This window comes from Indicator indicator, chromosome 20, assembly GCF_027791375.1.
Source record: "Indicator indicator isolate 239-I01 chromosome 20, UM_Iind_1.1, whole genome shotgun sequence".
NCBI classification, from domain to species: Eukaryota; Metazoa; Chordata; class Aves; order Piciformes; family Indicatoridae; genus Indicator; species Indicator indicator.
In genome coordinates this window covers 1,573,848-1,716,002 of record NC_072029.1, presented here as the reverse complement: position 1 = coordinate 1,716,002, position 142,155 = coordinate 1,573,848, and the positions used below count along the sequence as shown (strand labels likewise).

Here is a 142,155-nt window from a genome sequence, read left to right as displayed (position 1 = left end):
TTTTTCCTTCCTCTTATCCAACTGAATAGGAAAATTCCTCAGCACAGGCAGAGCCTCTGGACCAGGAGCCCTGGAATGATCAAAGGACAAGCCCTTCCCTCCTCCCCACTTCAACCTGATCAGTTTCTCTTGCAATACACCAAGTTTTGATTGGTTGGGTTTGGGTTGGTGGTGGGTTTTTTTTTCCTCCCTCCAGATCAACTAAAGCTGAATTATCCTTTTTGTGTTCCACCAGGAATTTCTGGTCCCACAAGGAACCACAGAACCCAACGACAAAATTAGAAGTCACAGAAGGAAAAAAAACAACAGAGGAAAGCATCCTCCAGCCTTTGGCTGAGCTGGGAGAAATTAAACTGCTGAAATTCTGCTGTTTACTCAGAAAAGGAACACAAGAGTCTTTTTTTTTTTCCTTTTTTTTTCTTCTCTTTTTCTTTCCTTTACTCTGAGGAAACCAGAGAACAGCTTTAAAAACCCCAAACCTTCAACGTTTTCACTTAATTACAGAGTAGGAGTGGGTGAGGGCACAACGTGGCTTCTCCTTTGCGCTGCTGGCTGCATTTTTTTGGTGGCTGCTGTTTCATTTTCATGGTTTAGGCTCAGATTTGGTTTTGTTTTCTCTGGTTTGCCTTCTATTCTGGACATGTTCTGCAGCAACTTGATCCATCAGGTCGGGGAACAGTTGGGGCTTCCATCCAGCTCTGTTGGCTGAGTGTTGTAGAGACGCAAAAAATTCAACCCAGGCAGCAACTGGAGTGGGCACAGATACCAAGACCTTGAACCCCCCCAGAATGGTGAGAAGGATCAATACAAACATCTCTGAGGAGATGCTGCAATATCCTTTATTTACCATTCCTTTTTGCACTCCCAGCTCACCACTAACCCATGGCCCTTAGCACCACATCTCCACAGCTTTGAAACCCCTCCAGGTATGGAGACTCTACCACTGCCCTGGACAACCTTTCCAGTGGAGAAGTTTCTTCTAATATCCAACCTCCCATGGGGCAACTTGAGGCTGCTTCCTCTCATCCTGTCACTTGTTCCTTGAGAGAAGAGCCCAATCCCCACCTGGCTCCAGCCTCCTTTCAGGGAGTTGCAGAGAGCCAGAATGTGTCCCCTCATCCTCTTTTTCTCCAGGCTCAACAACCCCCAAGTCCCTCAGCTGCTCCTCACAAGACTTCTGCTCTGGAAGAACTCACCCAGGTTCCAGAGAACCAAGTGTCAGAAGAGAATCTGCAACATCTGCTCACCTTGGGTGCAGAGAGGAGGGGAAGAGCTTCGCACTCTTTGGTCTTGCTTTGGGGCAGGATCTAAAAGATTACAGCAGCTTGGGACATAATTTGGTACAAGGGGCTTGTAGGATTTGGACAATGACATTCTGGGGTCTTGAAGAACAGCTGGAAGTGGTAGCAATTGATCAGTGGTGTGGAAGACAGTGGCAGTGGTGGTGCAGCCACACAAACTATTATCAAGTTTCATGGGATGCTCAGCAGAGCTCTCCACTGGCCTGAGGCAGTGATTGGTCACTCAGCATGAACTGCATCCAGTGCTCTGAAAATACCTCCAAATCTCTCACTCTCCTGAAGTGCCCAACAACAAAAGAGGTTGCCCAGGGAGGTGGTGGAGTCACCTGGAGGTGTTTAGGAAACCTGTGGACAAGGCACTTGGGACAAGGTTTAATGGCCATGGGAGTGTTGTGTTGATAGTTGGACTCCATGATTTTGGAGGTCTTTCACATCAAAAGTTCTGTGAAAAGAACTGGGAGATCAACCAAAAGCACCTCAAAAAAATCCTAGCCTAGATACTTTCCACTAGTCCTGCATAGGTTTGTTTCACTGAGTGCAAGAATTCTGGCTTCCACTCAGCAGGATGAACCCCTGAAATCCAAAACTTATAATACTTATTACAATAAAATAAAATAAAGTAAAATAAAATTAAAATAAAATAATAAATAAAATAAAATAAAATAAAATAATAAATAAAATAAAATAAAATAAAATAATAAAAAAATAAAATAAAATAAAATAAAATAAAATAAAATAAAATAAAATAAAATAAAATAAAATAAAATAAAATAAAATAAAATAAAATAAAATAAAATAAAATATTTACAGGCTGCTCAGAAGTCCCTTAGAAGAAAATCTCTTCTGATGGACTTCACAGCTGTCCAAAGAGGTTTAGACTTTGATTTGGTTTTGCTCTTGAATAAGAAAGAAAGGGGAATTGTAAAAAAGAAAGAAAACAATAACAACAACAACAAAGTACAAACCAACAAAACCAAACCAAAGGCTTTCAGTTCCATCAGATGTTTTAGTTAACCATGGGGATGTTTTAAATGTCTTAATAACAAAGTCTGCCTCTTGAATTCTTGGAGTCCTGAGGAAACTACCCAGCTAAGTGGAAATGTAAATAAAAGGCCATTTGCAGCTAACAAAATGAAGAATGGCATTTTGCATTGCCCAGCAATCCCAGTGAGCCAGGCCTGGCTATTACCACTCTCTTTGATTGCTCAGCCAGACCACAGAGTCCTCTGCAAGCCAAGAGCCAGCCCCTCCACTGCAGCTAAAACCACCTCCTGAAGATGCTGAGGGAGAGGAGAGGAGGGGAGGGGAGGGGAGGGGGAGGGGAGGGGAGGGGAGGAGGGGGAGGGGAGGGGAGGGGGGGGAGGGGGGAGGGGAGGGGGGAGGGGAGGGGAGGGGAGGAGGGGAGGGGAGGGAGGGGAGGGGAGGGAGGGGAGGGGAGGGGGGAGGGGAGGGGAGGGGAGGGGAGGGGAGGGGAGGGGAGGGGGGGAGGGGAGGGGGAGGGGAGGGGAGGGGAGGGGAGGGAGGGGAGGGGGAGGGGAGGGGAGGGGGAGGGGAGGGGAGGGGGGAGGGGAGGGGAGGGGGGGAGGGGAGGGGAGGGGAGGGGGAGGGGAGGGGAGGGGAGGGGAGGGGAGGGGAGGGGAGGGGAGGGGGGAGGGGAGGGGAGGGGAGGGGAGGAAGAGGAAGAAACTTAAAACCAGCAGTACTACTTCACATCTGAGCTAGGGTTGCCTCTGAAAAGCAAGTCAGATTTCAATGCCATATCTCAGACACAAGCAAAGCCACAATTCCACAACAGAAGGAGTTGGATTTGTGTCATCACAGCAGCTGCAGGCACAGACAAGGCACTTCAAGTATAGGTGGCCTGACTTTTTTTTTTCTTCAGCATGGCAAACTGCTGTCCCTTCTAATTAAATGCAACAAAAGCAGTCATTTGTGTGAGAAGATTATTCAAAATCAAAGCCTTCAAATTCTCAGCTCCTAAGCCAGTATCACAAAGCCCCACAGAGATTCCTCATTCCTATAATTACTGAAATTATGGTCTACCTCGGACAGGACAAATGCAGTGGTAGGGGAAAAAGAAATGAGAGCAATTGCCCACCCTCAGAGATGAGCCAGATCCTGAGAAACTCTACCAGGAGCCAAGATGTCCTCTCCCTAAACACTTCTAGATGGGTGCCTCACAGCCCTGTCAAGAGGAAGATGATGCTAGGACACAGAAGGTAATGCACCTAATGCTACCTGTTCCTGTAGTGCTTATCAATAGCTAAAGGATAGGGAGAAAGAGGCTGGGACCAGACTCTTGTCAGTGGTACCCAGGGACAGGACAAGGGGCAACAGGCACAGTCTGGGATCTAAGAGGTTCCATTTGAACAGGAGAAAATTCTGTGGTGTGAGGTTGCTGGAGCCCTGGCTCAGGCTGCCTTCTCTGGAGACTTTCAAAACCCACCTGGACACAACCCTGGGCAATCTGCTCTAGGTGAGCCTGCTTCAGGAGAGGTCCAGAGGTCCCCTTCCAAGCCCTACCATTGGATTCTGTGATTCTGTGGTACAGCAATATTGATATACCAGCAATTCCATGAAGAGTAAAGGCCCATCTGGCAAGAGTAAGAGGAGCAGAAGTGAGCTCTTCACTGAGAATCCAACCCAGATTTGATGGCTGAGTCTAAAAATGTTGGGTAATAGCACTTGGAAGTCACTAAAGCAGTCAGAATTTAACTGTCTTGCAACTTACAGCAGAATCCTGATAATAAAGAGATGAAATCAGTAATTCCCACCCCCCAGCAGGAGGCTGTACCACCCTGCCCTTTGCTCCTGACAATAGCCACATGCCATAAAATCGTTTAACTGCTCCCTCTCAAACCAGGTCCTAGGCAATTGTTGCCTTTGAGCCTAGTGGAGCTGCCACTGGGATAATGCTTCTGCCACCATGGGACTGAGCCTGGGCTCTGGTTTCAGTGCTGCCTGCTTTATGAGGCTCTGCTGGGTGACTGCTCTCATTGTTCAGCCCCAGGGCTGCCACTCTGAGTCACTCCTTGTAGCAAATCTGTTTTCTATAAAGCACTGACAAGCCCATGAGTCATTTACCTTTGTTACCAGTTGGAACCAGTGGGGATGATGGAGGACAGGGTACTGGAAGCAGAAGCTGGCTTCCTCTGGGAAATAGGGAGTTTGATGTTCAGCACAATCCAAGACAAGAGAAGCTCCAGAAAGGACACACACGAGCCCTGTGCTACTGGACCAGCTTTGGGCTAGGAGTTTCTCCTGGCCCAGAAATAAAGAGGAGAGCTGTTATGAGCTGCCTGAAGAAAACATGCCTCAGAGACAGGCCAAAAACACTAAGCAGGCCATGGGTGTAACCCCATTTCCTGAGGGGATTAGCTTGGACCTCTCACCTTAAGTTACTCCATGGAAGGCAAACTCAGCCTGACAGACTCCTTAAAGGTCATGTGTCATGTCACACATCCCCTCTGAACTGGCTCCTGCCTCACTGTCTCCTCTAGCTGGTCTGGAATATCATGTATTTAGAAGGCACAGCCATAACTTCTCTTCTACTCCATGATCAGATGTGCCCTGTTCCATTTTTGATCTACTGGATCCAGAGCTTGCCATCCTAGAGTGAAGAAAGACCATGACACTGCACAGCTGGAGGAAGACCCTGACATCGGACAGCTGGTTCTGACCCTACAGCCTTCCTTCCACCTTCAGCCTGTCTTAGCAAAGACCCCAAATCCCCCTCTGATGTGGCCTAACATAGTGAAAGTGCCCCTAGCTCCCCAGACAGGTTCTATGATTCTATGGAGAAAGGCATATTTAGATTGGATATCAGGAAGAAGTTCTTCACTATGAGGGTGGTGGAACACTGGAACAGGTTGCCCAGGGAGGTGGTAGAGGCTCCTTCCCTGAAGATATTCAAGGTGAGGCTCTATGAGGCCCTGGGCACTTGGATCTAGTTGGAGATGTCCCTGCTGACTGTGGGGATGTTAGACTGGATGAGCTCTGGAGGTCCCTTCCAGCCTGGACTATTCTATGTTCTTACCATGGAGTGTCCTACAAAGCAACTTACCTCAAGAGATCTGCTCCTTGAAAACTGATGGATGCCACACCAGCAGTGAGTGGTTACAGCTCTTCCACATCTTGATCCAGCTGCTTTGGCCAAGATGTGGAGAGCTGGTAAGCAAAGACTGCCTGCTTTCCACTCTTCTCTGCTTAATTCTCATCCCTGAGACCTTTCAGTGGTAAAGAGGACCTACAAGAAAGATGGAAACAGACTTTAGCAGGATCTGTTGTGACAGGACAAGGGGTGATGGTCTGAACTGAAAGAGAGAGAGATAGACCAGAGACAAGGAAGGAATTTTTGCACAATGTGGGTGATGAGATGCTGGTCCAGGCTGGCCAGAGAGCTGGTTGATGCCCCATCCCTGAAATCATTCCAGGACAGGCTGTCCAGGGCTCTGAGCAACCTGATCTAGTGGAGGATGTCCCTGCTGACAGCAGAGGAGTTGGACTAGATGACCTTTAAAGGCCCTATCCAACCCAAACCAGTCTATGATTCTGTCTGGTTGGATGTGAGGAGATCCAGAGCCTGCACAGACCACTCTGGATTGTTTGGACACTATCCCTGCTTCTTCCTCCAAATCACAGCTATGCACTCCAGGATGAACTCTAACTCATTGCTGGCAACAGAAGAGGACTAAAAACACTCCTGCTGCAAACAGCCTCCTGATTTCTGAGCTCTGGGAGAAGTTCTGTTTGATTGCCTAGACATGGAAACTCCTGCCTCCACAGCCTGGGTCTGGATGGGATTCCCTTTGTGGCTTCAGAAAAGCCCTGCCTGAGCAAAGATAATAACTGGAGAAGAGCCCAAGCCACAGAACTGGGATCTGAACTCATCTGCTTAGATCTGCTCATCTGCTTAGATCTGCTCATCTGCTTCCTCCTGCAAGAGCAAAACTGCTGTGAGGCACCTGCTGGATGAAGCCAGTCTTTGGTGTTGTGATGGTTTGAAACTGTCTTTTTAATTTTTCCTTGCAAAGTTCAGAACAGAGAAAGTGAAAGAATGTAAATAAGTCACTATTGGGTGTAAGAAAGCAAAATAACGATTGTTCTAAACACTTCCATTGGATAGATAGAAATGTTTAAGAACTATTACCCAAAACAAAGTAGGCACTCTGCACATTCTGCGTTCGGCAGTGGGGGCAGTTGCTGGGCTGTCTGGCTGCTGTTTCTTCTTCTCTTCTGGCTGAAGATAACACACTGACCTTGGCAGCTAAGTTAACAACTTTCTGCTTAACTAACTCTGCTTCTCTGTCCAGGGGGGTCTGGGGGGAAGCTCCTGGGAGAGGGAGGCCCCTTTGGGAGGGACCCCTTGGGGGGAAGCAAAGGGAGATCGGTTGTGCTTTTTCTGTTGATTGTATATATTTGTGAATGTTGTGAATTTTGTATATTTGTACATATTCATTGCATTTCATTGTAGATTTTAGACTCTGCTTGTAAATACAGCTTTTCATTTGCTTCCAGACTGGGCTAGCCTGGTTATTGTCGGTGGGGGGGGAATTTCAGCTCACACCGACACAGGTGTGGAGAGGACCAGCCTTGAAGAGATTAAAGCCATTTGTGCTCAGCCACAGAGGAAATCAAACTGTGTCCATAGCCTTACAGGGGTTGATTTCACATGAGAAGAACTCTCAGCCTTGAGTTTGTTTTCCTGCATGTCTCCGAAGGACACAGGGATATGTGCTCTGACTCTGGCTTGACCTCTCTGTCTCCTTGCTGCCTCCCCTCACAGCTTCCATCCCATGTCCTAACAGCAGCTCTGCTTGAGAAAACCTCCCAGAAGGTTGCAGATGACACTGAAGTGGGCAAGAATGTTGATCTGCTCAGAGGTGGGAACCTCTGCAGAAGAATCCGCTGTGAAATAAAGGTCCTTGCTAGCCCAATGACCATGACTTGTCCAGTCATCACAAGTAGGACCTTCTGCTCTCCACAGTAAGTTTAGCAGGACCACTGTGGGGTATGTTTAAGAGTCTGTGAGATGATCAGCTTCAGCAGAAAACATTAAAGAGCCACCAAGGAGCAGGGGATCATAGAATCATAGAATTATAGCATCATAGCATCACAGAATCATAGAATAATAGAACCACAGAATCATAGAATCACAGAATCACAGAATCATAGAATCATAACATCACAGAATCATAGAATCATAGAATCACAGAATCATAGAATCACAGAATCACAGAATCATAGAATCATAGAATCACAGAATCATAGAATCATAGAATCATAGAATCACAGAATCATAGAATCATAACATCACAGAATCATAGAATCATAGAATCACAGAATCATAGAATCACAGAATCATAGAATCACAGAATCATAGAATCATAGAATCACAGAATCATAGAATCACAGAATCATAGAATCATAACATCACAGAATCATAGAATCATAGAATCACAGAATCATAGAATCATAGAATCACAGAATCATAGAATAATAGAATCATAGAATCACAGAATCATAGAATCATAGAATCATAGAATCATAGAATCACAGAATCATAGAATAATAGAATCACAGAATCATAGAATCATAGAATCACAGAATCATAGAATAATAGAATCATAGAATCACAGAATCATAGAATCATAGAATCATAGAATCATAGAATCACAGAATCATAGAATCACAGAATCACAGAATCATAGAATCATAGAATCATAGAATCACAGAATCATAGAATAATAGAATCACAGAATCATAGAATCATAGAATCACAGAATCACAGAATCATAGAATCACAGAATCACAGAATCACAGAATCACAGAATCATAGAATCACAGAATCACAGAATCATAGAATCACAGAATCACAGAATCACAGAATCATAGAATCATAGAATCATAGAATCACAGAATCATAGAATAATAGAATCACAGAATCATAGAATCATAGAATCACAGAATCACAGAATCATAGAATCACAGAATCACAGAATCATAGAATCACAGAATCACAGAATCACAGAATCATAGAATCACAGAATCATAGAATAATAGAATCACAGAATCACAGAATCATAGAATCATAGAATCACAGAATCATAGAATAATAGAATCACAGAATCACAGAATCATAGAATCACAGAATCATAGAATCATAGAATCATAGAATCACAGAATCATAGAATAATAGAATCACAGAATCATAGAATCATAGAATCACAGAATCACAGAATCATAGAATCACAGAATCACAGAATCATAGAATCACAGAATCACAGAATCATAGAATCATAGAATCACAGAATCATAGAATAATAGAATCACAGAATCACAGAATCATAGAATCATAGAATCACAGAATCATAGAATAATAGAATCACAGAATCACAGAATCATAGAATCACAGAATCACAGAATCATAACATCACAGAATCATAGAATCATAGAATCATAGAATCACAGAATCATAGAATCACAGAATCACAGAATCACAGAATCATAGAATCATAGAACCATAGAACCATAGAATCACAGAATCATAGAATCACAGCATCACAGAATCATAGAATCACAGAATCACAGAATTACAGAATCATAGCATCACAGAATCATAGCATCATAGAATCACAAAATCACAGAATCATAACTACATTTCCCAGGATCCATTTACATGGTTAAGCTGTAGGGAATTACTGGAATTGCTGCCTATCCCATGGGCCCAGCCCTCTGATCATCTTCATGGACCCATGCCTCCAGGGGAGACTGAGAGCATTAAGAGCATCAAGACAGTGAAGAAAACTGAAGAAACAAAATCCTACTTGAGCATGTCCCCAGTTTTAAAACTGGCCTCAAGTTCAGGAGTCATGAAACTGTACTAGTAATGTTCCCTGGCTGCACACAATGGACCACCAAGGTCCTCAAAGGCAGGACTGCCTGCCTTAAGGACTTGATGGGGGATTTGGAGCTTCTAGTCAAGCCTCTTGATGTAAATCAACCCCATGAACTGAAAAAAAGAATATCTGCTCTCTGGCAGTGGCCAGAAACAGATGTCTATAAGAAATTGAAGTCTACAGCTCAGGAGCTTCCTAAACTCAACCTGATGCCTTCCTATTTGACAGCCCTGCAGAATTTTTACCCTTCCTAGCTTTGTCTACTTGTTGAGAACTTTCAACATTGTCTTCAAAAGCCACTTTCAGAGCTTAGCTGTGCTTCATAAAATAAAAATAAAAATAACATTATCCCTTCTGGCTGGTCCAGAAGATGCTAGCCAGCACTTCTATTTGATTGCAGATGTCCTGGTAGGGCAGAAGACAATGCAGGATACTGCCCTGCTCACAGAATCACAGAATGATAGGGGTTGGAATGGACCTCTGGGAATCATTTACTCCAGCCCCCTGCCAGAGCACGTTCACCTTCCTCATGCCATTCAGATTGCTTTATTCTGCTAGAGAAGGTTTTAGCACAACACATTCCACATCTTGCACTGGAGAGTAGGAAGAAATTCTCTCCAGTGAGGGTGGAGAGACACTGGAACAGGTTCCCAGGGCACTTGTGGGATGTCCCCTCCCTGGAGGTGTTGAAGGCCAGGTTGGATGATCTAGTGGGAGCTGGGCTGGTGGGAGGTGTCCCTGCCTATGGCAGGAGGCTTGGAACTGGATGAACTTCAAGGTCCCTTCCAACCTAAACCAATCTACAAATCTATGCCCAACCTTCCATCATGCAGCTGGCTCACAGGTAGGTGTTGTGGGTTCATTTCAGGGCATCCCAATAAACTGGTGATACTCAGGTGGAGCTTTCAAGCTGAGACTGAGACTACGTTTGCAGAAATCCATAGAACCATTGAATTGTTTCATCTGGAAAAGACCTCTAAGCTCATCAAGTCCAACTGTCACCCTAATCACCCAATATGGAAAGCCAGGAGGTCAGGAGCTGAGAGGAGTGTTGCGTCTTGGCTGTAAGAGCAGAGCTAGCCACCAGTGGAAAAGCAGGACAGCTCTTTCATGTCTAGATCCTCATCTCTCTGAACTCACCATGAAAGTCCCACTCACTGACCTGAGTGCTGAACCAGTCTGAAGCTCCCAAAGTGTGCATGGAGTTGATTTAGAGCAGGAATTCCATCCTGTATTTAAAAGCCAGCCAATAAATAAAACAGATAAACAAATGTGGAAACCTCTCAGATTGTTGCCTCCCTTTTTCCCCTGTTATCCTCACCACATCAGTGGCTGGCCTGCAGGGTCCCATTCTAGTGGGTGGAGGTTATTGTTTCAGCTGTTAAGATACATGAACACTTCTCAGTCAGCTGTGTAATAAATTCATTTTGACTTTCTGTGGCTGGAGGGGGCTGGATGAAAGAAGCCAGGGGGGTTGGGTTGGGTTGGGTTGTGCTGTTTTGGTTTGTGGTCCTTGAGGTTTCTGTGCTTGTTTTGTGCAACTCTTCAAGACTGTGATGGAAAAGATTGAAATATGTAGATGGCTCATACAAAGCACATGTTTGGAGAAAAGAACAAATTGGGGTTTTTTTTCTTTCCTTATCCTTAAAGTCTGTTATCCTGCTATGGAAAAGAGACAACAAGAGCCTAAGGATATGAGTTAGCAGCACATCAACAACACATAAAGGCATGGTAAAATGTGCATCCTTTTCTGTTACCCCTTCCAGTGCCTGAAGGCCACATCCGAAATTTCCAATGGTGCAGAAATCTCACAGAATCAAAGAATGGCTTAGGTTGAGAAAAAACCTTTAAGATCATAAAGTCCTACTGGAGGCCCTTTGTTGTAGGAGAACAATTGGAGGAAGAACTTTGGCTTCAAACCTGAGTCCTGAAAGAGGAGCTGCCATTGCTTTTAGCACTTTCTAGCTGTGTTGAGAAGAGTTCTTGCCACCTAGGATAAAAATAACTTGGGTATCAGTTCTAGGATAGGATAAGTTCTAGGATAGGATCAGTTCTAGGATAGGACCAATTCTAGGATAGTATCAGTTGTAGGACAGTATCAGTTCTAGGATAATATCAGTTACAGAATAGTATAAGTTCCAGGATAGTATCAATTCTAGGACAGTATCAGTTCTAGGATAGGATCAGTTCTAGGACAGTATCAGTTCTAGGATAGTATCAGTTTTAGGATAGTATCTGTTTTAGGATAGTATCAGTTTTAGGACAGTATCAGTTCTAGGATAGAATCACTTTTAGGGCAGTATCAGTTCTAGGATAGTATCACTTCTAGAATAGTATCAGTTTTAGGCCAGTATCAGTTCTAGGATATTATCCTCTGTTTTGCTGCCTTCCAGGTCCCAAGGATTCAGCAGAAGTTCATCTGACTTGAGATGTTCAAAACAGACAATGCTGGACTCAGTGGATAAGTGAGTCCAGAGAAGGGCTCAAAGCTGCTGAGGGGCCTGGAGCAGCTCTGTGAGGTGAGAGGCTGAGAGCCTGCAGAAGAGCAGCCCCAGAGGGGAGCTGAGCAATGCTCAGCAAGAGCTAAAGGGTGTGAGGCTAGAGGATGGGTCCAGACTCTTGTCACTGGTGTCCAGTGACAGGACAAGGGACAACAGGCACAGGGTGGAACCCAGGCTGAACCTAAATGGGACCCAGGAGATTCCATCTGAACAGGAGGAGAAGCTTCTTTGATGTGAGGGTACTGGAGAGCTGGCCCAGGCTGCCCAGAGAGGTTGTGGAGTCGTCTCCTCTGGAAAGACTTTGTGACCCTGGGCAAGCTGCTGTGGGTGATCCTGCTTAAGCAGTGGGGTTGGACTAGATGGTCTCCAGAGGTTCCTTCTAACAGAAAGAATCCCATGCTGGGATTCTGTGTCCCAGTTGTAATGCAGCCAAGTAAATACTGTGCTTGGGAAGAAGCTTCTTCCTTATGGCTGCTCCAGATACAACTCCCTCTCCTTCTGTGACTGAAAAAAATAGTCACCCCAAAGGGGAACTGCATAATAGCTGTAGGTCTCCTGACCTGAGAACTGCCAAAGATATCCCTATCTGAAATCTTCAGGGCCTGACAATTGCCCACACTTGGCAGCCTAAGATGAGAGGATTTTTTTCTTCCAGACCTCCCACTAGAACTTGCAGCAACCCCACACGAGGCTGTGGTTTGCTTAATTGAGAGCTCTTTGAAGCCATTCATTGTGCTACAAATGAACTCTGGCATTGTTATTCCTTCTAAAGGGACAGGGCAAGCAAGGCAAATATCTTCTGACAGTGACAACACTTCTGTATAGTTTGGCCTCAGAAGCAACCTCAAGTACCACAAGAGTTCCAGTTAGCATCACAGTTCAGGTGTAATTGTTGTGGAAGGACCAATTTGATGTGATGGCTATTGAAAGGCACAGAATCCCAGCATCCCAACGTGCTAGGGGTTGGAAGGAACCTCTAGAGATCACCTAGTCCAACCCTCCTGCTGAAACAGGGTCACCTAGAGCAGGTTGTCCAAGATCACAATGTCCAGGGAGATGCCTGGAATTATTTCCTGTTCATTGCTTCGTGGAATTGTTCAGGTTGGAAGACACCTTTAAGACCCTCAAGTTCAACCATTAACCCAGCACTGCCAGGTCACCAGAGGGTTTAGATTTGAAAGCCACCACTGTCCAGATTAAAAAAAAAAAAAAAATACAAAAGGAAGAAGAGCAATCCTCAGGCACTCAGCTTGCCCTGAAAATCAAGATTCTGTGCTGAATGTCTTTGGGAACCCAGTCTGGATCCACTTCAGCACCTGGTCTGTCTTGCTTCAGCCCACACAGTTTCTCCCAGACCTCTCCATAGCCCTTCCAGCTGGTCAGAGCTAGAATGTGATCCTGGAAGGGAAGCTGAAGCACAGGTGGTGTTTTGGACACCAGACCTGGTGGGGAGTATCACCTGACTCCACTTGCACACTGGTCACCAATTCCCTACCTTGACAACTTTAATGAAGGTGCCAGAGAGCAAAAAGCTCTGAACTGGGCAAATGTGACATCTCTGTGTCCTCAACAGCACATCTAACCACACTGCAATGGGAAGGTGCTCACTGATGACCCCATGATCTTTACTTATCCTAGGAGGGATTACTCAACAAGTCCACAGCCTTTCTGTGTCCAAAAGCATCCACAAATGTCCATCTTACCCTTAGCTGAGTCACCCACCTCCAAGAAACTTTGTTTTGGAGGAAAGGAAGCCCAGATTCTTCCACTGACTCTTGTGATTATTTGGTGTTTTCACTGAACCTTTTTTCAGAGACATAAACCAGCATCCACTTGAAGAATAATGACTTCACTACTCTGTGTTTCCAGCCCCCAGCTGGGAACTGAGGGTGATCTACACTCTCTGGTCAGGAATTCATCAGAGTTTATGTTTCCAAGCCCATGTTTGTACAGCACCTGACTCAGCAAAGCCACCGGTTCCTAATGCAACGCAAACAAGCCACTCGCAATAAAGAGTGATAAATACTTTGCAGCCTTTATTTCCCTTCCAAGAGCTGTTGACTCCATCCTGAAGAGTTGAGGATACTGAAAAGAAGCAGCAGACATGCATCACAGCAGGATTCAACCAGCCATTTCAACCCAAAGGACCGATGCCAAAGCTGAGGCTGTCAGTCCGTCAATGTTTCCCACTTGATTTAGCCAAACCCCATCAAAGCTGGGTTCAAAGCCTCCCACTAGACTCTCGTGGGCTTTGGATCAGCTGGCTTGCAGTTTTCCCAAAGCAAACAAAAGCAGGCATGATGAAAGAAATGTGAAGAAACAGGGAAAAATACCAAGAGCAAAACTGAACACCGAGCATCTCCGAATCAGGAGGCAGCTTCATCCCATAGGATCACACACACACACAAAAAAAAAAAAAAACCAACAAAAAAAAAAAAAACCAAACCAAAACCAGCAAAACAAAAACATTTGGAGGTATGAATGAATTCTGGAGGACAGGTCAGAGCTTGCAGCCCACTGATTCTTCAGTGAGGAGGGCTCTGTGTGGTTTTCCCCCCACAATAAGGACAGGGGGAGCTTAGAATCATAGAATCATTTAGGTTGGAAAAGACTTCCAAGGCCATCAAGTCCAACCATTAACCCTGCTCCACCAAGTCCACCTCTAAGCCATATCCCCAAGCACCTACACAGCTCTGAAACACATCCAGGGATGGTGACTCCACCACGTCCCTGGGCAGCCTGTTCCAATGCCTGACAACTCTTTCAATATAGAAATTGTTCCTAATGTCCTATCAAGAAGAGAAAATATGGTCTGGAAAGCTCTTTCTGACCTCCTTCCCTCCAACCTAAACCTTTCCTGGTGCAACTTGAGGCCACTTCCTCTTGTCTTACTTGCCACTTGGGAGAAGTAACTTGCCCTAAATGAAACCCTCCTGCTTCTAGGCACTTACCAGGATCAGCTGAGGAGCTCTTGGCTCTCAACTTCATTTCTTCTCTGGTGACTTTGACAGAGATGTTCTGCAGGACCCTGCTCACATCTGTCAGACTTCTGTAGGCTTCTCATATACCTTGAGTCTGTCAACAGACTTTGGGCACAGGAACACAGAACACTCCTGGGTGTGCAGTCAAATCTCATGCCATATAGAGAAGCATAGAATGACAGAATAATGTGAGTTGGAAAGTATCTTCAAAGGTCATTTAGTCCAACCTGTAGCTAGCAGGGATACCTGCAAAAAGAGCAGGTTGCTCAAGGCTCCAGACAACCTGACTTAGAATGATTCCAGGGATGGAGAAACCTGGACAGGGTCTCACCATACTCATTGTAAAAATTGTTTTCCTTCTGACCAGCCTGAATCTCCTCTTTCACCTCAAACCATCAGCCCTTGTCCTGTCACAGCAGGCCCTGCTCAAAAGTCTGGCCCCAGCTTTCTGATCAGTCCCTTGAAGCTCTGAAGGCCACCAGAAGGTCCCCCTGGAGCCTTCTCTTCTCCAGGCTGACCAAGCCCAACTCTCAGCCTGACCTCCCAGCAGAGGGCTTCCAGCCCTGCCAGCATTGCTGTGGCCTCCTCTGGCCCTGCTCCAACAGGTCCCTGTCTGTGCTGAGGACTCCAGAGCTGGCTCCAGCACTGCAGCTGGGGTCTCAGTAGAGTGCAGCAGAGGGGCAGAATCCCCTTCCTCCACCTGCTATGACAGTGAGGCTTATGGTGGCTTCTTCTCTGTGTGTTTAAGAGAACAGGTCTGGGCTGTGATCCACGAGTTCAGGAATCACAGCCAAAAGCAGATGCAAGGAATGGAAGAGCATCTCAAGAGAGGAGATGTATCAGCTGCTCCACACAGTCCTCAGTGACAGATGGAAACTCAGCTAAAGCATGGTTGAAGATTCTTCTGGTCACTCTGAAGCATCAGAAGGTCACCCACAGAACCCAAGCTGCTTATTTTGAAACCCATTGCCTAATAAAGATGAATTACTCATGGGTCTGGAGTTTGGTTGTCTCTCAGGGATTAATGAAGATAGCCTGATGAAAGTCCTCCAGGAAGAGGGAAGTTTCATCTCATCATTTAAATCCCTGGTACTTGTGAAAGGTCTCTTGTCTCTGGTCTGGACAGATTAATGTGCAAAACCAATTCAGAGGAGGGAAAAGCAGATGAAAAATGTATGTGAACCCTGGGAGGTACAACTCTATGAGGTAAAGAGGTGTGATTGCACAAGGACAGATGGGGAAGGAAAACCAGGGAGAGTCAGAAAATCAATAGAAAATAAACAAGGAGCAGAGTGGAGTGGATGAATCAGGCCAGGGGTGGGTATCCTGGGGCTTGGGGGGTTGGATACCTGTGGTTTGAGGTGGGCACTGGGAGTCATAATTCAACAGGCTGGTCCTGGAAGAACCAAGCTGTGACCTTCCAGGAGAGATGGTGATGGGAAGGGAGAGGAGAGGAGAGGAGAGGAGAGGAGAGGAGAGGAGAGGAGAGGAGAGGAGAGGAGAGGAGAGGAGAGGAGAGGAGAGGAGAGGAGAGGAGAGGAGAGGAGAGGAGAGGAGAGGAGAGGAGAGGAGAGGAGAGGAGAGGAGAGGAGAGGAGAGGAGAGGAGAGGAGAGGAGAGGAGAGGAGAGGAGAGGAGAGGAGAGGAGAGGAGAGGAGAGGAGAGGAGAGGAGAGGAGAGGAGAGGAGAGGAGAGGAGAGGAGAGGGAGAGGAGAGGAGAGGAGAAGAGAGGAGAGGAGAGGGAGAGGAGAGGGAGAGGAGAAGGAGAGGAGAGGGAGAGGAGAAGGAGAGGAGAAGGAGAGGAGAAGGAGAGGAGAAGGAGAGGAGAAGGAGAGGAGAAGGAGAGGAGAAGGAGAGGAGAAGGAGAGGAGAAGAGAAGGAGAGGAGAAGGAGAGGAGAGGAGGAAAAGGAGAGAAGAGGAGGAGGAGGAGAGGAGAGATAAATGGGGAAGAAAGAGCTTTCCAGACCATATTTTCTCTTCTTGATGCTGATTAAAACATTTTTTATTCCTTTTTTTTTTTTTTGTAATCCCTCTTTGGGTGAGTACCAGAACTTAAGAATACTCACACAGAGCCCTTACTGCCAGCTGCTGTCCCAGCTGCTCTCCAAGCATGGTCCATACATATTTAACTCTCTGCCATAGACAGGACAGAGCGAGGACAGAGCTCTGCAGGGGTTGAGAAGCCACTTCTCCACCCAGAGGCTGTTCACTGGTGGTATCTGGGCTTCTGCTGTTCTTGGAAAATGCTTTTTTTTAATTAAAAGAAAAAGGGGGAGATTAGGCCACGTTCTTTTGTGCAAGGCAGTGCCTTCTGCTGATTCCTGCTGAGGTGCTCAGAAAGAAGTCATTGTCTAAAATCAGAATGAAAATGGTGGCAAGGTGTCCTGCCATACAAAGGCCCCCAAAACACAACTGTGGCTTCCCAGGAAATGCCATCCTGATTTCTGCAGGGACTGGCAGCTGAGAGAGGCATGGATCACCACTGGAAAAGGCTATCTGGGCCATAAAATCATGGACCAACCCCATTTTGTAGCTCTGAAGGGAAAATGAGCAGTGGCATCTCGATGGGTTATGGACTGGGGCTGCACATCCAACGATAGCTTCCCACAGGCAGTTTGGATCCAAAGCTCTTTTCCATCTGCTGGCTAAAAGTGGTTTGTTTGGAGAACATTGACCTTCAGGCTGCAAACAGCTGGTGCTTGTGAGGCTTCCAGGAGGGAAAGGCTTGGGATTCACAGAATCACAGAATGGTAGCAGTTGGAAGGGACCTCTGAAGATCATCCAGTCCAATCCCCCTGTCAGAGCAGGATCACCTCAAGCAGATCACACAACAACACTTCCAGGCAGGCTTCGACAGTCTCCAGAGGTGGAGAGGGGCCTGGAGCACAGCCCTGAGAGGAGAGGCTGAGGGAGCTGGGGGTGTTTAGCCTGGAGAAGAGGAGGCTCAGGGGTGACCTTATTGTTGTCTACAACTACCTGAAGGGAGGTTGTAGCCAGGTGGGGGTTGGGCTCTTCTCCCAGGCAGCCAGTGACAGAAGGAGGGGACACAGAGAGTGGTGGTGAACGGTGCCAGTTCTTACTGAGTCCCAGTCCAAGCCCAGTCCAGTCTCCATCCTGGTCCAGTCCCACCCTAGTCTCTATCCCAGTCCCAGTCCAAGCCCAGTCCAAGCCCAGTCCCAGTCCAGTCCCAGTTTACTCCCAGTCCCCTCCGGGCTCTGTCCCAGGTGCTGAAACTGGCGCCGGACCCGTGCCTGGCAGGACCTGCAGAGCCCGGCCCAGGGCAACCCCAGTTCAGTCCAGGTCATCCCAACCGAGCTCAGCCCAGCCTTGGCGAGCTGTGCCGAGCTGAGCTGAGCTGAGCAGTGCTCCCACTCTGTCCCCTGCCCACCCCTAGCCCAGCTTAGCGCTGTGGAGCCGAGGGGGAAGAAATGGATAGGGGGTGGGTCCCCGCTCACCCCCCTCACCCCCCCTCCGACCCCCCCACCTCACTGATCTCATCGACTCAATACCTTCAGTCCCAGCCCCACGGGGGTGCCACAGGGTCCCATTGTTGTGTGCCATGAAGGGCTGGGGACCCCCTCCCCCCAGAACCCATGCCCTGGTGGGGGCCAGGACCTTGCCCTGGGGGTGCAGGACTGAGTGGTACAGGACTGGGAGACACTGGACAGGAGTCACGGGACTGGGGGTGCAGGACTGGGATGCACAGGTATAAGGGGATAAGGGACTGAGTGACACAGGACTGGGGGGACAGAATTGGGGGTTGGGGGATATGGGACTGAGGAGCATGGGACTGAGAGACCTGGAACTGCATGGTACAGAAATGGGGGGTACAGGACTAGGGATGCTGGAGTGGGGGGCACAAAACTGGGGGTACAGGGTTGGGGGACAATGGACTATGGGTGCCTGCAGTGGGGGCTGACAGGTCCTGAAGGTGCCCATTTCTCTCTTTTCATCATGAAGGAAGCCAAGGTGATGGCCTTGGAATTAAATATCTAATGCCTGGCTATCTACTCTAGGTAGGTAGATCTCTCAGGCATGATAATTCCCAGCAGACTCCTGATTTCTCCTAGGGTTCTTACAATTTCCAGAAATCATTCCAAACAGCAGGAGCTCTGCATTTTGTAGTCCTTGGCTTGGAGGATTTGGCTGGCTTGGAGCCAATCATTCCCAAGGTTGGTGCAGCTGGGCAGTACAACCTCAACACAGTTGTGCTGGACAGTTGATACCAATGGGTGAGGCTGCTTGAACAATGAGTGAGGAAAGAAGTTCAAATGAAGGCAGAAGAGTAACCCAGGCCATAGACAGATTAAATTAAGATCTCACTCTGAGAAGGACAATGAGGTGATAGAGAAACTGTTGGGAGTGAGGATTGTTCATAGATTCATAGGAAGGTTTGAGCTGGAGGGATTTGAAAAGTCAGCTAGTTCCAAACCACCTGCCATGGGCAGGGACTCCTTCCACTAGCCCAGGCTGCTCAAGGCCTCATCCAGCCTGGCCTTGGACACCTCTTGGGAGGAGGCATCCAAAACCTCCCTAGGCAACCCCTTCCAGGGTCTCACCACCCTCACTATAAAGAATCCCTTCCTAATATCCAGTCTCAATCTGCCCTCCTCAAGCTTTTAAGAAGGTGTTTTATCTTTTTTTCTTATTTTCCATCATTTAAGAAGGTCTCTTTAGCCAGCTCTAGTTAAACAGCTACTGGGACATCTCTAGTTCTGAACCTGCTGCCCCATGTACTTGAAAAGCTATAAAAATAGCTCCATGAGAAAGCTCCTGGGATAACCATGGGCAAGGATGACCACAGGCAAGGGTGACCTTTTGTGTCAGGGGTGGTTGACTCCATGAATATATTATCTTGGAGTGCATTCTGATGTTTGCTCTCCTCTTTCCATACCAAGGGGCACGGGTTGGAATCTTAGGATCTAGTGTCCCAGTTAAAAAATAAAATGAAATCCAAAGTGGTTAGTCAGCCCAGAGCAAAAACAACACGTGGACTGTTTCCAAAGCCAGTAGGCAAGGACACCAGAACAAAACAAAGGGTGTGCCAACATGGCATGCTTAGTCCAGCAAAATGAAGGTTGAGTGGGAATGTAAATACATGAGAGGACTCCCACCAGGAAAGGAGTTACTCATTGATGCTGAAAGTCATTACTGGCACAGGAAGAGAGGTTAAAGATTGACCCAGCATTAACCTAGCCTGCAAATCAGAAGGTAGTTCTGAGAGACTGGAGCAGTTTGGTTCCAGTCTAGGTGATACCAACTCACAGTGTGTGACCAATGAGTAACTTTTCACATCTTCAGCAAGGTCTTGGCAGCATTTGGCTGACATGTGGGAGAGAGAAAGATGTTGCTGAGTTTGGGTAAGGCTTCTGGAGGTCTAGAAATCAAAAATAATATTGGAATTTGGTTAAAAACATCCTGTGTTTAGTCATCAGGAGAACTAGCTTTTGGTTAAATCTAGCTCTCCTGGTGTTCAGAGGATCAGTTCAGCTGCTTTGCCAACAGGACTGAAGAAAAAACCACATATTTCTGTGTCTTTAAGGACATTCATGCTCCCTGTAGAGGAAGGAAAGAAGAGCTCAGCCTCCAGTTCAGTTCATCTCTGTCCTGCCTCTGCATCCCTTTGTGTCCTTCACCAAGACCTTTTTGTCTTTGATCAGCCTCACCTACCTGTATGGACACAGCCAGAAGAAAGACACAGGTCAACGTTGTTTGAACTGTTTGAAGCTTTTAGACTGTCCTTGAAATAAGAAAGGCAACTCCCCAATTCCAAGAGACCTCGTATGCTGAGAACTTCAGAGCTGGACCTAGCACTGCAGGTGGGGTCTCAGCAGAGCTGAGCAGATGGAACAATCTGGTCTGAACCTTCTGGTCCCTTCATATCCTTACAGAGTAGAAAATGTAATGGCAAGATTAAAAGGGTTGTAGAGCAAGTGCACTAATTCATAGTAAGGGAACACATCTGTAATGATGCTCTCCAGATGTGGAAGATGCTGCTCTGGCTAAAATCATTGCCTCTTGTGCTGTCACAACAAGGGCCCTCCTTATTCTTCTCCATCTCTCCTTCTCCTCTCTCCCAGTCTTCTCCTCTGGGTAATCCATTCCTAATGAAACCACTTCACATCTGGTTGTGAATTAATTGTCATCCTTGCTTTCTAAAAACAAAGCAATTCCTTTAAGCTTCTCCAGCCAAAAAAGCTGTCTGTGATTTCCCCAGACTTCAATTCCACTTTAGCAGCATAGGAAAAAAAGAAAAACCAAAAGGGATGTGCACATCTGGTGGCAAGACGAAAGACAGAAGTTGTTGATGAAGCAAATCCTGGATTATCCTGGCAAAAGCCAAGGCATGGTGCTGAGACTGAAATAAACTGTGCTGAGAACATCCTGTCAGGAGGAGAAACAAAGAGCAGAATGGGTTGGATCTCGTTCTGCAGGGTCCTGAGTGTGCTTAGCACTCATTGGAGGTAATGAAAAAGGAATCATAGAATCACAGAATGGTTTGGGTTGGAAGGGACCTTAAAGATGCTCAGCAAGAGCTAAAGCGATCATAGAGAGCAAGAGGCTGGAGTCAGACTATTTTCAGTGGTGCCCAGGGACAACACAAGGGGCAAGGGGCACAAACTGGAACCCAGCAGGTTCCACCTGAACAGGAGGTGAAAATTCTTTGGTGTGAGGGTGCTGGAGGCCTGTCCCAGGCTGCCCAGAGAGGTTGTGGAGAGATTCCAACCCCACTCTGGGCATTGTGCTCCTGGGCAAGCTGCTGTGGGTGCCCTGCTTTAGCAGGGGTTGGACTGGATGATCTCCAGGAATTCCTTCCAACCCTCACCATGCTGGGATTTGGTGACAAGCAGCAAGCTCCAACAGAAGCAGAGTCATTGCTCCCACATGAGCTGTCTCCACGGTGTTCAGATGGAGTGGGAAACATTTCTAAAGTGGGCTTTGCTTCTTGCTCTGCTCCTACAGCTTATTTTTCAAGTCAGCTAATGTAAGAGAGAAGGAATTGTTCAGGAGATTTGAAATAGCAGAAGCCCTCCAGGTGGTCTCCAGTGGACATCAACTCCCTAGTCCATGAGTGGACCATGACAGGTGAAGTTTCTCTTCTGTGATTCTAAAGTGTTTGAGACAAACATTTTCTGTCTTTGACTCTCTGAGTTTTTGGCACAGATTTGGGGATAAATGTCTAAAAAGCAGGGTTATGCTAGAGCAGTTCCAGTGGTTTGGGGGTTGGTGGGAGGGGTGATGCTAATTAAAAGGATGAAGTAAGCCAGAGAAGGCTTCCCAAAGGTGGCAAGATAGCTTATTATCACAGTCGGGCAGAGTTCATCCTTTATGAGCCCACAATGTGCTTGTGCAAGGCAGGTCTGCCAGCAGAGCAACAGCTTATTGCAACCACCAGATCACAGATCAGCTCCAACAGTTGGCTTCTGTGTTTCAGATCAAAGCATTTGAGATCATTATCCATAACAGTCTGAATTTTATGGGAACGAAAAGCGACATCCAAAAGAGTGAGGGAGTTTGCCTTGATGTCTGTGGATGGCAAAGAGCACCCTGAGATATCCCTGAGAAAGGGGTTTGAAGCCAGGGTACATCATAAAATCAACGAATTCTTTGGGTTGGAAGAGACCTTCAAGTTCATTTAGTCCAACCCTTAACCCAGCACTGCCAGGGCACCACCAAACCATGGCCCTCAGCACCACAGCTCCACAGCTTTGAAATCCCTCCAGGGATGAAAACTCCACCACTGCCCTGGGCAGCCTGGGACAGACCTTGACAAATTTCAAGGGGTAGAAATTGTTCCTCATGTCCAACCTAAAACTCCTTTCATATAAATTAAAGTCCTTTCCTCTTGTCCTATCACTTGCTCCTTGGGAGAAAGGATCAACTCCACCTGCCTTCAACCAACTTTCAGGGAGCTGCAGAGAGCCAGAAGGTCTCCCCTCAGCTTCCTTTTCTCCAGGCTGAACAACCCCAGGTCCCCTCAACTGCTCCTCACCACACCTGCTCTCCAGACCCTTCACCAGCTTCATTGTACCACTTTTAAACCCCTCCAGAGATGGTGACTCCACCACTTCTCTGTCAACCAGAGCCTGGCAATCTGTGGAGACTTTGCTGAAGGCAGACCATGTTGTTCAGTAGCACAGAGCTCAGGGTTAGTGGAGAACATGGTCAAAAAGCTGCAAGCAAGGCTAAGCTGACCTTGTGTCAGCGACCCCAGCACCTCTACCCCACCTTCCAAGTGCTCCAGCAGGAAGATTCCTCCTCCTTGTGATCTGTAGCTATTGAATTCATTGGCTCACATCCAGAGCTGCTCACCTCAATATCAAAGGTAAAGGAAGGAGACAATTCTCCTTAGAACCATAGAATGTTCTGAGATGGAAGGGACCTTTCAAGCTCATCCAGCCCAACCCCCTTGCAGTGAGCAGCAACATCTGCAACTAGAGCAGATTGCTCTGAGTCCCAAACAACCTGACCTGATATAGTTCCAGGGATGGGGCAGCTCCCACCTCTCTGGGTGACCTGGGACAGGCTCTCACCACCCTCAGTGTCAAAAAAAAAAGATCTCTTTTCTCTGCAGTCTGAATCTCCCTCTTTAGTTCAGACCATCAGCCCTTGTCCTGTTACAGCAGGCCCTACTCAAAAGTCTGGCCCAAGCTTTGTGATCAGCCCTTGAAGCACTGCAAGGCCACCAGAAGGTCTCCCTGGAGCCTTCTCTTCTGCAGGCTGCCCAAGCCCAACTCTCAGCCTGACCTTAGAGCAGAGGGCTTCCAGCCCTGCCAGCACTGCTGTGACCTCTTCTGGACCCACTCCAACTACCTACCACAGTTGTTGCACCACAGGGCAGAGAGATTGATGTCTTTCCCTAAAAGATGAGTGGTTTAACTCCAACTTACATTTTGCTCTGTATTTTCAAATGCCCACAGCAGCCAAGTGAGGTTGAAATCCAGACCAAGACTTGCTTATCTAAGAACTCTCCTGCCTTTGAACTCAGCAACCCAAGTGGATGGAAAACCTGTTTGTTTTTATCAGCTCCCAGTGTTTGGTCTCCACAGGATTATCCTTAAACCTTCTTGTCACCCAGGATTTGCAGGTGATATGGGAGTGGGGTGAGGAGGGCCAAGGGTTGCTACACTGCAGTCACATGCTGCCTTCTCTGCTGCATTCTTCTCTACATCCCTGATTCTAAGCTCTGAACCAGACCTGTATTTTGATAGCTACCCTTTTCTAGTGGCTACTTCTGATCTCTGCTTCCATCTCTTTTCCACACTCATGGTTGAGTTTTCATCCACTTGACACTTTCTCAGAGTTTTTAGGGGACTTGCCCACATTGGGGAGACAGATTGGTGCAGTTTATTCAACACAGACCCCTGGAACACAGCTCTGGTGACTGAAATTTGGTTTCTGGTCCCACCTGAGATCCCCTTAAGACTCACCATGAGAAAATACTCCCAGGGCACGTCTGCCTCTGTTAAAATAAGTCAATAAAACACTTGTGGTTCCCACAGCTTTGGCCTCTCAGAACACAGAGAGCTGGAAGGTCTGTTTTTTTCTGGTGGCTTGGTGGTAACCATGAGGAGGTTAGATGTCCATGACACATAGAACCTCTGTTTTTCAGAGTGCACAGATTTCTTGTTTGCTCTTCAGTTAATCTTTTCCATCAAGCATTGTGCAAATATTTGCCCTTGGGGATCCAACAGAAGCACTAACCTCCTCTGTAGGTTGGACTCTCTCAACCCACACATGGGCATTCCTTCAGCCATTGTTTCCCATCCTCTTGAAGCTTACATTGCACCACTGCCAAAGAAGTCTCACCCTCTCTCTGCCCATCTTCCTGCTCATTCCTGGCATCCCATGCCATATTTTGGTCAGAAATGACAAAGGTATTGCCCTGACCACCATATAGGCTGCTCCCAGAAATCCCTTGGGTTAAAACTAACCTAAGATAAAATTGATTCAGAGAGTCACAGAATCATAAAATTGTTTTGGTTGGAAAAGATCTCCAAGACCCTTGAGTCCAGCCATCAACCCAATACCACCATGAACAGTACACCATGTCCCAAAGTGCCATGTCCCCATGGTTTTTTAACATCTCCAGGGATGGGGACTCCACCACCTCCCTGGGCAGCCTGTTCCACTCTTGCAGCAGAGAATTTTTTCCTAATATCCAATCCAAACCTCCATGGTGCAACTTGAATCCATTTCTTTTCTTTTGAGAGAACAGATCTTCACCTCACCCCAACCTCATTTCAGGTAGTTGTAAGGAGCAATTAGTTTTATTCTGGATCATTTTGATAGCCTGGTTCAAGACAGTCTGCATGGATCTGATGGCTTGGCTGAAATGTCCACAGGGGAAGGTTTGGAGGACATCAAATGTTCAGAATCAAATACTTCATGTTCAACATACAAGGACTTAATATCCACGGAGAGGAACCTCCTCCTGGGGTGTCTATTAAGACATTTTTAGCACCAGACTTGGTAGAGTTAGATGATGGTTGGGCTCAGTGTTCTTAGAGGTCTCTTCCAACCAAAACAATTTTGTGATTCTGTGATTAATCATTCAGCTGCAATAGGTTGTCGACACTATTTGAATGGATAATTTTATGGGCACCTGTCCAACAGTGCCTACATGGTGAGTGGCACATATAGAGAGCTTATAAGGTGACAAGAAGTCACTCTGAGGTAAATTTCCAAGTTCTTTTTTTTTGTGTGCACCATATTGTCCAAATCATTTAAGTGCTTATTTGTAGTCACTCAAGAAGCATTGTTCCAAGTTCCATAGTCCCATCTAGGTGGAACTAGGCTGAACTAGGTGAAACAAAGCATCTGGAGCTGCTAACTGCTCTTTGATGTGGGCAAAAGCAATCCAGAGCACTGACTTAAACTGGCCACTCTACTTGCACAGGGATAGAATTCACTGACAACCTGATTCTAAGTCATCAGGCAAGGATTCAGCTGGTTTGGGATGGATGAATTCCCAGCTCTCCGAGTCTGCATTTATAACCCCAATGAGTGGCTGAATTTCTCTACGATTCTGCTCACCATCTGGGAGCAAGACTCTTTTTCTTGCCTGACTCATTGGCTAAGAAGCTAAATTCTTGGAGTAGGAGCCATAAATCTTACCATGAGTGCAGTGTTGAGCAAAGCACATTGTTCTCGGTGAGGTGCTGGCGTAACACACTTCACAGCTTTGTTAGAGCTTTCTGGAGCCTTTGTGAAGTTACCAGCATGAGGGACAGAGTGTCAACAGCAAACCTGGTCCTACCATGCCTCCAGTGTTGTTATTGTCTATGCTGATTTCAAAACTGCAGTAAAAAAAAAAATATTCTGATCAGCATCAAGAAGACTGGATATGGTCTTGAAAGCTCTTTCTTCCACGCTTACCCTATTGCCTTCCCTTCCCTTCCCTCCCCTCCCCTCCCCTCCCTTTCCCCTCCCCTTCCTTTCCCTTCTCTCCCTTCTTCTCCTCTCCCCTCCCCTTACTGATAGGATTCTTTCAACAGTATATAAAGGTCCCCACCCTCCTTGGGTTTCACTCCTGGCACCTTGTGTTTCCTAGCAGCCTTGAGGCACATAAAGCCCACGACTGGAGCAGTAGAACTCCCAAGACTCAATGTTTTTCTGAGACAGTGAAGTGCAATACTGAGTGCTAGAGAGAAAATTGAGATGCCTTATTTAGCTCTCTAGAAAATGTGGATTTGCTCCCAAGCAGCCATCCAGGCTCCTTGTGGAGTTCTCAAAGAGATGGGCTTCTCTGCAGAGCAGCTCATCCTGAGCTTGGGTAGCTTTCTGAGGTGAATCTGGGGTATGACACCTACCTACCCAGTAGGTACATTGGATGCAAGTCTTCAAATGTGTAAATTTAAGTGAGTTGGATCCCACTTCCTACAAGAGAAGGCTGCAAAACCCTCTGATGAGATGTATCAGAGATATCCTGCAATCCAAGGTCAAAAAGTCAATGGCTTGACCAGCCCATTGCAATCCCAAGCCTGTTGGACCTGTGCCTTAGTGAGGCAAGAGGAGAGAAATGGTTGACACAACCACTTTTGGTACCCAAGCAAGCAGCTGAGCTGTGAGACTCAGTGATGAATCTGAAGTGGTTTCCGGATTCAGGCCAAAGCCTTGATCACAAAGTGCTCCATCCCTAGGAAATGGAAAGTCATGGAAGTCCTCTGAAGTCATCAAGTGGATGAGTTTATTTATTTAAGGAACAGGTTAAGAGTGACACCAGGACAGCACTCATGCCTTACTCAACCCCACCAGTGCATTTCCACTCTGAACAGTGAGTCATCTGGGGACAATAGGTGTTCCTCTCAGGAAGGCTTGTGGTAAATAAAAACTGGAATAAACCCAAAGAGGCTTCAGAGAAGCTGCCATGTGGGATTCAGTGAGCTGAACACTGGTTGTCTAAAATGTAAACTTCTCCAGTCTGCAAGCTGTGGCCACCTCATCCTCAAAGGTACCATCAGAGGATGGTGCCTCACCAGCTCACCTTCTGGGAATGCTTTCCTGTCTCCACTGACTCATAGAATCATAGACTTGTTTTGGTTGGAGAAGACCTTTAAGATCATCAAGCCCAGCCCAGTCACCTTGGCAGGACAAGTAACTTTTAGACATGTAAGCACAGGTGAGATAGCCTTTGTGTATTAGCCTCACATCAGTGAAGGAAGCCCAAAGAGATGAACAAAGCCCAAAGAGATGAAGGAAGCCCAAAGGGATGAACAAAGCCCAAAGAGATGAAGGAAGCCCAAAGTGATGAACAAAGCCCAAAGAGATGAACAAAGCCCAAAGAGATGAACAAAGCCCAAAGGGATGAATGAATCCCAAAGGGATTAATGAAGCCCAAGGGGATGAACGAAGCCTAAAGAGATAAATGAAGCCCAAAGAGACTCCTCACTTCATTGCTTTTAATGATGTGAGTGAGCATAATGTCTTCTTTCCCACCTTCAGGAATGCCATGGCTGTGGCAGGAAAATGAGTTGACCGAAGTCTTTCATCTGCAGTTGATTCTATGTGGAGAAATTAACCCTTAGAAGGACTATGATTCCACAATTCTTTGCTAATATGATTCCATGATTCTTTGATTCCATCATTCCATGATGATTCCATGCTTCTGTGACTGTGCCTGACAGGCTTAATCTGGGACCTGCTCCCCCTGCCTGGACAAAGCTCATCTTTTCATCACACCTAGAAGCCAACTTATACTCACCCAGAGTCAAAACTGTCCTTTGGCTTACTCAGAACCTTTCCCACCCATCCCTCATCCACTCCCAGTGTCTCATCCTAAACCCCCTAAGGCTTACAGTCTAGCCTGAGATGTTCTGCTTGATGGCCTCAGTTCCTGTGCTCACCAGCTCAGACGAGCCTCCTTGGCTGCCCCTGTGCATGCTGTTGGACTCTACCCTCAGAAAAGCAATGAAATGCAGATTTTTTAGCAGCCAGCACAGATTTGTAGCAACCAGCACTTGGGTAACTGGCTTAGTGAATTACTAGACACTGATTCACCTCTTCTGGAAATGGATTTGTTCCAAGCAGTTGAATATCTCCAGGCAAAGCACAGTTAAAAATTGCTGACATCTCACAGAAATGCTGGACTGACTTTCTATTTCAAGACTCCTCTCTCTATGCAACATGTCCCCCACTGCCTGCCTTCTGGGGCTTTTTTCCCAAGGATGTCTGCTAGGAGTGAGGATCTTGATGTTTATCATCTTCTGGAACTACAAATTCCTGTTTTATATTAGCTTACTATAAACCCTCTTGGAGTTAATGAGTATGCAGTTTCTTCAGCTGGAGCCTGAGTGGGGGATGGACAGTACATCACAGGATCACAGACTGGTAGGGCTTGGAAAGGATCTCTGGAGACCATCCAGTCCAACCCCCCTGCTAAAGCAGGGCACCCACAGCAGCTTGCCCAGGAGCACAGTGCCCAGGGGGGTTTGGAATCTCTCCGCACAGGGAGACTCCACAACCTCTCTGGGCAGCCTGGGACAGGCTTCCAGCACCCTCACACCAAAGAAGTTCACTTCATGCTGAGGTGGAACCCCCTGGATTCCAGAGTTCCAGGGTGTGCCCTTTGCCTTTTTTTCCTGTCCCTGGGCACCACTGACAAAAGTCTGGCCCCAGCCTTTTGCCCTCATCCTTTAGCTGTTGCTGAGCATTGCTCAGATCCCCTTTGGGGCTGCTCTTCTCCAGGCTCAACAGCTCCAGGGCTCTCAGCCTTTCAACCCATTTAAAAATGGGATTAGTTTTACCCACCTTCAGCCACTGAGTTCTCCAGCTGTAATTCATCCTCTGGACTCCCTCTAGAGTCACTGAAGAAAGAAGACCACCCTGGCTTTCATTCCCACCCAAAGCAAATCCTCTCACTTACCCTAGCAAAGCATCTTTAGAAGGCTGCAGTGAAGGAGATGAGGTCTCCTCTCATGTTGGACAATCAATTACATTACCTCTTAGTAAAAATTTGCTCCTCTTTGTAAGTTAGACATGGAGGAGTCAGCTCTCCCTTTTATCTTTGATGCACTTCCCATGGCTGGGATGGTGATTTCTGGGTTTTTTCCCTGCTCCCCACTGATCTTACTTGGCATAAAGGAGGTTCTGCTTGGTTCTGGTATCTTCTTGCCTCCACACATGCATGAGTCTACACAAACCTATCCTCATCTACCACTGAAGTCCAAACATGTGCACCTGGCACCTCAGCATGCTTCAGAAACTTGGCAAAGGAGGGAGGGAGGAGAAGAAATTCTAGAGAGAAGTATGTTCAGCCTTGTTCCCATCTTCCAAAACATCTCAATTTAAGACTTTCTACTGAAAAAAAAAATGAAAGGAAAGGAAAGGAAAGGAAAGGAAAGGAAAGGAAAGGAAAGGAAAGGAAAGGAAAGGAAAGGAAAGGAAAGGAAAGGAAAGGAAAGGAAAGGAAAGGAAAGGAAAGGAAAGGAAAGGAAAGGAAAGGAAAGGAAAGGAAAGGAAAGATGAAATAAAATAAAAATAAAAAAATAAAATAAATAAAATAAAATAAAATAAAATTGAATGGAATGAAATGAAATGAAATGAAATAAAATGAAATAAAATGAAAAATAAAATCTCAGATGCAATGAATAAACAAAGCAATAAATGGGACTGCACAGCACATGGGACAATGACATTGCTCTTGCACAAGGAGGCTCTGATATTTTGACATTTGTTTGCCTCTCTAACTGGAATGAACTCAAAATGTTTCAGCTTTCCTAGAGGGAAACATTTCAGTTTAAAAAGGTCAACTTTTCATGAGATTGACATCACCAGGAGACCAATGAAATGCTTCCCTTTCATTTCTGGGGTACCCACTGAGTCAAGCCAACCCCACACGGAAGATGTTGCTCTGGGTCTCTCTTTCTGCCATGACCCCTCTGGAACACGTTCCTTGGCAGGGTTCCTTCTCCAATAACTCCTAACATCTTTTTTTGCTTCCTTTCTTCCTTGCCCCATAGGCCCTGAGCTCAGACAATAGAACTTTGTTGACAGGACAATTAACATTTCTCTGTTATTTGGTGTCTGGAATAATGGGATACAGGAGTGGCTTCTTCTGCAGCTCTGGCCATCCAGGCTTGTCTGCTACAAAGAGCTGTCCTCTCTCTGAAGGACCAGTCTGGCAGTTCGAGTAAGATTCACAGAACGCCAGAATCCCTGTATGGTAAGGGTGGGAAGGGACCTCTGGAGCTCATCCAGTCCAACCCCTGCTAAAGCAGGGCACCCACAGCAGCTTGCCCAGAAGCACAATGCCCAGGTGGCTTCAGAGTCTCTCCAGCGAAGGAGACTCCACAACCTCTCTGGGGCAGCCTAGGTGGAACTTCCCAGGTTCCAGTTTGTGCCCACTGCCCCTTGTCCCATAGCTGTGCACCACTGACCAGAGTCTGGCCCCAGCCTCTTGCCCCCCTCACCACCACCACCCTTTAGCTCTTGCTGAGCAGTAAGTTCCCCTCTCAGTCTGCTCTTTTCCAGGCTCAACAGCTCCACATCTCTCAGCTTTTCCTGCTCACACAGATGCTCCAGTCATGAATTGCTCAGGTCCCAAGACAGATTGAAAAACCCCAAATCCAAGCCTACAAAAACACAAATATGAATGAAAACCAACAATCTCCCAAGTAAAAGCCCTGTGGAGATTTGGGGAGATTGTTATGGAAAGGGTCTCCTGCTGCAGTGGTTGAACAATACATTTTTCACCTAAATTCTACCATAAAATCCAGTCTGGTGCTCACAAGAACCACTAAATGTGCAAGCTGTAGGACTGCCCTCCTGTGAGCTCCTTGCCTGTCCTTCAGCAGCACTGAATCACTGCCAAAGGCATCTTGGTGAGAAGGGTTTTGATTCAAAGATCTCACATCTCATCTTTTCAAAGGATAGGACATTGTTGTTCCTGACAGGAATCAGGCATAGATGAGTTGGAAGTTTGACTGTTAGCCCAGAAGGACAATTGGATCATGGGCTGAGCCCCAGCAATGTGGGCAGCAGGTGGAAGGAGAGGATTTTGCCCCTCTGCTCCACTCTCCTGAGACCTCACCTGCAGGGCTGGGGCAGCTCTGGAGTCCTCAGCACAGACAGGGACCTGTTGGAGCAGGGCCAGAGGAGGCCACAGCAATGCTGGCAGGGCTGGAAGCCCTCTGCTGGGAGGCCAGGCTGAGAGTTGGGCTTGGGCAGCCTGGAGAGGAGAAGGCTCCAAGGAGACCTTCTGGTGGCCTTGCAGTGCTTCAAGGGGACCATCAGAAAGCTGGGGACAGACTTTTGATCAAGGCTTGTTGTGACAGGACAAGGGCTGATGGTTTGAACTGAGAGAGGGAGATTCAGACTGCAGAGACTGAAGAGATTTCTTGTGTTGAGGGTGGTGAGAGTCTGTCCCGAGCTGCCTCATCCCTTGCATCATTGCAGCTCAGGTTGTTTGGGGCTCTGAGCAACCTGCTTTGGTTGCAGATGTCCCTGCTGGCTGCAGGGGCTTGGGCTGGATGAGCTTGAAAGATGCCACCCAACCTAAACCATTCCATGGCTCTATGGTTAGCAAACACAATTTCCTTTGTCACTCTCTTCTCCTAAAGCACCACTATTTATAACTCAGACAAGGCTCTTAAGAGAGAAGCTGGAAAATGTTCCTAAAATTGCAAATACCCCAAATCCTGGCAGGAAAATAAAAACAAAAAAGAAAGAAAAAAGTGACTATCCCAAAGCCTGCTGCATTTCTTCTCTTTCCTTTCTTTCCATTCTGCTCCCTTATTCTTATGCTTGGCTGAGTAACGTTGCTGAAATGGGCAGGAGCCAACTTCTGCTGTTTCCTTATGCAGCAAAGAAAAAGAGAAAGGTTTATGGGGTGTAACCATACTGCCTGCTGGTGGAATTTATAGGTGACCTTTAGGTAGCCAGCTCATGAAAGTGTAGAATGAGCTACAGGAGCATGAGGATGCCTTGAAGTCCTGGCTGGAGAAAGTAGCTTCGAGGAAAACCCTGACTCAGAGCTGCCAGGTGGTGAAAAAAACTTCAGATCATTTCTGTGGGGAAATAGGAAAGAGATTTCTTTTTAAGAATCATTTAAAGATGATTTCTGTGGGAAGTGACTGAAGTACAGCAAATTGGTCTCATTTCACATGGCATCAAAGAAAATGGTTTCTCTTCCTCGTTAATTATTTTGTCAGGGTCCTGAAGAGAAAATTGAAGAACTCACAATTTCTGTACCAACAGTCTGGTGGCAGCCAGTTAAGATCTTCAGGAATTTTGCTGGGTTTGCTTTTTAAACCAGCTCAGTTTTAGTAGAAGTTGTTAAAACCAGTGGAAAACTTCAAACTGAGAACTCTCAGAACAATAAGGAATTCCAAATAACTTTCAGAGTTCCATTTCTGCCAGCAAAAAGAATTTGTTTGTAAAATATTCTCTCTCTTAACTGGTGACTACTTATGGCTGCTGAATTGGGTGGATCCTTGGATCTTGCTAAGGGTCAGAGATTATCACAGGTCCATGACTGAAGCCTTTTTTGGAGCATTCCTAAGTAAATGTTTGCAGTTTCTTCATTAAAAGAAAAAAAAAGAAGAAAATAAATAAAAATGGTCTCCTTTTGAAATGGTACAAAATTATCCATCTGGAGAAGGTGCTGCAGAGTGCTACTGGAATCACATAATCATGGAATGGCTTTGCTTGGAATCATGGAGTCCAGCCATGAACCCAGCACTGCCAGGGCACCACCAAACCATGGCCCTCAGCACCACATCTCCACAGCTTTGAAACCCCTCCAGGGATGGGGACTGGTAGAAATTGTTCCTCATGTCCAACCTAAACCTCCCCTGAGGCAGCTTGAGGCTGTTTCCTCTTGTCCTGTCACTTGTTCCTTGGGCAGTAAGACCAACCCCCACCTGGCTCCAGCCTCCTTTCAGGCAGTTGCAGAGAGCCAGAAGGTCTTCCCTCAGCCTCCTTTTCTCCAGGCTCATCCACCCCAGATCCCTTAGCTACTCCTCACCAGCCTTGTTCTCCAGACACTTCGGCAGCTTTGTTGCCCTTCTTGGGACCCACTCTAGCACCTCAATGTCCTTCTTGGAGTGAGGGGTCCAAAACTGACCCCAGGATTCGAGGTCTGATCTCAGCAGAGCCCATTCCAGGGGGAGAGTTGATGCTCTGGTGCTGCTACAAAACTCAGCTGTTACTCTCTGTGACTGAGGAGAGGACTGCTGCTGTCTCCCAGTCTTTTAAAAAAGAACCAAAGTTTTTTAAACAAACAAACAAACACTAATAAATCTTTCCCTTTGTCCTCCTAGATGATGTTTGAAATCTCTTATCCTTTCTGCTGGCTTCCCTCCAGTTTGCCTGGGTGTGATCCTGCAATCTTTCCCTACGAGCAGGCTCCCCACTCAGACTACCAGGCAATGGTCCTTGGGACCATTCTGAGTATCTCTCTCAGCTCGTGGTGGCTTGAGGGATGCTGCAGACAGTCACCCTGACTGCCCCATGGGTGGCTGACTGAAGTGAGACACTCAGGGGCAGCTCCTTCCAGTCCTAAGAGCTGGGCTCATATCCAGTAACAAAAAGGAACTGATGAAAACTCAACCCTCCAGAGCATCCCTTCTCCAACAGCACCCAAGGTGGGTAATAGCTGAAGAGGGTCTTGTGCTGGTAACTACTACAAATAACCTGCATTGAGAAGAGCGTGGCCAGCAGGTCAAGGGAGGGGCTCCTCAACCTGTACTCTGCCCTAGGGAGGCCACAGCTGGACTAGATCCAGTTCTGAGCTCCCCACTTCAAGAAACTCAAAGAACTACTGGAAAGGGTACAGTGAAGTGCCTTAAAGCTGCTGAGGGGCCTGGAGCAGCTCTGTGAGGAGCAAAGGCTGAGAGCCCTGGGGCTGAGAGCCTGGAGGAGAGCAGCCCAGAGGGGATCTGAGCAATGCTCAGCAAGAGATAAAGGGAGCATGGGGGGCAAGAGGCTGGGGCCAGACTCTGCTCAGTGGTACCCAGGGACAGCACAAGGGGCAGAGGGCACAAATTGGAACCCAGGAGGTTCCTTCTGAACAGGAGGAGAAAGTTCTTTGGTGTGAGGGTGCTGGAGGCCTGTCCCAGGCTGCCCAGAGAGGTTGTGGAGTCTCCTTGTGTGGAGAGATTCCAAACCCCCCTGAGCATTGTGCTCCTGGGCAAGCTGCTGTGGGTGCCCTGCTTTAGCAGAGGGTTGGACTGGGTGGTCTCCAGCCCCCACCATGCTGACATTCTCTGATTCTTAAGAACAGAATGAGCATGGACTTGTCATTTGCCCAGCCCTCAGTGACCCCTAGCCTAGAGACCTCCCAGGGCTCAGCTGTTCCATTCATGTTTAGAATTCTTTGAACCTTTTTCCTTTCTGTTAGCTTATCTAATCACTTTTTGAATCCATGCAAACTGGATCCTGCACACCACCACTTGTGAAGAGCCACCTCTTTTTGTTGGCTTTGCACCATTCCTTTAATTTTCAGTCTTATGGCTCAAACCTCTCTATTAGGAAAAATGCCAAAGCACCATTTTCCAGTGGCCTCCTTTGGGATTTTTCACTTTAACACCTGCCTATCCCCCTCCTTTTCTTTGGTAACCTCTTTTCCATGTTGAAAAGTCCAATTCTACAGCAAGGTTAAGCTGACAAACCAGGCTGCAACACAATAACCTACAAATTACCAGGGCTTGAAGTCAAGACATTTGTGGTCAATGTTCTCCCAGACAGGGCTGCAGTTTTGTTCAGGACCACGACTGAGGATCTTCCTGGCACTATTTGTACAAACTGGACAAAAGATTTCCTTCAGGGCACACCAAGCTCAGCTGTCAGGCATTGAAATTGGGAGGTGGTGGAGTCACCATCCCTAGAGGTGTTGAAAAAACCGTATGGGCATGGTCCTTTGGGACGTGGTTTAATGGCCATGGTGGTCTTAGGTTGATGGTTGGACTCAACAATCTTGGAGGTCTTTTTCAACCAAAACAATTCTATGATCCTATGACCCCAGCACGCTGTGGCTTTATGTTGTCTCCAGTTTCCTGCAGCTAGCTCCAACAGCCTCACAAAGGGACCTTGTCTCCACCTCCTCCCTGGCTGCCAGCCCTGCAGGTTTCAGGCCATCACCTTTGGACGCTTATCAGAGCTGCAGTGGACTGTGGACTCCGAGGCAAGCTCAGCCTGAAGCTGGGCATGAAGGTCCCTCACATGTTCCTTGTATGCTCAGCCAGAGAGAGATAAAAAGAGCTTTGTGAGGGGTAAGACTCTGTGTCCTGCTTTGTGGTTCCTGGGAACAGGTTTCAAGCTCAGCAACTGTCAAAAGAAACGATGTCCCTCACCTGTCCCTTATCTGACCCAGCAAGGATCCCTCCTATGGTTACTGATAAGGTGACTCCAGCTTCTTCCATCCCTCTTGCACAGGCTCTGGGAGCATTACAGCTACAGCTGCAGTCTGAGTGGCAAAACACCACAACAATTTCTTACAAAGAACACCTTGTCCAGTAGCAATTGGATACCATCAATGGTTAGAAGGTCATGGAATCAGAGAATTGTTAAGGTGGGAAGAGATCTCTAGGATCAAGTCCAACCCAACACCTCTGTGTCCACTAAACCATGTCCCAAAGTGCCATGTGTGTTTTTGGAACACCTCCAGGGAGGGTGTCTCCACCAGCTCCCTCGGCAGCTTCTTCTGATGCCTGACCACTCTTGCAGGAAAGAAATTGGAGGAGGAGAGGAGAAGGAAGAAGAGAGGAGGAGGACAAGGAGAGGAGAGGAGAGGAGAGGAGAGGAGAGGAGAGGAGAGGAGAGGAGAGGAGAGGAGAGGAGAGGAGAGGAGAGGAGAGGAGAGGAGAGGAGAGGAGAGGAGAGGAGAGGAGAGGAGAGGAGAGGAGAGGAGAGGAGAGGAGAGGAGAGGAGAGGAGAGGAGAGGAGAGGAGAGGAGAGGAGAGGAGAGGAGAGGAGAGGAGAGGAGAGGAGAGGAGAGGAGAGGAGAGGAGAGGAGAGGAGAGGAGAGGAGAGGAGGGGAGAGGAGGGGAGAGGAGAGGAGGGGATGAGGAGGAGGGGATGAGGAGGAGGGGATGAGGAGGAGGGGAAGGAAAAGGAGAATGGGAAGGTGAAGAAGAAGGAAGAGGAAAAGGAGAAAAAGGCGAAAAAGGAGGAAAGGGAGGAGAAGGAGAAGGGGAGGAGAAGAAGAGAAGGGGGAGGAGAAGGAGGAGGAGAAGGGAGGAGAAGGGAAGGAGAAGGGGAGGAGAAGAAGAGAAGGGGGAGGAGAAGGAGGAGGAGAAGGGAGGAGAAGGGGAGGAGAAGGAGGAGGAGAAGGACGAAAAGGGGGAGGAGAAGGGGGAGGAGAAGAGGGAGGAGAAGGAGGAGAAAGAGGAGGAAAAGGGGGAGGAGGAAAAGATTGCATCAAGAGCAAAAGTCTCTTTTCCACCCCCCCTCTCTCCCTTACAGGAAGCCCTCCTCTACCTTAGCCTTGGAAAGAGCCCCTTTTCATAAAATTAGCTGAAGGCACCTATTCAGAGCCACGGGGCTGTGAAAAAAAAAAAAGGCAGCAAGCAAGCAACAAACCTACTGCAGTTTTGGGGCTTCTTTTTTTTTTTTCTCCTCTCTCTCTCCCTCCCCCCCCCTTTTTTTTTTCTCTTCTCTTCACTCCAAAACCCAAACCAGAAATAAATGCTCACAGCTCCGCTCGGCGCAAACTTGATGTTTTTACCTTCTGCTCTCTGCTAGAAGCTAGAGGGGAGCTTGGTTTGGTTTTTCTTTCTCCTTCTTTTACATATCCCCTGCTCTTAAAAAAAAAAAAAAAAACAGAAAGAAGAAGAAAAAAGATAGAAAGAAAGAAAGAAACGGGGGTGGGGGGGGGAGGCTCAATGAAGTAACTCTGAGAGCAGAGTTTATAGGGGTCAGGATTTCTAGCCCCTTCCCATCCTTGCTGCTTGTCCCACCTCAAAAAAAAAAAAAAAAAGAAAGAAGATGGTTGTTGGGAGATTGGTTTCAGCTCTTAAATAGTTTGGATTTGAGGGAGCATGGGGGGAGAAGCGTGGGGGGGGGGGTAGTTTAATTTCATTTTTATTACTATTTTTTTTTCCTCTCTCCTAGTTTTATGAATGAAAGGAGGAACATCCCCCTTGCCCTGAAACTCAAAAAAACAAGAGGTGAAATCCAAGCAGGGAAGAGGGGGGGAGGAGGAGAGGGAGAATGTGATAGGGGCTGGGAGGCAACAGCTGAAATTTGGACACCCCCCCACCCCCCAACCCCTTTCACCCAGGAGGTCCTGAATGAACCTCAGGAGGCTGCAAAATCCCATCCCAAGCTTTCAGGAGGCTTCTGCTGGAGATGGAATGGAGGAAGTCATGCCCCTGAGGGTGTAAAAAACATAATAGTAAAGGAAAAAAAAGAGAAAATTGTGGAAATAATAATAGTGAAAAGAAATAGTAGAGGGAAAAAAAAAATCCATAACTAAATTCCCCCCAAACCTGAAGATTTCAGGATATTTGGTGAAGTGAAAAGGTTTTTGTTGTTTTTTTTTTCCAGTGGGGAGTGGGGAGCTGGGGGGGGCAGGGGGGGAATGAAATTAAACGAAACTACTTAAAGGTAGAGGAGGAGGAGGAGGAAGGGGGGGAAGTGATCTTTCAGCCCCACGCTTTCACGCCGTGCTCAATCGGCTTTTTGAAACTGCAGATCCTTTGAGACAGAGAAGGGAAGAGAGAAGCAAAAGGGGGGGGGAGAAGAAAAAATTTAAAATAATCTTTATTTGTACCTAAAAAAAAAAAAAAAAAAAAAAAAAAAAAGCCCAAACTCTGCAACCTGGAAAGCTGGCAGAATAAACCTATTGTGGAGCTGAAATCTGTTGGGATATCTATGGAAAAATCCCTTTTTCTCCCCCTTATCCCCCCAGGTCCTGGTGTTTGTGCAAAGGTGAAAATATTTCCAAGGGGTTTTTGTTCTTGGTTTTGGTTTGGGTTGGGTTTTGGTTTTGGTTTGGTGGAGGGGGGGTGTTTGCCTTTTTTGGCGTTGGTTTGTTTTTTTCTTTAACTTTCAACTTGGGGACTTGGTGGCGTGGTGAAGGAAAAAAGAAGGAAAAAAAAAGGAAAAGAAGGGGGGCGAAGAGTTGTTTTTTTTTTTTTTTAATTAGAGGTGGTTTGGGTTTTTTTTTTTCACCTAAAAAGCAAAAACATTCTGAAACCCTAAAATATAAAATTACTGGATCTAAAAATAAAGCAGCGGTTAAAAGCCTCCCCCACCCTCTCCAATCTCCCACCCCTTCCACCCCTCCCTCCTCTCCCTCCTTCTCTCTCTTCTCTTTCCCTCTCTGAGCCTTTTTGCCTTTTGACAAAGAAATTATTTCAACTTCCCACTGCCTCCTGAAAGAAGAAAGAAAAAAGAAATAAAATTAAAAAATAAAAAGAGCCAAGAAGAAGAAGAAGGAGAAGACAGAGAAGGAGAAGAAGCAGTTTTGAGACCATATGGATGTGATTTTTTCTTACTCCAAGACAGATGCAGATGGAAAACAAACAGCAGCAGGGGCTGCAGCTCTGAAAGAGGGAGCAAAGTGACTTCTTCACATGGGTTCTCCTGGCTTGCACTGAAGGAGTTGCTCACATCATCTTCAGCCATGAGAAAAAGGAGCAGGAGACCGGGGATCCTCCTCGTCATGTGCTTCTCTGGCTAAAACTGGGGAAACAAACAAACAATCAAACAAATTCTGGAAGGGAAAAAAAACAAAACAAAACAAACCAAGGGGGGGTTGGGGGTGGGGGGTGGGGGGGTGGGGAGGGTGGTTGGGGGGGTGGGGGGGGTGGGGGGGTGGGAGGGAAGGAGAAATCATCTGCAAGCCGGCGAGCTGGAAAGATCTCTCGTCTTCCTACTTCCCTGAAGGAGCTTGGATGCTGGAAGAAGCCTCTTGGATATGGGATCATATCTGGTTTATCACAGCCTGGGTTTGATCCTCTGCTGCTCCGTCCTGAGTTCAGTCTACGCTTTGGTGAGTCCCCTCCAGCTTTTCCCTCCCTTCTGTCTTCTCCGATGATGTTTCCTTGATGAGTAATTTACCACCTCGAGAGTTTAGGCAGCCAAACGTTGGGATTTAGAGTTTTGGGGGCTGGGTGTTGTTGTGAGGATATTTTTTTGGGGTATGGGGGGTGGTGGGAGCTGTTCTTGTTTCTTTTCCTTTTGGTTTATGTCGCTGGCAGATGGTGCCTGCACTTGGGTCTCTGGCTTGCTGCACCAGATGAAATTAAAATGTCTCTGCTTCCCCAAAGAGTTTTGAATCACTTTTAAACCCTCTCTCCAGATAGGAGAGGAGTGGACTTTGACAGGGAAAGCATTTGAGAGATAATTTCAGAGACATCTCTGAGGAAAGGGCAACTCTTTTTTTTTTTTTCACTCTTTTATTTCCACACACACAGACACACACTCCCCTCCCCCTAAACTGCAAATTTCATTGTAATTTAATCTGCAAATCTGCCTAATCTCAGCAAAAAAACAGTGCCTTCCTCTGTGGGATTCAATGTGCAGAGGAGCTCGGAGTGCAGGGCTTGCATACAGTTTACACTCAGGAGCATGAAAGTAGTATTAACCCTTTGCTCCCTGGCCCTGTTTTCACCTGTCCCTGCAAACACACCAAGGCAAAAATGTCTTTCCACACCTAGCTAAAAGGGCTAAAATCTGTCAAAACTGCCTCGATGGTGATGATGGAAAACGTGGCTGAGAAGTTCAGACCCTCCTCTGCAGCCCCAAGTGGTGCCCACAGCTCTTCTGCAGAAGCAAAGGGAAATGTCATGCAGAATCAGGCACCAGAGGTTGACCTGCTGCTGGGTGTGCTGCTTTGGCTTTTCTTGCCTCCTCCAGCCCTGGAGTCACCACTACTGCTACCATCTCCCAGCCCCTTCTGGTGTAGGAAGGGGCACCACCACCTAAAGCAGTGCCTGGTTCCCATGAGGGATGGAGATGTGTTTGGAAGGGAGTTTGAAAGGTCAAGGCTCACCCTGGTCCTGGCTGCAGTCAGGTCCTCCTTGATCCTTCAGGAGCCATCACCCAGGGCCCTGTTCCCTGGCTTTGGCAAGCACCACTTGGGACTTTGTGCAGGGCTGGTGGGGTGAACACTTCCCCCAAATGTTCAGCATCATGCTAGAGGGAAACACCAATCCATGAGGAGAAACAATCATTGCTGCAGTCCCTCCCCATCTTGCTCTATCTCCAAGCACAAACAAACCTTTCAAAACCCATAACCAGGGAAAGTGGGAGGACTGCAGGGGGGTTGGAACTAGATGATCCTTGTGGTCCCTTCCAACCCTGACTGATTCTATGATTTGTTGAGGGGTTAGTGATGGTTGAGGCTTCTCCCCCGTTCTGGGGCTGGGTTATCATCTCCATGACCATGTCTGGCTTTGAGGCCATTCCATGACAGGATAGGTCCTGCAGCACCTGCTACCCTGCCACTTCCACAGCCCTTCTGCTGCTGCTGTAGTCCTGCTGGCTTGGGTGTTATCTGTTGGTGCTGGAGAAAATCAGGGTCATGAAACAGCCAGGCTGGAGCTCAGCACACTTCAGGAGCAAGAAAAGACAGGCAAGGCTGCAGAATGCATCTCCAAGTCCCACTCCCAGTTTATTCCCTTCTCCCAGTGCATTCCAGTACCTCCAAAAGGTGCAGAGGATCAGCCAGGGAGCCAAGTGTTAGCTCCCTCATGTTGCCTCATATTGATTTTTGATGACCCCCATCACAACAGACACTTTCAGACCCCAAGTAATTTGCTCCACAGCATTGAGGGGGGCTCGTGGCTGGAGTAGCTGTACCAGCTCAAGGTGAGCTGGACCTAGGCATAAATCAGGAAGAGCTCTGCCAGGGGCAAGAGAAAAGGGAAATTAGGTGAGAAGAGCTGGATGAAGGATGTACAAGAACCCTTCTTCTGCTGCCTGACCCCTTCCTATACAGATTTAGGGTCATGCTGTTAGAAACCCCCTTGGGTTTAATTAAGCTCAAGCTGATGTGGATGCTTCAGACTCTTCCCTCTCTTCCCAAATCCACCATCACCAGCTGAAGGAGTTGCCAGAAGGTCTCCAAAGCAGTCCTGACAATTCAGAGCTGCTGCATGTCCCTTCTGACATCCCTTTTAGGCAAAATAAGAAGGTCAGCCTCATGTCATGGGCATCTTGCAAGGCAGAGACAGACTTGCAGGGTGCCTAGAGCTCAATTTCCTTTTGCTGCTCTTTCTTTGTCAAACTTCAAGTCAATTTTTAAAGGAGCTTTGAAAACAGAGCATGGTGTTGGCTGCAGGTCTCAGCACGGTGATGTCTTGGTAGCTGTGGCTGTAAGTTAGGTCATAGGCTGGACCTGACGGTCTCAGAGGTCATTTCCAGCCTCAATAGTTCTGTGATTCTGTGATCTGCGAGGAAGGGTCACATACATAGATGCTCAAAATTTGGTGGTGGGTCTGAGTGTGCTTCATGTTGAGTTTCATGAGTGTGTTGAGAAGTCACCAAGTGACTCCCTCCTAGAAGCAACAAGGACAATAAAATAAACTTCAATGAGAGTAGCTGCAGGATGGGGTTGGAAGAACCTAATTTAGGGCTCTGTGGCAGATTTGGGCTAAGCTAAAAGTGGGACCTGACCTTCTACTCCCCCAGCAGAGCAGAGCAAAGCAAAGCTCTGTTTGTGTGGTTTGAGTCAGGAGGATTCCTGCAGACTGGGGCAGCCAGAGCTTCAGGGCACAATTCATCTGTCTGAGGCTGGAAGACTTGAATCTTGAGAGCCCTGATCTTAAATGCTGTGCTCCTTGCAGCTGAGTGGTGGTGGTGCTGAGATGGCACAGAGCATCTTCTTCGCAGAAGGGGGTCTCAGGCACTGGGAACAGGCTTCCCAGGGAGCTGGTGGAATCACCATCCTTGGAGGGATTGAAAAGCTGCATGGATGTGGTGCTGAGGGATGTTGTTGAGTGGTAGTTCAGCAGCAGTGGTGGGGTTGTGAGCTTTGATGATCTTCAAGCTCACTTTCAGCCTCAACAGTTCTGTGATTCTCTGATGCATCCTGAATCTGAAGCTGTTGCTCCCCTTATCCCTTCTGTCAGCCTGCAAAGATGAGAGTGATGGCATTTAGTTTTTAAGCCAAAGTGTTGAAGCAGGGATGGGAAATGAGTCCTTTGGTTGCCTGTGGCAGTGGTAGATCATGGGGCAAGAGGCTGGCAGCTCTCGGGGCTTGCATTAAGTATAAACTGAGGTGAGGAAATTCAGAAGAGGGGAAAAATGCTGGAGGAGAGAGTCCTCTTCAGAGTGAAAAGTGTCCTTGCAGAGATCCTGATCCCACCATGAGCCACACAAAATCCACAGGGAGATCAGCATCTCTGCCCTGAGCCTTTGAGGGGCAGCTAAGAGGAGGAGATGGTGGTCTTTGATGTGGGGTGAAGTATTGGGTGAAGCTCTGGTCTCCTCCAGCTCCTCCAGAAATCCAGAGAGGTTATCCCCCAGCATTTCCCTGGGAATATCATGATTAAACAGTGAGGGGAATTTTGCTTTGTTGATTGAGCACTTTGTGCCTGAAATCTGGCAGGGTGAGGGGGGAAATGTGGATTCATTCCACTACTTAGTCCAAAGGCCAAGGAAACAAGATTGACCCAAGCCAGATAACCCTGCAAACATGGGCTTGAGAAGAAGATGTGTGCAAAAGGAGCTCTAAAAGTAGGGTCTGACATCAGCAGAGCAGAGAAGATAAGATGTAGAAACTGTGATTTTATCTGAACAAAATAAGGAGCTCCTTGCAGAGAAACCCCTCTGTGTCCCACTCCCAGCTGAAAGCTCTCTGCTCTGCTCTGCTCTGCTCTGCTCTGCTCTGCCCACCCCTTGGGTTTGCACTTTGCTGCCTGATCTTGCCAGCTCATAGCCTGGCACTGGAGGAGATATTCTGAGTGATAATAATCATAATGATGATAACAATGATAATAATCAGACAAGGAGCAGAAGGAGGAGAAAGAAGGAGATGAAGGAGAAGGAGGAGGAGGAGAAGGAGAAGGAGAAGGAGAAGGAGAAGGAGAAGGAGAAGGAGAAGGAGAAGGAGAAGGAGAAGGAGAAGGAGAAGGAGAAGGAGAAGGAGAAGGAGAAGGAGAAGGAGAAGGAGAAGGAGAAGGAGAAGGAGAAGGAGAAGGAGAAGGAGAAGGAGAAGGAGAAGAGGAAGAGGAAGGAGAAGGAGAAGAAAAAAAATAGAAAGAAAAAGAAAAGTAAGAACCCACCAGCATTCTGCAGATCTTTGGACTAGAATAGTTCTGGTTTGGAGGGAATAGCTGAGGTTGGCTGAGCTCAGCATGATGCAGGGAAGAAGGTCTATGTGGGGTAGCAAAAGAGGTCCCCACTTTGTTGGGAAGGTCTTGTCCTTCAGCAGTGCTTGGTGCCTTGCAGGAGGTGCTGCACATTTGGGGCTGCCTTTTGGCAGCAGAAGAGGATTGATTCCTTTCTGCTTGCTGCAGCTTGTGTTTGCCCAACCCCTGATCCCCCATTCAGGCTGCTTGGGCAGTGCTGAAGCTTCCCTCTGGTCTTGCAGAGAAGATGTAGTACCCCCAGAGATATTCAGGGGGTATCATTAGAGATTTTTGAATCTTTTCTTGCAGACCCAGTAGTGGAGGCAAGCTGGACCTGATAACCTGCAGAAAAAGTCCCAAGGGAGCTGCATCCACCCCAGCACTGGTGTGAATCTCTGATAGGGAGAAAGTTGGCAGCAGAGTGATGCTTGGGTCCCCAGGCAGCCAAAACCTGGGTGCTGAAGCAGCTGGATTAAGCTGGTGCCCTCTGGGGTTTTGCTCTTTGACTTGTTTCTTTTTCCTCAGCTCAGACCCCTCATCTTTACAGACCAGGAAAGGATAGGAAGTTGAATAATTTCTAGCTGGAAGGGAATGCTCATCATGTTCTGCTTCAGAAGACAGCCCCTAAATAAAAAGTATCCTTCTCCTCCTCCTCCTCCTCATCATCATAAACCAATCCTATATAGAGATCCTGCAAATCCCAACAAGCTGACAAAACTTCATTAAATCAGGACAGGCTCCAAGAGGAGGGAAACAATATCTGAAATGTTCTTTGCCCTGCACACTCTTGGGAGCCTGCCCACCCCTGCCCCACATATTTAGGAAAGATCCTGAGCTTGTTATTGTAGCAGGGGATTAGCAGAGATCCCAGGACTATAAAACACTCCACCGCAAAACAGAAAGCAAACAAAGCCTCCCCTGCCTTGGGGTGATGCATGGGTTGGGATTTCATCCTGTGCAAGCCAAATAAAACCCCTGCTGCCCAGTGACAAGGCTGACCTGAGCAGGCTGGGTTTTGGTGGGAGATCCTGGGATCAGGAAGAGGAAAAGCATCAGGAAGAGGAAAAGCACAGAATCATAGAGTCGTAACATCATAGAGTCATAGAATCATAGAGACATAGAAACAGAGATCATAAAATCATAGAATCATAGACTGCTTTGGGTTGGAAGGGACCTCTGGAGCTCAGCCAGTCCAACTCCCTTGCTAAAGCAGGGCATCCACAGCAGCTTGCCCAGGAGCACAATGCCCAGGGGGGGCTTTGGAATCTCTCCACACAAGGAGACTCCACAACCTCTCTGGGCAGCCTGGGAAAGGGCTCCAGCAGCCTCACACCAAAAAAAGATTCCTCTTGTTCAGATGGAACCTCCTGGGTTCCAGTTTGTGCCCTCTGCCCCTTGTGCTGTCCCTGGGCACCACTGAGCAGAGTCTGGTCCCAGCCTCTTGCCCCCCATGCTCCCTTTAGCTCTTGCTGAGCATTGCTCAGCTCCCCTCTGGGGCTGCTCTCCTCCAGGCTCTTAGCCCCAGGGCTCTCAGCCTTTGCTCCTCACAGAGCTGCTCCAGGCCCCTCAGCAGCTTCCCAGCCTCCACTGGACTCTCCCCAGTAATTCTTTGTCTCTCTTGAACTAAAGAGCCCAGCATGAGGAAGAGGAAAAGCAACAGAGCAACTGTGTGCACATCAGGGGGTAAAGGCTGGAGGAAATGAAATCCGAGGTGTGCCTTTCAGGTCCAGGCAGTTGTTGTTTGGTTTCTGGCCTCCTAGAAATAGCCCCAGAGCAGTGCTTTGAGATAAGTCTGGCCAGGGTGGTGTGTCTGTGAGGAGCAGCCCCTGCTCCAAAGCCAGACAGCTCAGGCAGGGGCAACTGCTTGGCCCTGCCACAGGTCCCATGGCCCTTTGAAAAATGGTGCTGAGAGGCTGGGATTGTCCCACAGCTCTGTGTCTCCTCTAAACTTGTTTCCTGGGCTGGAAGGACTGATAAGTGTCCCTGCAGCATCATCAGTTGTTCTCTGCCCGAAAGGAGATGGCAGTGAGGTGGGGGTTGGTCTGCTCTCCCTGGTGTCAAGTGATAGAAGGGGAGGAAATGGCCTCAAGTTGCATCAGGGGAGGTTTAGGTTGGGTACTAGGAAAAATTTCTTACCTACAAGAGTGGTCAGGGACTGGAATAGGCTGCCCAGGGAGGTGGTGGAATCCCCATCCATGGAGGTGTTCAAGAAACCTGTGGCCATGGCACCTGGGGACGTGGCTTAGTGGGCATCATGGTTGGAACTGCTGATCTTAGAGGTCTTTTCCAACCAAAACAATTCTGTGAGTCCACAAAGAACTCTCCTAGGGTGTAAAGATGATGGCTGGAGGATTTCCTTCTGGGAGATGCATCTCTCAGCCCCTCAGTTAAATTCATTTGAAATCAGTCCTTGGTTTGCAGAGTTATTTAGGACACAAAGCTCAGACTCATCACACTGAAACCCCCAAACTGCAGCTGCCACTGGGGAGCCTCTGACCAAGCAGTGTGGGGTGAGGTGGGAAAACATTCCTAGATGTGGGAGCTGCCCCATCCCTGGCACCATCCCAGGTCAGGTTATTTGGGGCTCTGAGCATCCTGCTCTGGTTGCAGATGTCCCTGCTGGCTGCACAGGGGTCGGACCTTTGAAGGTTCCTTCCAAGCCAAACCATTCCATGTTTCTATACAGGGCTGGGGAAAGCCTGCTGCCAGGAGTTGGAGTCCATTGGGTTTTCTTTGTGCCTAAGACCTGGAGGAGGGCACAGAAGAGCTGGACTACAGCTGCTTCCAACTTAAACCCCTCCTGGGAACTGGTCCTTGTTGCCATCCTCGTCCCACATGTCTGGTAGAGGGTGAGGAAGTCCAGCATGGATTTAGGTACTCACTAGACTGTGCAGCTCTCCAGCCCCACAGCTCTCACTGGGCTCATCTCAAACTTTTGAGGTCTGATCATGGATAATTTGCTTTCCCTCTCTGCATCCACTTGGGTGTTAGGATCCCACTTGGCTGCCTCAACCCACAGCACCTCAGACTTCAGCAGCCCCTGCAAGAGCTGCTCTGCTACAGATGATCTTTCTCTTACCCCTTTTGCAACGTAGCAATAATTATCCCTGGGGCTGAAACTTGACCTGCTGGGTCAGACTGGGCTTTGCTGTCTTGTGTCATGATTAGCAAACACTCAGACTCCTGCTTGATGTACCTGGCTTAGCACTAATCCCTTTATTTCCACAGAGACCAGTCTGACCCCTGCCAGGGATCAGAGGGGTTCTGTGGTTTATGGTCTTCCTTTCCCTTTGGAGGCTCAGCTTGGACTGACTTCCAGAAACCTGGTTTTCCAGAACAGGAATGTTTTGGACTGATGGCATTCTCTTAACAGATCATACTTTGATCCTCCTGTAACACAAACTCCTCTGAGAACACTCAGGTGATGGTTGAAATCTTCTTCAAGGCTGGCTTGGCTCTGCTTTTCCCTTTCTCTTGGACTTCTTTACCCATTTTCCCTCCCACCCCTCCAGCATTCCTAGTTCAAAGCATTTCAGCAGCCCAGGGAATGCACTCCTGTCTCCTTTCTTCTCTCCTGACCATGTGCATCCTTCCATGAGCTGATACAACTCACTGAGCTTGCAAGAAACTAAGTTAAGACAGAAAAATAGAAAGTACAAGTAGCAGAAGGTTTGTAGCTGGGTCAGTGAGTGACATCTGCTCAGCAAAGGATTGGATGAATCCCTGAGACATGTGAGGGAGAGGCTGGGTCACAGAGGTGGAAACAAGGAGGGATGAGGGACCAGTGATGTGTGTAGGTTTGTCCTTGCACTGTGTCATGTCAGGTTGGCATAGAGACCTTCTCACTGTCTCCAACTCCCTGAAAGGAGGCTGGAGCCAGGTGGGGCTTGGTCTCTTCTCCCAGGAAACACGTGGCAGGACAAGAGGAAACAGCCCCAAGCTGACCCAGGGGAGGTTTAGGTTGGACACGAGGAATAATTTCTTCTCCTTGAGGGTTGGCAAGGTCTGGCCCAGGCTGCCCAGGGCAGTGGTGGTGTCTCCATCCCTGGAGGATGCTTTCAGAGCTTTGGAGAGGCGGAGAGGCAGGGAGGCTGTGGATGCCCCCCTCTTGGAGGTGTTCAAGGCCAGGTTGGGTGAGTCTTGAGCTACCTGGTCTAGTGGAAGGTGTCCCTGCCCATGGCAGGGAGGTTGGATCTGGATGATCTTGAAGGTCCCCTCCCACACAAACCATTCCATGATTGTGTGATGATTCCATGAAGGTGCAGCTCAAGCATCTGTCAGCTAAGGGCAGCTCAGCAGAAGGAAACTTGGCCTCTCAGAAAAGACCTCCCGCCAGCTGAGTGTCTGGGGCAAGGGCTGGAGCAGGAGCTGCTGTCTCAGCACACCAGGCAGGTTGGTGATCTGGTTTCTCACACAGCTGCCCCGATGCTAATCAGCCTTCCTCGATGTTATCTCTGCTTTAGCCTCCCTTCCCCACTCTCTAAGCATTTATTTGCTCAGTCCTGCCACACTGAGAGCAAGCAGCAGCCTCAGATTAGCTGCTTTGAAAGTCCCTGGCTGTCCTCAGAAAACCTTCTCATCACTGACCTTTGGCTTGAGACCCACAGGGTTTGTTTCTCTGTGTTTGAACAGAAAAGTGACTGCTGTGCAAAAATCTAACCTGTGAGTGTCACGGGTCAGGGGATGAAGCACTCTGGGAGGAGCAGCAGATAGATGGTGGAGAACTGCCACCTCTTGGGCACCTAGCAGAGGATAAATAATTAATTCACTGAGACTCAGTGGGACTGGGAGGGACACTGCCAACATTTAGGACTTAGAATCACAGTATCATGGAGTGCTTTAGGTTGAAAGGGAGCTTTGAAAGTTCTCCAGGCCAACCCCCCTGCAGTCAGCAGAGATATCTGCAACCAGAGCATGTTGCTCAGAGCCCCATACACCCTGATCTGGAATGGTTCCAGGAATGGGGCAGCTCCCACCTCTCTGGCTGACCTGCAAATCCCTTCTTTCTAGCAAGCCATTTCATCATTGTCTTACTGCTTGATTTATTCACCTCCTTTATTTGCCTTGAGCACTCAAGGGAGTGCAGCATCCCAGAAGGGCCCATCTTGGACACTAACCACTGGCCTAGGTTGCCCAGAGAGGTAGGAGTCCAACCTTGAAGTGAGCAGAGGCTCACTTGCACCCAGACCATGTTACTGCTGTTCCTCTTACCCACAAGATGAGATGTGGTGCTGAGGGAGGTGGTTCAGTGATAGTAGCTTAGCAGTAGTGGTAAGATTGCAAGCTCTAGGCAAGAGGTTGGACCTGATGATCTCAAAGGTCTCTTCCAACCTCAGCAGTTCTGTGGTCTCTAAACTATTTTATTCAGTGACACAGTGAGGCCAGAAGCTCCTGAGATTGTCTGCTTTCTGGTAGGAAACTACAGGCTGATCTGTAGAGCAAGTAATTAATTGATTTTTGTGAACTCAGCCAGATCAGGTGATGCCTGATCTCCTCCAGGACCCAAATTCCAGCTGGACTGATCTCCATGAACTTCACATCCAATTTCCATTTTCAGTGCCCAAACCCCTGCCTCTCCTCAATGTTACCTTGACTTTCTTCTTGACTCCCACATCCCAAGCCCCCTCTCCTTTCAGACACAGAGCAATCAGAGCTAGAGGAGCATTGAGACACCATCTAGGATGAGTGGCTGTGAAGAAACAACCTTGTTCTCCTGGCTGCACTCAAAGAGGGAGATCAATAAAGCAATCTTATGGAGGGTGTCTGTTCCATGGTGAGCAATTTCAGTCAGCTCAGTTAAAAAAAGAAGAGAGTAAAAAGCAGTGGAAATAAAAGTAAAAAGGGAGCTGATAATAGGTGAGGCAGCTACAAATACACCAACAGACAGAGCTTCAAAAGCCAGAACTGATGGTTTTCCAGAAGCCATCAACTTAGGAAGGCTTTCAGCCTCCCACAGCTGGTATCTCCAAAGTTTCCTCTGAGCTTGTCTTCTCTGCCAGTGCCCTCAAGGTTACTCTCACTGAATTAGTTGCTCTGAAATGGTCTCTTCAGCAAGGAAAGAAGAGCAGCAGTTGGGATTTAACTCTCCCCTTGACCTTCTGTGTGCTTTCAGACCTTTTTCACTGTGCATGTGCAGAGAAAGCACAGAGGACATGGGGGGAGTGAGGGTGGACTCTCAGCATTTGGAAAAGTGGATTCTCTGTGTTGTTCTGCCCAGAAAAGGATAAAAGGGGAGAGATGGATCTGGAGGCATGGAGATGGAAATGTTTTCCCAGTCTAAATAGCCATGGTGCATTAGGAACAGTGTGGCTAGCAGGACAAGGGAGGTTCTCCTCCCCCTCTACTCTGCCCCAGTGAGGCTGCATCTGGATTACTGTCTCCAGTTCTGGGCTCCCCAGTTCAAGAGAGACAGGGAACTACTGGAGAGAGTGCAGTGGAGGCTGGGAAGCTGCTGAGGAGCCTGGAGCAGCTCTGTGAGGAGCAAAGGCTGAGAGCCCTGGGGCTGAGAGCCTGGAGGAGAGCAGCCCCAGAGGGGAGCTGAGCAATGCTCAGCAAGAGCTAAAGGGCATGGAGTGCAGAGGCAATGCAGGGCAAGAGTATGAGGCCAGACTCTTGTCAGTGGTGCCCAGGTACATGACAAAAGGCAAAGGGCACACCCTGGAACCCAGGAGGTTCCATCTTAACAGGAGGAGAAAGTTCTTTGGGATGAGGGTGCTGGAGGCCTGTCCAAGGCTGCCCAGAGAGGTTGTGGAGTCTCCTTGTGTGGAGAGATTCCAAACTCCCCCTGGGCATTGTGCCCCTGGGCAAGCTGCTGTGGGTGCCCTGCTTTAGCAGGGGCTTGGACTGGCTGAGCTCCAGAGGTCCCTTCCAGCCCCTAATACTTTATCATTCAATGATCTGAGTCTGCACCCCATAGAACAGGGTTGGCCTCAATGTCCTCAGCTGCCAGGGCTTGGTACCAACTGGTGTGTGCATGTGAGTGAATGTGGGCACAGCTGCCTGGCTCTGACTCATGCCACAGCATTGTCAGCCAGCCTTGGAGCATGCCACCCTCTGATCCCCCTGCAGAACACCAGCTTCAGCTCCACCTCACTTCCCACCATGGCTGACGTTTCTCCCTCAGCCTTTCACCACTGCAATGAAGCATGCTTGCTGGTTGGGGTTGTTTTCTGTGTGTGTGTTGTTGTTGTTTCATTCCTGGGGTCAGATTTTCTCTGTGATTTGCTCCAACCTCATCACAGGAACCACAAAGCTCCAGGGGCCAAAGCCTTCTGCTGGCGTAATCGGTGAGGTTCCTGTGGAGCAGAGAAGGGCCAAGAGGACCTCATCTGATGTCAATCAGTGCCACTGAAACCAGGAGAGAGATGGAGGGGGAGGAAAGTGGAGAAGTCCAGCTGGCACATGCTGGTCCCGGTCTCCTGACCCTGAGCTGCATCTGGCTGGAAGGGAGGGGATTCAGCAGATTGAGAGATGATCTGGGTTGGTTGACAACCTCTCCTCTTTCCAGATACTTCTCCAGGCCATGTTCAGCCATGCTTCAGTAGCTCCTTTTGTGGCTGGCTGCCTTGTGCCTTCTTGTGAAAGCATTGAAACAAGAACAATATGGGGAGGGGGGTGTCTGAAAGGAGGGAGTGTCCCCCATGCTTCTGGCAGCAGTGGTGGTGGTGGGGAGGGATGATAAGCATGCAGCAGGCTGGAGTTTTCAAACCACAGGACAGGGCTGAATTCAGCTGTGGATTTTGGGGCCACTCTTGAAGGATGCCAAAGGAAGTCTGCAGTGCTGAGATTTCAGCTGAGCTATCATCAGGGTTTAAAGCAGAGGTTTGGTTGGTTGGTTGTTTTTTTTTTCCCTTCTCTCCTACCCACATTTTTGCACAGATTTTGGCCTTGCACCCCTTGGTGTCACCAACAGTGTGGTTGTGATCAACAAATTGGACATCAAGTGCTCTTTGCACATGTTTTTTGTAGGGCTGGCAGTGGGAACTCAGATAGCTCAAAGTTACAGCTGCTGCTGAAACTGCTGCTGCTCCTTCTGTTTGTCCTCAGCAAAAGATGACTCAGGTTTATGGAGGAGCAGGGGGAGGGGAGAATGCTTTAGCCAGTGGAAATGGAAACGTTCAGCACTCAGGTGAGGAGCCAGCCCTGGGTTTGTGCCAAGCAGGCTGAGCACAAAGAGGATCTCCATAGGGGACCGTGCAGGTGGGTGCTTGGTTGACCTGACTCAGCACTTCCTAGGGCCATGAGGGCTCTGAGCTGCCCAAGATCAGCCAAAGGGTGAACTGTCAGCCCATGAGCAGAGCTGGGTGGAGGAGAGGTCAGAGGTGGACCAGAGCAAGAGCAGACAGCCCAGGTGGATCCCTGAGCCCCTCCATTTGCCTGTTTTCCTGGTTCTGCTGGTATGTAGATCAGCTACTCACCCCTGCTGCAGTGGCAATGCAATCAAGTCTTCTGCATAGCAGCCACCAGTCAACAGCCACTGCTGGGACCAAGGTGAGGGTCCCTAGGATGTGACAGAGACCCAGCAGATGTAGGCACAAAACTCCCTTCCTAGCCTGGTGCCTAACTCCCTTTTACTCTGCTGCCAGCCTTCGCTATCAGCACTGTTAGTCCTCCAGAAGAAGCAGTTTCTCCTCCCTCCTCTCTCTCCCATGCACCTCCACCACAGCTCTTCCCTCCACCATCTCTTCCCCTATGGCTCTGAGGCCATGCCTGCCCTCAGCTCCAGGTGAGAAGCAAGTCAAACCTTCCAGTGTCTCCCCTCCATGCCCAACAAAAGGAGGAGATGGTGTGGAATGCTGGAGCTGACTGGCTGGAGCTGGGAGGGCATCATACTCCATATTCCATCCTTGGAGGGATGGTGCTGAGGGCCATGGTTTGGTGGTGACCTGGCAGTGCTGGGTTCATGGTTGGACTCAATACTAATAAAGGTCTCATCCCACCACAATGATCCTGTGATTCTGTGGGCTGGGAAGTTTGGAAAAGGTAGATAAAAGTCTCAAAGTCTGCCATGAATAGACATGCAGGTTTGATACCAGGCCCACATCTCCACCAAGAGATGGCAAAGAGCTCTCAAACAACAGAGAAAGGTGGAAAGCTACCACTCAGGCAGTAGTTTCCACACTTGTGAGGCCAAGGGAGCAGTCAGACACTGATATTTCTGAATCCTCTGACCTTTACTTACATATATTCTTTAGAGGAACTGGGCATCACTCATCAAGACCTTGTCAGCCACAAGTCAACCTTGGACTGTTGCATGGCAGCACCAACCCAGCTGGAGCCTGGGTGTGCTGCTGGCCTCTGCTGAACCCCAGAGCAGCAGGTGAGGCTGACCTCACCTGTTCCCCCCCTTTAAAAACCACTCCTTGAGCTGTCTTCTGCAGTCAGTATCCATCAGCCAGACCTCCTCACTCATCCCATGTAAGGTTATTTCCATCTCCTGATGGTTGCTGTTTGTGTGGTCTATAGAAAGAGCCTTGAACCACACGTTAGGTTAGATGCTTAACCTTTATGTGAGGATGGAGATGGCTCCACACCAAAATAACCTGTGTGCTATTTCTGGCTCTGCCACTCACCCCAGGGTGACTTTGAGCAGCCCCTTCCTTTTTTGGTTCTTTCTCCAACTTGCTGCTTTGAGCTTGGCTTTTGAAGCCTCTAGGTACTCACTGAAACCTGAGGGAGTTTGCACCAAAACATCTTTACACCCTAACTTCTGGGCCCCGGCCAGAAGTAGCTCCGATGTGTTTTGTTGCAAGCCTGCATGAAGATAACAACAACAGACTATTATTTGTGGCCTCAAAATGTGTTTGTCCTACAACTACTGATGGAAATCTCCAGCCTGTGCCTCCCCCAGGAGCCACTAATACAAATCTACTGGGTGGGGAGTGGTGGCTTCTCAGGTTGTAGGCAAACAGCCAAAAATAACATCTTCCTGTCCTCCCCTCCCCAGATCTACTGTGTGAGGCTGGTGTCTCCTTTCAGCTGGGGCTGCTTCATGGATTCATGGATTTATAGATTCAGTCAGGGTTGGAAGGGACCACAAGGCTCAGCCAGTTCCAACCCCCCTGCCATGGGCAGGGACACCTCACACTAGATCAGGCTGGCCAGAGCCTCATCCAGCCTGGCTGCAAACACCTCCAGGGATGGGGCCTCAACCATCTCCCTGGACAACCCATTCCAGGCTCTCACCACTCTCATGGGGAAGAACTTCTTCCTCATGTCCAGCCTGAATCTCCCCACTTCCAGCTTTATTCCATTCCCCCCAGTCCTGTCACTCCCTGAGATCCTAAAAAGTCCCTCCCCAGCTTTCTTGTAGCCCCCTTCAGATACTGGAAGGCCACAAGAAGGTCACCTTGGAGCCTTCTCTTCTCCAGACTGAACAGCCCCAACTCTTTCAGTCTGTCCTCATAGGCAGAGCAGCTCCAGCCCTCTGCTCATCCTGGTGGCCCTTCTCTGAACACCTTCCAGCATGTCCAGATCCCTCTTGTAATAGAGGCTCCAAAACTGGACGCAGTACTCCAGGTGGGGTCTCACCAGAGCTGAGTAGAGGGGGAGAATCACCTCCCTTGACCTGCTGGCCACACTTCTTCTGATGCAGCCCAGGCTCTGGTTGGCTTTCTGGGCTGCAAGTGCACATTGACAGCTCCTGTTGAGCTTCTCATCCACCAGCACCCCCAAGTCCCTCCCCTCAGGGCTGCTCTCCAGCCAGTCCCTGCCCAGCCTGGATTTGTGCTTGGGATTGGCTCGACCCAGCTGCAGGACCTTGCACTTGGTCTTGTTGAACCTCCTGAGGTTGGCTTGTGCCCACCTCTGCAGCCTGTCAAGGTCCCTCATGTGCACCTGCAAAGGCTCCTAGGAGTGGAGGGCAGCATCACACAGAGGTGCATCTCATGGACACTCTGGCTCTGCCAGCTTCCCTTCAAAGGTGTTTGGCACCAGCAGGGTAAAAGAATCACAGTATCATTTGTGTTGCAAGAGACTTTTAAGATCATCAAGTCCAACCATGACCCCAGCACTGCCAGGTCACCACCAATCCATGACACTCAGCACCACATCTCCACAGCCTGGAAATATCTCCAGGGATGGGGACTTTACCACTGCCTTTTTGGGGAAGAAATTGTTCCTTATGTCCAAACTAAACCTCCCCTGGGGTAACTTGAGGCTGTTGCCTCTTGTCCTGTCACTTGTTCCTTGGGAGAGGAGACCAAGCCCCACCTGGCTCCAACCTCCTTTCAGGGAGTTGCAGAGAGCCAGAAGGTCTCCCCTCAGCCTCCTTTTCTCCAGGCTCAACACCCCCAGGTCCTTCAGCTGCTCCTCACAAGACTTCTGCTCTAGACCTTTCAGCAGCTTTGTTACTCTTCTCTGGCCCTGCTCCAGCTCCTCAATGTCCTTCTTGCAATGAGGGACCCAAAGCTGACCCCAGGATTCAAGGTGCGACCAGCCCAGGTGGACAATCCCTGTCCTGCTCCTGCTGGCCAGACCATTGCTGATGCAGGACAGGATGCTGGTGACCTTCTTAGCCACCTGGGCACACCCTGGCTCATATTCAGCCACTGTCAACCAGCATCCACAGGGTCATTTTCTGCCTGGCATTTTCCAGCCCCTCTGCCCACAGCCTGCACCATTCATGAGGTTGTTGTGCCCCAAGTGCTGTACCTGGTCCTTGACCTTATGGAACTTCATCACCATGACACCCTGATGAACAGCAGATGACCTGAGGGCAAAATGAGGATGGGGTCTGGTGTTCCCCAGGCTCTGCTTGCCCCTGTAGAGGATGGAATCTGGCCAGAGAAGCTTTCTGCTTTCTCATTGCTCCTGCTGCAGATCAGGCTGGGATGGGAGGGAGGGGAGGGGGTGTGAGAGTCACAGTTAATGGATTTGAGAGATCATTTCCAGGGGAACTGAGCACGACAGGGCTGTGGTTTCAGCAGCCACCCTGAAATAACTCCCTTCCCTCTCTCCCTACAGCTGAGTTCTCCTGGATATTGTTTCAGACTCCTGGTCAGCTGAGCAGGATAAGCTGAGTTTGTGCAGGGTATCAATGTGTCTTCTCCAAAACTGTCTCCTGTCTCTTCTTGTTTCTCGTGAAGGAGGCTATAAAACATTTGAGTGTTTGGGAGGAGCTGCTTCTGGTAGCCCTTGGGTGAAATATTCCTCCCTTGTGCTGGCTTTCAATATCAAAATGCACATTTCCTTCAGTGGACCTTCTTGCTAAAGAGGGAATCATTGCCACAGGTAGAGGGAGGATCAAGTATGGGCATAAAACTGGGTAGAAGTAGCATTAATCTGAGGTTGGGTGCTACATTACAATGCTTTGGGACATAGCAGGCCTAGGGATGTGATTGTTCCACTCTACTCTGCAGTGGTGAGACCACACCTCAAATCCTGGGTTGAATTTTGGGTCCCTCACTCCAAGAAGGACACTGAGGGACTGGAGAAGGTCCAGGGAAAGGCAATGAAGCTGGGGAAGGGTATGGAGAACAGGGCTGGTGAGGAGCAGCTGAGGGACCTGGGGGTGTTCAGCCTAGAGCAAAGGAGGCTGAGGAGACCTCCTGGCTCTCTGCAACTCCCTGAACAGAGGCTGGAGGCAGGTGGGGCTTGGTCTCTTCTCACATACAAGAAGTGACAGGGAAGAGGAAATGGCCTCAAGTTTCCCCAGGGGAGGTTCAGGTTGGATATTAGGAACACTTTCCTCCCAGAAACCTCACCACTACCTGCCTGAGACCCCACAGCATCAGCCAGAACATGGCAAGAACTTGGCCAGGCATGGCCTTAGCACCGTGGGCTGCCAAATCACAGGTCCTCTGCTGCTTCACTTCAGGACATGGTTTACTAGTCATGATGGTTGGACTTGATGACACTGGAGAGGTCTTCTCCAACCAAAGCCATTCTATGGTTCTTGCACTGCCTGCCTGGATTCAAGGTTGAGCCTTTGATGCCTTCCTTCTAGAGGCTGCGTGTCCTCTGCCCAGGGTATCTGGGAACTCTTTGAACTCAGGCTGCAGACACTCATAATGAGAGCATTCTTTGGTGGCCATAAAGCTCCTTAGAGCAAGTGCAAAGGTCATCTGTGCAGACACCCAGCTGTGTCCTGAGGTGCTCCAAGAGCAACAGAGAGCTCGTGGTCTGTGAGGCTGAGGAGAGAAGCCGTCTAGTCTAGAGGAGATCAAGGGGATGCACGCTCCCAGCCTCCCAACACATGAAAGGCTTTCTGCACAGAGGAAGAAAGAGAAAAACATGTTCCTCAGCTCCCCCAGGGATGGGAGGTGATGACTTTAGATTATAGAAGAGGAAATGGCATTAAATGTCAGGGGAAGCTTTCCAACAGAGGACAGTAGGGCAGGGGAGCAGAGGGTTGGGAGGGCAGGGGAGGAGCTTGCCTCCGCGAGGCTCTGAAACAGCTCCAGCACCTCACCAGAGCAACTGCAACAGAGATTATTCTGCATTTGATGAGAAAAATGGACATGGGCCTTCCCACCAGACCTGTCAGTTTAACACAGAAACATGGGACTTAGACTCACCTTGGTTGAAAGAGACCTTTGAGATCAAGTCCAACTCTTAACCCAGCACTGCCAGGGCACCACCAAACCATGGCCCTCAGCACCACATCTCCACAGCTTTGAAACCCCTCCAGGGATAGGAACTTCACCACTACCCTGGGCAGACTGGGCCAGGCCTTGACAAGCCTTCTGGGGTAGAAATTGTCCCTCTTGTCCAACCTAAACCTCCCCTGGGGCAACTTGAAGCCATTTCCTATTTTTTCCTTGGAGGAAGAGACCAACCCCCACCTGGCTCCAACCTCTATTCAGGGAGTTGCAGAGAGCCAGAAGGTCTCCCCTCAGCCCAACACCCCCAGGTCCCTCAGCTGCTCCTCCCCAGCCCTGTTCTCCAGACCCTTCCCCAGCTTTGTTGCCCTTCTCTGGACCTGCTCCAGCCAGGAGGCTGTTACATGATTTTCCCAAAGACCACCTCCACCTTCTTCACCATACCCAAACCCTCTTTGTTTTTAACTTGCTTCTCTAATGCACCATTCCAGAGAGGGCAGATCAAAGGAACATGATCATCACCTTTGGAAAGCCCAGGACAATCTGCTTGCACAGTTTGAATTCAGAGCAGGAGAGGATGAGGAACACATCGTGCCCTAAATGAATCAGGACATTTCTAATGTGCTCCTGCAAGGCTTTTGTCAGATGATGGTGATGACTGGAGGAACAGATGAGCTAACTTCTTGTTTTAATGGCCCCAGCCCAGAATGGAAGCCCTCTGGGACCGGGAAGCCCATCTGCCTGGGTAGAGTTATCTAATGGAGCAAGACATTGCTGTGTGACTCTCCAAGGGTTCCTGTCTCAGAGCAGATATCTGGGCTGTCAACAAACCCTTCCTTTCTCAAGCAGAACAAAAGCAATTTGCCCCCCAGCAAGGCTGGGTTTCCTTTGTTATGTGGCTGTCAGTGGCATCCCAGTTTCACTGGGTAATTACAATCTCCACAGCTGGCCTCCCTTCCACGGAGTTCACGTGGTTCAGAGTGTGCCAAGACCTCAGAGACATCCTTCAGTGTCCCCAGCACATGTGTGTGCAGGGAGGGTGCAAGCCAGGGAGCAGATTCCCAAGGACTCCTAGATTCAGCCAGGGTGGGCTCATGAGAGCTGGTTCTTCAAGGGGATGACCAAGCTGACAGCTGCTTTGCATCACTGAGCCCTGCAAACCAGCTAATGCAGCCCAGGCAGATCTCTGCCTCTCATCTTCGCTCTGTTTACTCTGCTGGTGGTGGTTTACAGCAAGTTCCTACCACCCTTCATCTTCTGATGTGTTCCTCCTGTTCCCCAGGGCTCAGCACTGGGGCCAGCTCTCTTGCATCTCTTTATCAAGTGATCTGGACAAGGGGACTGAGGCAACCTTAGGTCAGTTTGCAGATAGCACTGAGGTGGAAGGGAGTCTTGATTTGCTGGAGGGTTGGAAGGGATCTACAGAAGGATTTCACCAGGCTGAAGCAATGAAGTCAGCAGAATGAGGTTCAAAAAGGGCAAGGGCTGGGTCCTTCACTTGGGTCCCAACAACCCCATGAAGGTTTCAGGCTGTGGGAAGAGTGGCTGGAAACTGCCTGGTGGATAAAAGGACCTGAGTGGGTTGGTGACAGTAGCTGGAGATGAGCCAGGGTGTGCCCAGGTGGGCAAGAAGGGCACCAGCAGCCTGGCCTGGATCAACAATGATGTGGCCAGCAGGAGCAGGGCAGGGATTGTCCCCCTGGACTGGGCACTGCTGAGGCCACAGCTCCAATCCTGGGGTCAGGTTTGGGCCTCTCACCTCAAGAAGGACATTGAGGGGCTGAAGAGAGTCCAGAGAAGGACAATGAAGCTGAGGAAGAGTCTGGAGAACAGGGCTGGGGAGGAGCAGCTGAGGGACCTGGGGGTGTTGAGCCTGGCGAAAAGGAGGCTGAGGGGAGACCTTCTGGCTCTCTGCAGATCCCTGAACAGAGGCTGGAGCCAGGTGGGGCTTGGTCTCTTCTCCCAAGGAACAAGTGACAGGACCAGAGGTAACAGCCTCAAGTCACCCCTCTGAATTCAGACCTGGAGTCCAGGTCTTGCTGCTCCATGTTCTCCAGGCACACACATGGATCTGCACACTTAAGCCCTCTAAAAGTGCTGCAAGTTCAGACCCCCCAAACATGAGATATTTTCTGGGCCATGATCCCCACAAGAATGGGAGATCAACCTGCTCTGAACAGGTGCCAGTTCTGCTTCCTTGGTCAGCAGAAGCCCCCTCTGGGCTGTCCTGTGAACCATCTGGCTATCTCCTGAAGAAGCACAGAGGCAGCCCAACCTACATTCTCTTTCCAGCCTGACTCATGCTCACACTTCTCTTTCCCTCCTTTGGAAGGGTTTATAGCTTCTCCTGCTCTACCCAGGAAATGTTGGGAAGCTGCCTCTCATCGAGCTCCCAGGAGGTAGAGGAGATCAATTTTTAATTCCATTTCCTTTCCTTCTGCCATGGGTTCATCTAATAATGCAAAGCACCTCAGAGAGCAGAGGGCTGGGCAGACACAGACACATTTGCTGATACCCAGGAGGGTGGGACACAAAGGCAGCTCAGATATTGTTGATTTCTCCCTGCCTTGCAGGAAAAGAGAGTTTTATTTTCCTGTAAATGAAGCTGGTCTTGCAGCAATGATGATTTCAGGCTAGGCTCTTTAAAACTGAGACTCAAACCAGCTCTGGAAGCTGGAGGAAGAAGTGAGGCAAATGATGCCCCCAGATGGTCTACAGCCTTCAACCCCTGGTGGCTGCCCAACCAGCCTTGGGTTTTCTTATCTGTTCAGTGAGCAGTTCAGCATCAAGCACAGCAGCTCTGCTACAAGAGGTATTGTGTCCATGTACACAGCACTGGGAAGTGTCCTGGCCTTGGGCACCACTGACAGGAGTCTGGCCCCAGCCTCTTGCCCCCCATGCTCCCTTTAGCTCTTGCTGAGCATTGCTCAGCTCCCCTCTGGGGCTGCTCTCCTCCAGGCTCTCAGCCCCAGGGCTCTCAGCCTTTGCTCCTCACAGAGCTGCTCCAGGCCCCTCAGCAGCTTCCCAGCCTCCACTGGACTCTCTCCAGCAGTTCCCTGTCTCTCTTGAACTGGGGAGCCCAGCACTGGACCCACTTCTCCAGATGTGCTCTCACTAGGGTAAAGCAGAGGGGGAGGAGAAGCTCCTTCAAGCTGCTGCCCACACTTCTTGAAGCACCCAGTTTGCTCCAGGTCTCTGGGAGGAGGAAACTCAACCTCAGCAGAGCAGCAGGCAGAGAGACTCATCTGATCTTACACAGGGAGCAGCCCTACAGCTCAGCAAAGGTTCCAGAGTTTTCCTCTCTGTAGGTGGCCAAGAGCAGATGGCTTTGGAAGCATGCAACAGGTCAAGCATAATGCAATGCTTCCTTTCAGTACTGAAACCATACAAAGGTCAGGGACTTCCTGAGCAAGACTTTTTTTTTTTTTCCCATGGACACACCAGACCTCAGTAGGTTGTTTTGTTTTTTGGGTTTTGGGGGTGGTTTTTCTGTTCAGTTATTTTTAATCTCTCCAGCCTTCCCTCAGCTTTTCAGTATCTGCAGTGTTTTGTACCAAGGAGTTTTCCAGCTGTACCAGAAGTCATCCAGATCTTTGCTGATCACTAAAGTCAGGCTCCCAGGATGAGAGGGGGAAAGGTGATTTCTGTACCTGGTTCTACCACAGATCTACTGGGGGTGACCTGGAGCAAACCAGGATAAACTAGAAGTTAAAGCAAGACAGAGGACATCAACAAACCCCCTCTGAGGTCTGAGGCATGGGTAGCCAGCATCATTCTCTGCCACAGTGATGGTTGGAATCAGAGTTCACACATCAGATAATGGTCTGTGGGTCTTCTGGCCACAGAATGGTCTGAAGAGGGTTTGGTGGTCCTGTGGAGCAGTCCATCAGCTCTCCCCACCAGTTATGTTCTTGGTGCAGACTTCCCCATGGCCTTGGCTGAACTGAGCTGCAGGGACATGATGTTGCCTTGGGTCTGTATCCTGATACCCACCCCCCATAGCATCATAGAATGGTCTGAGTTGGTAGGAACCTTTAGAGGTCATCTAGTTCCAACCCCCCTGCAGTCAGCAGGGACAGCTGCAACCAGAGCAGGTTGCTTAGAGCCCCAAACAACCTGACCTGGAATGGTTCCAGGGATGGGGCAGCTCCCACCTCTCTGGGCAACCTGGGCCAGGCTCTCACCACCCTCAGCATCAAAAAAATTCTTCTTTAAATCTTGTGTAAGTCTCCTTCTCTGAATTTAAACTCCTCACCCGTTCACTTTCTCTGACTTCTGAGGTCAATCACTATGACACCCACACCAGAAGTGTCCCCCCCAGATGTCAGAGGGCCACAGGGCTGTGGGACCCAGGTTTACAGAGGGGAGGAGGAGGAGAGGAATGGAGGAAAAGGGGCTGCTGACACCAGAGTGGCTGTCATAATGACAGTACTCTTGTCTCCTGTGCTGGGTGGCTGAGGGATTTCACAGGGCTGTAAGTCACTTTCCCCCTGGCTGCTTTCCCCTGCCCCTGTCCGAGAGGCTTAGGTTTCCTTCCAGCAGAAGCCGATGGTGAGCTCGGAGAGAGGGGCTGCCGGAGGCCAGGTGCTGGAAACATTCAGCTGGGGCATCCCCAATCACATAGCTCTGAAATCTGACCCTGGCTGGTAGGCTGATGTGGTTCAACTGACTGCAGGACCTCGCTGCTGCTGCGCCGGTGCCAGAACAAACAGCTGCAGTGAGGATTCCTGGGCCATTAGCAGCGACCATCCACGCCGGGAATGCTTTCTCCTGCCTAGCCAGGAGGGAGGAGGGGAGGCATCAGCACACTCACTTGGGCAGCTCCCAGGTGCTCGTAGGCAGCTCCCCATGCTCGTAGGGCATATGCAGGGACGGTGGCACTGGCACCAGGAATTGCTTTTAGGCACTGGGAATGGAAGCACCTTGGGTGATGCGTGGGCTGGACACGTGGCCAGACACAAAGGCACAGACTGATCATCATCACTGAATCCTAGGGGTTGGGAAGGGATCCCTGGAGACTATCCAATCCAATCCCCCTGCTAAAGCAGGGCACCCACAGCAGCTTGCCCAGGAGCACAATTCCAGACAGGTTTGGAATCTCTCCAGAGAAGGAGACTCCACAACCTCTCTGGGCAGCCTGCTCCAGAGCTCCAGCACCCAAGCAAGGAAGTTTCTCCTTCAGGATCACAAATTGTGACAGTTGTGATCTTATGACCACAGACTGTGATCCTTGCCCAGCATCAGGAAAGATCAAGCGTGAGGTGTCCTTGCCCATGGCAGGGGGGTTGGAGCTGGATGATCCTTGAGGTCTCTCCCACGATTCTATGCTGGAGTCTCATCAGTTGAGTTTCTGCTCTCTGCAGGGTAGCAGCTCATCTGCTCTGCACCCGGGAGTGGAGGGTGTTCTAATGGCACTTTACAGCAGGTGGTCCCACCTGCAGTGCTGGGAAAAGCCCCTCGGATGAGACAGACTCACTCACTCTCTGTGGATCTGAGGAGGAGTCCCCCGCGCAGCCCAGCTGCAGCTTTCTCGCTTTTGCATTATTAATTACCGGCCGTAGATGGCAGCAAACCTCTCGAAGCATCCTGCTGTGGGGGCTGCCTGCAGCTGGGAGCTGCCGCAGCCGAGGCACAAGCCAGGGAAAATCTTTTCTCCATCCCTGTGCCCTGCAGGCACGTTCCCGTCTCCAAAAGGAGAGGAGAGCAGAGGTGCAGGTCAGCAGCTGGCTCCCATCCAGGTATGCCCAAGCAGAACAGGTCCAGTGGCCACTACAAAGCAAACCCTGGGATCTCCTCCCTGTTCCAGTGTTCTGGGATAACTGGGGCACTGTGGAGGGTGCCAGGCCTAGGGACACTCTCAGTATTGATCACCAGGAGTGGTCGTGGCAATGACCAGGGTCTGCAGTGACAGGGCAAGGGGAAACAGTTTTCAACTGCTTTCTAAACTGCAATTTTTCACCCTGAGGGTGCTGAGACACCAGAACAGGTGGTCCAGAGAAGCTGTGGTGGGTGTCCCATCCCTGGAATAGTTCAAGGCCAGGTTTGATGGAGCTTTGAGCACTTGGATCTAGTAGATGTCCCTACCCATTGCAGGGGGGTTGGAACTAGATGACTTTTAGGTCTCTTCCAACCCAAACCATTGTAGGGTTCTATGATTCTAGTCCTCCTTCTCCTCCAGTGGCAGCCTTCCAGGGGCTAGCTGTGTCTGTGCATCTGACTGCCTCTAGTGTTGCAAGTTTTATTTGCTAAGCAGAGAAGCAAACACCTTTTGAGTCACCTCACCAGCAAGGAGAAAGCATTGCAAGAGCTGCTGTCTCTCACTTGACATTGAGTTTGTTGCATTCTCTCCCACCAGCTCCTGCTTCTGCATTCTGATAGCCAGGCCCCAGACTTATTGCTCCTCTCCAGAGCCTGGAACAATGTTTCTCTGCCACATTCCCTTGCCATGGACATCCTTTAATTATCATTTCAGGAGCACAATTACCCAGGGAAGGGGGAAAGAGCAGGAGGGAGAGATGGAGTGAGCAGGAGCAGTACCCCCCATACATTTCCTCCTAGAAGTGCAGAGGAGGAATGCTGTGGTCCCATAGGTTGGCTGCTGTGTAATTAGCCCAAGACAGATGGTGCTGGCAAGGAAGCACCTCATCACTTTAATTTCAAACCTTTATAAAACCAAGGAATGGAAAATGGAGAGCACCATTTGCTTCCAGTGCAGGAAAGTGCAGGGCTGAGGTTGGTCCTCCACCTCCTCCACACACACACACACGTGGCCAGATGAAACCAGAAAGGAGCTGGGAATATACAGCTGTGACCAACCCTCTGCCTTCTCAGGACACTGAGGATTCAGGGCAGAGTGCCAAAACCCAAATCAGATCTTTCTTTGAGGCACTTTTGATTTATTTGGCCATGCTCTCTGTTTATTTGTTTCTTTTCCTGCTCTCCACATCTCCTGATTAGAGGTTGAGCTACCCTGGGCTGGCCAATTTTCCATTCTCTTTTCACTCCAGAGGGTTTCCAATTAAGGAAGATGCCCATGGTCTGTGTCAGGGCAGACATTCTGGTTCCTAGATGCTCTCCTGGGCTGTAGGTCTACACTGTATTGCTCTTCTGATCTATTGATCTGTTTTCTTTTAACCCATCCCTTTCCCAGCTTTCTGGCTTTTCTCCCTTCTCCCACTGCTCCTCATCATCTCTCTACTCTTCCACAAAGCTTTTCATAGGATCATTAAGCTTGGAAAAGACCTCCAAGATCAAGTCCAACCTTCCACCCAACACATCCATATCCTGAAGAGCCACATCACTTTTTTAACACCTCCAGGGATGGTGACTCTACCACTTTCCTGCGTGCCATGTTCCAATGCCCCACCACTTTTTATCCTTTTCCTTTCCCTTCCTACCCTTTTCCTCAATATAAGGAAAAACTTCTTTCCTGTGAGGGTGCTGGAGGCCTGTCCCAGGCTGCCCAGAGAGGTTGTGGAGTCTCCTTGTGTGGAGAGATTCCAACCCCACCTGGACATTGTGCTCCTGGGCAAGCTCTGTGGGTGTCCCTGTTCTAGCAGGGGGGGTGGACTGGGTGCTCTCCAGAGGTCCCTTCTGACCCAACCATACTGAGATTCTGTGATTTTGATGTTGCCAGCTACAGCAGGGGCTGGACAGGCTCTTCCACTGCTTGGAGGTGCTGCTCCTTTCATGTGCTGTGATGAGAGAATGGCTGTCTCTGGAACCAGTGCTCAGGAATGGGAGAGGCTGAAAATGATGGGTCTCAAAAGTAAATTCCATACACTCCCCCCCTTTCCCTAGAAAACAACCCTGTGATTGTCTCAGCCTTGGCTTGTCCTTCTGGGTAGACCTCAGACCCATGTGTTGACTAAGATTCATGCATGCTGAGGCCAAAGGCAAGACTCCAAGGCTGTGTAGCTCAAGTAAGACATTGCCCTTTAAAGCACAAGAATCAGCTTTGTGCTGAAATGCTTCCAGCTCGGCAGGACATCTTCTCAGAATCAGGCAAGACACTCCAGCTCCTGTCCCATCACCCAGAAACCTGACACAGCCTTGTTGGAACAGAATCCCAGGGCAGTTTGCTCATCTTTGGGTTTGGTTGCAAACCCCTAAACTCCCACCAGGTCCCAGTTTACACAGGCTAAGTCCATTTGACCTTTTGTGCCCACCAGTAGACCCTGTGTGGGAGGGCAGGGAATGGGCAGCAGTGTTTCAAAGAGCTCATTTGCTATGGCACTTGCCATCAGCTCTTTTGGAAGCCCCTGGAGAAGAGTGTGGGCAAGCAGTGAGCATGTCTGAGCCTGGCAGGTTGGTGGAAAGGCAGCAGGGAAGTCTATTTGGGGTCCCAGAGGAGTCTGTGCAGTTGCTTTGTGTTATTTCTGTCTCCAAAACCCCTCAAAGGGGTGGATGCCACTCAGTGTCTCTTGGAGGATTCCTCCCTAATCCAGGCAAGACATGAGCTCATGGCCACCAGGCTGGTTCCCCTTGTTGCAGTAGTGATGGACTGGACTGCATGCCCAGAAGGTCTGGCTGGAGATGCTTTTGTCTGTGTTTTCCTAGAAGCTGTTGAATTGTAGCAGCAGTGGTGTGGCCAGCAGGAGCAGGGCAGGGATTGTCCCCCTGACCTGGGCACTGCTGAGGCCACAGCTTGAATCCTTGGATCTCTTTTCGACCCCTCACCCTAAGAAGGACATTGAGGTGTTGGAGTAAGGCCAGAGAAAAGCAGCAAAGTTGATGTAGGGTCTGGAGAAGAAATTTTGTGAGAAGCAGCTGAGGGACCTGGAGTTCTGAGCCTGGAGATAATGAGGCTGAGAGGAGAGCTTCTGGGTCTCTGCAGCTCCCTGAAAGGAGGATCAGTAAATCCCTCCTTCTTCCTCAAGGATCACTCTTTCCCATCTTCTGAGCTATGCACTGCACAGCATGGTCCCAGATTTCTCCCAGACATCCACAGCATAGAATCATAGAATCATGGCAATGTTTTGGTTGGAAAAGGCCTCTAAGATCATTGAGTCCAACTGTCAACCCACACCCCCCATGACCATTAGACCATATCCCCAAGTGCTCACACATTTCTTGAACACCTCCAGGGATGGCAACTCCACATGGCCTCAGTCTTCTGCCACTCCAAATTGTTCAGAAAGTCTCAGTTGAAAGCAGCCCTCCCAGGGACCCCCTCTTTAGCATGTTGCATGATGAACCAGCTGGTCTGAGACCACCATGAGCAATACCTCCTGGCCATAATCCTCTTTTGAGGCTTCAAGAGCACCCCAAATCCTTCAGCATGGATTGTCACCATCACACTCGGTGTAAGGAAGCAAAGAGCTCTTGGACCAATGCCTGAAGTTCTTATTTCCCACTTCAAAGGGTTAAGTGGTGTCAGAGGGTGTGTGAAGGGGTGGAAGGAGATAAGTGGGACAGGAAATGTGTCCATGCTCTGCTCAGATATTGTGCAAACATCACAAGATGCTAAGCAAACACTGGGCAGAGCCCTCCTGTGTCTCTGGAAACCAGAAATGCATCTTCTGCTGCATGAGGAGTGCAAGCTCTTCCCTTCTGACTTCATCCCCCCTCCATCTGCATCACTAAGTTTGTCCCAACTCATGGCTGAGGACATGTGGCTCCTGTCTTGGGCTGTCAACTGTGCTGATAGAAGTGGTTTCCTGTTGCAGGTCTTTGTTTTTCAGTGACCAGCTTGCCAGAGGCCACATTTCCCTCCCTCTCTCCTTTTGAGGTCTGTTTCCCTCCTCCTTCCCTGCCAGTCAGGACTCATTACCCACAGGGCAGAGCTGCTTTGGCAGGCAGGAGAGCATGACTGCAGTGTCTTGTGGTGGCAGTGGTGGGACATCATTGCTCTTGCTGTGCAGTTCTCACAAGGACAGAGTTTGCTCAGCTAAACCCAGGTGGGGGCTTTTTAACCCCAGGTCCTGTCTCCAACGCGGCTGAAAGGCCACCAGCAGCCTGGCCTGGAGCAGCAGTGGTGTGGCCAGCAGCAGCAGGGCAGGGATTGTCTCCCTGGACCAGGCACTGGTGACGCTACAGCTCAAATTCTGAGGTCAGGTTTGGGTCCCTCACTCCAAGAAGGACATTGAGGACCTGGAGCAAGTCCAGAGAAGGGCACCAAAGCTGGCAAAGGGTCTGGAGAACAGGGTTGTGGAGGAGCAGCTGAGGGAGCTGGGGGTGTTGAGCCTGGACCAAAGGAGGCTGAGGAGAGACCTTCTGGCTCTCTGCAGCTCCCTGAAAGGAGGTTGGAGACAAGTGAGAGTTGGTTTCTTCTAAGGAACAAGTAACAGGACAGAGGGAATGGCCTCAGGTTCCCCTAGCAGAGGTTTGGGTTGGAGATGAGGAACAATTTCTTCCCCTTGAGGGTTGCCAAGGCTGCCCAGGGCAGTGCTGGAGTTCCCCTCCCTGGAGGGGTTGCAGAGTTGTGGAGGTGTGGTGCTGAGGGCCATGGCAGTCTGGGTTACTGCTTGAACTTGAAGATCTTAAATGTCTCTTCAACCAAAATGATTCTTTAGGCTCCAGGAGCTATTCTGAGGTACAAAAGCCAGGAGGTGTCTCTGTCTGACTCCAGACAGAACCTCACTCCCTTGTTCCTGCACAGGGCAGTCATGAGTGGGGTTGTCTCTTTTTCCAGGAGGCATCCAATCTGCTTTTTCAGCTGGAGAGTAGTCTGTGCCCTGGGCTAAATTTAAAGCCCAGACACATCTATAAGCATCACCAAGAAGTCACACAGCACTTGGGTGTGCACCAGAATGCCCAGTGCCCCCCTGGGCATTCCTCACTGGGGACAGGAGTAACTGGATCCCTCCACGTGCTGATGGCCAGCTGGGTCTGGCTGCTCCTGGACACAGCCCAGCTATTGTGATGGGCACAGGGCTGCTATTCCCAGCCAGCAAGAGGTCCTAGCCCAGCATAGCCCAGCTGACATCAGTGGGGTGGCTCAGCTTACACCAGCCACAGTGCTGGGTGGGTTTGTTGTGTCTGGGCTGGGGCTGGGGAGCTGCTGGGGGTTGGAGGCTTTGTGTCATTCAGCTGGGGCAGGCGTGGAAAAGTAGCACCAAGGGCTCAAAGGAAATGTTGTGATAGAAGAAGCATGGAATGGTTTCAGTGGGGAAAGGCCTCTCAGACCATCAGGTCCAACCATCAACCCTCCACCACCATGGCCATCAAACTGTGTCCCCACGTGCCATGGCCACACATTCATAGAATCATAGAATCAGTCAGGGTTGGAAGGGACCACAAGGATCATCTAGTTCAGTGTTTCAGCACCTCTAGGGGTGGGGACTCCACCACCTCCCTGGCAGCCTGTTCCCATGCCTGACCACTCTTGCTGGCAAGTCATTGCTCCTCCTGGCCAGCCTGTGCCTTCCTTGGTGAAGCTTGAGGCCATGTGGGGTCTGTGACCAATGGATCAAGGGACACCTACAGATCTTGAGTAAGTGGTAGAGAGCTGGAGCCTTCCATCCTTCCAGTGATGGAATCAGCCTGGGGAGATAATCTGACTGCTGTGGTGTCTCTTAGGTGTCTGGAGACAGCTTGATGAGCCCAGGGCTGATAGAGGATGTGTTCAAAAGTCATCTAGATGTGGTGCTCAAGGATGTGGCATAGTAGTGGCTCTGGCAGAGTTAGGTAAGGGTTCAACCTTGAAGGTTTTTTCCAACCATAGCATTCCATGATTCCATGAGATGAACCCAAGCTGTAGAAACAACCGTGAAAAGTCAGCAGGACCACGAGGTGACAGCTTTGGTGTCACTGCTGACACTGCCAGGCCTGACATGGCAAAGAGAAGCTGAAGGTTGGCGTCACAGGAGATTGCGTTGGGTCACTGCAGGGTTCCCAGCAAACAGCATCACCCCCAGCCCAGCTTGGGTCACCCCCTGGCTGCTGGGAAAGCAGCTGAGAGCAGGACATGGAAACAGTAGAGCCAAAACCAGAGAGAAGAAGGCCTAAGGCTGGTGATGACAAGTTGCATGCATCCTGGCTCCAAACAAAAAGAGTGACTGTCTTTTAAAGTGCAGTGCTGAGCCCACAGCTCCTGGCAGCATCTCTAAAGCCATGGCAAGAGTGACAACCAAGAATCCTCCCTGATGGCACAGATGGAGTATTTCCAGAGCCAGGGAAACTTCTCCCTCTGCCTGCCTTGCCTCATAGAATCATAGAATCAGTCAGGGTTGGAAGGGACCACAAGGATCATCTAGTTCCAACCCCCCTGCCAAGGGCAGGGACACCTCACACCACTAATGCCAGTTCACCTGCAAAGTATAAATGCAGGTGGAACCTGACCCCAGAGTCCTCCTTCCACCTCACCTTCCTGCTCCATCTTCCAGCTCTCTCCCAGTGAGGTCCTTTCCTCTCTGCTCCCTGGTGACACACAGGTTCCTCCTTCAAAGCAGCATGGGAGCCAGCACTCTGTTGCAGTCCCTCCACCAACCTCATCCCAGCAAAAACTCTGCTTTCAAACAGGCAAATAAAAAAAATCATAACATGAAGTGGGTTATGGCCTTCTTGAGCCACACTGGTGGCTGAGTCCAAAGGGAGCTTCTGGAGAAGCTTTCAGCTGCGGGGAGCTGAGGTGGTTAAAGACGGGGAGATGATTTAGGGTGGGTTTGGGGGTTTTTTGTTATCATAACTAATGATAATCTGCCTTTGTACAAGATGAGAAGGTGAACACTGGAGCAGGTCCAGAGAAGGGCAATGAAGCTGCTGAAGGGTCTGCAGAACAGGGCTGGGGAGGAGCAGCTGAGGGACCTGGGGCTGTTGAGCCTGGAGAAAAGGAGGCTGAGGGGAGACCTTCTGGCTCTCTGCAACTCCCTGAAAGGAGACTGGAGCCAGGTGGGGGTTGGGCTCTTCTCCCATGGAACAAGTGACAGGACAAGAAGAAGCTGCTTCAAGTTGCCCCAGGAGAGGTTTAGTTTGAACATGAGGAACAATTTCTTCCCCTTGAGGGATGATCTAGTGTGAGGTGTCCCTGCCCATGGCAGGTGGGCTGGAACTGGATGATCCTTGTGGTCCCTTCCAACCCTGACTGATTCTGTGATTCTATGATTCTATGTCAAGGACATTGGTGGAGTTCCCATCCCTGGAGGGCTTTCAAAGCTGTGGAGATGTGGTGCTGAGGGCCATGGTTTGGTGGTGCCCTGGCAGTGCTGGGTTAAGGGTTGGACTCCATGACCTTAAAGGCCACTTCCAACCCAAACAAAGGTTGTTGAGGAGCAGGGAGCAGTGGAGCACTCCCAAGTGCTACTACACTGCAAGTGCTGCTGCCATACAAGTGTAGCAGGGAGGTCTGGCTGTGATGGAGAGGTCAGCAGTCACTCCTCCTGGGGCAGGCAGGTGTGCAGTGGAGTGAGAGGTCACCACCATTTGCAGAGGAACCTGGTGATCAGCAGAGTGGGTTTAGCACAGGGCAAGCAGCAGTGGGGTAAAAAATGCCCTCAAGTGCAGGCAGGTGGTCTGCTCTTCCCCCACCACAGAGCTCTAGCTCCAGCAGACTGGAAGGAAAGCTTTGTTGGGACCCTTGTTGAGGAGGCTACATCTCCTCTGCAGCATCAGTCCCTGCATGAGCCACATCTGTGCACTTTCTGAACTCCAGGAGTGGTGGTTGGTATCCCAGAGAAAGGAAGGGATTGGTGTTTTAAACAGCTCCTGGCAGAAAGACCGAGGGGATGCAGAGCTGCAAAGGAAAGAGAGCAATTCCCCCACCTCACTTTCGGTGGCATGGGTGGGAACCCCTCCCTCTGAGCTCATATCCCAGGCTCCCTTTATAGCCTGTGAGGCAGAAGAGGCACTTTTAAGGCATGATTCATGTGCCCTGTTTACGTGGCTGCTTTCGGAGGAGATAAATCACTCCTGGCACTGCAGTCAGGGCCACGCCAGCTCCGGGAAACCAAACACTGCCAGGGCTCAGAGACCACTTGGGAGCCTTCCCCACACTAACCAGCCCCATCCCAGCAGCAGGCCAGAGACACATCGACTGCCTGGGGGTGGAAGGGACTCTTAAAGATCATCTAATCCCACACCCTGCAGGTAGAAGGGACACCTTCGACTAGAGCAGGTTGATCAGAGCCCCTGGCATCAAGCCTGGCCTTGAATTTGGCCAGGGATGGGGCACCTCCCACCTGCCTGGGCAACCTGTTGCAATGTTCTACCACCCCAGGGATGGGGCACTCCCACCTGCCTGGGCAACCTCTTCCAGTGTTCTACCACCCCAGAGTTGGTGCTTCCACCACCTCCCTGACCAACCTGTTCCAGTGTTCCACCACCCCAGGGTTAGTGCTTCCACCACCTCCCTGGGCAAGCTGTGGCAGTGTCCCATCACTCAGGAATGGTGCTTTTCCTACTGCTGACCCAGGAATAATCTCAGGATGCCTGAGCCATGCCAGGCAGAAGGCAGACCACCCCTCCAGCCCCTCCTCCAGAGCCAGAGGGGTTCCCCAGCAGTATCTCATTCCCTGAGGGACACAAATACCATCATCTATTTTCAGCAGATCTCTGCTGGCGCTGAAGAGAGCCCAAGGTGACTGCTTCCAGTGGAGACATCTGCATTTAGTCAGCCAGATCCTCTCTGAATGTTATTTTTAAAAGGCTGTTGGCAATTTTTACTGGTCTGATTTTTTTTTATTGTGTTTTGTTGGTTTTTTTTTACTTTCCAAAGCACTGTAACAACCTTGGAGACAAGTGTAAAAGCAAGCAGGGGAAAATAACACATGAAGATCCACCCAGAGAGATACAGACATTCCCCCATGGGTTGTGTCTTCTCTGCTCCCAAAGGCATTTTTGGAGAGCTGCTTTTAAAAGCATCAGAACAGATCAGCCAGGGAAAATTGCTTCTGGTTTTTCAAGGGAGCTTTAAGGCTCAGCTTGTAGAAGAGCTTTGGCTGTGTCTAAAGACACTAAAAGTCAAGGAGGTGCAGTGCAGGATTCCTGGCTGGGTATTCCCAAGAGCACAGCTTGTTGTGACAGGACAAGGGCTGATGGTTTGAACTGCAAGAGGGAGATTCAGTCTGGAGAGAAGGAAGAGATTTGTTATGCTGAGGTTGGTGAGACCCTGGCCCAGGCTGCCCAGAGAGGTGGGAGCTGCCCCATCCCTGGCACCATCCCAGATCAGGCTGTTTGTTGTTCTGAGCAACCTGCTCTGGTTGCAGATGTCCCTGCTGGCTGCAGGAGGTGGGACTGGATGAGTTTGAAAGGTCCTTTCCCATCCCAACCATTGTATGAGTCTGTGATGAAGAAAGGACTGGAGGTGCTCTCCCACACCACTTCCAGGCACAGCTGAGCATTCGCATGCACCTAAACTGACACAGAGTAAGTCCAGACTTCATTTTAAGGGCAGGGCTGGATTACTCATCACCTTGGCCCACTGGATCATTGAGCTACCACTGTGGGGGGAAAAAAAGGTGCCACCAGTCATTTCTTGAAGGCCAAGATGGGTGTTGTGGTTCTTTGTTGCATTGGAACCCCTCTGAAGGGGCTGGAGAAGCTGATCAGCAGATTTCCCTTAGGAGTTTCTTTTCCCAGTGGAAAATGGCTTCTTGTTGAAATGGGAATGTGCATGGAAAAGCTTTTTTGCATAGAAAAAAATATTCTTTTTTTTTGCTCTTTTCTTTTTTTTTTTCCCCTCTGAAAAAGCAGAAGGAGAGGGAAGGGAATTGGGGCTGGAAGGAATCTGTAACTCCAGCCTGCACATTCCTGATGAGGGGCTGGGGAACCACCTCTTGACAATGGCCACCCCAAAACGCCATCCTTTCCTAAAGCAGGTGGTTTCCAGGCTTCTCTGCTCTTCAGTGAGTACTACAGCCTTGGCAGTCCATGTAGTGTGAGGCTGCAAGGTGCCTGGGGTTAGCAAATGGTCCCTCACCCCCAGCCTGCTCTCTGAAGCCAGCCCATCTGGGTAGACTTCTGTGAGACAAACTGCAAGGAAGGGGAAAAAAAAAAAGAAGAAGCTTTTTGGCCCCAGAACAGGGAGAGGAGAAACTCTTTCTCTTCCCAAGAGGGCAGTGAGCCAGGCAAGAGTCTGAGTGTCACAAATCATCTCTGCCAAACAAACAGCCTCACATGTTAGGCCCAGGAAGGAGGAGATCCAAGGCCAGGCATTACCAAGCCTCCAATTTAGGATGGTGTTCAACTAAAATAGGTTGGATGGCTCAGTGCCTGCATCCACCAGCTGGTAGGGGCTCCCTGGTGGAGGATGGGCTGATGGCAATATCTCAGAGGGCTGAGGAGCATCAGTGGGGCTGAGGGAAAGGGTGGGAAACCCCAGGAGAGCAAGGCATGCCAAGGCTGTGACCATGATGATCTGGTTTTCTTCTGTGAGCTGTTTTAGCTCTGCCCCTTTGCAGGACCCCTGGGGGGGGGTACAGGTTGAGTCACTTCATCCTTGTCCACACTAGCTGAGAGGGAGTAAAGGCTATGGGTGTCCAGCAGTGAGGGACAGTCTAGAAGCAGGGCAAGAAAGAGCCTCCTTGGAAGGAAAATAGTCAACATATGTAGGCAGCAGGAGCTTAGAAGGAAGCTGAGCAACCATCACCTGATGTTTCTCCAGCCTGCAGAAGGTGGAGGGATGCTTTTTATTTACCCCAAGTCCATTGCAGGGGAAGAGATCTTGGCACAAGGCAGGAGCTCTTCTCTGCAGCATCTGGATAACAGCTGGAACCTGTTAGGGCACAGGTTGGGAGATGTCATCCGTTGGTTCCACATGAACATTTTGAGCTGGAGCTGCAGTGAGGTTGACAAACAGGGCAGGACCCTGTGGCCTTCAGACCACAGGATTTGTGGAGTGTCCTTGGTTTGCTCCTCTCTCTCAGGTAGATTGTGACTAGGCAGGGCCCTATCCATTAACCTGACATGAGGGTGACCTGCTGGGAAGCAGCTCCAAGGAGAAGGACCTGGGACTGATGGGGGACAGCAAAATCACCATGAGCCAGCAATGGTCTCCTTAGGGAGTGAAGAAGAGTGTGGGCAGCAGGTTGTGGGAGGTTCTCCTGCCCCTCTGCTCTGCACTACTCAAGCTACATCTGGAGTATTGGCTCCAGTTCTGGGCTCAGTGGTTCAAAAAAGGAAGTCCAGGGAAGACTGTGAAGAAGCTGACAGGACTGAAGGATCTCTGTGAGGAGGAAAGGCTGAGAGCCCTGGTTCTGTTGAGTCTGGAGAAGAGCAGCCCCAGAGGGGATCTTAATGCTTAGCAAGAGCCAAAGGACCCACAGGGGGCAAAAGGCTGGGGCCAGATGCTTTTGACTAGTGCTCAAGGGGCACAAACTGGAACCCAGGAGGTTACACTTGAACAGGAGGAGAAACTTTCTTGGTGTGAGGGTGCTGGAGCCCTGTCCCAGGCTGCCCAGAGAGGTTGTGGAGTCTCCTTGTGTGGAGAGATTCCAAACCCCACCCTGGGCATTGTGCTCCTGGGCAAGCTGCTGTGGGTGCCCTGCTGGAGCAGGGGCTTGGACTGGGTGAGCTCCAGAGGTCCCTTCCAATCCCTGCCATGCTGGGAGTCTGTGCTCTCCTATGGAGAGTCAGGTCTGGCTGGAGCTCTCTGACCCACCAAGGTTTCTCTGCTTTGGGCTGTGGCTGCTGGCAGATGCAGTGCAGACTGGGAAATGGCATTCAGCCTGTACCTGCCTGGCCCACAGCCTTGGCACAACATGCACAGGGCACGAATTCCTCCTCTCCCTGCAGTCCCTGTGTGCCAGCATCCCACCATCAGACGTGACCTGGCATAAGGAAACCCCAAACCCTAATACTGGGACAACAGACTGAGGGATGTGGGATTGACCATTTGCAGCAGAAACTTCTCAGGAGCATCCACCAAGCCTCATTAGGGACATCAAAGATGGGAAGGACAAATTTAGCTTCCAGCTAACCTCTGCATTAGACAGGAGGGAAGAATGGAAGGGCTGCACTAAGCCAGCTCAGTGCTGGGTCTCTGTTCCTTCTGTGTTTGTCTCTGGCTGAGGATTTGCTGGGATGAGAGGTTGGATGGGTCTGGATGTCTGGCACTGAGAGAGCAAAATGCACACAAGGGCTGTGGAAAGGAGCAGGTTAGCCTGGCCTGAAAGCTAAGTCTCCAAGCTGCAGTGGGGAAGGCATGCCAAGACCTTGCCTCCTTCCCAAAACTGATGGGCTAGGTGGGTCCATGGTGTCATCTAGAGCTGGATGGCTGATCAGGGCTCAGCAGCCTGTTGTAAGATGAAGAGTTGATACTCTGTAAGGAGGAGAAGAAAAAAAAATTAGAGAGAGAAAGAAAATAATGAGGAAAAAAATAAATTAAATCAATCAGAGCATGGCCTCAAGCAGCTGCATTGGAAGTTCAGTCAAGCCTTGGGCCAAAAGTTGATGGTTTGCCAATGTGAAGGCTGAGGAGCAGCAATCTGGGCTGCAGGAGCTGTTTTCTCATTGCCCCTGCCCCTGTCCCTGCAGGTAGAGCTCCTCCTGACCCAAGGAACAAGTGACAGGACCAGAGGAAACAGCCTCAAGTTTCCCCAGAGGAGGTTTAGGTTGGACCTTAGAAGGAATTCCTTCACTGAAAGGGTTCTCAAGCACTGCAACAAGCCCCCCAGAGAGGAGGTTGAATCTCCATCCCTGGAGAAATTTAAAAGCTGCAGAGACGTGGTGCTGAGGGCCATGGTTCAGCAGCAGCCTTGGTAGAGTTAGAGACTGGTTGGACTGGAGGGTTACAAACAAAATGGTTCTATGATTCCATGAAAAGAAGAAGTCTTAAAGCTTCTGCAGGTCCATACTGCTCATTGCTCTGTAACCTGTCTTCCTGTCCTGTCCTTCCCTCCCACCACTCCCTCTCCTGGTGAAACCTATGTGCACCCAAAAAAGAGTTTGAGGTGTTCAAAGCAGAAGAGGCAAGGAATGGTGAGAGGTTTGTTGTGCCTGGGGGAAACTGAGCCTGAAAGGCTCTCACTGCACTCACCTCTCAAAACTCCCAACAATACAGATGGGGTCACATAGAAAGCTGAGAGATGCAAAGCTGGGTAGGTACAGAAGCAGGGAATCAGGGAATTGTTTTGGTTGGAAGAGACCTTTAAGACTGCCAAGTCCAATCATGAACCCAGCACTGCCAGGGCACCACCAAACCATGGCCCTCAGCACCACATCTCCAAGGCTTTGAAACCCCCCCAGGGATGGGGACTCTACAACTGCCCTGAGCAGCCTGGGACAGGCTCTGACAACCCTCAAGGGGAGGAAATTTTTGCTAATGTCCAACCCAAACCTCCCCTGGGGCAAACTGGGGCTGTTTCCTCTTGTCTTATCACTCATTCCTTGGCAGTAGAGACCAATCCCAACCTGTCAGCAGCCTCCTTTCAGGGAGCTGCAGAGAGGCAGAAGGTCTCCCCTCAGCCTTCTTTTCTCCAGGCTGAACAACCCCAGCTGCTCCTCACCAGACTTTGCTGTTTGGAGAGCTGAGTTGGGCTCCTCCTCCCCAGCACTCTCCCATAGCACTTATTGTGCTGTGCAACCCCCAGTTCCTCTGCTGCTGGTGTGAGAGATGAAAGGGAAACCAACTCTTCCTCTAGAGCTCCTGCATGTATAGAGATTTTTTTTTTCCTCCTGCCCTTCTCATCAGGGCTTTCCACTGTGGGAGGATGACAAGGAGATATGTGTCAGGGTATGTTAAGGCAGCTCTGTTTGCATCCTTGGCCCAGCTGACTGCGACCATCTGTCTTGTCTGAGGAGAATTCTGAGTACTTGAGTAACAGACTGAGCTCCAGCTCTCCTGCCCAGGGAGGATATTCCTAGAAAGGCTTAAAAAAAAAAAAAAATCAGTGACTGAAACTTGGAGAACCAGGAGGAAAAAAAAAAAAGAAATGAAAGAGGTGTTGATTTTGAGAGATGTGAGAGGACTGGAGAGACAAAAGGGAAGGAGCTGAACTTTCCCATGAAGAATCAAATGAATCCTTCACATATGGAGGACTGAGTCCAGTTCTGAGCTCCCCAGTTCAAGAGAGACAACAAAGTACTGGAGAGTCCAGTGGAAGCTATGAAGATACTGGGGGGTCTGGAGCAGCTCTGTGAGGAGCAAAGGCTGAGAGCCCTGGGGCTGAGAGCCTGGAGGAGAGCAGCCCCAGAGGGGAGCTGAGCAATGCTCAGCAAGAGCTAAAGGGAGCATGGGGGGCAAGAGGCTGGGGCCAGACTCTGCTCAGTGGTGCCCAGGGACAGGTCAAGGGGCAGTGGGCACAAACTGGAACCCAGGAGGCTCCACCTGAATAGGGAAGAAACTTTTGTGTGAGGGTGCTGGAGGCCTGTCCCAGGCTGCCCAGAGAGGTTGTGGAGTCTCCTTGTGTGCAGAGATTCCAAACCCCTCCCCTCCCCCCACTGCATTGTGCCCCTGGGCAAGCTCTGTGGGTGCCCTGCTTTAGCAAGGCTCCAGCTACTTGGTACCAAGTAGTTGGCATCAAGTATATACTACCAAGTGTCTGTTTGTTTCATTGGGTTGCTCTTATTCCCACCCAGCTGGTTTAGTTTCTTTCCCAACCCATCAGGTTCTCTCCCTTATCCCTTTCCCTTCCCTCTGGGAAGCAGAGGGGTTCCTGCAGAGCATCTGTCACTCCTCTAGTGGCCAGCCCAGCCCTCACCCTTGACATAAGCTCACAGCAGGTCCCACAGTAAATCTGACACTTGGCCCCTTGAAGGCTCAGGCTTTGGGGCTGTCACTGGGTGAAGGGACAGCACTTGCATGCACTGAGGAAAGCATCTGCTGCTGGCCAAGGGGGAGAGACATTAGTCTCCAAGAGAACAGAGGGCTTCACATCTGCTTTCTCAAGCCTCAGGAAGAGTCCATGGTCCCCTGCTTTGAAACACCCTTCACCCCCTCATCCTCTTCTCCAGTCCAATGTCCTGAGCAAACCATAGCTGCCCAGCTTTCTGCTGGCAGTGGGTTGTGCTTTTGCTGCTTTAGGCTCCTGTGTTCCCAGCTGGGCCAACTGGCACTTGGGCTTTATTTATTTTTACCTCTTTCCAGCATTAACCTGAAAGGAAGTAGGCTTCAAACCACATTTTTTTTTCCTCTAAGGTTAGAAATAATGCTTATTCAGTTGAACTGAATCCCTTAGGGCAGAACAAGATAAGATATGAGGAAGAATCTCTTCATCACGAGTGCGGTGAGGCACTGGCACCTCTGGTAGATGCCAAGTGTCCAAGGCAAGGTCAGATGAGGTTCTGAGCAACATGACCCAGCAGAAGATGTCCCTGCCCGTGGCAGGGGATGGAACTGGATGATCTTTAAGATCCCTTCCAACCCAAACCCTTCTGTGCCTGTGTGCTTGCACTCAGGTTGGTCTCCTCATTCTAACAGCTATCATGACCCTGGCAGAGTCTGATACTGATTGCTCCTTCAGCAGGGCTGGAGTGAAGCTCTAATTTCATTGCCTTCCTGGCCAGCTCAGCTGCAGTCTCTGCTGCAGAAAAAGGACTTGCTTTATGACCTTTGCTTTGGTATTTCAGGTAGACCCTTCCCATAGCTCACCTAAGCCACTGTCAAAGCAAAAGGTTGCCAATGTTTCCTCCCACTGCCCAGAGCAGACCAGCTGCTGGGCCCTGTGTCCTCAGCCCACCCTGGTCCAACAGGTTCCCTCCTCACTAGAAGCCAGCACTGTGACCACCGTTCCAGCGGTGGTTACTAAAAGCAGCAGGGATGCTTTGGAGTGCAACCTGCATGGCCAGCTCCACCTGTGTCATAACACCACAGATCACAGAACTCTTCTGATTGGAATAGACCTCCAAGATCTTCAGGTCCAGTTGTCAACCCAGCACTGCCAGGGCACCAGTAAACCACAGCCCTCAGCACCACATCTCCATGGCTTTGAAACCCCTCCACATACAGGGACTCCACCACTGCCCTGGGCAGCCTGGCCCAGGCTTTGACAACCCTCAAGGGAAAGAAATTATTCCTAATTTTCAATCTAACCTCCCCGTGGGTCACCTTGAGGCCATTTGCTCATATCCCACCTGGTTCCCGCACCATTGGGACTCACCTCCCTTTTCCCTCTGTATCACCCTCACTGATGCCTTCATTTTCACATGGCCCTTCTTTATCTTTTGGCCACTCTTCTGCCTGTACCTCCCTCCTGCTTCACATCACAGCAGCATTTCCCTGCTCTGCAGCTGGTAGCTGACACCCGGGGAGCGACGGCAATCACCAGCAGTCCCTGGCCTTGGGTCTGCCGAGTGGCTGTGATGCTCTCAGCCCCGACCAAGGAATCTGTTTGCCTTCAGCTGTGTTTTTGAGCTGCTGCCAGGGAAGTTTCACAAAAAGGACAGTGTTATTTCTGAAAATGAGTCCCATAAACAAGGATGAATATGACCTCCCCGTGGAGATTTGGGGTTTACTTTAGCGGCTGGGAGATCAGCCAATGCAATGGAAAGAGCAGAAAACATTATCATAATTACCCCATGGCCTCCTCTGGGGGCAAGGGAAAGGGGAGAGAGTTTAAAAAAAAAACCAAAAAAATCCCAAAAGCTGAATCTAAACTGATTCACCAGCCTCTGGGTTGCACTCTCGTGTCACCCCTGCTTGGGCTGCCTCACGCTCTGCACTTCGCCTGTGTCTGGACGAAAGGGCTGGGGGAAAAAAGAACCAACCAAACAAAAAACATTTTTAGATCTGTTCCTCACAAATAACTGGTTTGGTTTGGTTTGGGTTTGTGTGTGTGTGTTAGGGGAAAAAAAGGAAAAAAACCAGTGCTAGGAAGCTGGGAGGTGATAAATATTGAGAAAGTGCCGATGAGTTTCAATTGGAATGCTGAGGAGGCCAGGGAGGAGCTCCCATCCCTGGAATCATAGAGTCATAGAATGGTAGGCTTGGAAGGGACCTCCAGAGGTTGAGTCCAACCCCCCTGCCAAAGCAGGATCACCTAGGGACAGGTCACACAGGAACACACCCAGAGGGATCTTGAAAGTCTCCACAGAAGGAGACTCCACAACTTCTCTGGGCAGTCAGATTCAAATATCCCTAACATCAGTGCATCTGTGCTGCAAAGCAAAGGTTCCTCTGGCTTCCCTTTTAAACCTTTGACAGTCAGAATAGGAAGATCAGTTTGGGCAGTGCTGTCTGAAGATGCCAAGGAAGAGAAGGAGCTGCACAGGGAAAAGTGCTATTGAGCAGTCAAAAGTGCTCCAGCACTTGATGGAGCCAAAGCTGCTCTGTGGTTTCCAGCTGTGGGTGTCTGGCTGCCCTCTCCTACCTACTGTTCCTTGAACTCAAGGCTGAGCCACTCTGGGGTCTATCCCAACAGCAAACTGCTCAATCCTCTGCTCTTGGAGAGCTTTCAGCCTGGTTGACACATTCCAATGTCTCACAGAATGCCAGCATGGTGGAAGTGGAAAGGGACCTCTGGAGATCATCCAGTGCAGCCCAGGCTGCTAAAGCAGGGCACCCACAGCAGCTTGCCCAGGAGCACAATGCCCACGGGGGTTTGGAATCTCTTCCCACAAGGAGACTCCACAACCTCTCTGGGCAGCCTGGGACAGGCCTCCAGCACCCTCACACCAAAGAAGATTCTCCTCCGCCCTGTCCTGGCCCTGGGCACCACTGACAAGAGTCTGGCCCCAGCCTCTTGCCCCCTACCCTTTATCTCTTGCCTCTGGGGCTGCTCTTCTCCAGGATCTCAGCCCCAGGGCTCTCAGCCTTTCCTCCTCACAGAGATGCTCCAGGCCCCTCAACAGCTCTGTTACCTCCTCTGGACTCTCTCCAGTAGTTTCCTGTCTCTCTTGAACTGTGGAGGCCAGAACTGGCCCTGGCACATCAGGTGCAGCCTCACCTTCCTCAGGCGATTCATCCCTTGAATGCTTTGTCCCCAGGTTCCTTTGCTCATGCTCTGAAGGTAGAGCAGATGCCAAACCCTAGCATTCTATGAAATGCCTGAGGTCAGATTCTAGTCTGGCCCTTATAAACCCAAACTAACTCCTCCAGCTTTGATGGAATCCCTTGGGGTTTGTGCAGACACAAATGACAGCAGGATCTGACCCAGAGGTTTTCTGTTTCCAATGAAAGAGCTGAACTGTGGGATGCTGCCTTCAGTCTGGACAGGCCAAACATCTGGAGAGTGATGGCTTTGTTTTGCATGGACATTAAAGTGGTTTTCAAACCAGCTCCCACTTCTGAGGCATTTTTAGCATGGATTTTTTTTTCCCAAGGACATGAAAAACTAACTTCTGTTTTCCTCAGAATCCCCTTATCAGATCAAGCTACCTATCTGAGTGTCCATTACCACACCAGCTGCTCAAACATCAACCAGTCCTCTCCAGAGGACCAGCACAGTGGGGAACTGAAGCTCAGATGGATTCTAAGCTGGATTTCATTAACCCTCATTATGTCATTTGTAGTAATTCCTGCTGGAGAACCCCTTAGCCTTCAGCTGGTTTATCTTAACTTGCTTTCCAAACTTAATTTAACTCAAAATGAGTGAAGGAACCTTAATTCTGAAGAGCAGGAAGTGTGAGGTGTACACTGAAATGTCACAGCCCCCCTTCAGCCTGGGCTTCAGGGGGATTGAAGTGAGGAGCTGCTTCCATGGGCAGGTTCTGCAACCTATCAAGAGGATTCCTCCTCACCTGCAGGTCACTGCTGGCTTTACAAGATTCTGGGTTCTAGGTGCTGCACCAGAGAAGGGCAACAAAGCTGATGAGGGGTCTAGAGCCTTGTGGGGAGTAGTTGAGAGACCTGGGGGTTGTTGAGCCTGGAGAGGAGGAGGCTGAGAGGAGACCTTCTAGCTCTCTCCAGCTCCCTGGAAGGAGGTTGGTGTCAGGTGGGCCTTAGTCTCCCAAGAAGCAAGCAACAGAACAAGAGGAAATATCTTCAAGTGTCCCCAGGAGAGGTTTAGGTTGGGCATGAGGAACAATTTCTTCCCCCAAAGGTTTGTCAAGGCCTGTAAGTAGTAGAGTCCTCATGCTTGGAGGGGTTTCAAAGCTGTGCAGATGTGGTGCTGAGGGAGGTGGTTGTATGGTGACCTGGCAGTGCTGGGGGGAAGGTTGGACTTGATCATCTCAGGGCTCTTTTTCAAGTGAAATGATTCTATGATTCTATGATGCTGTGATGTGAGGAGTTGCAGCATGAGCTCCTTCTGGCATGTAGCCAGATGATTCCACCTTGGAGGTGTTGCTGAAGTCACTCAGGGCAGAGCTACAGAACCAAGCTGGTGGAGGAAGCAGCTGGTGCAGAGGTTTTGCATTTAGATCACCTGCATGGCCTGGCAGGCTTGTCCCCTACTGCTCTTGGCATGCTGAGGTTTGACCTCATTTCTCCTCCTCACTGCAGGTGGATGCTGATGATGTCATCACCAAAGAGGAGCAGATCTTCCTCCTGCTAAAAGCCAAGGCCAAGTGCGAACGACATCTAAAAGCCAAGGTGCCCAAAGTGCATGGTGAGTGTTCCCTCAGCAGCACAGCCTGCTTGGCCCCAGCCCTTCCCCTCAGCCCTGCAGAGAGCTCAGACCATGGGAAGGAGGCAGCTGAAGAAGGGCTTTCAGGTTAGACTATGGGGAAGGTGTTCCAACAGGAGGTGTTGGAAAGCAGAGCTGTCACAGCCTCTTTCTCCTGCTCCAGAACTCCTGATGCCAAGAGGGCATGAGGATGCAGGGGCCATGGTCATGAGCTTGCAGCCCTTATCACTATACCCAAAGCCCAGCAATGGATGGGAGATAGCATGGCAGAGCAGGCCATGGGTGTGGTGCTGAGGGACATGGTTTAGCACCAGAGTTAGAGAATGGTTGGGCTCGATGATCTGAAAGGTCTTTTCCAACCAAAATGATTCTAGCATCTCCCAAGTTCTCCCAAGATCCTTTGAGCAAGATATCAGTGGTGTGGAAAACATCCTTCCAGCACCCAGCATCCCTCCAGCACACAGCACCCTTCCAGCACCCAGCATCCCTCCAGCACCCAGCATCCCTCCAGCACCCAGCATCCTTCCAGCACCCAGCATCCCTCCAGCACCCAGCATCCCTCCAACACCCAGCATCCCTCCAGCACCCAGCATCCCTCCAACACCCAGCATCCCTCCAGCACCCAGCATCCTTCCAACACCCAGCATCCCTCCAGCACCCAGCATCCCTCCAACACCCAGCATCCTTCCAGCACCCAGCATCCTTCCAGCACCCAGCATCCTTCCAACACCCAGCATCCCTCCAACACCCAGCATCCTTCCAGCACCCAGCATCCTTCCAACACCCAGCATCCTTCCAGCACCCAGCATCCTTCCAACACCCAGCATCCCTCCAGCACACAGCATCCTTCCAGCACCCAGCATCCCTCCAACACCCAGCATCCTTCCAGCACCCAGCATCCTTCCAACACCCAGCATCCCTCCAGCACACAGCATCCCTCCAACACCCAGCATCCTTCCAGCACCCAGCATCCTTCCAGCACCCAGCATCCCTCCAGCACACAGCATCCCTCCAACACCCAGCATCCTTCCAGCACCCAGCATCCTTCCAGCACCCAGCATCCCTCCAACACCCAGCATCCTTCCAGCACCCAGCATCCCTCCAGCACACAGCATCCTTCCAGCACCCAGCATCCCTCCAGCACACAGCATCCCTCCAACACCCAGCATCCCTCCAGCACACAGCATCCTTCCAACACCCAGCATCCTTCCAGCACACAGCATCCTTCCAACACCCAGCATCCTTCCAGCACCCAGCATCCTTCCAGCACACAGCATCCTTCCAACACCCAGCATCCCTCCAGCACACAGCATCCTTCCAGCACCCAGCATCCTTCCAGCACCCAGCATCCCTCCAGCACACAGCATCCCTCCAACACCCAGCATCCCTCCAGCACACAGCATCCTTCCAACACCCAGCATCCTTCCAGCACACAGCATCCTTCCAACACCCAACATCCTTCCAACACCCAGCATCCTTCCAGCACCCAGCATCCTTCCAGCACACAGCATCCTTCCAACACCCAGCATCCTTCCAGCACCCAGCATCCTTCCAACACCCAGCATCCTTCCAACACCCAGCATCCTTCCAACACCCAGCATCCCTCCAGCACCCAGCATCCTTCCAGCACCCAGCATCCCTCCAACACCCAGCATCCCTCCAACACCCAGCATCCCTCCAACACCCAGCATCCTTCCAGCACCCAGCATCCTTCCAACACCCAGCATCCTTCCAGCACCCAGCATCCCTCCAACACCCAGCATCCCTCCAGCACCCAGCATCCCTCCAACACCCAGCATCCCTCCAACACCCAGCATCCTTCCAACACCCAACATCCTTCCAACACCCAGCATCCTTCCAGCACCCAGCATCCTTCCAACACCCAGCATCCTTCCAACACCCAGAATCCTTCCAACACCCAGCATCCTTCCAGCACCCAGCAACCCTCCAACACCCAGCATCCTTCCAACACCCAGCATCCCTCCAACACCCAGCATCCTTCCAGCACCCAGCATCCCTGCAGCACCCAGCATCCCTCCGACACCCAGCATCCTTCCAGCACCCAGCATCCTTCCAGCACCCAGCATCCTTCCAGCACCCAGCATCCCTCCGACACCCAGCATCCTTCCAACACCAAGCATCCTTCCAGCACCCAGCATCCTTCCAGCACCCAGCATCCTCCCAGCACCCGTTCTCTGTCTCCCTCTGACATATTCCATGTTCTCCTCAAATGGGCCCAAGCTCAGCTGAGCCTTTCTTCCACTTCCTTTCTATTTTGGGCTTAAAATCACTCCCAGATGTAAGGCTGGAGGGAAAAGGAAGAGAGAAAGCTCTCTCATGTGGGTAGCAAAGTAATCATCCCCCACCGGTTTCTTCCATCATTTTCACATGTGTTAATTACAGGCACTGCAGCCCTGTGCTGAGGCAGCCTGCACCCACCCACTTAATCTTGGGTGGGCATCTGGTCCCACCTCCCTCTCTGGCTTGAAAGGGGACAAGCCAGAATGCTTCCACCTTCACCACTGCATCTCAGATCTCCCTTCCCACAGCCAGCACTGTGGGAGTACCTGGAGACATCACCAGCAGAGAGGGAAGGTCCCTAAAGTCAGCTGTGGTTTTAGAGCCGAGTTGCCTGCCCACCTGATGTCCCTCCCCTGTTGGAACTGACAGCAAGGGGGCCAACAAAGCCCAGCTTTCATTTTTATTGCAGGCTTCCAGCTTTACATCAGCCAAAACCTCAAGCCACATCCTCTGTTACTTCTTTGTCCCCTTCACCCAATGCCCAATTAACACCTCGTTAAAGAGCATATGTGCAGAGGCATTTCCTTCTGTTGTACCAGAGACCACCTGCCTACCTTGGGATCTGCTGATACCAACCAGCTGCTCTGGCTCTTGCAACCTACTTTCTGACTCTTTTTTTTTATTATTATTTTTAATGGGAAGGTGACCATTCAGTCCACATCTCTCTCTTTAACTGTGAGCAGAAGCATTGGTAGGGCTTGGGGGATGCATGTGGTTGGCAAGGAGACTTTGAGCTTTTTGCCATGCCAAGAGCCACGGTTTAGCACCAAACTTACTACAGTTAGAGAATGGTTGGACTCAATCTTAAAATGATTCTATGGACAGCTTGGCAGAGCCAAGGGACCAAGCCCCAGGGGCTTTGCAAATATGCCTGTGGTCCTGGTGCGAGACCTGGTGCTGCAGCTGAGGCCAGTGCAGGCTCAGCCAATGACTGGGACAGAGAGAAATTAAGAATTGTGAGAAATCCTTTCCAGTGAGGGTGGTGAAACACTGGAACAGATTACCCAGGGAGTCTGTGGATGCCTCCTCCCTGGAGATGTTCAAGGCCAGGCTGGATGAGGCTGGTGGGAGGTGTCCCTGCCCATGGCAGTGGAGTTGGAGCTGGATGATCTTTAAGCTCTCCTCCAACCCAAACCATTCTGTGATTCTATGATGCTTCTATGATTGTAACATATTGTCATGAGGAGCAATTTCTTCACTGTGAGGGTCACAGAGCACTGGTACAGGCTGCCCAGAGAGGTTGTGGAGTCTCCTCTAGAGACTTTCAAGATCCATCTGGATGCATTCCTGTGTGACTTGTGCTGGATTCTATGGTCCTACTCCAGCAGGGGGGGTTGGACTGGGTGATCTGCCAACCCCAAACATCCTGTGTGATCTGTGATTCCCCTGGATTTCACTTTGATTTTCAGAGCAGGGGAGGGCTGGGTGATTTGTTCCTTTTACATGGAAAATTGTGTGCTTCACTATGTCTGAAAGTCCCAGCCAAGAGTTGCATTTCATCTGCCCAACCTTCTGGTCTGCATGGAGAACCAGAATCCTTCTGGGACCATTGGAGCAGCCTTCAGCGTGTCCCTAGCTGTAGGACCACCCTGCAGACAGCCCAGTGGTGTAGGATGTTTGGGGAGGGAGAATGTTCCTACTTAAAATCCATGACCCAAGTCAAGAAGGAGTGGCTTGAGTTGAGAGTCCTATCTCTCCAGGGAAGCTCTTAACCACAGAGGTCACAGCAAAAGAGGCCTTTGACCCCATGGCTGGTTTAGAGCTGCTGTGCACTGGATCTTTGAGCTCTGCAACAAGTGAAGAGGACAGCCTCTGCTTTTCACATCTCTGCTCTGGGCTTTTGTATTCCATCCCTCAACCATCAATGTTGGGTGGAGTCAGAAGAGGGCTTTGAGATGCATCCATTGATATGGACATGCAGAGGTACTTCCCTTTCATGGCTCTCTAAACCATGGGAGATGGGTGTGTGGACTTTTGCAGGCAGCTTCTGCTTCTCCAAGAAGCCTTCTGAGGATCTTGAAGGTCTTTTCCAACCTGGTTACTTCTGTGATTCTGTGACCTCTTCCTACACACCTACTCTCATCAGCACTTGGACTTCAAGCCTGGCTTTGAAGCAGGCTGATAGAGCCCTGGCAGCTCAGTAGCCAGGTGGAAGGTGTGAGGTGGCAGCTCTCATGGCTCTTCTGTCAGAGCAGTAGAGGATGGAGTCTCGTGGACTCCTGACTGCATGTCCCATCTTGAACTGGTCCTACAGGACATCTCCATGGCCAAGGAAAGGACTTCAGCAAATGTTACATCCTTGAGAGGACAGCTTGGCCACCAAGGCCCCAAGAGAACTCAGCTGTGGTGATGGGGTGCTAAGGACTGGTGTGTGCACAGAGGCCAGTTCTGTCACCAGAAAGCATGACTTCATTTGCTATTTCAGACTCCCTTCTTCATGCAAGCAGGAGCAGGGCCAGGGGTGCAGCTAATTGACTTAAGAAGGAGCCTTTTTGGAGCAGGTTTGTTTTGCATCTGGCTCAGCTTCCTCATCTGCTTCATCAGGCAGCCACATAAACAAGAGGGAAAGGAGCAGTGCCAGGAAAGAAAAGTGTTGGTGTGAGAAGAGCTCCTGATGTTACCTGTGAAGGTCTGAGGTTTTGAAAACCGAAGATGACTTATCCCCTCCTTGCCTTCTCTCCATGCTCCCAAGCAGCCTCACTTTATACCAAGAGGTGTGGACACCACCTTAGTGCTCTCCTGCCATCACCCTTCTCCCAAGCCCATCCTTGTGCATCAGGCACCATCTGGCACCAAGGACTGCTTGGATCCTGGTGGGATTTCAGCCCAGCCTTGCACCACTCCACTCCATAATCATCACTGCTCTGTGTTTTCAGAAGCAGTGAGGGAATTTAGGGCTCCTTGAGTTGTTTGTATTTTTAGTTTTCAGCCCTTTTATTTGTTTGGTTTTGGATAAAAATCTCATGTAAGCTGGCATCAAGGTCTGGTGGGACTGCAGCCCTCATTCTTGGGAGTTGATGCAGAGGGATACCCAACACCTCACCTCCCATCTCAAAGGAGAGTCTGTGACAGAGCCAAGCTTGGGATCTCATCTCCTTCCTCTTCAGCCAGGGCACAAGCCACAAACCACATTTCCTTTTGTCCTGGAATTAAAGGTGAAGGCCACAAGGCTTCAAATCCAGGTGGATAGAAATGGGTGAAAATCTTTGGTCCAAACCCATTTGATCAAAACTCAAAACTCTCATCCTTTAAAGGCTCTCTCTTTAAAGCCCCCAGTTTTGTTCTGAAAGGAGGAAAACACATCTGAGGCTTCCTGTAGAGCAATGGCTACCTGTGTCCTACTCCTCTTTTGTCTCACCACTAGGGCCAGTTCTTTTCCTGGTATAAACTGGAAGGTTCCCAGTTAGCTTCGTGAGGGCACTGATTTATCTGATTCACAGCATGGTGGGGCTGGAAGAGACCTCTGGAGATCATCCAGTCCTATCCCTGCTAAACAGGGCACCCACAGCAGCTTGCCCAGGATCACAGTGCCCAGGGGGGATTTGGAATCTCTCCAGAGAAGGAGACTCCACAACCTCTTTGGGGTAGGCCTCCAGCACCCTCACACCAAAGAATTTTTGCCTCCTGTTCACTTGGAACCTCCTGGGTTCCAGTTTCTGCCCCGTGTCCTGGGCACCACTGAGCAGAGTCTGGCCCCAGCCTCTTGCCCCCCATGCTCCCTTTAGCTCTTGCTGAGCATTGCTCAGCTCCCCTCTGGGGCTGCTCTCCTCCAGGCTCTCAGCCCCAGGGCTCTCAGCCTTTGCTCCTCACAGAGCTGCTCCACACCCCTCAGCAGCTTCCCAACATCCACTGGATTCTCTCCAGCAGTTCCCTGTCTCTCTTGAGCTCAGAACTGGACCCAGCAGACCAGCTCTGGCCTCAGTAGGGCAGAGCAGAGGGCAAGGAGAGCCTCCCTTGACCTGCTGGCCACACTTGTCTGGAAGTTCCCCAGGAGCTCATTGGCCTTCTTGGCCCTGAGGGCACACTATTGCCCCTTCTAAGCCTTCTTCAGCAATAATCATCGAATCCTAAAGGCTGGCAAAGACCTTCAAGCTCCTTGAGTCCAGCTGTTAACCCAACACTGCCAAGCCCACCACTAAATCCTGTCCTTCAGTGCCACATCTACATGCTGCTTGAACACTTCCAGAGAAGGTGATTGCACCACTGAATGAATCACTGTTTATGTCTAAAAACGCCAAATTCCCTTTTTTTATTTTTTCTTGCCCACTCTAAAAATGTTAACTTTTAGTTTTATGCTAGCTAGTGAGGGATGGAGTTTCCTCCTGTTCCCCTAGCATCATCTGTCCCCTGCCCACCTCCCAGGTATGTCTCTGAGCCTGTGGAACTACCCTGGGCTCTGATCCACAGGGGAACAGCCTCACAGGACAGGGCTGAGCCAGTTCACATATCCCTGCCCCAGGATATGTGCATTATTCAAGGCCAGGTGGGATGAAGCCTTGAGCTGCCTGGGCTGGTGGAAGCTGTCCCTGTCCATGCCAGGGGTGGGGTTGGAACTAGATGGTCTTTAAGGTCCCTTCCAACCCAACCCTTCTATTATTCTATGATCTGACCACTTTTGCCCTAAGGCATTGAGGGATCATGACCCAAAACATTAAGAACCAAAAAAAAAAAAAAACCACCAAAACCTGCCCTCACAAACCTTTGGCTTCCTTTCCTCTTTAAGCTAGGTTGTTTTGTTTGTTTGTTTGCTTGTTGGTTTGGGTTTTTTTCCTTTTATTCTTCATTTTTTTTCTTCTCTCCTTTTTAATTTAAATGTAGTGTCTCCATAAAAGCCTTTTGGAAAGCACAGGAAACCCTAAAATTTCTCTGCTACGTATGTCAATATTACATTTCAGCCATGGTGGGCAGCCTGATGCCATCCCAAAGCTAAACCTGGAAGGGGATGAAGTGAAATTCCCAGCCATGAGCCATCAGATGTGATTTTTATTATGATTATTTTATTTTTCTTTATTTTATTTTTCTCTATTTTATTTACCTTTTTGTTGTTGTTGTTGTTCCACCCATGAATTAAAAGCTTGTCCTTCCCTGGTTTGGAAAAGGAGATGGGACATTTTGTGGGGGGAGAAAAGAGAGATTTTTTTTTTTTTTTTTATTGCATAAACCTGTTATTAGCAAAGCCCATGGGCAAAGCTTTCTCTTTTCTCTCAGGTCCTAGGTGTTGCCTCAGGATGCCTTGGTTTTCAAGTAATTTCCTTTATTTGCTGGGAAAAGTGGATGGGTTTAGTTGAGAAGCTCTGCCTGTGTTTACCAAAGGTGTGGGGGTGGTGCATCTGAGTTTTTAGCTCCATTGTCCCTAAAGGACCTATAGGTCCCTAAAGGTCCTGGACCCAAGTTTAAGGTCTCTCTGGAAAAGACTCTAGATGTGACCTCAGTAGGGCAGAGTAGAGGAAGAGGAGGATCTCTCTTGACTTGCTGGCCACACTGTTTTTCATGCCCCCCAGGAGACCATTTGGCTTTGCTGGCTAAAAGGAGAGCACATTGCTGGCTCCTGGTGAACTTCTCATCCACCAGCACTCCCAGCTCCTTCTCCTTGGAGCTGCACAGCCAGCTTTGAAATGCATCCACAACTCCATACAAAGGCACTGACCCTCCAAACCTCCCTTTCTTTCCCCCTCCTGTCCCAAAATGCTGGGTTATTTTCTGCTTTTTTTATTTTTTTCTGGTTGTTCCTCCCTGCCTGCTTCCAATCCACCAAATGTCCTTCCCGTAATGGAGTGACCACAATCACACACCCTGTTCCAAATGTGGTCACCCTGGTGCCTTGCACAGTGCCAGAGCAAGTTGGGCTGATTTATATTCCATACCCCTAGATAAACACCTCCAGACCTTGTTTGCATTTATCCAGCTGCCAAGAAGCCTCCCAGATGGTTTTAATGTGTTCTCCACATGCCTGTACCACTCGCACAGGGATCGGGATTGAGACTGGAGGGAAGGAAAGGAGGGAGGAGGCAGAGGGAAAAGAAGCAGCAGGAAAAGGATAATCCTCATTGCACCTTGAGGATACAGTCTGGGGTAGTCCTCACTGCACCTTGAGGATACAGCCTGAGGTAGTCCTCATTGCACCCTGAGGATACAGCCTGAGGTAGTCCTCACTGCACCTTGAGGATACAGCCTGGGGTAGTCCTCATTGCACCCTGAGGATACAGTCTCAGGTATTGGAAGGCAGCCCTAAAGTCCCCCCAGAATCTTCTCTGCTCCAGGTTGAACACCCCCAGCTCCCTCAGCCTGTCCTCATAGCAGAGGTGTTCCAACCCTTGGATCATCTTTGTGGCCTCCTCTGTGCAGTGATAGGACAAGAGGAAATGGTCTCAAGTTGCTCCAGGGAAGGTTACAACTCCCTTAAGGGAGGATGGAGCCAGGTGGGGCTTGGTCTCTTCTCCCAAGGAACAAGTGACAGGACAAGAGAAAAGGGCTTCAAATTGCCCCAGGGGAGGTTTAGGTCGGACATGAGGAACACTTTTGCTTCCCAAAAAAGGATTGTCAAGACCTGGCCCAGGCTGCCCAGGGCAGTGGTGGAGTCCATGCCCCTAGAGGGATTTTAAAGCTGTGGAGATGTGGTGCTGAGGGCCATGGTTTGGTGGTGCCCTGGCAGTGCTGGGTTAAGGGTTGGACTCCATGATCCTGTTCTGGGATTGCAGATGTGTGTTTGTGGATACTTACAGCATGAGCAGCATGTGCTCAGCAGATACTTTCCCACATTAACATTTTCTGGACTGATATTGTCCAGAAATTAAACTAAATAAATCAACTTTGAAGTGATGCTTGGCCTCTGCAAGCTGTTCTGAAGGTCTTACAGGAAGGGGAAGGTTTTTTCTCTCAATCTGCCAATTTTGTTCTCCTCAATGTTGTTTCTTCACAGCATTCAGTTTACCCAAATTTATTTATTTTCCCCAAAGAATTGATTTTATTTTAAGGACAACCACTCGGAGGGCTACACAAAATATTTATTTACTTTCTTGTCTGCAAAAAAACCCCAAACAAACAAACAAACAACCCCAACCCTTAGAGACAATAACATTTTATCCTAATCCAAACTTTGGGGGGTATTTTTTTCACCCTTCAGAGAGCTGACAACATAAATAAATTGGATTTCAGAGTATAAGGAATCCTGCAATATACTAAGCCAAAGGGAAGGGCTTTCCCAATATCCATGAAGAGGAAATCCAGGGTTATTCTTCCTCTAATTTCACTGGAAGCAGAGAAAATGCAATAAACTTCTTCCTCCTTTTTACTACAGCAATGCTGAGGACTTAGGGTGGTGAGACACTGGAACAGGTTGCCCAGGGAAAATGTGGATGCCCCCTCACTGGAAGTGGTCAAGGTCAGGTCTTTGAGCAACTTGGGCTAGTGGAAGGTGTCCCTGCCCATGGCAGGGGGGTGGAACTGGATGATCTTTAAGGTCCCTTCCCACCCAAACCATTCTGTGATTCATTTTGGGTTAGGAAGGATCAATGAGCTCAAAGAGATAAAAGAGTTCCCAGGATCTTTGCATTCCCAAGGCAGTGGGGCTCATGTGGTTCCTCCACCTGTCCCTTCTCCTTCTGCTCCTTGGCTGCAAACCTGTGACTGAGCAAAGGGCAGAAATCCAAGAGTGAGGAAGCAGGTTGGGAAAGCTGGGAAAACTCCCCCCTTGCACGCTGTGCTTGGCAGGAGATGAGTGGTCAATCAGTGTGTGTGCACTGCCAGGCAATTAGCATGGGCAGGCCTCCAAATCCATCAGTGCATGACCTGCATCTCACCCCAGCATGACATCACAGGGAAACAGAGAGCTGGGATGGGTGAAGTCATAGAGGAAAAGAATCTCATGGGAGGGAAAGATGAAAAACTGTAGGAAATAGAAATTCCATCAGGTCATTACTCAGGACAAGTCATGAAATTAGAGTCACAGAATGGGTTGGGAGGGACGTTCCAGGTCACCCAGTCCAACCCCAAAGCAGTCAGCAGGGACATCTGCACCTACAGCAGGTTGCTCAGAGCCCCAGAAAATATTACCTGGAGTGGTTCCAGGGATGGGGAAGCTACCTCCTTCCCCAGCAACCTGGCCCAGTGTTCCCCCACCCTCACAGTAAAGAATATCTTCCTAAGGTCCAGTCTCAACCTACCCTTCTTTAGTTTAAAACCAAAGGACACAATAATTGTGCTTGGAAAAGACCTTCAAGCTCACTGAGTCCAACTGTTAACCCAGCACTACCAGGTCACCACTGAACCATGTCCCTCAACACCATGGCTTCATGGTTTTGAAACCCCTCCAGGGATGGGGACTCCACTACTGCCCTAGGCAGCCTGGGCCAGGCCTTTGACACCCAGAAGGGGAAGAAATTGTTCCTCTTGTCCAACCTGAACCTCCACTGGGGCAGCCTGAGGCCATTTCCTCTGGTCCTGTCACTTGTTCCTTTGGTGAAGAGATGGATCCCCAGCCCTATTTATGGCTAGAAATACTTCCACAGTTGTCTCTAGGTTCTTTCTAGTCTTAGTGGTACTTAAACCCTCACTGCAGTTTGGGCATAGAAGGACATCTGAGAAATCAGGGAAGCATTATGATAGATCATGGGACTGGTAGACCTAGAGAAGGAGTTAAAATTGCATCAAACCTTGAATTAATGGCCTGTAGGTGTCAACTCACAGCTAATCTACTCTGTGGGCATGGGGACCTTTCATGGAAGCCTGAACTGCCTCCTTGGTAGACCAGGCTCAAATTCATGCTACCCTATCAAGGTTATACCCAGCAAAACTCTTGGGCATCTCCAGGCTGCCCATCACTCCAGAGTCAGGAATGCTCCTGTTCTCCATTCTCCTCTCCTCCTGCCCCATTTTCCTGTTTTCCAGCTCACAAGGGAAAGCAACTTTCCTGACCCATGGATCCCTCTCAGCCATTATCTCATGTCTGACCTTCTCCTTCTGAAATACAGCCTGGGAGAAGCTGCAACTCCTGGAGCTAGACACTGAGAAGAAAATTGCAGTGATGCCTAAGAGCAACTTCCTTAAACTGAGTCCTCTCCAAAGAGTGGAGCCTCAGTGTCACCCCTGCAGCTCCAGTGACTCCTCTTTCTCTTTGTGTCTCCTCCACAGATGGCTTTTGTCTTCCTGAGTGGGATGGCATTGTGTGCTGGCCTGAAGGTGTGCCAGGCAAAGTGGTGGCTATGCCATGTCCAGAGTATATCTATGACTTCAACCACAAAGGTAGGTGTTCTCCTCAGTGCCAACACAGCCTGACAAGCCCCAGCAAGGGACACCCAAAATTAGAAGTCCTGCACCAGTCCAGCTGAGGGATTGACCTGCTGGAAAGCAGCTCCAAAGTGAAGGACCTGAGAGTGCTGGTGGACAAGAAGTTGCTCGTAAGCCAACAGTGTGCCCTCATGGCCAAGAAGGCCAATGGGCTCCTGGGGAGCTTTCAGACAAGTGTGGCCAGCAGGTCAAAGGAGGTTTTCTTTGTCCTCTACTCTGCCCTGGCCTACTGGGTCCACTTCTGGACTCTTCATTTCAAGAGAGACAGGGAACTGCTGGAGAGAGTCCAGTGGAGGCTGGGAAGCTGCTGAGGGGCCTGGAGCAGCTCTGTGAGGAGCAAAGGCTGAGAGCCCTGGGGCTGAGAGCCTGGAGGAGAGCAGCCCCAGAGGGGAGCTGAGCAATGCTCAGCAACAGCTAAAGGGAGCATGGGGGGCAAGAGGCTGGGGCCAGACTCTGCTCAGTGGTGCCCAGGGACAGCACAAGGGGCAATGGGCACAAACTGGAAGCCAGCAGGTTCCACCTGAACAGGAGGAGAAAGTTCTTTGGTGTGAGGGTGCTGGAGGCCTGTGCCAGGCTGCCCAGAGAGGTTGTGGAGTCTCCTTGTGTGGAGAGATTCCAAACCCCCCTGGGCATTGTGCTCCTGGGCAAGCTGCTGTGGGTGCCCTGCTTTAGCAGGGGTTGGACTGGCTGAGCTCCAGAGGTCCCTTCCAAGCCTCACCATGCTGGGATTCAGTGATTATTGTTTTCATGCTGAAAGAAACTTTCTGGTTTAACCTAACCAACAAGCAGTGTCCCACCTGCCCCTCCCAGTCTGCACTGGGACATTCTGAACATCTATTCCTCCCAAGAGGGCAGCCCTGCAGTGTTACAAACCTGATGCCACAAAGCTCTGTGTCACATCAGAAGCCTTCAAGATACTCCTCCAATTTATATTCTTCCCAAGTTTGTTCATTGCAAGCCCTTAATGCCTTGCCCAGCCCCCTGTGGTGGGTATCTGAGCACCATGCTGCTAACCAGAAGATGTGAATTCCTCCCTATCTCCCTTCCCCTCAGGCAGCACATTGCTTGGCTTGCTGGTGGTGCCACGAAGTCTGGGCATGTGTTTAGAAGCAACTGAATCACACTCACTCCTCAGTGGACTTTCACAGCCAAAGCTTTCCCCTTTCTGCAGCAGAGCTCTACACCCCTAGGCTGGAACATGAGAGAATTAGGACTGCATGTTCCCAGCAGAACACTGATGCTGCTTTCAGCAGGCAGGTCAGGACTTTCCACCCTGCTTGCACACAGTCTGCCCTGCCTCTTCTATAAGGGACTGTGGTTTGAGCCAGCTTAACCTTTGGCTGATGACCTCTTACAGATGCTCTTCACATCAGAGTCCAGGAGGTCCAGGCAGTCATCCCTTTGTGCTCCATAACCCAGCATGGCATGGATTGCCACCTCTTGGCATGGATTGCCATGTCCTGGCATGGATTGCCATCTCCTGGCATGGATTGCCACCTCGTGGCATGGATTGCCAACTCATTGCATGGATTGCCACCTCACTGCTGTGCACAATCACCTAGGGTGGGAGTCAAATCAAGAGGCTTAGATGAAGAGATCTCAAGAAGCTTTCCCTTTGTACTCACAGGACAGAGAGATCTGTTCACTGGTTTCATAGGGTCATGGAATGGTTTGAGTTGAGAGGGACATTTAAAGCTTATCTAGTCCAAACCCCCTTCAGTCAACAAGGACATCTGCATCTAGAGCAGGTTGCTCAGGGCCTCATTGAACATGACCTGGAATGGTTCCAGGGATGAGGCATCTACCACTTCTCTGGGCAACCTGGGACAGGGTCTCACCACCCTCAAGGTAAACAATTTCTTCTTTATATCCAGTCTGGATCTCCCTTTTTCAGTTCCAAACCATCATCCCTTGTCCTGTCACAACAGGCCTTGCTCAGTAGTCTGTCCCCAGCTTTCTTCTTGGTCCCTTTAAGTCCTGAAAAGCCACCAGAAGTTCTGCCTGGAGCCTTCTCTTCTCCAGGCAATTCCCCTGGTTTCATCCCTGTTAACTATCATGGTACATTTTACACCCAGCTCATACAAAGATACCCCCAGACAGACATCTGGGCATGGATGCTCTCATGCAGCAGCTGGATCCCAAGCAGAAGCCTTTCCTTCTTTTCTTTCTTCCTGCTCCTGAGAAGGGTACCCATCCCAAGATGGACTGAACCTGCAAACAAAAAGCAGCACAGTGTAGACCACTCCTAGTTTTCATAGAGAGAGACCCAGCTCTGTGCTCTGGGATGGACTGTTCAAAGTTTCTCTCCTTGGTTTGGAGACCCAAATATCTCAACCTGTTATTGGCTCTCTGATGCTTCTCGGATAGAAAATTGACCAAGTTGTGGTGGAGACGGAAACTGTGCTCTTGCAGCTGAGCTTCAAAGCAGGCAGGAGGCATGGGGCTGATGGAATCCACCCTTGGAAGCAGTTTCTCTTGTTCTACCAGGTCTGGTCCTGCTTACCCTGTCTCCTTTCTGTCCCACAGGCCATGCTTATCGGCGGTGTGACCTGAACGGGAGCTGGGAGCTGGTCCCAGGCAACAACCGCACCTGGGCAAACTACAGCGAGTGTGCCAAGTTCCTCACCAACGAGACCAGGGAAAGGGTAGGCAACTGCTTTTGTGCTTGTAGCATGACCTGGTGGCATCACCCAGGGCTTGCCTAAGGGGCACTGTCTCATCTGAAGCCCTTGATGAGCTCTAGTTTGTTGCATCCTCTTGGAAACTATAGTCTGAGCTTGCTAAAGCCACATCGTGGTGCTGATGAGGAGCTCCTCAAACTTCAAGCTGTCCTCAAAGGCAGAAATTTTCCTCAAAGCCTGAAATTGTCCTCCAAACCAGCAAGGGTTCCTCCAGTTGCCATGATCCCATTTGTAAAGAGACTGTGGGGACAGCTTGAAGCAGGCTTTCAAACACTAAGAAGCAGCTGGAGGCTCTTCCATGCCATTGAGAATTCCTCTTCCCAATCATTTTGCTACCAGGTTGCAATTCCAGTGCTTATGTCCTGGTCTCTGCTAGGGGATGGACAGACAGTGAGCTAAAACCTCCTTCTGTCAGTGATGAACAGAGAACCTCTTGGTTGAGAGGTGTAAATTAAGGCTCAGAGGTTTCCTGTGGCCTGTTCATTCAAGATGGGTGGGCACCAAGTCCTTTGCTGATGCAAGTGAACATGTGAGAGCAGATCTCAGAGGAATTCTGCTCTAGCAACAATTTTGAATCAGTGGGCACCAGTCCAACATTAGGAAAGGATTTCCCTGCAGGTGGAGAGGGTTTGATGTTCTCCTGGGAATATAAAAAGGAAGGTGACTGTCTACACATCATAACTATGGGCCTTATTTTGACACAAATTCAGGTGGTTGGTCAAACAGCAGCTGGTAGAAATGTGCTGCTGCTCCTCTGGGTCTGAGCCTAACTGGGACTCTGGAGCAAGATCTCATCTCTGTAGCAACATTTGCCCAGAGGGGTTGTGGAATCTCTTTCTCTGGAGACTTTCAAGACCCATCTGAGACACATTCCTGTGTGACTCACCCAAGTGATCCTGCTTTGGCAGGGGAGTTGGATTCAATGACCTCCAGAGGTCCTTTCCAACTCCCACCATTTTGTGACTACAATCTCCCAAGCTGAGTGAATCACAGAAGGAATTCTGTACTAACATGACAGCAAAGCTGTCAGTGGTGTCACCTGAGAGGATGTGACCTGCTTGTTTTGCAGAGAGAGAGATTCCCACCCATGTGTGGCTGCTGCTCTCCTTCTGAAATTTTCACAGAATTTATCAGAAATCTCTGGTTTCTCTGTGGTGCTTGAAAGGGGTTTCAAGGAACAAGCAACAGGACAAGAGGAAAGTGACACAAGTTGCACCAGAGGAGGTTTAGGTTGGGCATGAGGAACAATTTCTTCCCCTTGAGGGTTGTCAAGCCCTGTCCCAGGCTGCCCAGGGCAGTGGTGCAGTCCCCATCCCTGGGGGGGTTTCAAAGCCATGGAGCTGTGGTGCTGAGGGCCATGGTTTAGTGGTGCCCTGGCAGTGCTGGGTTCTTGGTTGGACTCCATGGTCTTAAAGCTCTTTACCTTCCAAACCCATTCTGTGATTTGGTGATTCCCTGAGATGTCCTCCTTGGATCCAGGTTATGGAGTTGATCATTTGCAGGGAGGAGTTCTGTTCAGAGAGCTGGAGATCTACGCACAAGCTTCATGGTGGGGAGCAGGCTTGGAGACGATGCATGGTCCCTTTGGGAGAGTGTTCTTCATTATAAATCCAACCACAGCATCGTGGGGGTTTGTGCTTCTTTCTTCTCAGTGGTGGAGCACTGTGTGAATGAAGTTGTTTGATGAGGACAGATGCTGCTGGGGCAGCTACAGGCAGTAGGTCACACAGTCAAGGGACAGACAAGGATCCAGGTCCAGCTACTTGATATTGAAGTGTGTTGTCTTAGTGCTGGAGAAGGTTCAAAAGTTTGGTGGGACTCATTTGTCCCCAGCCCAGAGACTAGAAAGGAATATTTTAGCACTAGAGGTTTCTAAGAACTTTCTGGAGTAGCTGTTGGAGGCACTGAGCATCCTCCTCACACTGAGAGCTTCATTAAGGTACACAGCTTCTTTACCCCTCTGAAGTCATTGTCTCTCCTGTCCCACCTCTCTCAGACATGTACTGAGAGGGGAATCATCTGCTGCTGACCTCTCAGTCTGAGCAAATCTGCTGGCTTTTCCCTAGGGAAAGGTGCTCCTCTTGTTGAAACCTCCCAGGCTGGCAGCTAGGTCTTAGCCAAGAGCAATTAATAGGAAAAGGGTATAAAGAAGAAGAGAGTTGTCTGGTTTAAGATGTTCATTGAGGGCAAGTGTAGGATCCTGCACCTGAAAAATAATAACCCCCTGCACCACTACAGGTGAGAGGTCACCTGCAGGAAAGCAACTCGAAGGAAAGTTGCTGGGAATGCTGGTGGACAACAAGTTCCCCATGAGCCAGAAATGTGCCCTTGGGGCCAAGAAGGCCAATGGTGTCCTGGGGTGCATGAAGAAGAGTATCACCAGCAGGGTGAGGGAGGTTCTCCTGCCCCTCTACGCCACCCTAGTAAGGCTACATCTGGAATATTGGGTCCAGTTCTGGGATCCTCAGTTCAAGAGAGAGAGGGAACTGCTGGAGAAAGCTCAGTGGAGGCTGGGAAACTGCTGAAGGGCCTGGAACAGCTCTGTGAGAAGCAAAGGTTGAGAGCCCTGGGGTTGTTGAGCCTGGAGAAGAGCAGCCTGAGGCTTTCAGAGAATGAGGAAGCCTCTTCTCTCTCACACCCAAGCGTGGCTCTGAGACGCTGGTCTGAATAAAGCTTCCTTTGAGGTCTGGTGTTTTGTTCTTTTCAGAGTAACTATGTCAAGAGCTGTCAGAGTGGGGGGATGTTGGCAAGATAGAGCCATCTTCTGGAGGGAGGGATTGGTTTCTATTATTATTTCCCCTCTCTGGGGAGCAGCATCTCTGCGTCACCAGCAACAGCTGCATCCAAGCAAGGGTTTGGAAGGAGATCCGTGGGCCGACTCTGAACAGGACACCATCCCAGCAGATGTCACCAGGGGAGATTTTTAAGCAGCTACACGTTACAAAGCATTAGGGAAAACCATCTCTGTGCCTATATATAACCCCCCTGCATTGCTATCTCTAGAAATAGCCTGGAGCCCATAGATAGCTCCATCCCCATGCCTAAACAAGCGCCCATGTTGCATGCACCGTTAGAGACAGCTCTGTCAACCTCTGTCTGGTTAGGTGGGCAATTTTCTCATTTTAGCCACGGTGGGATAATTAGAAGATTGAGCAAAAAGAGCAAACAGAGAAGCCCCAGAGAGATTCTGTGTCTCCTGCTGCCTTTTTGTTCCCCCTGAGCCACATCAATAGGATTACTGCACACGGGGCAGGGAAACCACGTCCAGACGGCGGCCAAGTAGGGCAAAGCCAGCAGAGCCTGGGCAATTAACAGCTCAGAACTGCCCCCTGAGCAAAAGTTCTTGGGTTGGCTTCTAAGGCAAAAGTAGCTGGAGGAGGCTGGATTGACAGCCCTGGAGATTGAGGTCTCCTCTTTAAGCAAGAGAGCTGGTAGGCTGCTGCTGGCTACTGAAGATTCACAGAATCATAGAATCATTGAATCATGAAATCATAGAATTATAGAATCATTGAATCACAGAATCATTGAATCATTGAATCATAAAATCATGGAATCATAGAATCATTGAATCATAAAATCATAGAATTATAGAATCATTGGATCACAGAATCATAGAATCATTGAATCATAAAATCATTGAATCATAGAATCATTGGATCACAGAATCATAGAATCATAGAATTTTAGAACCCACTGAAAAGAGCCTGGCCCCTTCTTCACACCCACCCTTCAGATGTTTGTAATCAGATCCCCTCTCAGGCTGCTCTTCTCCAGGCTCAACAGCCCCAAGTCTCTCAGCCTTTCCTCATCAGACAGATGTTCCAGTCCCTAAATCATCCTTGTAGCCTCCATTGGACTTTCTTCTGTATATCCCCATCCCTCTTGAACTGGGAAGCCCAGAACTGGAGCCAGTACTCCAGATGTGGTCTCAGGGTGGAGTAGAAGGGAAGGAGAACCTCCCTTGACCTGCTGGCCACACTCTTCTTCATGCACCTCAAGATACCATTGGTCTTCTTGGTTACAAAGGCACATTGCTGTCCCATGGACAACTCACTGCCCACCAGAAGGAATCCCAGGTCCTTCTCCATGGAGCTGCTTTCCAGTGGGTCAAGCCCTAGCAGAACTGGAGGGAGCAGACCTCTTCACACAGCCTGTACTACAGCTGCAACACAAGAGGGAAAGCACAGCTGTGGTTCCACAGTTGATGGGGCCTCAAGACCCCATGCCTGGTGCTCTGATGAAGTTGTGAGTTGTTCTGCAGAGGAAAGAAGTTTTCTTCTGGACTTAGATCAGCACAGATTATCTCCCCTTTGGTGGAAGAGGGCAAATTAGGAGTCAAACCAAGCCCTGAGCACAGCATGGTAATGTAACAGCCAACTGCTGTGAGGGTCACACACCTGGAAGATGCCCAAGCCACATGGAGAGTGGAATGCAGGGACCCTCATGTGAGGCAGACACATCCACCCCATGGATGTCCGTGGTGGCTAGGTCTTGTTTATTTTGAGTTTTTCCATACGCTTGCTGAGTTCATGCAGAAGCCATCTCCAGCTTTGGTTTGGTTTCCTGCTCTCCCAAAGCCAACCAAGCTGCTGTGAAGTTTCCACCCTGAGGCCAGGTTGGTGGAAAGCTGAGATGCAAAGGGAAGCAGAGAGGAAGCCTCCCACCAAACCAAGAAGGAGGTGAAAAAGGAGATCTGGTTGCAGGTTCAGCAGGCAACACATCTGAAATAATACTTAGGTTTAGTCTACTGTCAGCCTCTGAGTTATGGCTGGAGGGAGGTGGGGAAGGCAGGGAGAGCTGGGCTGGCTCACTGGGGACATCATCTCACCTGCTGCACAGCACAGATGGCTGAGGGCTGCTGGAGCTTTGCAGTGTGTGACTAGAGAGGATGAGGGAAAGAGGTGCCTCACATCATGGAGTGGTTTGGGTTGGAAAACAGCTTTGAGATCATCAACTCCAACCACTCTATAACTCTCCCAAGGGTGGTGTCCTCACTACCACATCTCTGAAGCTTTTAAACCCCTCCAGGCACAGGGATTCCACCACTTCCCTGGGAAGCCTGTTCCAGGGTTTGAGAACCACTTTGGGGAAGAAGTTTCTTCTAATGTCTAACCTCAGCCTCCCCTGGGGCAGCTGCAGCCCATTTTGTTTCATCCTGAACAAGGCTGTACAGTGCCTGAGAGCATCACAGAGCGTGACCTAGAGAGGATGCATGGTGCATGACTTGGTGGAAAGTCATCTCACCAGCACCAAAACCAGCTCAGCCACATCAGAGGAGCTCCACCCTGCCCAGCATCCTCCGGGAGCAACCACAACTGGCTCAGCCATGTGAAGAGAAAGCCTCCAGAGCATTCTTCTGCAGGCCCTCTTGGCAAATGCAAGAGGCACAGGAGAGCTGTAAGAGTGGAAGAAAGGAGGCATTAGGTCCATCCCACACCTTCCCCATATTTGGGCCACAGAAACGATCAGAGGGCTGGAGGACCTCTCCTGAGAGGCCAGGCTGAGAGAGGTGACATTGATCAGCCTGGAGAAGAGAAGGTTTCAGAGAGACCTTCTGGTGGCCTTTCAGGACTTAAAGGAGGCCTACAGGAAAGATTGGAAGGGACTCTTCATCCAGGAGGGTAGTGACAGGATGAGAGGTGATGGTTTTAAACCAAATGAGGGGAAATTTAGATTAGCTATTAGGAAGAAATTCTTTCCTATGAGGGTGGTGAAACACTGGAGCAGGTTGTCCAAAGAAGCTATGGATTACCCATCCCTGGCAGCATTCAAGGGCAGGTTGGAAGGGGATTTGGGCATCCTGAGCTAGTGGAAAATGTCCCTGCTCACTGCAGGGGAGTTGGAGCCGGATGATCTTTAAGGTCCCTTCCAGCCCAAGCTATTCTGTGAACCTATGGTTCCTTAATTATGTAGTGCACTCTCTTGGAACCATGGAGATTCAGGTTGTGTCCATGGCTTGGCCATGCATGACCTTTGTGGTTATTCTGTGAATTATTTAAACTCCATCCATCTCAGCTCCAAAAATGGGGTTCTCAGCCATGGAGGTGGTTGTTTCAGCTGGCAGATGACTCAGTGTTTTTTACCTGGATGATCTTTCCTGATTCAGCATTGTGGTTTCCACCAGGCTGGGACCTCCCTCATGCTAGATGACGACTGAGACCTGGAATTGCCTTTAGAGGTTGTACTTTTCCTCCTGGGCAAGTCCAGGTCTCACCATCCTTGAGGACAAACACTCTTGGGAACCAGCAAGCACAAGCTGCCCTGTGCAGCCTTTTTGGAGAACCTCAACTTTTTGCTCCTGAGGTTTCCCCCAACAACCTAAGCTCCCCATCCAAAAAACCACTTTCCCTGAAGTGATCCTCATGGAGATATTGGGTGAGAATCATCTCACCTTGGTCTGCAAGCAAGCTTCCCAGCCTGTCTCCATGCATGTGTATGTCTTGGCAGTTCTTACTCCATACTCTTTCAAAAAGAGGCCCTGTGGTTCATCAGAGCAGTTAACCACAGCCTTCCAAAACCTCCTGCCAGCCAATCAGCAAACCCTTCCCAAGGCCATCACTGCCACAAGGCTGACATTGTCCCATAGGAAGGTGGATCTTTCCTGTTCCATTTCTGAATAGAGCTCAGGGCTGCTTTTGTCAAAGCCACACAAACTGCCCAGTCCTCAAGAAACCTAAAATTGGAGGAGGATTTTCATTTCTTCTTTAATTTCCACGTTGGAGGCAAAGATGGTTCTTCTTTTTTTTTTTTTTTTTAACCCTCGTTCCAGCATGGGAGTTGGAGAAGCCTGGCAGGCTTTGAAGGGAAGGTGGTTTTTGTTGGGTGGTTGGGGTTTGTTGTTTTTTTTCTCTCTCCTCTAAGGTTCTCAAATCTGCTCACATTGGCTTTTTAGTGCCTGCTGCCTCCACAGATATAAAAATATATCTCCAGCTACCTCTCAATACGCACACAGACACACGTAGATGACTCCTGGCAAGCTCACCACGTGCCCAGTGGAAACCACAAAGAAACATTCCCATATCTGGGGGGACTCTGATGTAATAGGGCTTGAGGTTTCACATTCCAGGACAGCATTTCTAGCCTCAAATCCAAAAATCAGAGCTGTCATTCAGAGCCCAGCCTTACCAATGTTATTGCAACCCAGCGGGAGGCAGGGGAGGAGGGAGCCAGGAGAAAGATGCTGAATTGGGAGGATTCTTCTGGGTTTATTTCTGATTTCAGATGGTAAAAGGCAGTAGGAGCTAGGATGGTGCAGGAGTTTTAACCCTTTTCAGGAAGTTATTCACTCAAACTTCCAGCCCCAGCACAGAATCCCAGAATGCCAGCATGGTTTGGGTTGTAAAGGGCCTCTGGACATCATCCAGTCCAACCCCTGCTCCAGCAGGGCACCCACAGCAGCTTGCCCAGGAGCACAATACTCAGGGTGAGTTTGGGATCTCTCCACACAAGGAGACTCCACAACCTCTCTGGACAGCCTGGAACAGGCCTCCAGCACCCTCACACCAAACAGTTTTCTCCTCCTGCTCAGATGGAACCTCCTGGGTTCCAGTTTGTGCCCTCTGCCCCTTGTGCTGTCCCTGGGCACCACTGAGCAGAGTCTGGCCCCAGCCTCTTGCCCCCCATGCTCCCTTTAGCTCTTGCTGAGCATTGCTCAGCTCCCCTCTGGGGCTGCTCTCCTCCAGGCTCTCAGCCCCAGGGCTCTCAGCCTTTACTCCTCACAGAGCTGCTCCAGAGCTGCCCCTCAGCAGCTTCCCATCCTGGACTCTCCCCAGCAGTTCCCTGTATCTCTGGAACTTGGGAGCCCAGAACTGGACCCAGTTCTCCATCTGTGGCCTCAGAAGGGCAGAGTAGAGAAGCAGGAGGACCTCCCTCAACCTGCTGGCCACAGCCTTCTTGGTGCCCCCCAGGAGATCTTCTTGGCCACAAGAGCACACTTCTGGCTCATGGGCAACTTATTGTCTACCAGCATTGCCAGGTCCTCCTGTGCTTTCCAACAGGTCAACCTCTCACCTGTGCTGGAGAGCACACAGAGAGAAAAAGCTCTCAGTATTTAATGGAAGGCTCTGGGTCTCTAAGTCCAACTGTAAAACACTGAGAGCCAAGAGAACTAAACCCTAGGACAGGATTAATTCCTTTGAGATCTCCTGTGACAGGCCCTTTTCCAGTGGGACTTTAGCAAGCTCCAGTTGTGTCTGGATTGGATAACCACAGTCACAGGCTGCTTTTAATTTTTCAAAAGGAAAAATAAATGCAGGTGATCTTTTTCCCATCTCCCCCAGCCAAAGTACATTCTCCCCCTGTTTTCTGGGGGGGTGGTTGACACTCCACCAGCCTGGCCATCAGTCATTAAGCAATGGTATGGCAGAGGCTTATGGCTCAGATTTACTGGGGCCAGCAAAAAAAAAAACTGCAGGTCAGTGGGGATTTTGTTCCAGCAAGAGCTGCCAAGTAATCTCTGCCTCTGGCTGATAGTTTGTTAAGCACTTTGGGTTCCTTTGGGATGAAAATGCTGCAAAGCTCAATAGGTATGGGATGAACCTAACTCCATCCCCAGGACCATTAGAAATCCCTAGCTCCCCTCAACTGTTAGGAATGATGAACATCACTTTCTGAGCTGCTCTCACAACAAAATGATGACAACAGATGTGAGAGGAGACCTTAGGGATGTTTATAAATATCTGCAGGGTGGGTGTCAAAAAGAAGGGGCCAGGACAAGGGGCATCAGACAGCAGCTGGAGCACAGGAATTGCCACCTCAACATGAGGAGAAAATCCTTTACTGTAATGGTGCTGGAGCCCTGGAGCAGGCTGCCCAGAGAGGTTATGGAGTCTTCTCCAGACACTTTCACAGGATCACAGATCCCAGGATGTTAGGGGTTGAAAGGGACCTCCAGAGATCATCCAGTCCAACCCCCCTGCCAGAGCAGGACCTGAGAATCCAGCACAGGTCACACAGGAACACATCCAGATGGGGATGGAAAGGCTCCAGAGAAGGAGACTCCACAACCTCTCTGGGCAGCCTGTTCCAGTGCTCTGTGATCCTCACAGTGAAGAAGTTCCTCCTCCTGTTGAGGTGGAACCTCCTCTGCTGCAGTTTCTATCCACTGCCCCTTGTCCTATCCCAGGGTGGTCTTCAAGGTCCCTTCCAACCCAAACCATTCTATGATCCTATGGACCAGCAATGATCAGGAAATGGGTGCAACTGAGCAGAGCCTGACCCCTCCCTCTTGACCTCCAGCCCTCAGGCATTGATGAACATTTATTCACTCCCCTCTCAGCCTTTTTCTCTCCAGACTAAAAAGCCCATCTGGATGTGTCCCTGTGTGCCCTGCCCTGGCTGACCTTGCTCTGGCAGGGAGATTGGACTCTGAATGTCCCATCCAACCCCTTCCATTCTCTGATTCCATGCTTTCCCAAGGTTTCCCAGATCTCCAGCAAGTTTGACAGCCCAGCTCTGTGCTGCTCCCAGGGCTGTAGGACACGTTCTAACGTGACCTTATTTTCTCCACCATCTCTACTGCAGGAGGTCTTTGATCGCCTCTATTTGATTTATACTGTTGGATACTCCATCTCCCTGGGATCCCTCACAGTTGCTGTCCTTATCCTGGGATACTTCAGGTAGGCGGCTCTGTTTCATACCTAAGGGAGTTTGCACTAGCCTGGAAAGCCCTTGGGGCTCTCCCCAGCACTGGAGTGGAATGAGCTTCTCCTGCAGGCCACAGGAGGTTGCAGCTGAGCTCTGAACTGTGGTAGTGTCGACCTTCTCAGGAGATGGTGGGGTGGGGTGTTTGAACTTCTTCTGCTTGCCTGCCAGAGAGTTTTCTGGGCCCTCTTTGTAGCAAATGGGAAGAGAGGTGTCTCCAAGAAGGGGCTGGTCTGCCTTGGAAGATCTCTAGGCATTTCTGTCCATATTATACCTTAGCTTTAGGGGACAGATAAGGTTTCATCAGGGAAATTCCACTCCAAACCCAAATACTCATGAAGGACAGACTAGAGAAGGGGACCTCAGCCATGTAAAAGTGCTAGACTGACTCCTCCAATCTCCCCCACCTGGTGATCCAGCTCCCTGAGGCTGGAGCCAGGTGAGGCTTGGTCTCTTCTCCCAAGGAAGAAGTGGTAGGACAAGAGGGAATGCCTCAGGTTTCCCTAGGGGAGGTTTAGCTTGGTCATTAGAAGGAACATTCAGAAGCATTCAGGTAGGAAAAGACCCTCAGGATCACCAAGTCCAACCCAGAACCCTACTCTGCAAAGTTCACCCCTAAATCATATCCCCAAGCACCACATCCAAACCACCTTTAAAGACATCCAGGCTTGGGGACTCCACCACCTCCCTGGGCAGCACATTCCAGTGCCTGACCACTCCTGCTGGGAAAAATGTTTTTTCCTAATGTTCAGTCTAAACCTACCCAGTGGAACAACGCTGATGAGAGGAGCTGGGGTACTTCAGAAGTAAGGGTGAGCCTGACCTTGTCCAACAGATGACCTGGACTACTCCAATCCTTCTCTGTCTTCTCCTGCAGGCGTTTGCACTGCACTAGAAACTACATCCACATGCACCTGTTTGTCTCCTTCATGCTGAGAGCTGTGAGCATCTTCGTGAAGGACGCAGTCTTGTACTCTGCCTCAGCTTTGGAGGAGATGGAAAGGTTCTCAGAGGAAGACTTGAAATCCATCACTGAAGCACCTCCAGCAGACAAATCACATTTTGTGAGTACCATTTTAGAAGGGGCAACAGAGGAAAGCTGATCATTTTTAGTCTGGAGAGGAGAAGGCTGAGAGGGGAGTGAATAAATGTTTATCAATATCTGAGGGCTGGGGGTCAGGAGGGAGGGGACAGGCTCTGCTCAGCTGCACCCTGGGATAGGACAAGAGGCAATGGATGGAAACTCCAGCACAGGAGGTTCCACCTCAGGAGGAGGAACTTCTTCACTGTGAGAGTCACAGAGCACTGGAACAGGCTGCCCAGAGAGGTTGTGGAGTCTCCTTCTCTGGAGACCTTCCATCCCCATCTGGATGTGTTCCTGTGTGACCTGTGCTGGATTCTCAGGTCCTGCTCTGGCAGGGGGGTTGGGCTTGATGATCTCCAGAGGTCTCTTCCAACCTCCTAACATCCTGTGAGCCTGTGATCATGAGAAAGAGGAGAGTTCATCTGCAAAAGAAAAGACGTCTACCAGGGAGAGATCTTCATTCAGTACAGTTCCCTCAGGTTCCAGCTATGGTCATCTGAGTCAGTATGGTCAACTCATCCAGACCAGTCAAGGCTACAGTGAGCCACAGCCTAAAATAAAAACTGATGTTGAAGTTCTCTCCAAAAGTATATTTTTTTTTCCCCTGCATGGAAAACTTTTGGCTATGAGTGAGGGTAGAGGGTGATTTTTTTGTGTGTAGATATCAGTCTGGAGAAGAGGAGGCTTAGGAGAGACCTTCTTGTTCTCTACAATACCTGAAAGGAGGTTGTAGTGAGGCAGGTGTTGGCCTCTTCTCCCTAGGATCAAGTGTTAGAATGAAAGGAAATGGCCTCAAATTGCAGCAGGAAAGGTTTAGGCTGGACATCAGGAACTATTTCTTTACTGAAAGAATGGTCAGGCTTTGGAACAGGCTGTTCAGGGAGGTGGTGGTGGACTCCCCATCCCTGGAGGTGTTTAAAAAGCATATGGACATGACACTTTGGGACATGGTTTAATGGCCATGGTAGTGTTGGGTGGATGATTGGACTTGATGATCTTAGAGGCCTTTTCCAACCACACAAATTCTATGATTCTGTGATTCTAAGGATGACAATTTTTAATTCACCTAATTTTTTGTTCTGTTTTACTTCCTTCTCTCTGCAAAAGAGAATGGGTGGAAATGTGTCCATATTTGATCCATACCTCTGTACATAAGACACTGGAAGAGGCTGCCTGGAGATGTTGTTCATATCCTCTCCTTGCAGGTGTTCAAGGCCAAGCTGGACAGGGCCTTGAGCAGCCTGATCTGGTGGAAGGTGTCCCTGCCCATGGCTGGGGAGGTGGAACTGGATGATCTTTAAGGTCCCTTCCAAATCAAACCCTTCCATGCTCCTATGCTATGTATACAACCTGTGCATTTTAATTTTCATTGGCAAAGGATGGGCATCAAAGGTGTGCCACCATAAAAGAATCTCCTTTTATTTCTACATTATTAACATTTAGAATCACCTAAGATCATCAAGTCCAACCATTAACCCAGCACTGCCAGATCACCAGAAAACCACGACCCTCAGCAACAGGTTTCATCCTTTCTGTTCTCCCACTGATTATTTTTTTTCCCTTGTAAAAGCCTTGCCAAAAAAAAAAAATATTATTTTTTTTCCCTTTCCTCATCTTGATATCCAGCTTGTCTTGGCAAATGTTTGCTTTCTGTAGAGCAATAATGTTAAGCCCTGTTCCTGCTGTAACCTCATCTTTCTGTGGTCATTGCAGGTGGGCTGTAAAGTAGCAGTTACCTTCTTCCTCTACTTCCTGGCAACCAATTACTACTGGATCCTGGTGGAAGGGCTCTATCTCCACAGCCTCATCTTCATGGCATTTTTCTCAGAGAAGAAGTATCTTTGGGGATTCACATTATTTGGCTGGGGTAAGTCATGGTAGCTTCTTCTAGGTCACCCGGAAGAAGCCTGTTGGAGGTTTGAAGTAGGTAGTGCATGGCCATGCATTGAGAGGAGGGGACAGAGGCAGGGTGAGCATCAGAGAGCAGTGACTCTTACATGGATGTGTTAGTTCTCCTGGGAGGCCTTTGTTCTTTCTAAATTGTGGTATTTACACTTCCAGGATCTCTGGAAGGATCAGTTCAAGCTTGGAGAGGCAGCACATCTTGCCATCCTGGCAAGTCAGCACAGGTGTGCCTGTGACAGCTGATTGTAGTGCACCCTCTGGAGCCAGCTCCCCAGATGTGGGCTGGGTAGGGCAGAGTAGAGCAGGAGAAGAACCCCTCTCAACCTGCTGGTCACACTCTTCTCCATGCACCCCTCCTGTTGAGATGGAGCCTTCTGGATTCCACTTTGTGCCTGTTGTCTCTTGTCCTGTTGCTGGGCGCCACCAGAAGGAGTCTGGCCCCATCCCCTTGACATCCAGCCTTTAGATATCGATCAGCATTGTCACCTCTTCTTAACAACCAGCCCAAAGCCCCATGCCCAGCCCCTTGCAGACCTTCAAGCCATGTTTCATGTTCTTCTCAGAAAAGGGCATTAAACTGTGCAGAGAAGACTTAAAGAGGCAATTCCCCAGAGCAAAGTCCGGCTGGGAGGGAAGCAGCTGGAAAATAATGCCATAGGTTGAAGGAGAAAAACCAAACCAACTTGCTGCTGCTCCTGAGGCAGCCAGAGCAAAACACTCCAACAGACACAGGTTCCTCTCAGTAATTCTTCCAACCAGGGCCAGAACATAATCATTTTTTCAGAGCCACCACAAAGCTGAAGTCACACCTGTCACAACAGCCATCAGCTCTCCTCCTTCCAAAGGCTTCAGGCTGCTCAGTTGAAATTCCTCTGGAATCCCTCCAGTTGCATTTGTTTCTTGGCTTTGTTTTCATTAGCATGAGAATGTCCACAGAGAGAGAGAGAGACCAGCACAGATGGATTTGTTTGGATACCTTGTGGGCACTGGGAAGGACAATCCCAATCCAAGACCCTCTGGAGTTAGTGGAAAAACTCCAGTTCCCTGCAGTGGGCACTGGATCCTGCCCATACCTCAGCCAGGAGTGGCAGGGAATGGGTGATAAATAATGATAAATAATGCTGATGTTCCACACAGAGAAAAGACAAGTCTGAGCCCAAATCTTGGTCATTTGTCCTGCCTGGAAGTTTCCAAGGGGAGCAAAAACCCTTTTGCAACATCTTATTTCCAGTCTGCTGAAGAAACCAGGACATAGAGTTGCACCTTCATGTCAGACCCAAAGATTTCAGTCCACATCCTCCCTGGCACAAGGCAGCAAAGTTCCATCAAGGTCTGCAGTACCCTTCTTGCAGGGAAAGACACTGATGACAGAAAGGACCTTGTCCCTCCCCAGCACCCAACAAAAACAAATGAATGAAAGTGACATTATGGGCAACAAGAAATTCACCAGCAGACTTCAAGCTCCTGCAGCTGTTTTATGAAGTGTAAAATGGAATGGCTTGACTTGGAAAGGGCCTTCCAAGATCATTTAGTCCGACTCCCTTGCAGTCAGCATCTGCAACCAGAGCAGGTTGCTCAGTCCCAGACAGCCTGACCTGGACTGGGTCCAGGGATGGGGCAGCTCTGAGCTCTCTGGGCAACCTGGGACAGGCTCTCATCACCCTCAGGGTAAAACATTTCTTCCTTCTCTCCAGTCTGGATCTCCTTCTTTCAGTTCAAACCATCAGCCCTTGTCCTGTCACAGCAGGCCCTGCTCAAATGTCTGTCCCCAGCTTTCTGATCAGCCTTGAAGCACTGAAGGCCACCAGAAGGTCTCCCTGGAGCCTTCTCTTCTCCAGGTTGACCAAGTCCAACTCTCTCAGCCTGGCCTCACAGCAGAGGGCTTCCAGCCCTGCCAGCATTGCTGTGGCCTCCTCTGGCCACCACTCCAACAAGTCCTTCTGGACATGACTAGATCAATGTGTTCCTTAGAGGTGCTCTGCAAGCAGGAACAATCCTTGCCAGAAAACAGTTGGACCTAACAGGAGGTTCATTTAGTTCAATTAGAGGAAACTCAACACAGAGGGGCCTGAGAAAACAGATGCATTGTTCCTCTGAGAGGTTTTCAAACAGCAGGGAACCAAGACCATGTTTCTCCAAACCTCCATAAGGCCTTTAGTCATAAGCTTTCTTCTAGCAGCCCCCTTGCAGCCACCCCTCTCACTCCCAGCTTTGACACAGGCATTAAAGTCATTTTTCCAACCACTATACCACACCAAAAAAAAAGAGGAGAAAAGGGATTTGGGGTGGCCACCACAGAACCCCAGCATGAGGATGAAGTGGGTCATGGACTTGACAAAATAAATCATCAGGTCCTTTGCCTTTCCTCTAGCACTGTTTCATAGATATATAACCTGTAGTGCTTGACCTGGGTGACAGATACCTGCTCAAGCCAACACAGACTCACTGAATCCCAGCATGGTGGGGCTGGGAGGAACCTCTGGAGATCATCCAGTCCAACCTCCTTCTCAAGCAGGGCACCCACAGCAGCTTGCCCAGGAGCACAATGCCCAGGAGGATTTGGGATCTCTCCACACAAGGAGATTCCACAACCTCTCTGGGCAGCCTGGGACAGGCCTCCAGCACCCTCACACCAAAGAACTTTCTCCTCCTGTTCAGGTGGAACCTCCTGGGCTCCAGCTTGTGTCTGTTGCCCTGTTTCCTGTTGCTGGTCACCACTAAGACTTTGCTCAGGTTGGTTGAGGTTTCCTCAACTTTTTTCCCAGCTGCTGGGGAGATTCCTGACTTTATAGCACCTGCATTGTACACACTGTGTGTATGGACTGGAACTGCACAGCGCATACAATGTGGATTCTGTAGAAGTCACTCACAGCATCGCTGCCCAGCTCTGTACGTGGGGTACACAGGTGCAAGGTGGAGGACAGTGCATCCCCCCAGCCACCCCTGCCTCTCTCTGTGCTCACAGCCACCCAGGGGATCTCAGGGGATTTTGGAGTCTCCCTTTGTTTTTCCTGCTGGGCTAACTTCCCTGCTGACAGAGATGCATCCTTTTGGATGCATTGCTCTTTGTGGATAGCTTCAGAGGCTTAACTTGGAGGAGGACCTCAGGCTTGGGTTTTAGGTTAACTCTTCTCCCCTCACTGGGCACTGTGAGTGCTCAGCAGGAGGCAGTGACAATTCTCCTGCATCATTGACCTTTCAAGGGGAGACAGCAAAAGGTCAGCCATCAACCTCTGAAAGCAAAATTGATGCTGGAGGCAAAGCTAAGGCTCTGGCTTCATGTTGAAAGGTTAGCTTGTCAGAGGGGGAGGCCACACCTCAAACCCTGGGGTCCTCACTCCAAGAAGGACATTGAAGGGCTGCAGCAAGTCCAGAGGAGAGCAACAAAACTGCTGAAGTGTCTAGAGCAAAACTCTTGTGAGGAATGGCTCAGGGAACTGGGCTTATTGAGCCTGGGAAAGAGGAGGCTGAGGGGAGACCTTCTGTCTCTCTGCAACTCCCTGGAAGGAGGTTGGAGCCAGGTGGGGGTTGGTCTCTTCTCCTAAGGAACAAGGGGCAGGGCAAGAGGAATGGCTTCACATTGCACCAGAGGAGGTTTAGTTTGGACATGAGGAACAATTTCTTCCTCTTGAGGATTGTCCAAGCCTGTCCCACGCTGCCCAGGGCAGTGGTGGAGTCCCCATCCCTGAAAGGGTTTCAGAGCTGTGCAGATGTGTTGCTGAGGGCCATGGTTTGGTGGTGACCTGGCAGTGCTGAATTAATGCTTGGATTTGATGAGCTTAAAAGCCTCTTCCAAGCAAAACCATTCTGTGATTCTGCACTTCAGTGAGAAGATTGAACTCTAGAAATTACCTGATGACCCAAGGACTCTGTGTTACACTGATGAGCCTCAAACTGAGCCAGAGAAAAGAGAGGGAGAGAATCCATCCCACTTCTGGTCACTTTAGGAACATCTACATTTATCAATTGCGGGGAAAAAAAAAAAAAAAGAAAGAGAGAGAAAAAAAAAAGAAGAATGGAAGAGACAAAAGTAGCAGTAAGGCTGCTGCCAGGAACTGCCTTTGTGTGTTTTGTAGAACATATGAAGGATCTTTCTCCTCAGCTTGCCTGAAAGGAGTGAGGCAGCAGTGCAGAGGACACAATAAATCCCCACACTGGGATTTTTTTTTAGGTATAATGATTTAAGCCTGCATGTTTTATTGTTGCTAGGAACCTGGCACACAGCACAGGGGTAGCATGAATGGAAACAGTGCCTCTTCTGCAGTGCAGGACAGGCTAGAGGGGGATAAGTACGTGGCAAACACCTCCAAACCTCTGAAACAATCTGTCTTTCAAACTTGGAGGTCACAATAGTGAGTCCTTTAGCCTAAAGGGGCCAGTCAGAAAGCTGGGGACAGACTTCTGAGCAGGGCCTGTTGTGACAGGACAAGGGGTGATGGTTTGAACTGAAAGAAGGAGATTCAAACTGGAAAGAAGGAAGAGATTTATTGATTTATATTTTTTTTTACCATGAGGGTGTTGAGACCCTGTCCCAGGTTGCCCAGAGAGGTGGGAGATGCCCCATCCCTGGTCAGGTTGTTTGGGGCTCTGAGCAACATGCTCTAGTTGCAGATGACCCTTCTGACTGCAGGGGCTTGGACTGGGTGTGCTTGAAAGCTCCCTTCCCACCAAACCAGTCTGGGATCCTTTGATTCTCTGATTCCATGGTTTTATGAGTCTATGATTCCATGATTCTATGAGTCTATGAACCCATGATTCTATGATTCCATGAGTCTATGAACCCATGATTCTATGATTCCATGATTCTATGAGTCTATGAATCCATGATTCTATGATTCCATGAGTCTATGAATCCATGATTCTATGATTCCATGATTCTATGAGTCTATGAATCCATGATTCTATGATTCCATGAGTCTATGAATCCATGATTCTATGATTCCATGATTCTATGAGTCTATGAATCCATGATTCTATGATTCCATGAGTCTATGAATCCATGATTCTATGGTTCCATCATTCTATGAGTCTGTGAACCCATGATTCTATGATTCCATGGTTCCATGATTCCATGAGTCTATGACTGTATGACCCTATGAGCATTCACCATCTTCACAGGCAAGGCAGCAGCCTCACCTGCCTCTCAACCTCATCAGTTTCTCAGGTGATCCCAAATGGAATATCAGCACATTTAGATGCATTCAAACCTTTTCTACCTGGGCCAGCAGTCCAGAGCTCATGTGTCTGGCTCATAGATAGACACTGGTGAGACACTGGAACAGGTTGGCCAGGGAGGTCATGGGTACCCCTTCCCTGGAGCTGTTCAAGGCCAGGTTGGAGAAGTCTTTAAGCAACCTGGGCTAGTGGAAGGTGTCCCTGCCCATGGCAGGGGCATTGGATCCAGTTGATCACAGGCTCACAGGATGTTAGGGATTGGAAGGGACCTCCAACCAAAATGATTCCATGACTCTAGAAAATGAAGAGCAGAAGAAAGGTCTGAGGGCATAAACTCAGAGCATGAATCTGTGTGGTGTTTGACCCCTCTTGTATGAGCACCCTCATAAATCACACATCACAGATCCCAGGATGTTAGGGGTTGAAAGGGACCTCCAGAGATCATCCAGTCCAACCCCCCTGCCAGAGCAGGACCTGAGAATCCAGCACAGGTCACACAGGAACACATCCAGATGGGGATGGAAAGGCTCCAGAGAGGGAGACTCCACAACCTCTCTGGGCAGCCTGCTCCAGGGCTCTGGGACCCTCACAGTGAAGAAGTTCCTCCTCCTGTTGAGGTGGAACCTCCTCTGCTGCAGTTTCTATCCACTGCCCCTTGTCCTATCCCAGGGTGGTCTTCAAGGTCCCTTCCAACCCAAACCATTCTATGATCCTATGGACCAGCAATGATCAGGAAATGGATGATGCTGGGACATTGACGACCCACCACCTCCCCCCAGGCCCTCCCCTTCTCCACACTCCTGGGTGTAAATGGGTTAAATCTTTTCTTCCCACCCCCCCAGGCCGGGCCGGGGCTTGCCGAGCAGGGTGCATTGCCTACAAACACATCTTTGTAGGCGCTGCTGGTGCTCAGTGAGGCTCTGTGTTTAATTATTTATGCTTTCTTAGATTACCGTGGCGTTTAAAGGTTCCAGCCCAAGATAAGAGCCCCGTTGTCCCACCTAGGCAGGGAACAGGCGTCCCTGCTCCGCACCCCGCCCCCAGCCCGCCCAGCCCCTGCCGAGCGCCCGTGGTCAGGAAAACCTTTAAGCACCCTAATGAGACTTAAGTGCATGCTGAAAGTTAAGCGTCTGCCTACGCGCCCAGCCCCGGGCAGCTTCCACTGTGAACAGCATATTTACAGTCCCTGGTGATAAATGTCCCTTTTATTTACGTTCTGATTTGATTATTTAATTTTTCCCCCCCTCCCACCCCCCTCCCCCCCCCCCAGCACCTGAAAGAGATCATTCTGCTTGAATTTGTGGAAGCTACTGTGGGTTTGATCCTGCCTTCTAAAGGGAAGCCAGTTGGGGGACTTGGTTGTACAAATAAAGCAGAACTAGGCCCTCCAAAAATAAATAAAGGGCTGCATTTGGGTGTTGGGTGATGCTGTTGCTTTGCACGGGGGGGGAGGGAAGAATGATGCTGGGTGGAACTGGGATGAAATCAGGATGGTTTGCCTGGAAGGAAACCTCTGGATAGAGGATTTTGCAGCCATCATCCTGCAACCATCATGCTGTGGTCAGTTTGGAGCTTCCCAGTTCAAGAGGGACAGGGAGATACTAGAGAGTGTCCAAGGGGGGGTTAAGAGGATGGTGAAGGGATTGGAGCAACTGTCTGCTGGGGAAAGACCTGGGGCTGTTGAGCCTGGAGACCAGCAGCCTGAGATGAGATCTTATCAATGTTTAGAGATATCTGAAGAGTGAGCAGCCTGGGACAGGGCTCCAGCACCCTCACACTAAACGACTTTCTCCTCCTGTTCAGATGGAACCTCCTGCAGGAGGGTTCCAGTTTGTGTTCATTGCCCCTTGTGCTGTCCCTGGGCACCACTGAGCAGAGTCTGGCCCCAGCCTCTTGCCCCCCATGCTCCCTTTAGCTCTTGCTGAGCATTGCTCAGCTCCCCTCTGGGGCTGCTCTCCTCCAGGCTCTCAGCCCCAGGGCTCTCAGCCTTTGCTCCTCACAGAGCTGCTCCAGGCCCCTCAGCAGCTTTGCAACTTCTGCTGGACTCTCTCCTGAAGTTCTTTGTTTCTCCTGAACTCAGGATCCCAGAACTGGTCTTGAATTATTCCTGAACGTTTAAATAATTTATCAAAACAAAACACACAAGTAATTTGTTATTTAAAATTATGCCTGAATATGTAACAAGTGCTCCTTCTACCTTCTTCCAGCCCACTCCAGCTGGGCTGATGGTAGCAGAAGCCTCTGGCCAGCTCCCCACCCCATCTGTCCTGTGTTTCTTTGCAGGACTCCCTGCTGTGTTTGTTACAGCGTGGGCCAGCGTGAGAGCCACTCTAGCTGACACAGAGTAAGTCACCTTGGATTCCCTCTTCTTCCTCTGCTGTGTGATGGGTTTGGGGGAGGGGGTTTGGTGGTGGTGGCTTTGTGGGGGAACCAAAAGCACAAAAGGAACCATGCAAAGTCAGGAGTGTTTCTCTGGAGGGGTGTGTGGCAGGGAGGGGTGAAGTGGTTGCCTCTTTCCCAGACACTGAGGTGCTGGAGCTTGTCCAGAAAATGGCAACCAAGCTGATGAAGGGTCCAGAGCTGGTGAGGCATCTTGTGAGAAGCCACTGAGAGACCTGGCGTTGTTCCACATGGAGAAAAGGAGGCTGAGGGGTCCTCCTTGCTCTCTGCAAGGTGGTCTCTTCTCCTAAGGAACAAGACAAGAGGAAATGGCTTCAAGTTGCCCCAAGGGAGGTTTAGGTTGGACATGAGGAACAATTTCTTCCCCTTGAGGGTTGTCAAGCCCTAGCCCAGATTTCCCAGGGCAGTGGTGGAGTCCCCATCCCTGGAGGGGTTTCAAAGCCATGGAGCTGTGGTGCTGAGGGCCATGGTTTGGTGGTTGCCTGGCAGTGCTGGGTTAAGGGTTGGACTCTATGACCACTTCCAACCAAAAGGTTTCTATGATTCTAAGTCTTGATGACTGTGGAACGAGCTGGTCCACCACCTGCAGAGCCTGCCTTTAAATGTAGTGGTTCCAGTTTTGAGTAGCATAGCAATAGCAGAAGGGCAGTTTCTGAGCCTTGCTGACTGAAGACAGGGGCAGAGGAAGGACAGGGGAGCTTTATCCTAGCAGGATAGTTAACTTGCCTTCCTTTTGTGGAAGTGATTTCCTGATGGGATCTCAATCTCTTCCCAGGTGTTGGGACTTGAGTGCTGGCAATTTAAAATGGATTATTCAGGTGCCCATCCTGGCAGCTATCGTGGTGAGTACTGGCTGGCTGGAGGGGGGAGGTTGTGCCTTTGGTCCCTGCAGGCTTGGTGGGAAGAGCTGAGCCAGGCTGTGACCTTGTTGTACACAGCTCCTGCATTCATGGTGTGGAATCTCTGTATGTCCAGGTTATATTTGACCCACCTCTAAGTTTGATAGCTGGGTGTGGTTTGTGAGCAGCTTGAAGTTCTGCTTGGGAGAGAAAAGTGGCACAGGGGTAAGACCCTAAAATCAAACATTCAGGTCAATATTTCCAGTCCATGTGATACTGGAAACCCTCAAGGGTCGTAACATGTTCTCACCAGGCAGCTCCAGTGGGAAGAACTGGAATTTGGATGCTGTAGCTGGACCAGGCCTTTTCTCCAGGCATGTTTCTGTATCATCAGATGGTTTCTGAGCTAGCAGAAGTTTGGGATACCTGGAAGATGGAGATGCTGCTCATGTCTGATCATCAGCTATGATCAGGCATGGTGGAGGATTACTTCATGCTTCACCCAGGAGCCAGAGGGGACAGAAAGGATGAAAGTGACACCATCCAGACACAGAACTGAGCTCTCAGAAGCTGGAGAGGTCTTTACGAGATGTGATTATGTGCACAAGGGGAATTTGGTGGCTACTCTTGTGCTTGCTTGAGCAAGGGCCTGATCAGCCAGAGAACCTGCTCCCACCATTTTCATCAGTTACTCTTTTTCCTTCCTCTGAGGTTCTCTGTGGTTCTCATAGGTGGTCAAAGGAGTCCATGCAGAAGAGCTTGCCCATTCCCACACATCCTAGTCCCCCTTTATATTCATCCAGAGTAGCTGAGAGGAGTCAGTAAGAAATTCTCTAGAGTCTCCAGAGGACTGCACATCAATCTCTGTGTACTTCCTTCTGAAACACAAGCCAGGAGGCCTTGGAAGATGACCAGTGTAGGTGAGAAGAAAGTCAGACCATCTGCATACAAACAGCAGGAAGGTTTCTGAGGTGGCTGTGCTCACATGTGTGATTAGGTGAAGCTGCTATGGGCCTGGGGGAGCTTTTTTTTTGTCCATCAGACTTTCCTTTGGGTGGAAATTCTCCACCTGGCTCTAGCCATTAGTTCTGCACCATGGAAGAAAAGAATCACCAAGCCCACATCATGGTCAATGGAGATGAAACAGCAGGCTGGAGAAGAAAGTTCAGATAGTTCAGCTAGATGGATGCCAGCAACCTCCTTGCATTTAATTTAAAGGCCAATTAGCAGAGGAGAAAGAGCTCAATTGAGGCTGGTTCTCATAAAAATGATGTTTCTGCAGGAGGCTCTGCTGTGCTTGCACCATGGCTGTTTGCAAAGGCAGCTCATTGCTCATGCAGAAATATTCTGTGGGTTGCTGTCTGTTGGATTTCTGTGGGTTCATATTGTTCCCTTGGCTGCTTTTCCAGTTCCCACACTGGCTGGTCAAACGTGGCTGGACTCAGGCAGGCATTTTCTGGGTGTACTTGCAGAGGGTTTGAAGGGTGAGTGGCTTGCAGATCCCTCCCCCAAGCTGCTGACTTTGGTGTTCTTCAGTTGCCTGGATTGCTTTGAAAACTCAGCACATATATCAGGAAGCCAGAGGAGTTTCCCTCCTGACTTTGACAGTCACAGAATCCTAGAACTGTTTCAGTTGGAAAAGCTTTCTAGGATCATTGAGTCCAACCATCAACTCCACACCACCATGGCCACCAAACCATGACCCAAAATGCCATGGCCACACATTTCATAGAATCATAGAATCAGTCAGGGTTGGAAGGGACCACAAGGCTCAGCCAGTTCCAACCCCCCTGCCATGGGCAGGGACACCTCACACTACATCAGGCTGGCCAGAGCCTCATCCAGCCTGGCTGCAAACACCTCCAGGGATGGGGCCTCAACCACCTCCCTGCACAACCCATTCCAGGCTCTTACCACTCTCATGGGGAAGAACTTCTTCCTCACTTCCAGTCTGAATCTCCCCACTTCCCCCCAGTCCTGTCACTACCTGAGATCCTAAAAAGTCCCTCCCCATTTCTTGAGCACCTCCAGGGGTGGTGACTCCATTACTTCCCTGGGCAGCCTGTTCCAATCCCTGAACACTCTGGCAGGAAAAAAATTTTCCTCATCTCCAACCTAACCCTCCCCTGGCACAATTTGAAGCCATTTCCTCTGATTCTGTCACCTGATACTAGGGAGAAGAGACAGTCCCTAACCTGGCTCCAGCCTCCTTTCAGGGGGTTGTAGAGAGCCAGGAGGTCTCTCCTCAGCCTCCTTTGCTCCAGGCTGAACAACCTCAGTTCCCTCAGCTGCCCCTTGGTCTGGACATCTTCAATTTGGCCAACAAATGCAGAACAAGATTCCCACTTGGGAGGCTTTGAAGCTAGAAAATTTCACAGAAGAAACAAAGGCTGCCTAACTTAATTGATTACTTAATTTTGCCTTTGAGATTGGTTACCAAAAAACATGAATCATTTGCCTCCCAGACTATGTCCTCCTCTGCTTGTTGGTTTATCTGGTAGACCTTTTTTATGTGCCAGTCAGTAAATTCCAAGCAAATGCAGCTAAGAGAATGAGGTTGCATGGATGCTCAATTCCCACAGCCCTCATGGAAACACTCAAAAGAGATAAGGGAAAGAAATTCTCCTAATGGCCCTTCAAGGGAGAGGCTGTGGGAGGACCTCACCCCCCTGTTCCACACAAAGCAGAGCTGTTCAAAATGGACTTGCACCTCATTAAAGGAGAAGGAATCCAACCACAGAAGACAAAGCCATTGCAAACCAAACCCTGCTCCTTCATCAGCTCAGGGAACTTCTTGTTTTACCAGGGAGGATAATTGAGCTTTGGAATGAGCTTTACCAATGGCTGTGGTAGGATCTCCATCATGGAAAGACTGAAACCCAGACCTGCTGTGGCTCAAACAAAAACGAACACAAGAAGGTCTGATGGACTGTGTTCTGCAGGACATCAAGCTAGAGGTTCACAATGGTCCCTTCTGGCACAAAACTACAAGCCTGTGTGTGGCATCATAATTTCTTTTCCTTGAAATGCTGCTCTGCTGGCATTTGAGAAGCCAAATGACTACTGCAAGCCTCCAGAGACACCCAGGGACACCAGCAATAGTCCAGAAGAGTGGATCTGCCCAGTCCAGAGAGTCACACAATGGTTCTGCTTGTGGCCTTGCCAAAGACCCAAGAATGGCTTTGTCTGGGGTGGCAGCAGGTATAACCCCAGCCTTGGTGAATCCAATCTCTAAAGAGCCCCAAAAGGCTGGGGACCTTCAAACATCTCCACATGCCTCATCTCTGCCAAGTGGCAATGTAGCCATCAGGTGTTGCCCTTACTTTTGCTGCATGGTTCTCCTCAAGCACCTTCCTGTAGGATAAAAATGATGAAGGGAGTGGAACATCTCCCTTAGGAGGAGAGCCTGAGGGAGCTGAGGGCTCTTTAGCTTGGAGAAGAGGAGCCTGAGAGGTGACCTCATTCATGTTGATAAAGATGTGCAGGGTGAGTACCCAGAGGCTGGAGCCAGGCTCTGCTGGGTGATGCCCAAGGACAACACAAGAGGCAATGGTGGGAGTTGAGGCATAGCAAGTTCCATGGAACCAGGAGTTAAAAAATCTTCACTATGAGGGTGATGGAACACTGGAACAGGCTGTTCCAATTGGGGGTTGTGGATGCTCCTTCTCTGGAGATATTCAAAACCCACCTGGATGTGTTCCTGTGTGACCTGCTCAAGCTGATCCTGCTCTGGCAGGGGGGTTGGACTGGATGAGCTTTTGAGGTCCCTTCCAACCCCTAACATTCTGTGATTCTGTGATCAGCTTGGCTGAGCAGCTGGCCCCAAGATGGGTTCATAGATGTGGTTCCCCAGGTAGATATTTTCCCTCCTTAGGCTCCTTGTCTGGTCCATCTTAACCACTCCTCCAGAGGCAGGCTTAGCAGTAGACATACAACAAGTTTCACAGCTGTGTTGCCCTTGTGCACTCTTGGTCTGTCATCTCTGGTTAGGTCTACCATCTCTGGTTAGGTCTACCATGTCTAAATCATGGTCCTGGATCTTCTTGACCTGGAAATATGGAAAGGAATCCTCCTACTGCTTCTTTTAGCTTGAGGACATCTTCATCTCAGGTGGGCTGAAAGAAGCAAGCACAACCTCCTTTGGTCTGCTCTCTAGACCCTGAACTAAGTTTGAGAGATTTAAGAGGTTGCAGAAGTGACCCCTACCCATATGGAACCTTCAAGCAAGGTGATGTGACAAGTGCTGAGAGCTGTCTGTGGCATGCCTGCTAAGCATTGCCCTACATCTTGACATCATATCAGTTATCAGATGTCACTGGGCTGGCCAGCTCTGATCATAGGATTCCAGGATGTTAGGGGTTGAAAGGGACCTCTAGAGATCTTCCAGTCCAACCCCCCTGCCAGAGCAGGACCAGAGAATCCAGCACAGGTCACACAGGAACACATCCAGATGGATCTTGAAAGTCTCCAGAGAAGGAGACTCCACAACCTCTCTGGGCAGCCTTTTCCAGGACTCTGTGACCCTCACAGTCAAGAAGTTCCTCCTCCTGTTGAGGTGGAACCTGCTGTGTTGGAGTTTCTATCTGCAGCTGAGCAGAGCCTGTCCCCTCCCTCCTGACCCCAGCCCTCAGCTATTGATAAACATTTATTCAATCCCCTCTCAGCCTTCTCCAGACTGAACAGCCCCAGGGCTCTCAGCCTCTCCCCATAGGGCAGTGCTCCTGATGCAGCTGTTTCAATGTGAGGTGCCCAAAGAAAACCATTCCCTTCATTCCCCCAACCATTCAGACTGCTCCCACCAAACACAAGTTCTTCCCTGAGGAGCTCATCCCTTCCACAGGCCAACCTCTTCCAGGCGGAGCTTCGCACACAGCACCCTCAGGTCATTGCCACAGCACCTTGGGGAGCACACTGAGTGCACCACACTGTCATCACCTGGATCTTCTTTTAACAGTTTTCTTTTGTTCTTTTCTTTGTTTTGTTTTGTTTTCTTTCTCTCCCCACCCCTTCCAGGTAAATTTTATTCTTTTTATCAATATTATCAGAGTCCTAGCAACCAAACTACGAGAGACGAACGCAGGGAGGTGTGACTCAAGACAACAGTACAGGTGAGTCCTGCTGGGGGGGGAGGAATTTCAACCCACCACAACCCTCTCCACTTCCTTGGAAGATGTCAAAGCCTTGGTTTCACCCCCTTGACCTCAGAGGGAGCTGAGGATGACTAGCTCATGGTGTCAACACTGCAGACACCTCCAATAAGATGGGAAGGATGCTGCCTTCCAAGCCTAGCAACGCAGAACAAGAGAATCCTTAAGATGCTGACAGGCCTTTAAGATCATAAAGTGCAATCATGAACCCAACACTGGAACAGGCTGCCCAGAGATGTGGTGGAGGCTCCATCCCTGGAGACATTCAAGGTCAGACTTGATGGGGACCTGAGCAACCTGATTTAGTTAAAGGTGTTCCTGCTCACTGCAGCATGGTTGGATGAGATGACCTTCAAGGGTCCCTCACAACCCAATGCATTCTCTGGTTCAATGACTGACAAGTCCATCAGTGAACCATGTCATTCAGCAGCACATCTGTGTGGCTTTGAACATTTCCAGGGATGGGGACTCCACCACTGCCCTGGGCAGCCTGGGACAGGGCTTGACAAGCCTCAAGGGGAAGAAATTGTTCCTCACGTCCAACCTAAACCTCCCCTGGGGTAACTTAAGGCCACTTGCCACTATCCTTTGTTCCTTGGGAGAAGACAACAACCCCCACCTGGCTCCAGACAGGGAGTTGGAGAGAGCCAGAAGGTCTCCCCACAGCTTCCTTTTCTCCATGCTGAACAAACCCAGGTTCCTCAGCTGCTCCTCACAAGACTTCTGATCTAGACCCTTCCCCAGCTTCATTGCCCTTCTCTGGACCTGCTCCAGCTCCTCAATGTCCTTCTTGGAGTGAGAAGTCTAAAACTGACCCCAGGATTCAAGGTGTGGCCTCACCAGTGCCCAGCCCAGGGACACAATCCTGCTGGCCACACTATTGCTGATCCAAACCAGGGTGCTGGTGGAATCAACAGCAGTTTAAACATCTAAACATTTTGAATCCAACCTTGGGGACCTGCCTCATGGGTTAAAGAGAGGAATTCAGCCTCCTCAGCCAATTTGGAAGTGACTGGGCTGGCCTTGAACCAAGAGTAGAAAAATCAAAGCATTGTTTATGCTGTGGAAGCCCCTAAAACTTGTTTGAATTTATGTATTTCTATTTCTTTCCCTCCTGTGCTGTGGCAAGCCAGGTCTGTTGGTTTAAATCTGCCCTTCAGAGGCTGTGCCAGCTGAAGTGAAAAAATAAACTCTCTTCTGGACTTTTTGCTGGAAATCTGGCATTTCTTGTTTGTTTTGTTTCCCTTTGTTCTGCCAGCTTCTTCTCTCTTGATAATTTCGGATATTTGTAGCAGGGTCAAAAAAAAAAAATGGAGAGACAAAGCAGATTGCTGAGACACCTTCAGCTGCATGAGAGCTCCCAAAGCTTCTCAGAAACTCCTGAGCTTCAACTGACCAGCATGACACATGCAGGGGAGGAGGAGAGGAGAATGATTTGGGCTACAAACCATGAGGTCATTGCTGCCATCCACACACAAGACATTTCTTTTGGAGCAGGAATGAGATTTGGCAGGAGAACACCCCAGTGTTTTCCTCTGCTGACCTGTCAGGGCTCTGATTTATCTATTTATTTATTTCTCCCTGGCTGGAGCTTGCTGCTAATTATGGTTTGGATGAAGACCTCTCCTTTTAATGTGTTAAATTCCCTCAGTGGTGGTTTCCAGTTGCTGGACAAGAGGAGGTCCAGGGTCTTTCTGGTAGTGGTGTCTGCCCTCCTCCATAACCTCCTGCTCTTTGGTGACTTGCTGTAGCTCTTGGCAGGAGGTTTAATCCCTCAATTAACATCACTTCCAGGCAAGGGTTGTTCCTTCAGGAGGGAACCCAGCCAAGAACTGGGGGTTGCATGGTACCTCCCCCCAGTCCCCAGGATAGATCCCATGTTGAGATGGAGTCACTCTTTTAAAAGGGTCTTTCCAAGTGATGCTGTAGTCCAAAGCAGCTTCTGTTGGTGCTCACCTTCTGCTTGCCCTGGAGTGCAATGTCCTCTTCATACCTGGATCTCTCTCTCTTGATTCTGCTCTCCTCCCTCCACCAGCTCTGCTCTTTGCACAGGAGGCACTAACCCAGGGTGGACCTTTATGTTCTGCCTCAACAAACAGGAACCACAGAATGGTTGAGGTTGGAAGGGGCTTCTGGAGGTCATTTAGTCCAACTCCCCCTACTCAAACAGTGTCAGCTATTCTAGGTTGCACAAGACCATGTCCAGTTGGTGTAAGCTGAAGCAGAACCATCCTTTTGGGACAAAGTGGAGTTAGTGCCAGAGGGCTGCTTCCAGCAGCTGCCACAATTCCTTTCCAGTCATCCTTCTACCCATGATCCTGACCCAAAGCTGAAAAAAGACATCTGAGCCTCCTCACCTCCAGTACCTGCACCAGCATCACATGGGGGCATGCATGTGGACTGTTCAGGCTGGAGAAGAGAAGGCTCAGAGGAGACCTTCTTGTGGCCTTCCAGTATCTGAAGGGGTCTACAAGAAAGCTGAGGAAGGACTTTTTAGGGTGTCAGGGAGTGATAGGACTGGGGGGAATGGAACAAAACTAGAAGTAGGTAGATTCAGATTGGATGTGAGGAAGAAATTCTTCCCCATGAGGGTGGTGAGACACTGGCACAGGCTGCCCAGGGAGGTGGTGGAAGCCTCATGCCTGGAGGTTTTTAAGGCCAGGCTGGATGTGGCTGTGAGCAACCTGCTGTAGTGTGAGGTGTCCCTGCCCATGGCAGGGGGGTTGGAACTGGATGAGCCTTGAGGTCCCTTCCAGCCCTAACAATTCTATGATTCTATGTGGAGAGGGTTAGACCAGCACACCAAGACATGCTGCAGGATGGACTGGGTTGATTCCCCTGCCAGAGGAGAAGAAACAGTTTGAAATTACAGGTGGACATGATGTCTGTGTAAGAGGTCCAAGCCCCAGGGGACATGTAAGCAAGGACAGAATGATACACAACTTGTGCCCAAGGACGAGATGGATGAGCCTGGTTGGGAAGTTCATTCCACTCACTGATCTTTGTGTCTTTCTCCTTCCTTCTTGCTACAGGAAGCTGCTGAAATCTACCCTCGTCCTTATGCCTCTGTTTGGTGTTCACTACATTGTTTTCATGGCTATGCCATACACAGACGTGTCAGGGATTCTTTGGCAAGTCCAAATGCACTATGAAATGCTCTTCAACTCTTTCCAGGTATTGTAACTCTTGATCTAGGGGGGCAAACAATGAGAAATTTAATGGAGACAAGAGGGAAATCCCAGAATCCCACCATGGGGAGGGGTTGGAAGGGACCTCTGGAGAGCACCCAGTCCAAGCCCCTGCTCCAGCAGGGCACCCACAGCAGCTTGCCCAGGAGCACAATGCCCAGGGGGGGTTGGAATCTTTCCACACAAGGAGACTCCACAACCTCTCTGGGCAGCCTGGGACAGGGCTCCAGCAACCTCACACCAAAGAAGTTTCTCCTCCTGTTCAGATGGAACCTCCTGGCTATTGCTCAGCTCCCCTCTGGGGCTGCTCTCCTCCAGGCTCTCAGCCCCAGGGCTCTCAGCCTCTGCTCCTCACAGAGCTGCTCCAGGCTCCTGCTGAGAGTGAAAAGTTGTCTTGGGAGCAGGGCTGGGTTTACCTCCCACCAGAATTCACCCCCAAGATGATTTCACAGTATTTTGGTATCAAGCATGCTTTATACTTCCAAACCACAACATTTAAGGGCTCAGAGTGTCCAACAAAAAAAAAAAAAAAAAAAAAAAAAAACAACCAAAAAAAGGCAATCATCTCTCTAGTCCTGCTGACCACACCACAGCTGATCCAAGGCAGGATGCTGGTGACTTTCTTGGCCACCTGGGCACATGCTGGCTTATCTTCAGCTGGCTTTAGAGCACCAAAAAGCTTGGCCACCAGAAAGATGAGGATTATTTCCTCACATTTCAGTTCCTTTGATGATTCCACACTCTACAAGCCACAATCCAGGAGATTTCCACATCCTCTCTACTTTGTCAGCAGCCCTCAGGGAAGTTGTCCTTGTCCCTCACGTGCTACTGAGCTGTGCTATGTTCCTTACACATATTATAAACAACCTGTGATGAATGTCATTGATTCAGGAGTGCACCAGGACACTGGGCAGCTCCAGCAGGAAAGGTTAAGTCACACTCAGCAAGATTAACCTTAACATGTTTTTTATGCTTCCTCCTAGGGATTTTTTGTTGCCATCATATACTGTTTTTGCAATGGAGAGGTGAGTCTCCAGCTTCTTAATTCTTTCCTTTCTTCTTTAGCTGAGCTCCAGACACACAATAAGAAGGATGCACAGCAACATTCCCTCACTTCTTCTAGAGACACAGCCCTGCTTTAGCATTCAGTGACAGCTCTCAGACCCACCTAGAAAGTTCATAACCCTCAGTTTTGGACATGGAAGACATCCAGGTCAACATGTCACTAATAAATGAGCCACTGGAAGGAGTAAAAGGAGACCCAAAAAGGAAAAAAAAAGTGGTTTTGTTTTCTTTTCCCAGCGCAAATGCTTTGTAGTGCTGCTTAATTTCAGACCTGTGGTAGGAAGAGAAGTGGATTGATGGAGCACCTACCAAACCAACAAGTTCTTCTGGTTGTCCAGGCCTTTTTGACCTTTTCTTTTTCCTCTTTCATGTCTTTGCTGCTATTCATTACCTTTATGGCTGCAAAGTAAGAAACTAGATGGTCAGTGGATGCACACCAGGAGGACAGAGCCTCTTTCATGGCCCAGCATAAGGCTGGGTTGGCTCAAATGGATGGATTTTGAGGGGAAAATGCAACTCCAAATATGCTGCTGGTGTTCTACAGCATAAAGCCCATAAGGAGATTTTAGCCATCCAGAAGTGGGATAAACAGTCTGAAGTAGTCAGATAACTCCTTTCTAGAGGAAATTTCTAGTTGAAGGTGGTTCATCCCACTTTGACACTCAAGGTAGTGTCTCTCCTAATGTGCTGGTCCCCATCCCTTAGCCTTGGGAGAGACTTAGCACCCAGGTTCTTAGATGTTTCCTTGGTTTCTTAGGTATTTCCCTATTTTCTTAGATGATTTCCTATTTTCTTAGATATTTCCCCATTTTCTTAGATATTTCCCTATTTTCTTAGATAATTCCCCATTTTCTTAGATAATTCCCCATTTTCTTAGATGATTTCCCCATTTCCTTAGATGATTTCATCCATTCAAACTTCCCAGGATCACATAGTTCATCTGAAAAGGGCAGATTTTGCCTGAATTTCCTGTTCCTTCCACTTTCACGCCCTAGAGAGTCCCTCACCCATTCTGCCTTCGGTTGCTACCTCCTTCTGATACTCTCTACCCTTCTCCTCTCCCACTCACATTTGTTTTCCCCTCCTTGTCTCTCAGCTGCTACCTCCTTCTGGCAGTCTCTACCCTCCTCCTGGTACTCTCTACCCTCCTCCTCTCCCACTCACATTTGTTTTCCCCTCCTTGTCTCTCAGGTCCAAGCAGAAATCAAGAAGTCATGGAGCAGGTGGACATTAGCACTTGACTTTAAAAGGAAAGCAAGGAGTGGGAGCACAACCTACAGTTATGGACCAATGGTTTCCCACACCAGCATCACAAATGTAGCCACAAGAGGAGCACTTGCTCTCCACCTCAACACGAGACTGATACCAGGGACCCTCAATGGGCACCGGAATTTGCCAGGTTATGTTAAAAATGGGTCCATTTCTGAGAACTCCATGCCTTCCTCTGGCCCAGAGCAGTACAACAAAGATGAGGAGTACCTGAACGGCTCTGGGCTTTATGATGGAGACAGACCCACAGTGCTTGTTGAAGAAGAAAGAGAGACAGTGATGTAAAGAGAGGGAGGAGATCTTAAAAAAAGAAAAAAAAAAAAGAAAAAAAAGAGACAACCAAAGAAGCAAAAGTATGAGAAAGGTTCCTGGAGAGCATTTAGTGGGCAGAAGAGGATCAGGCCACACATTGGATGCCAAAGGTTTCCATACAGATTCTCTCTTCTGTGGAACGAGAGGTTAAGTTCTATCGGGAAAGAGAAGTGAGCTTCTAGTGTGGCCAGCTGTGGGTCACCTCTGTCTGCTTGGTGATCCAGGCCTCCCTGGTGCTGATGGAGCAGGGGCTGTCCAGCCCAGACGAACCACAGAGATACTGAGAGCTGAGGAGGGAGGCTTGCGAAGCAGCACCGTGGTCCTGGAGCCTCCTGGAGAGCCTGGGCAGCCAAGTAGGACAGCAGGCTCAGCCAGAAAAGCAAGAGTCTTGTGGGGAGTGTACAGTGCCACCTTCTTGTGAGGGTACAAGCCACCCCAGGAGTGTACAATGGCATCTTCTGGCCAGGGCACAAGTCACCCTGGGCATCAAACTCTTCAGTTTGGTTTGCTCTGTCCCTGTAAAGTCTGCCTGGTAACACACAGGACATTGACCAGGACCTCTTGGAGGTCAGAGCTGCCTGCTCATCCAGCCAAGTGTTCAACACATTGTGTGTCCTGCCCTGGGGCCATCTCACTCCTTGCCAAAATGCTCCTCTGGGGTGGGCAGGGTTAACAGCTGATGGGTGCTGGCTGCAGGTAGAAAACTCTGCTCTGCTTGCCCTGACCTGAGAGTCCCAGCAGCAAGCCAGGAAGCAGTGCAGTCTGAGGGTGGGAAATGTAGGTATCAGAGGATGTGATGTTTTTGTTCTTCCAGAAGCAGCAGAGGACTCACCAAGTGGGGTGAGGCTGGGCAGATCTTGGGGCAGGGGGTGGGGGAGGTGGTGGTGCCTGTGTGCATGTGGCTAAAATCAATTCAGAGGGCAGCCTTCTGTGGCTGCTGATGGAAACAGACTTCAATGGGGTTTATTTTTTTCTTCCCAAACCTCTGAAATTGCTGAATTTCTCTGAATTTCTCTGCATTTCTCTGAATTTCTCTGAATTTCTCTGAATTTCTCTGAATTTCTCTGAATTTCTCTGCCTTTCTCTGAATTTCTCTGAATTTCTCGTTTCTCACCAGTCCAAAGCCTCATGAGGACAAAAACTCCACCCACAGCCTTCCTGTATCACCCAGCAGCTGGTGGATACAGCCACACAAACCTACCTTCATGATGCCCAAAGGCAAAACTTGCTGGATAAAAGCTCATGGATGGCTCAGGAATGGTCACCTTCTGAACATCTCCTGAGCTTTCCTGTTCTCTGTGTTTTGGTGCACCAGGTCAGACAAGTCTAGCTTCAACCCAAAGTCACTAAGTTGGCCTAGGGATGCTCAGATGAGGAAAAGTTCTTGTGGTCACTTCCATAAGGAAGAGCACAGGGAAATGTCTCCTTCCTAAAGGAGAAGGAGCAGGAAGATCTTTGTCACCACAGAGCTGCCCTTGCAGGGAACCTTTGCAGGATGTCCCAGCAGGCAGTTTGCTGACCCACATCATCTTCAGCAGGCTGAAGGGGAACAGTTCTGGCTGGCCAGCAGTGTGTTGCCCTCACAGCAGCTGATCACAGAATCATAGAATGGTTTGGGCTGCAAAATGCCTCTAAGATCATTGAGTCCAACCACCGAGTTAAGGCCTCCCTGGCCATGATCATCTAGGGAAGGGTCTCTAGCAGTTTCCAAGCATGATACAGAATGGTCCAAAAGTGAGATATTAGGAACTGTGACCAAACTTCCCAACTGCAGCATCTGCTTCCAGCAAGGAAGGGCTCTGGACCTTCAGCTTCTGCCATAACATCACTAATCCCTTGCTGCAGTCTGAGAGTCATCTCCTCATGGAGCTTTTTTTTAACCTTCCTTCTTTTTTACCCTTCTTGGGAAGCATTTTGAAGCATTTTGACCTCATCTGGTTCCTCAAATGGAACAGGAAAGAGATATCGGGGAAGTTGGCAGAAGTCCTTTAGGATGCAGGTGGGGCCCATGGGATAATCTGCACTCTCTCCTGATCCCTTAGATATAGCAGCAGCAGGGTCACATCAACCAGCATTGCTGAGGTGCATCCAGCTGAGACAATCAGCTGCTCCTCTGAGGGCAAATCTGGGGAATGACTTCCCCACATCTCTGAAGGAAGTCAGCAGTGTTTGCTGTTATTCACATAACAACTCAGAATTTCACAGAATCCCAGCATGGTGGGGTTGGAAGGGACCTCTGGAGCTCAGCCAGTCCAACCCCTGCTCCAGCAGGGCACCCACAGCAGCTTGCCCAGGAGCACTATGCCCAGGGGGGGTTTGGAATCTCTCCATACAAGGAGACTCCACAACCTCTCTGGGCAGCCTGGGACAGGCCTCCAGCACCCTCACACCAAACAACTTTCTCCTCCTGTTCAGAAGGAACCTCCTGGGTTCCAGTTTGTGCCCTCTGCCCCTTGTGCTGTCCCTAAGCACCACTGAGCAGAGTCTGGCCCCAGCCTCTTGCCCCCCATGCTCCCTTTAGCTCTTGCTGAGCATTGCTCAGCTCCCCTCTGGGGCTGCTCTCCTCCAGGCTCTCAGCCCCAGGGCTCTCAGCCTTTGCTCCTCACAGAGCTGCTCCAGGCCCCTCAGCACCTTCCCAGCCTCTGTTGGACTCTTTCCAGCAGTTCCCCTGTCTCTCTTGAACTGGAGAGCAGTGAACTGGACCCAATATTCCAGATATGTCCTCAGTAGGGCAGTGTAGAGGTGGGGGGAGACCCTCCCCCTACCTGCTGGCCACACTCTTCTTAACAAATGCCAAAGTTAAGCAATCTTGCAAGAGAAGGCAGCTCTGGTGCAAGTTTGTCATGCAGATGGACCCAGCTGAGCAGAAAGGTGAGGCACCCCAGCTCCACTCATGGCTTGCCTTCTCCTCACAAGTGCTGCCATGGCTTCTGGAGGCAATCCAGGGGCACAGAAGTTGTTAGCAGTTGGCTTTCAGCTCATCCCATGTGGCTAAACCACCAATGAGAGAGAAGAGCACTAAAATGTCCTGACCCTGACTTTGAGAAGGTTGTGCTTAAATCCTGCCAAGTAGCTGCAGTGATTTTCTCACTCAAAGACATTTTTTAGTATCAATTCACTGCTGGAACGAAGCAACCAAACCCCCCCCACTCCCAAAAAAAAAAATATAAACCCCCAAAAACCTCCACCAGTGAGTCACTCTTTGCTTGTTCCTGAGGACTGGAGATTAATAACATGTTTGGGAATCACTTTGTGAAGTTCAAGGGATTAGCAGAAGCCATAAAATTCTTTATAAGCAAATAAAAGCCCCCCTCATTAAAAAAAAAAATCAGCCTGGACTGGAAGATGCTCAGCACTGAAGTATTTTGAATAAATGGCCAAAATGGTCATTAAACATAGATTTAAATGACTTTTAAAAGGGAAGGACAGTGGAAGAAATATTTTTTCTCTTCATCCTTTCAGTCACCAATCCTTCAGAACTGAGGGGGTTTTTAGTCCTGGGTTTTCAAGTGCAGGAGAAATATTCATAAAAAAAAAAAAAAAACCAAAACAAAGCAACCAAACAAACAAAAACCTGGGAAGATGCTGATATCAAAGTGGGAACAACTCTGCTGATACCAAAGTGGGAATAACAACTCCACCATTAATGGTTCCTTCTTCCAAGGCTGATCTCAAGCTCATGACTGAGTGTACAGAGCATGATCTACCAGCCAAAGATCCAAGGATGTCCTGCACTGATTTTGGTAATGAAGGGATCAGATCTGTGGTGCCTGAAACCAGAGGAAAGCAGAATCTGTGGTTGTGATTTGCCCTAAATGAGCAAGCAGAGTGGTCCTGGGGGTGCTTAGCCAAAGTCTCCAGATTCAGAGTGGGGTATTCCTCACTTCCTCCATCACCAGGAGATGTGAGCTTTTCTCAAGGACATTGCAGCCCCATCCAAATGTCTGAGTCCACTCTGAGTGATGGTTCCTCTCCTGTCTGATCTCCTCCTACAAACACAACCCCAAAGGCCACAGAAAACAGAAATGTGGTGAGATGAGGATGCATTTGGCTATGATCCCAGGGACCACTTTGCAGCTCCTTGATGGCTTTTGTCCATCCTGGATCAGGTCCAGCATGGGAAGGGGGAGCATAGAGAGCAGATTACTTTGGAGGTGATGTGCAGCAGACACACAGGCAAAGAGACTTTCTCAAGGTCACTTCAAGGAGGAGGCAAAGGTCCAAAGGAGCTGGTTGGTTACCAGTGTGTTTCTTCTTCTCCCTTCCCCATGGTGTCAGCTTTGCACTCCTTTTCTTCCCATCCTGAGGAGCAGTTGGCAATGCTCAGGAGCCCTGTAGACCCTCTCACTTCTCTAAGCCTCCTGGGCTGATGCAGGCCAAACTGGGCACTGCAATATCCCAGCTGACTGGCTCCCATGGGGAGAGCTCTCCCTGCCCAGCTTCTGGATGTGCATCTTCTTCTCCAGTGCCATGGAGGTGCTGGGCTAGGCAGGGAATCTCACCTCCTGCAGGGTCACCTCATCACAGAATCATAGAATCATTGAGGTGGGAGACGACCTCCAAGATCATCAAGTCCAAGAATCAATCCACCACCACTCTGCCCACCAAACCATGTCCCCAGGTGCCATGTCCACTTGGGATCTGAGCACTCTCAGGGATGGTGACTCTATCACCTCGCAGGGCAGCCTGTTCCAATGGCTGACCAGCTCAGCACCTCTTCCCATCCCCAGCAGCACTCTCAGCTTTTCCTCATGAGTCCTTCCTACTTGATCTACCTCTCTTCTGGATGGACACAGAGCTGCCAAACTGCTGCTTCTGCTTCTTCAGGATGACTTTTGGCAGCACTTTTGGCAGCACCTTTGTGGTTCCTGCTTTGCCTGGGTATGTGCAGACAAATGTTTTTATACCTTCTGCATGCTCCTTGGTCTTGGTTCAGATGAGATCATGTCTTGTCCTGTTCCTCCACCATTCCTCAACTCTGCTTCCTCTTGTCTGATCCATTTTAGAGCCAAATCAGTTCACAAAGGTCTCCCCAAATCGAGCTCTTCAGCCAGGGTTTGGCTTTGTTTATCTGTTTCTGGGCTATTGGCTGAAGGTCATACAACATCCACAGTGCTGGGAAGAATTTTTCCATCTAAACCATGAAAATACATTAAGAGGAAGGACCTCCAATTTTATTTTTCTTTTTTTTTAATTTTTATTCCTGTTTATTGTTTTGACAAACTCAGTGTCTGGCTTCAAAGTTTCTCAGGTTCTGATGTTTCAGGTTGGGTTCTCTGATTTGTCTTCACACCTTCCCCCTAGACAGCTTTAAGCAGGATGCTGAGGAGAGTGATCAGCACATCCCTTAACCCACCTGAATCTCTCACTATGGTCAACCACTCTTTCACTTGAGCTAGGACTGCATGAAATGAGAGGAAGCACTTTAGGAGTTGACCTTCAAGGGAGAGGTTGGATGAATCTGTGAAGCCTTCTCACGTGCAACATTGCTCCTTGTTGGTGTGGAAGCGTTTTTCCCACCTATTGGTATCCAGGAGTGTGCTGAAAGCCAGGCTAAGCCTCATCCTGGCAAGCTGGGCAGCAGTCATGTGGTTCATGTCCTCTCCTGCTGACCTGGTCTGAGTTTTATGTTTTAGCTGTAACAGGAAGCCACCCATGTTTCAGGGGGTCCTTTGGCCACCCATATTTCAGGGTCTCTTTTTGGCCACCCATATTTCAGGATGTCCTTTTGGCCACCTATATTTCAGGGTGTCCTTTGGCCACCCATATTTCAGGGTGTCCTTTAGCCACCCATATTTCAGGGTGTCCTTTTGGCCACCTATATTTCAAGGTACTTTAGATAGCACAAGACCAGAAAGCAGACCTCAAGAGGAAGATGATCTGAACGGCAACTTTCTCTCCTGAAATGCTTCACAAGTGACAACATGAGTGTCATCTCTTGGGATCAGCTTCTCCACATGGGGATTTAGGCTATGGTAGATATTTGGCTAGGAAAAGGAAAGGGATTAAGATGTTTGAAATAGATGGGATTGGTGTGCATCAAGTTTCCAAAATGCCTGGACCTCCATGCTCAGAAATAAAGATCCAATATCCTCTTGACACCAGCTTCAGTGAAGGATGTTCTCCAAACAGGCAGCCCTCAGGTGTCTAAAAAGAGAAGACAAAACAATGACTTCACCAGAGAAGCAGCATCTATTTAAAGCAGGACATTACAACAGGTCCCAGCCCTTCTAAAGCCAGAGCTGGGTGCTTCCTGCCAGGCCAAGCTTTTACCTTTCTTGTTTTCTCCAAATTCCTGCAGGGAAGGATGACCAAGAAGCCATTTATTGCTAGATGTGAAATGTTTTGAAGGACACCTTCTATGAGGTAGAGTTGCTGGGAGAGGAAATTCAGAGAATCCTAGAATCATTTGGGCTGGAAAGGGCCTTTTAAGCTCATCACATCCAACCATTATCCAGCTAAATTGGTTGGTGGCAGAAGCAGGACAGGCACAGCCAAGCACCATCACCCAAAGCCACCCCTTTGGCCCATCCCTGTGTTCAGAAACACTATCAGAGATCATAGAATGGTTTGGGAAGGACCACAAGGATCATCTAGGTCCAACCCCCTTGCCATGGGCAGGGAAATCTTCCCCTTGAGCAAGCTGCTCAAAGCCTCTTCCAATGATGCTGATCTCTTGCCATCTGCATGAGCTTGGGGCATGCATTAAGAGGCAGACCTGCTGCTAAAACTCCTTGCTCCATCTCAGCTACTTCAAGGTGACCCAGCTGGGTTGGTCACCAGGAGTGATGGGGTCTGGACAGTAGAAAAAGGACTCTGCTGCTCACAGTGGTCTGTGGGCTCAACCCAAGGAGTCTGTTTGGAAGACATTGGCTCGTTTTCTTCTGGTCTGAGCAGGAGGGAGAGGAGCTGAGGGGGGGTGTTCTTCTCTCTCCAGCTTCAGTGAGCTTTCACTGAAGGGGCTTCTAAGACCTCATTTCCCTTCAGAAGAGGGTCAGAACTGAAACACTGAAGGACAAAGCTGTGATTTCTTTGTGTGTGTGTGTCAGAGGGATGTTGCCTTCAGGCAGGCATATGGTTTACATTCCTCCACTTCTGCTTTCTTTATGGACCAAAGCAACCAGCTGAAAATGACAAACCACAGGTGTATGTAAAAGGGAATTAAAATTAAAATACAAAACCCTTCACTGGTTCTCAAGAAATATTTTGTTCTGTGTCTTTTCCTGCCTATGGGGCTCAAAGAGCTGAAAATCCTTCAGGAGCACCTTGAGGTAGACATGGGTTGGGTGTTCCTCTGGGTTCATGAGGAAGGAACTCCAGGAGCTCCTCCACTTCGTAAAGGTTACAGACAGATGGGAATAAGCTTTTGTGCTCCAGACCCTTCCCCAGCTTGGTTGCCCTTCTCTGGACCTGCTCCAGCTCTTCAATGTTCTCCTTGGTGTGAGGGGCCCAGGATTCAAGGGGTGGCCTCAGCAGTGCCCAGCCCAGGGGCACAATCCCTGCCCAGCTGCTGCTGGCCACACCACTGCTGATCCAGGCCAGGATGCTGGTGACCTTCTTGGTGACCTGAGCACACTGCTGGCTCATCTCCAGCTGCTGTCAACCGACCTTCCCACACAGGTCCTTGTCCACTGGGCAGTCTCCAGCCACTCTGCCCCTAGCGTGGAGCATTCATGGGGTTGGTGAGATCCAAGTGCAGGACACAGCACTTGGCCTTGTTGGACCTCATCCTTTTGGCCTCACCATTTGCTCCATCCTGGCCAGATCCCTCTGTAGAGCCTCCTGCTCCTCCACAGCAGATCAAGACTCCCACCCAACTCAGTGTCATCTGCACAGTGACTGAAGGAGCCCCAATGCCCTCACCCAGCTTGTGGATAAAGAGACTGAAGAGAACTGGCCCCAGTTCTGAGCCCTGGGGAACACCACTGGGGACCAGTCACCAGCTGGAGTTCACTCCATTCACCATCACTTGTTGGGCACCAGACTTTTTTTTCTTCCTTCTTCTTTTTTGTCCAGAATCAGGCAGAATCAGGTTGCCTGTGAAGCAAAAAGGAAGGTGATCATCTCAATGGGCTTTGAGGTGGCTTCATTGTGACTGAAGAACAAATGGAACCCTCTCCCACTGAGCATCTAAGCATATCCCTGGATCGTCAACCATGCTGCCAGAATTCTCACTCTTTTTACGGTTTCTCTCCAACTCTTTTCTGCACTCAGAGCCAACAGCTCAACCCAACCAGGGACAGAATGCTGAACCATTCTCTGCTCTTGAAGCCAACAGCTCAGCCCAAACAGGGTCTGAATGCCCTTACATGCAACCTGGGTGAATCTGGAAAGGGAGATAGTGATACTGAGTCAAACAGAGATGAAGAAGCCAGATGCAGGTTGCCATAAACCCCCAGGGATTTTTCCCCCCTGAGAAGCAGAAGCCTCAGCTTGCTGCTGGCTGAACAGCAGTTCCAAAGCTCTCCAGTCCTCTCTCGAAGAACAAAACCTTTGCAAGGAATTTTCCATCTCTCTGAGCTCTGCTGAATGCCAGGGGGATTAACAAGTAACATTAGCTCTGCTGCAGTACCTTCATCTGCCCGTGGAAAACAGAGAAGATGGAAGCAGCCAAACTTTGAGCAAGAAAAAGGGCTCCAGGCCAAGCTCTGAGTGTTTGGAAGTGATACCTCTTTGGAGAGGAGGAGGATTGATATCTGCCCAAGCTCTAACAGCTGGTTTTGATATGCAACATGGTGTAAATTCTGCCTAGGAGGAAAGGGGGTTGCAGTGAGGGTGGATGTCCAGGCTGAAAGCAGCAGGTGTGTCTCAGACCATGCTTCTAGCTCTTTGAACACAGCCTGTGTGTGGTGAGGGAGGAAGGCTTCATCAGATGGTAAGCTGTGACCACCTATGCAGCAGGATGGGAGCCCACCAGACTTACTCCAGGAGTCTATCTGGAGTCTGTATACTGCTTTCAGCATCAGAGCAGCTCATGTCATGCTTGCTGAATGTGTTTTGTGGCCTGCCTGGGAGATAGCAAAGGAGTGAAATCACCCTCATAAAGCAGGAACCTGCAACTCTGACCTTTAAAGGCTGCTTGCTGCTGCACCCTTCCTACCAGGGTGAGAGGGAATCAGAGAGTCTCTTCCAACCTCCAATTTCAAGTTTTGCAAGGTTTCAGTCCAAGCCACCCCCATGGTGAAGGAAGAAGCAATCCTGGAGGACAACTTAGCTCACCAGCAGCTGGACAGAGCAGCCCTCATTAACCTTTCTGGGGTAACCATGGCATTGATCTGGAGACAAAGCAAATCTCTTCAGCAGTGAAATCTCCAGTTGAAAAAGCTGAACTGGCTCTTGTGAGGGTCATGAGCTGAAAAAAAGTTCATCTGGCTCAGGAGGTCCCTCACTGAGGGAGAGTCTAGGAGTCAGGCTGTAGCTGGGAAATCATTCCAGCAGGATTGCAGGAATTGCTTTTCACCCATGACAGCTCCAGACAAGCCAAGCCAAAGCCAATCCTCTGGCCTCTCTCCCATACCATCACCTTGGAGTCTAGATCTGAGTGGTCAGCAGGGAATATGAGAAATGTCCATCAGGAACTGGTGTCACAGGGCAGGAAAGAAACCCTGATCCTGAAAACACAGGAGACAGAAAGGGGGGAGCCGGGTCTGCATGGGAGTGGTCTCAGTGATCAGATGGAGACCCAACTCTTCCTCATGGCTTGCTTCCTACTTAGCTCTACAAAGCGTTCAGTTAGAAGACACCATCTGCACAGAAAGTACTGAAGGAGCATGAGAGGGGGACCAAGAAAGATTTAGCTCAGATGTGAAATAAGATCTTTGAACATAGAATCATAGAATCATAGAATCAGTCAGGGTTGGAAGGGACCACAAGGATCATCCAGTTCCAGCCCCCCTGCCATGGGCAGGGACACCTCACACTGGATCAGACTGGCCAGAGCCTCATCCAGCCTGCCCTTAAACACCTCCAGGGATGGGGCCTCAACCACCTCCCTGGACAACCCATTCCAGGCTCTCACCACTCTCATGGGGAAGAACTTCTTCCTCACATCCAGCCTGAATATCCCCACTTCCAGCTTTATTCCATTCCCCCTAGTCCTTCTACCTGACACCCTAAAAAGTCCCTCCCCAGCTTTCTTGTAGCCCCCTTCAGATACTGGAAGCATTCTGGTAGCCAGGTCAGAGGAAGGGAGCAGGAGAAAGCATGCAGAAGAGCTAAGTGAATAAAGGAGCAGGGAGAGTCCCCTGGAACATGCAATGTTTTCAGTGAACATGAGCTTCTCCAAGATGCCAAGTGTCATTTATTCACTCAGGCCTAAGCCTGGGGAACATCTTGTTTCAATCCAGCAGCCTGGCCAGTCCCTGCACACAACCACATCAGCATCACCCTGCTGAGCTCCAAGGCACGATGCTGATTTACACAGACGCATCACAGACACATCACAGCCCCCTCCGAAGATACTTGGTGTAGGAAAAGAGGGAGAAGATTTAAAGTGGAAAAGATCTGTGGCATGAAGCAAGGTTCTTGCTGGGGAATGCAATCAGAGTAAAAAAGGATGAAGTGAAACCTTGCTGAGGGGTCTGGAGCATCTCTGGAAGGAGGAAAGAGCCCTGGGGCTGAGAGCCTGGAGGAGAGCAGCCCCAGAGGGGAGCTGAGCAATGTTCAGCAAGAGCTAAAGGGAGCATGGGGGGCAAGAGGCTGGGGCCAGACTCTGCTCAGTGGTGCCCAGGGACAGCACAAGGGGCAGAGGGCACAAACTGGAAGCCAGCAGGTTCCTTCTGAACAGGAGGAGAAAGTTGTTTGGTGTGAGGCTGCTGAAGCCCTGTCCCAGGCTGCCCAGAGAGGCTGTGGAGTCTCCTTGTGTGGAGAGATTCCAACCCCCCCTGGGCATTGTGCTGCTGGGCAAGCTGCTGTGGGTGTTGGACTGGCTGAGCTCCAGAGGTCCCTTCCTACCCCACCACACTGGGATTCTGTGAAACTCCATTACCTTTTGTTTCCAACCTGACCCTTCATGATGATGCTTGAGGTCCTGCAGATTGAGCACGAGGAGAGGCAGAATCATTTGGGTTGGAAAAGCCCTTTGAGATCCTCCAGTCCAACCATTCTCTAACTCAACCAAGGCTGCTGCTGAACCTCAGCACCACATCTCTGCATCTTTGGGGGAGTGTTTGGAGAAATAAACACCACCTTGGATTTGGTACTAATAAAACCACAGCTTCTGTTTCATCATGAAATGATTTTATTTCATGATATTTATTTCAGGCTGCTCAGGGAGGCAGTGGAGTCACCATCCCTGGAGGTGTTCAAGAAATGTGTGGCCATGGTACTTGGGGCCATGGTTTGATGGCCATGATGGGGTTGGGTTGAGGGTTGGACTTGATGATCTTAAAGGTCTTTTCCAACCATTCTATGACTCTATAAAACATGATCTCCTGTTTTGCTTTTGGAAGCAAAGGATCATGTTCCATTTGACTTCAGGTTAGGCTTGAGCCATGTTTAGTTTTCCTCCACAGCCATGAGGACTGGAAATTTAATTTGGGGTTTGAAAGAGAGCTGACTTCTCTGGTAACCACAGGACTTGAGGAGCAGAGCCCTGAGAGAACAATGCCAGCTTTTGGGAAGCATGCAATAAACTCACAAGAGCTGGCAGCAGGGTTGGGCTTGATGATCTCCAGAGGTCCCTTCCAACCCCTACCAGCCTATGGTTCTATGAACCAGCAATGTTGTTTTGAAGGGGTGTGAGACTTGTTTGGGGGAGTGTCTGCTGAGAAAAAAGCTGAAGGAAAAGAAGGCACAAGACTAATCCAGAGGGATCCACCCAGTCCAAGACAATGATTCCTGTTTATTGTTGTGCACGTTTTTCTGGTCAGCTCCTATCAGCCGGCGTGAGGCCACCGAGTCCTGACCTGCAGAGCGAAGAAAACATTTCTTTGTTGAGCTCTGAGTCATCTCCCCAGACAAAAGGATCTAAGGGGGGAGTTTATGGGAATGGGGTCTTAAGCCTCTGCAAAGCAAATCAGAAGGGAAGCATCTGGAATTCTGCAAAAGGCATGAGGAAAATAGCTCTTCCCCTCGGTCCCCCTAATTGCAGCAATGGTCGGAGGTTTGGCACTCCCTTGGATATACTCAGCCCTGCCGTGTTCTGAATGAGCAATACACCCTCCCACCAGCATCTGCCCTCCTCTCCTCATGGCCTGGGGGAAAAGGGATTTCAGGTCCAGCTGACCTCTTCCTTGCATTCAGTCTGAAAGCAGAAATGTGCACTTGCAGCCCAGAAAGCCAACCAGAGCCTGGGCTGCATCAGAAGTGTGGCCAGCAGGTCAAGGGAGGTGATTCTCCCCCTCTACTCAGCTCTGGTGAGACCCCACCTGGAGTACTGCATCCAGTTCTGGAGCCTCTATTACAAGAGGGATATGGACATGCTGGAAGGTGTCCAGAGAAGGGCCACCAGGATGAGCAGAGGGCTGAAGCTGCTCTGCTATGAGGACAGACTGAGAGAGTTGGGGTTGCTCAGTCTGGAGAAGAGAAGGCTCCAAGGTGACCTTCTTGTGGCCTTGCAGTATCTGAAGGGGGCTACAGGAAAGCTGGGGAGGGACTTTTTAGGATATCAGGGAGTGATAGGACTGGGGGGGAATGGAATAAAGGTTGAAGTGGGGAGATTCAGGCTGGATGTGAGGAAGAAGTTGTTCCCCATGAGAGTGGTGAGAGCCTGGAATGGGTTGTGCAGGGAGGTGGTTGAGGCTCCATCCCTGGAGGTGTTTGCAGCCAGGCTGGATGAGGCTCTGGCCAGCCTGCTGTAGTGTGAGGTGTCCCTGCCCATGGCAGGGGGGTTGGAACTGGATGATCCTTGTGGTCCCTTCCAACCCTGACTGATTCTATGATTCTATGAAATCGACCCCAAGTCCATTCTGTGCTGCAGAGGTTCAGTTTTAGGCTCCTCACTACTGGAAGGACATCGAGCAGCACCTCATCGAGAAGCACCTCATCAAGGAGCACATCCAAAGAAGGACAAGGCTGGTGCAGGCTCTGGAGCAAAGGTCTTGTGAGAAGCAGCTGAGGGACCTAGGGTTCCTTCCTAATACAGAGAGACCTGGGTGTGCAGCAGCCCCCACAGCTCCATCTCAAACTGGAAACGCCAATCCTCTCTGAGGAGACCCAGGCCCAGCCAGCCAAGAGGACACCACAGTAGGGTGCATGGTGGCAGTCTAGAAGAAACCTTTTATAGGTCAGTTACATTCCTGGAGAACAACTTAGATTGCAAAGAGCCTCTGGAGGTCATCTGGTCCAACACCTTGCTCTAAAGGGTCCAACTTTAACACCAGACCCAAACTCAAAGTGTGCTCAGGGTCACATTCTCTTGAGGTCTGAGGATCTCCAGGGGTGGAGATTTTACAGGCTCTGGGCTCCTGTTTCATTCTTCTGACCACTGTAACTAATTTTTTTTTGTTTTGACTGACTCATGGAATGATTTGTGTTGGAAGGGACCTTTAGATGCTTTCTAGCCCCACCTCCCTGCAATAAG

At 49.7% G+C, this 142,155-nt stretch overlaps 1 protein-coding gene across 1 annotated transcript; it reads left to right on the top strand.

Moving 5' to 3' along the window:
- The first annotated feature begins 39,042 nt into the window (after positions 1–39,042).
- Positions 39,043–128,606, top strand: PTH1R (parathyroid hormone 1 receptor). Its single transcript, XM_054390119.1, has 13 exons — positions 39,043–39,117; positions 82,217–82,322; positions 93,771–93,881; positions 96,453–96,571; positions 106,130–106,224; positions 107,127–107,313; positions 109,047–109,200; positions 116,697–116,757; positions 117,589–117,655; positions 122,666–122,760; positions 125,832–125,973; positions 126,971–127,012; positions 128,244–128,606. Exons 1-13 carry the CDS (start codon positions 39,043–39,045, stop codon positions 128,604–128,606), a joined length of 1,617 nt encoding a protein of 538 aa, XP_054246094.1.
- The last annotated feature ends 13,549 nt before the right edge of the window (positions 128,607–142,155 follow it).

Excerpts from the sequence above, each read along its gene's own strand:
- PTH1R (XM_054390119.1), top strand. The coding sequence starts at position 39,043 with ATGGGATCATATCTGGTTTATCACAGCCTGGGTTTGATCCTCTGCTGC. Across the intron at positions 39,118-82,216 it reads TGAGTTCAGTCTACGCTTTG|GTGGATGCTGATGATGTCAT; the intron begins GTGAGTCCCCTC and ends TCCTCACTGCAG. Across the intron at positions 107,314-109,046 it reads CAGCAGACAAATCACATTTT|GTGGGCTGTAAAGTAGCAGT; the intron begins GTGAGTACCATT and ends TGGTCATTGCAG.